At 45.0% G+C, this 144179-nt stretch overlaps 1 pseudogene; it reads left to right on the top strand.

Annotated features, from left to right (window-relative positions):
• The first annotated feature begins 47941 nt into the window (after positions 1-47941).
• On the top strand, positions 47942-97551 carry LOC147683249 (uncharacterized; annotated as a pseudogene).
• The last annotated feature ends 46628 nt before the right edge of the window (positions 97552-144179 follow it).

The following is a 144179-nucleotide window of genomic DNA, read 5'->3' as shown; positions in this document are numbered from 1 at the left end:
TTTGAGTTTCTGAAGAAAGAATGCCTGGAAGACATTACAGTCGAGAGATGCGACTGTAGATTTCTTCTCAGCCTTTTGGCTTAATTCCTACAGAATTTCAAAAGTCTCTTTCTGTATGATAACTGCCTCAGCAATCCTTCCCTCATAATACTTCCCTTTCCTAGTTAATATTGCTGATTAATAGGAGGTAAGAAGGGCTTTGTAGGCTTTCAATTCTGCTGGAGCATAGCATTTGCGCCACCGCCACTCAGCTTGGTGGAGATTTTTTTTTTCCCCTCAATGGTTCATTAAACCTTGGGGTCCCCTTTCCATTGTCTCTAGCTTGTTCCATCCGTTCTGGTGCTGCTACATCCTTGGCTTTACATAAATTAGCCAGCAAAGCTTCACTCTCATGGTCAATGTTCACTCTCTTAGTCCTTGGGGCGGGAGTGAATGCAGAGTAGCTATTAGACAATCTGCCTCGATATTTCTCCAGTTTCTCACCTTTCTCCACACAGATGGAGACTGCAGCAGCTGACTGTCACTTGTGACCCAAAATCTAAGTAGCGAATGATCGGACCAGGCACAGGAACTAATATTTGTTATGTCCGCCCAAGGCTGTGATGTCCAAATGAGGTCAAGGGTATGGCCCTTTTCATGGGTGGGGCTATTGACCAGTTGTTGAAGGTCCATTGAGAGCATAGCTGTCTCAAATTGGCCAGCCAATGACTCTCTCTGCACTTTATCCCAGTGATAAATGAAATCACTGACTACTAAGAGACATTTATATCTAGAACATCGATCAATAATGAGCTCCTAGAAGAGGTAATTAAAACTGGAGGTGGTCCGCGCGGGGCCGACAAACTACCACGAGTAAGATGCAGAATGATTTGAAGGAGATTTTAACCCCTAAAATGTCTGCATTATCACAGCTTTCTGCCATAACCTTAGTAACCATTAGACTTTTTGTTTAAAAGATGGCCACCCCCGACTCTAGTGTCCCCAGGTCTATTTTGCCAAAGGGCATCAAAGTCCACTGGAAGTGCTGCAATGATGTCTGTGGCTGCCAGATGCCCTAACCAGGTTTCCGTGAGAGCCAGGATGTCTATATCACCATCTTGCAGTAATGACATGACCTCAAGGTGGTGCTTCTGTAGGGTGCGTGTGTTAAGGACCGCTACCTTCAAACCTAGTGGTACATGAAGGGGGGCATTTTCCTGGGCAAATCTGTGTGGAGACCTAGGTATGACCTCGGTCCTGTTACTCCTCAACAGATCCTCTACCTGCAGCTTGGCCATGACGTTGGCATCTAGGATGGGGCCACTTGTGGCGAGGGTCCGTAAATTTGTTGCCGAGTAAATCAGCAGGGGAGCAGGAGTTTTGGCCTCTGGTCCCGGATGGGCGCGGACGGGCGCAGACGGGCTTGCCTTTGGCGTGCCCGCTGCGCCTCTGCACCATCAGCTGGTTTTCAAGCTGCGGTCGCTGAGCCAGTAAACAACTAGAGTGTGTCTCCAAAAATGGCGTTGTAAGGTGTCCCGGTGGAAGTGAGTATTCCGGGGAAGCCGTAGCCATCTACCAACACTCCCTCCACTAAATCTGCACTCTACAGCTGCGGTGGACCGGGGAGAGGAGATCCGCATTCAGCAGGTAAAACTGGTTTAGCCCAAAATGCCCACAAACAGTTAAAAACACAATTTAAAAGTTGTGACACAGACTAAAATGCCCGTTTAGTGGTTAGGTTAAATGCAAATTTTCAACACACAATACGCAGAGCACAAGGACTGTAACCGTGTCTAGTTCCAGGCACTACTTGCGCTTCTCTATGCTGCGCGTCAGAGCCATCAGCTGGTTTTCAAGCTAAAGTTGCCAAGCCAGTAAACAACTAGAGCATGTCTCAAAAAATGGTGGCTTTAGATGTCCCGGTGGAAGTGAGTATTCCAGGGAAGCTGTTGTCGTCTACCAACACTCCCTCCACTCAATCAGCACTCTACAGCTTCGGTGGACCGGCACCCAGTGGTTCGAAATTAAAGCCTGAAATGGATGCAAATTTCAGAACATTGGTCGACATGCAGCAAGACAGGCTTTAATTTCGAACCACTGGGTGTTGAAATGAGACATTGGCTAGAGTTCGACGTAATAACTGTGAGTGTGACTGACCCTGCACTACAGGTCCCAAGATGCAATGTGCCACGCCCACCTTGGGGCAGGACCTTTAAAGTGAATGGGTGGGAACACGAACTCTAGTCAGCACAAACGCCATTGAGAAAGAGAACAGGAGTTCTTGAAACGCGTCTGGACATTGTGCCTCAGATCCTTTATGAAGTATTTGCATTGCAGACCAAAGCCCAAAGGAGTGGATTTGACTTTTGCATACAGTGCTGCCACTTTGCCTGAATAAACCAGTACCTTGAATTTTGATGCCTGGTCGGCGTGCTTCTTTCCATCTGGTAAAGAAGGAGTGTGTGTATGTTTTTGGAGGTGTTCGCCCCCAGCGCCTTGACCGCCCTTACCTGTGTCCTGCTCTGCGAACAAAACATGTGGCAAAATATATATATATATATATATATATATATATATATATATATATATATATATATATATATATATATATATATATATATATATATATATATATATATATATATATATATATACATATATATATATATTAATTGTGGAATTTTTTTAACGTTTTTTTGTTCATACCATTTTCAGTGCGTCTGGCAACGATCAATCCCATGTCTGCTATAGGTGCACACCAGCATTCATTATTTAAGGATTATTCCTTCCAATGTTGTTTGTCAACTGCACCTCCCTGAGTACCACATCCATGTGAGTGATGCCACATGACACACATAAAGCAAACAGTTATATCTTCAAGTTGTTGCTGATTTTGCTCTCTCTTATTCTTCCTGAGTGTACAGTCAGTCACTATGAAATTTTATCTTGGTGTAAGTTTCCTTTTTACGAATAGATACACTGTATTGTTAATTATGCATAATAAGAGTAACCAGTAACCACACTAAATGATATTGTGTTTGATTATAATACTAATTAAACAGCAACAATGCCTTGTTTCACTGATGTCCTTCTTGTAACTTTTCTTTTAGGTGCACAAGAGACATCATCACCCACAGTAGTGCCAGAGAGAAGGCCTGTGCATGACGTGACGTGTGACCCACATATCACAGACATCTCTTCAACTGGTGAAGCTAAGTGTCACTGTTAACTGCCAGCTTCAAGATTGCCCCAAGAAAAGGTGCAGGTGCTACTAAATAAGTGGCCAGTGAGAAGAAAAAGGAGCTTACCACCACTACTGGTATGTTGATCCAAATCTTTTTTGGGGAAAAATACTGTGCCTGCTGCACTGGCTCTGGAGAACAAGCTGGGAGCAGCACCCCCACATCAGTGGACTCATACCAATATCGGAGCAAGCCCATGTCTGTCACAGAGGCAGCCAGTCTAATCATGGCAACTTTGATGAGGAGTGATGTTGAAATTGACTTATCTCTATCGCAAAGTAGTACCAATTGTTGCAGGAAATTCAGAGAAGTGGACAACAACAGCCGCAACCACCAATAGCAGTTCCTCCGGAAAGAGGTGCAGTTCAAGAAATAGAGATTCATGCTGAGAAGAAGCTGCTCTTTCAGAAATTCCATTGTCCTCCACATCTCCAGAATGAAAAAGGAGAGATAATGGTGTGTCATCTACTTCTTCAAGCCCCCTTCTGATAATCTAGACATTAATTGGATCAGACCTCAGTCTGAGAGTGAGGCACACCATGAGATGAAGCTAGGAAAAAAGAAAGATTCCAGAAAACCTTAGAGGTCTGGATACAGATGTAGAAATTGCTGATGATGATAAGCATGTCATCATGGATGTTAGTCTAGCCCCAGTGGAGACCAACTTCACGCCATCCAAACTTGCTTGGAAGGATATGGCACCACAGTTACCACCACCGCCTGGTGCCATAATTTCAAAGTCGATCTACATCCAGGACCACCTCAGTAGAAGTAGGTACTGCAGAGAGTAAAAAGTCAAAACACCCACCTACTGCCAGTCCATCCGATATTAGCAGTGGTACCAGCATCAGAAATTTGAGCTCCACAGTTTGGGACTTATTTTCAGTTAGCCAGGATGTGAACATTGCCATATATTCCCTTTGCAGATCAGTCAATTGGAGGGATCTGTATAAATATTGATTTACTGTATTACTTTGTGCCATAGTAGTGTCAGATTCATTGACTATACTGCCAATCTTAGGCACACTGGTCAGATTCTCTCTAAGTGGTTCTCCTGGATTGTTTAAGGGGACACTTATTTGTGTATATATATATATATCTTTGTGGGTTATGTTAAGTGTTTATTTGTGTATTGATTTCATATATATGTGAATAATTGTATTGAGTGGTTTTTTTCCACTGCTGATGAACACTATTGCCATTTCAAAAAAACAAGATATATTTATGAGGAACAATAGTCTTTCAAGAGAGAGTAATTAAAAGTTCTCAACTCCAGTCAAGTTTGCTACATTAATTCCTTTGATACCATTTTTATGCATATCAGTCTGAGAGTGAGACAAGCCATGAGATGAGGCTAGGAAAAAAGGATTATTCCAGAAAACCTTAGAGGTATGGATACTGATGAAGAAGTTGCTGATGATGATAAGCATGTCATCATGGATGTTAGCCCAGCCCCAGTGGAGACCAACTTCACCCCATCCCAACTTGCTTGGAAGGATATGGCTCCACAGTTACCACCACCGCCATATGCCATAATCGCAAAGTCCTGGCAGTGATCTACATCTATGACCACCTCAGTAGAAGTAGGTACTGAAGAAGAAAAATGTCAAAACACCCACCTACTGCCAGTCCATCCGATATTGGCAGTGGCACCAGAATCAGAAATTTGAGCTCCACAGTTTGGGACTTATTTTCAATTAGCCAGGATGTGAACATTGCCATATGTTCCCTTTGCGAATCAAACTTAAGTTGGGGTAAGCTTGGCACAAACTATCGTACCAGGGGACAACCCATTTGAGAAAGCACCAAACGATCCTTGGTGGCCAAAAAACTGCAAGTGTTGTTGGGGAAGGGGTAAAAGCCAGCAGATCAGGGAATCTAAATCTGATCACTGTGGAAGGTGAAGAAGAGGAAGACATTTTTGTTATGCAAAGCAGCTCTCTCCCTAGCAGTGCAGTAGTATTGCCCACATCAGCAACATCGCAATGGCACAAGACTCAGGTTGAGACACCAAGGCAAGAGAGGACAGTGACTGCCCTGCTAAAAAGCACATTGAGTCTACCAGCGCCTGCTCTCAAGAAGTCACCTGCATTAGTGGCATCAGAAAAGAAAAAAATTCAGGTTAGTATTCCTGCCATGGTTACGCCGGAGTGGCAGTATGACCGCAACCACCCAACGGCACCTTTGTACAATGTGAAGCTAGCTAAAATGTTAGCGCTGGACCTCATCCTTTTTTCTTCTGTGGAAGGAGTGGGTTTTCTTGAATTTGTGGTAGCCACCTGCCCGAAATGGAAGGTTTCCAACAGATCCTATTTTGCCAGCGCTACCTCACAATGTGCTGAAATTGCTTGGACAAGCATTGCAGCAGAGTGCTGTTCACAGTATCCACCTGACAACAGACATGTGGGCCAGTTGACAAGCGACTGATTACATGTGCATCAGTGTGCACTGGAATCCTTTCATGGGGTTTTGAGAAAAGATATTTGTAGGTGTTACACTGGTGAGATTTTTAATGCTGCTCGGAAGCATGCAAGAATAGTAATATTCACTATGGAGAAATCCCATACATCTGCAAACATTTTAGATGACTTTAACAACAAGGCCTTTGAATGGCTGCAACCAAGAGGGCTTACGATTGGATTTTTTTCCACAGACAATGGAGGTAATATTGTTAAGGCCATGGCCAATGGTGGCTATTTCAAGGACCTGCATTAGCCTCATTGCATATAACTTTCTCAAAAAAGAAAGAAAGTAAGCAACTTGCTGTCCACCTGCAGAGGAATCTGCACTCATTTAAGCCATTCATTTAAAGCTCTGAAACAGCTGAGGGTCATTCAGCATGATAATAGAATGCCAGTTAAAGCACTCATACAGGAGGTGCTAACAGGTTGGAACTCAACTTATTACATTCTTGAACGCCTGTTTGAGCAGTACAGACGTACAAATGAATAGGTCATTCAAAGAGGAGATGCAATTATGAAAGGCTTGATTATTGAGATGGACCAATGGGGCCTAGTCAAATGCCTGACAGAGATGCTGCTTCCTTTTGAGCTGTTCACACACGAAGTCAGCAAGGAGGACAGTACCATGGGCCAAGCTATCCCATTGTTTCACAGGCTGCAGAAACTGCTAAAGGAGCTGTCTGCAATGTACACAGGTGTGGAGGAAAAAAAGATATGTCTGACTTGGTGGAGAGTTTGATCCCTCACTTGTCTGCTAATAAGGTGCAAAGAGACATTGTGTCATCCAACATTACATTTATGCAACAATTCCTGATCCACAGTACAAACCATTACTGTCCACTTTCATTCCTTTTTCGGATGCAGATGTTGGAAAATACAACACATGGATAGATGAGCAAGGCAGTGAGGTAGGAAAAGAACAACAAGGAATTAGAGGCCCACTCCTCCATGGATCAAGTCCTGCATGGCAGCCTTTGAGTCCAGAGCCTGAGGGCACATCTAAATGCCTAGTTCAGCCAAAAACAAAAACAAGAACACCATCAACACAAGAACAAGATCATTAGCCCCAAAATCTACAACGAGGTGGTTTTTACTGGCAGGGTTTAAGTCCAGTGCAGAGGTGCAGGTAAAAGAGTTCTAGTAAGGTGGAGCTCTAGCATAGACCATTGAGCAGATGGCCCAGGCCTATCAGGATGATGCAACAGAGGTCTGTCTTGATCAAACCATGTTGTTGCATTGGAATGGGAGGAGGTGAAATGGCCAATGCTCAGCAGGATGGTAATAAACTATCTGCAGTCTTTCCCCCCAAACCGTGGAGAGATTAACCATGATCAAAATTAATCAGCACTTTATACCACCAGATTATTCCATACCTGAAATACAATCGGAGGAAGATGAGAGAGACTCAGGTCATGGAATTAGTGTGTTAGCTGGCCTGCTTCTAGTTTAACCACCAGAGTTTGAGGATGGGCTCAACTTCCCTACTACTCGGCGTGGGCTATAAACCATAGCACTTTATCTCCTAGTCTCTAGTCTGAACAGCTTTCTTTCTTTGACGCCCTCCAAAAAAAATATAGCTAGGGGAACATTATTATTAGGGCTCCCGGTTTTATGGTATTTATTTTTTTGCCATTTCCGTCTGTATTTATCCATATTTATTTTGGGAGCATTTTATCTGTATTTATCCACATTTATTTTTGGAGCAATAAAAAGGCAGCGCTGCAGTTAGTATTTTTCCACATTTAAATGGACAAGGTACACCGTTTCCCTTTAATTTCTCTTTAATATGGGTGATGTGTGAAAAGCTACAGACATTTCTTTTAGATTTAAAACAGACCTCACCTATGAAAAATGGGCAGGTGTCACAGTGATTATTTACAGTAAAATAAATAAGATGCTGCTGTTGTGCACTCAGGTGGATTGTTCTTGCAGCCACATGTTGTTGCAGATTTAAATAGCATGAACTTGGCACGGTGGTATTTTAGTGCTTTACCTTTCCGCACACATTTCATATTAGGGCACATTCATTTTTGCCAGTCACGGGGAGATTACGTGACAGCAGCGACGGCTCGTGGAGGGAGTTACGGTGGGGCAGAAGGGCGGGGAGGGGGAGGGGCAGGGCGGAGGTTGCTAAAAACCGGCATATGGATAATTGCAGGTAAGTAAACAATTTAATTAATAAAACGAATTTCGTAGCTCGCACTGCATTGCATTTTGCGATGCAAGGCGCACTACGAAATTCGTTTTATTAATTAAATTGTTTACTTACCTGCAATTATCCATATGCCGGTTTTTAGCAACCTCCGCCCTGCCCCTCCCCCTCCCCGCCCTCCTGCCCCACCGTAACTCCCTCCACGAGCCGTCGCTGCGTGACAGTACACAGTACACTGCACTGCAAGAACAACCCGGCCACAAACACATAAAGATTCCAGCCCCAACCACAATTGGCTCAGGGGCACGGCAGCAGGTCAAAAATTACCCTTATTAGAAGGAATCTCTAGCAAATCACAAGCCCTGCAGTCAGCGGCGCAACTAGAGCCAAATTTAGTGGAGGGTGGGGAGGCTGAGAAAATATTTCGGGGGGGAGCTGACTGTACCAGCAATAGTTACATTGGAGATACAGAGGCTCTAGAGGTGGTGACAAAACAACAAAGCCTCATTAACAAGTTAGAAGACTTTTAAAGACCTGTGAAGTACACGGGTGCGGCTGTGCCTGGGAAGCTGACTCAGCTCAGGCAACAACACACGAGGGGGGGCCTGTCTGCAGCTGAGGGACGTGGCAAGTCACCTCGGCTTGAGCAAGGCAGCACGCACAATTTACTAGTATTTAACTGCATCTACATATAAATACAGACAAAGGAAAAAATGTTTTCCGTCTGTATTTATGTGTAAATATCCGTTTAAACAGAAAACCGGGAGCCCTAATTATTATTAACTATTTTTTGGTGTCTGTTTGACTAATTCCTCTCCACCTCTTAGACACATTTTATTGCCGTATTAGAGTTGCAACTGTGTGCAGTGAAGAGGTCCCGACTCCGGTCCTTTGACTAGCAATCCTTTGCTAGTTTATTACCTTAACCTGATGGCCCCACATGTAACACTATTTCATTTACTCATTATAGAGTCAGACCCGACCAGTCACTTAGATAACGCAAACTCAAATCTAGTCTACACAGAAAATGGCTCAATGTTTTTCTTGTTGTGCAACAACAAAATTGTACTACAGGTCGATCTATTGCATTTGAGTCAGGACTGAGGACACAGTTGGTACAGAGTTGGACACCTTGCTCGTAGTCAGACTCGGGAGGATTGGAGATGATGAAATGAGTAGGCGTGACTACTTTGAGAGCTGCCACTAGAAGAAGGAAGTTTTTAACTTCATTGAAAACCTACCCATTTGGTGATGGCTTTTAAGTGCTTTAAGTTAGCCAACAGACCTACACAACTCTGCCTAGTGGTGGTGAGTAGTAACAGTAGTGCGTTGATTTTACTTTATTGGGAAAATGCTATGTTGCTGGGTGTGTGTGTGTGTGTGTGTTCAGTGCTGTCTGGCTCAAATTCAAAGCTAAGTGGTGGTTGGGTGGAGGACCTCTTGCTGAAGGTAATTGGAAACAGACATTTGGTCAACAGTGATAATATTCACATTATGAACTTGCTGATGTTGCTGTTACTGTGTTAGGTTACATATTATTCTTATGATTCATGCTGATGAATTGATGATCACAACTGTTGCAAGTTTGATCAGACTCATATTGATAGTTCAGTGCAGCCACTTTTTGTGTGATACACCAGGCACTAAATGAATGAGTGCCAAAAGGACTACTCTTCTTCTCTTCTCTCTTGTCTTGTGCTGCCTCCTAGTCTTCTCGTTGCACTCCATATTCATTTTAACTTCTTTCTCCTTGATTCTTCACCATCATATTTTTTTCAATCTACAGGCCCTCTTACTCTGCGCCATACTGGAAAAACAACATAACATATGCATGCTTGCCTTACCGAACCACATCCGCCAGGTAACCAAGATTGACGGACAGTCCAAGAGGAATGGAGATGCAACTCCGAATTTGGCAATGCAGTTTCTTTTGTTTCTTTTAGTAATCATTAGAACTGTGTGTTCGAAATTAATTATGCGGGGTCAATGACATCGGAATATCGCCGTGGACGGATTGGTGGGAACAATGTTACCTAAAGTGGGCAATTAGTCACACTTTCTTATTTCAGATAACCAATGTTCTTTTTGGTACAACGACGAATGCAGCAAAATGGCCGGTTGACCTCGCATAATTAATTTAGGCGTCATCAGAATAAATTGACAAACACCATTGTGTGTATCTATAACAGCACCTTCTCTGCAAATGCGTTGCAGTTTGACCTTTATGAAAAGATCTATTGTCACATGCAGCACTATTTTGTAAGAGTGGGCGTAGTAGGCATAGTAGGGCTACACAAAGCTACGTGAAGTGGGCATGATGCTACGCCCGCTCATGCGCTTCGCGTAGCACCACTATGCGCTTCCCGCCTCCCTCCCGCCCTCCTTTACATACATAAATTTAAGTTATAGGTGCAGTAAAAGTAAATAAAAGCACTTACCTGGTCCGTGGCGTCCCGGGGCTCCTTCTTCTATTTTGTGCGACTTCTCCCATCAAAATGCGCATGCGTGGCCGCCCGCGCATGCGCATTTCTCATGAGAAATGCGCATGTGTGGGCGTCCGTGCATGCGCATTTTGCAAAAACGAAATTGTCCTCAAAGAAAATCCCCAAAATGCCCCAACTCCCACATTCCCACCTTCTCCCCAATAAGTCAACCCACCAAAAAAGAAATAAAAAAGGGGCAGAAGTGTAGGCCTAACAGCTGTCTAGGATCTTCTTAACGTGCCACTCCAATGTGTCCACATTCCTCCACCTGGCTTCCAGGTGCGTCGGCCTCAGCATAAGGCAGCGCTGAAAGGCTCAAAAATAGGGGGGACCAGCTGTGGTGGAATGGTGGTGGGCGCTGCCTTTGGACCGTGGCAACAGTGTACCGGAGACACTGGAGCCTGGCATGGATAAAAAAGTAGACTCTATCACCATAAACAGAGTGAGAAATAAGATGGCCAGGTCCATGCACAATCGCATGGTGCAGTTAGCTAAACATATCACCCCGAAAATACAAATTGTGTTGCCGTACAGAGGAAACTCTAGCAGTCACTCATGGGCACCGCCATCTTGTTTGTCACTTTGTTTATGGTGTTGGGGCCTACTTTTTCATCCTTTATGAATCTTATGCTCTAAAACTTTTTTTCTCATTGGTTTTATTTATAATTATACCCTTTGTATGATAATGAATCTTACAAGGAACTCCGCCCGCTAGTGGAACTCCGCATAGCGTGACAGAGTTTTTTGTGGCTTTGCAAAGTTCTGTGTAGTGCTGCTACACAAACTCCGCCCACCCTTACTTTAGATCCTCTTTCCAGTGAAAAGAAAAATTTGCACTGCAAAGTAGATCCTAAATTAATGTTTTTTTCATGTTTGCGTCACTTTTGTCAAGCAAAACCGAAGGAAAATGTGTAAATGTTTGTAAATCTACCCCTTAGTACAATACTGACCCAGCTAACATAAAAAATTGTAGAGGAAAACCGGCTTCTTGCGAATTTGTCAAATATATAATTTATGCTAGCATGCATCTGATTGGTAATTCCTTAACCGCTTGGTAATTTTACCTTTTTATAAGACTTCTTTCAATATATACAAAGCTGAAACATAATGTAATGCTTCTGTTACCAAGTTGAGTTTATCAATATTTGCAGAGGTTGCTTTTAACCTATGTCTTCCAAAAGCATTAGCCAAGGACTTTCCAAAATGTATGCATCTGAAGAAGTACTTCGATGCATGACTACCCAACCCTTTCCTTCCTCTGGGTTTAGTTTCTTTTGCAATGTGTACATGGAGTGCTTTCTTTTCGCCTGAATCCTCTCCTTCTGAAAACAAATATGACCTTGATGCTTTGAGAGCTGAAATGTTCAGACTGGAGAAATATTGAAATCCAGCACATGCATCACTGCAACGGAAAGGATTTACTTTTCATTTTCGAGGTGTTAAATCGCTTCAGTTTAAGATTAAGACGCTGTTTCATTGCATGGAAGTTCAAAGACTGAATGAAACGTAAATATCATGCAGAGACCATGCACCATCAGCCTTTCTTTTGAGGTCTGTTGGCAGGAGATCAAAGCCAGACAGAAGAAAAGCCTGATGTAACGCTTGCCTCTAAGAGACTTCTATTGGGTGCGTGGGAATCTGCAAGTCTGTTTGTACTAGGAATTACTTTGACAAAAGCTATTGTATTCCAAGTTCCAAAACTTTAATCAAAACATTGATGCAAAAGAGCGCATTATGGAATCATTATAAGTAAATGTTTTCGGAATTAGCATATTGGAGAAGATGAATACTTTAACCATGATTATTAAAATATTGTATTTGAAGTTTAAGCAAAGGTTCTGGTTGACAAAAACGAGATATGTTTAGTTTCCTTTTATCGTCAGGCATAAGAGTCGAATATTTACTAAATTCCTTTTGGAAAAAAAGACAGTAAAAATAATAAAACCAGTATTTCTCGAGAAATGCATATTTTTGCTCTTCAATAGGAAGAGGTATGGAAAGTGGTTTTATAGCGCCTGTGCTGTCTGAAAACAGTTTCATAACACTATTAGTATTCAACATCACTACATGTTGTCAAGCGAGATTGCTTTAATGTAGAAGTATGACTTTAAATTGAGAGTAGAGTGGCCATAGGTACGAAGGGCTAGTTGATAGCTTCGTAAGAAGGTGTTGTAAACGCTGTGGGGGTTGATTTTATTTATTTATTTCAATTTAGCGCTTTTTTAACCGTTGGGTCTGTGTTGTGTCTCACAGTGTATTTGCCACTCTGTAAGTGCTCACCATGTTTTTGTCTGCCAACAATTATATAAGTAATTGATGTCTAAAACCCAGCATGCCATTTTGTGGTCTTTTCTGGGCTTTTGTGTTACCATACAGATGATGAAGCTGGCTTCCCACAGGCGTACCGAAGATTTTGGGAGACTGTTGCACGTGTAGGCGGATTTTCTAGTATCAACTTGCAAAGAAACGTGGCAGGCGTTTGGTTGTGGTTGCTGTAGTGTGGATAATGGTTGTAGAATGCATTCAGCTGGCGCGCACAGTGGAGAAGGCTAACATTTGTTTACATCCCTGATGCAGGCCATGGGGAAAACAATCTAATAAAGAATGATGCGCAGCACAACAGCCCAAGTTGCTGCGCTGCATTGCGTGAAAGTGAGAGAGCAGGAGAGTTCCATAATTACTAAGATAAACCACTATTGCTCTTTCACTATGTGCTGGCACATTTTATGCTACTTTGTGCCCTGAACACACTCTTGCACTATAAGGGTGAGTTCATGATATCTAGCATCTATTTGGTACTCCAAGGATACCCTTCCAGTACAAAATGGTATGCTTAGAGATAGTTTAAACTTTCGCAAGTTTTTAAATGTGCTATAGAGTAAAGCAAAGCAGCAAAGTTGGAAATGATCATAAAAAGAAAACTTTGTTCAAACTTTGCATCTGCCTCTAGCAGGCAAAACTTTTTGTTGCTAAGCCCTAGTTAACATTTTTAATACATAAGGCTTTGCATCACAAAGCATGAGTTGTTGCATGGAAACACCCATGTACGCCATTTGGGATGCCCCCTTGATGCAAAGTAGCACAAAAGATTACTTTGTCTTACTATAAGGCTACTTTTCATCGCAAATCAACATTGCAATGGATAATGAATAGTTTGTCAAGCCTTGGTGCCAGTTTGCATCACTTATGGTGACTTTGCACTGGTGCAAAGTCCTGATAAATTTGACCTCTATTGTTTCAAATACTTAAACACTTTCAGTGGCCCCATGCTAGGGATTGGATTGCGTTGCTGTCTAACTTATTTGTCAGGACTGGTTTGCGTTCTCAGTTTGGCCCTGCTTACAGGGATTTGATTGGATGAGTTGTAAATTCCCACAACTGACACATGAAGTCAAATTTGCAGGCTCCTAGTCCTTAGTTTTCGATTGCTCACTGTTAATCCAGGAGTACATCCTGTCTGCAAGTGACTTACTCAAAATCTTCTTGTACTCTAAAGCTGTGAGCAGATTTAATAATTTCCATGCACTGAAGCACAACAACCAAATCTGCTGCTCTCCGTTGCGCAAGGGGCCAAATATAGCATGGAGCCACATCCACTAAGATGACCTATTGCTGCTGTAATAGGCAGCCATGAGTGACTCACACACACACACCATGATGCTGATATAAGTGTGTGCAGTCTAGCCTAAGATTTGAAGTGGAAGCATATGGAGACACACTAAGAAGCATCCCATGCTTTACATTTTCTGGAGAGAGCAAAACACTTCAGCTTGTTAACATTTGCTTTATAGACACAAAGCATGGCTATCTCAGTAGTTCATGCATGGCATAAAAAATGTGCCTCTTTTTGCACGGTCACCACCCATTTTTTCTGAATATTATTGCTGGTGTTACACTGTGCACACTGGTGCGCTGCCGTTCAATACCCAGTGCACGCAACCTGACCCTTAAAGCATGTAAAATGAGCTAAACCCTGACTAGCATTCTGAAAAGACATAGTATACGCTGTGTATTTACAGCCATGGCATGGTAAGGTAAGTATCACCCTTGAACTGCAGCACTTATTGTGCCATCCACTAGTGTGATAAGGAATCAAAGCTTCAGGTCTAAAATTGTAGCCTGATTCCTGCAGATTAAATCAGCAGTCCAACCTGTCAAAATAACCCTTTGAAGGGGGAAACTATTTGAATATTGCTAAGTCGGGCATAAATAGGACCTGCAGCCTACGAGGAAGGGTGCCTGGTATTTAAAAGTGGGACAACTTGCTGTTGCCATATCCCTACCATGACAAACCCTCAAGTGATATTTTCAATGAGGAAGACTTTGGCTGTCCAATGAGGAAATATTGAGTGCAGAATATTATTATGACTCTGGGTTTGGAACAAGTTAGAAAAATGGTTCAACCACTATTTGTATATTTATTAAAATCCAATTCAATGGTGATTTTAGATTTTTAGTAAATACTTAGAAATAATTTTACTTTTATAAAGTTACCTTTTCCCTGCCACAAACTCCTAAAGATTAATTTGTATTAGCCTGCCAGCACTGCCCTTTGTCCATGCTTGGCCATAATCACCTATGTAAACTGTTTGCAAAGTGGAAACAATTGATTAGGCTGGGTGACAGGAAGCTATGAGGGTTCAGGATTAGGTGCCAGATAAGTAGAAGGGGGAGCTGTTCCCTGAACCAGGTTTGGGTAGCTGGGGATGAGGGGACTACTCGTTTACCTAAACACAACCCTTGCTTGTCACAGAGTAATTTCTGGGACAAAAGGCCTGTGTCATCTTGGATTTTTCTTGGAATAGTGCACTCTGGGAGAGTCTTCCTTAGGGCACACAGAAAGACCTGTAAAAGGGGGAAGAGTTACCTCTGGACCAGCATTAACTCCACCCACTAGCTGGTCAAATCTACATAGTTGGCACCTCACACATAGCTCAACCGAACTCTTTCTGGACCTGTGGAAGAAGAATGGGAAGTAGGGCTGCACATTCTTTTTGAATCTTGTGAGAAGACCTGGAGGGTTGGACCTGCTTCCACTTGCATCCAGACAAGGAAGTAAACTCCAATAGTCAGTAGACTGACCCTCTGAGTGGCTGCAGGAACATCAAAAGCTGCACAAGACATTTTTCCTGGTGTCACTAGTGGCCAGTTGCAACTGAAAGACGACTAGATTATGCTGGTGTTCTCTGATGGAGTGATCCCAGACCCCTAAGGGTTGTTTCTGAGGTCCTGCGAGCCTTAGAAATGCCCAGAAGGATTTATTATGAACCCCTGAAAATTGGGGATTTCCAGAGCTCCAAAAAACAGAGTCAACCATCCAACTAATATGCCCAAGGGGCCATCTCGCTGGGCTAGAAAAGTAGGTTTGCCCTACTTGGGGCTTTTTGATGTCTGAAAATCCAGTTTAGCAAACCCTCCCAGGAAACCTAGCGAACTATGGTGCATTCTTCCTGGATTCAGCCTGCTGCATTGCCCTGCTGGAGGAATCTGGGCTCCAAAAAGAGACTAAGGGGCCTATATATGAGATGGCTTGTATCACATTTGCACCATGCAATGTGGTACATGCGCACTGCAAACCTTAAGTAAGACTGGCAAAGCCACACAAGTCTGGGTGACTCCATAAATTTGGAGTAAAGCAACACAAAAAACTGTATTGCCTTATTCTGCCCAGGGAAGGTGTTCCATGGGCATCGCATGGGTCTTCCCATGCAACTCCCATGGTTTTGGTGCATTCCCAGATTTACCAGAACTGGTAGACCTGGGAATGTATGAAAAAGAGACACATTCCCAGGAGAGGCGTAACAAGGAGAAATATCTTTATTTCTCCTTGTTACTTCTGCTTTCTAGGTGTGCTACATAGAAAGAAAGAAAGAGGATTGCCTTTCAGGATTGTTTTGTATACGAAGGTGTCCCCTCTTGCACAAAATAAATCCTGCATGCAACGGCTGCCTGCATTGACGGTAGGCTACCAAAAGGGTGCCAGCTCAGGGGAAAAGGCAGGAGTGACTATTGACTTAAATGCAGTACATTACTGCACTTTCCCTTTCACTCTATGCAGCACAACATAGTGACATGCTGCACTGCACTGCATGACTTTTTCGTAACGAGGCCCTTAAGTCTGAAAGTAGGAATCTTGACCTGGAGAGGGCACCAAAAGAATATGACAGACAAGAGACCTTCCCGGTGTGAAATTTGACTTTTTCCTCCAAAATTAAAAGCCTCAGTGGAACCTATAATGCCTATCTGACTTCAAAGGAACCTCACTAAATACAGCCTGCAGTTTTGCCCTGTTGACTTTCATTTCAGAGCCTAAGTCAGAAGGTAAACTCTTTGACCAGGACTAACAGGATTGATGTAACCAACCCAAACTCTATTTTGGACAATCTGAACTTTAACCTAGGTCAACTGCTAACAGGGATTACTGATGTTGCATGTTATTTTTCTTTGTATGTTGTGCCTTACATCCTAAAAAATTCATTTATTTTGTTGCCCCTATTGATATTTTATTGTTTTGTTGATATTTTGTTTATTCCATTGTTCCTTTATTTTTTATAAATTGACTGAAAATTAAATATTGTATTTTGTTTTGAACTGTTTTTACAGCATTGGTATTTCTAAATGCTTCCCACATTTTCTCTAAAATAAGCCTATCTGCTATGCTCCATAGCTACTAGGGCTTGAGCTCAGTTTTAAATTATTGAAACCTCTGCCTGGACCGAGTAGGTTATTACCTTTATTACTTGTGATGGGCTAGCATCTATCCCAATTAATACTTCACTTTCTTACAGGAACCAATTCCTCAGATCGGCCCAAGTAACACTTCATTGATGAGAAGCAATGCAAACAAGCACAAATCATTAGGTCTGCAAAAGTGAATAGGTATATTTAGTCACACCCTCTCAGTGATATGGGCTACTGAAAATAAAAGCACAGCCAACATTTTGGCTTTGTTATTTCCACTTTCAACAGAGGAAATCCAGGGCATTTTTTCTATTCATATTTTTGGGGGTCTCCTATTGAATTTGAATGGGCCCTGGTGGACCCTGTGGAATCTGTAGTAATGTTCAATGTACTGCAGCTTCATTATAGGAAGTACATATCTTTGATTCTGTGGTCTTCTAGTAAAAGTCTAAAGTACTGCTCCCAAACTAGTAAAGGATTTCTCTCTGACTACAGAGACTGCTAGTACTAACCTAATGCACAGCATCCTCTTAGGGAAAGGATGTTTGTGCCACCCAGGGCTTCTAGTAAGTATCACAGGTGTTACATCTTTCTTCAGAAAATATGTATTTCTACCTCCAAGGAGTTTTAAGTATGACTTACTCAGCTTCTACTAGGCATGAAATGGTGTGTTTCTGACTCAAGTAACCACAAGTAATAAACTAAGATGCTGCATTCTACTATGTCAACGGATATGTGTTTGACTTAAAGGAAACCTCTAATAGCAACCTGAGTTAATACACTGCTAGAAAATATTTTTTCTGACTCCAGGAAACTCAACTGATCAATTAAGTACTGCAGTATGCTCTGTTACATGAATAATGCTGCAGTTACTTACCAGTAATCTTCGTTACTCCGAGTCCTGGTCTTCCTGGATGAATTCCTTATGCATGATATACTTCTCTTTTCAAGCAGAACCAATTCCATAGCTGAAACCCAAAATGTTCCCCCAACATAGCCCCCGTTACCCAGGAGACACCAAAAAAGGGAGGAACTAATAAAGCACTTCCTGTAACATACCACGCCAAAAGAACAGTAAAACAGGAAATAGTAAACTGCCTTGCCCGTGCAGGAGCGTGGGACTGAGGACTGCATCCAAGAAGACCAGGACTCAGAGTAATGAAGATTAGAGGTAAGTAACCGGGGCATTACCTCCTTGCCCGTCTCCCTGGATGCAGTCCTTAAGCATGAGACAATACCCAAGTAAACCGGTGACTATTTCTAGATACGAAGGACGAAAAAAAACAATAAAGCACCATAGATGCTGATGCAAAAAAGGAACTTTATTGCAACATACAAAATCAACTGCCAATCAAGACACAACATTAGCAGAAGTACCCTCCGCAGCACACAGGACCCCCAAAGGAGGAAACAAAATGCACACCCAATTGTAAATGATAGTGGGACAGAAAAGTCTGCTGGGAACTCCAAGTTACAGCAGCACACATTACGCAAAGAGGCACTTCGAACGACCGCCCAAGAGGTAGCCACACTCCTGATTGAATGACCCTGCATAGGGGAGAAGAAGACCCAGACACCTGGTACACTCTCATGATGGCTGACTTAGTTCAGCAGAAAATGGAAGCAGTAGACGGCCGAGAAACCTTATTGGGAAGACCAAAGGTAACAAAAAGAGAATCAGCCTTCAGAAAGGAAGAAGAATGTTTCAAATGAATGGACAATTGTCCAACAAAGATCCAGGGTATACAAATGAACTTCTTCAGCTGAAGAAGGGTCAGAAAAATAAAACAGAAGGACAATGTGGAGAAGTGTGGCTCAATGATTAGAGTGGCAGACCCTGATGCAGAGGTCTAGCCCGGGACCAGGGTTCAATTCCCCGCCTCGGCGGGTCTTGGGCTCAAAATTCCAGGGACCTGATAATTCTCGCCTCGGTGCCTATTCCAATCATGGAGTCCCACTCTGCAACTCTGGGCAATAGCTTGCTTAATCTCCACAACGGCCCCTACAATACTAAGGATGCCTGACCTCCTCCTTGGGGGTGCCCAGGAGTGGACGCCTCACAGGGAAAGCCAGGATGGGTTCCACAGTGGTATTCGTACAAGCGCCTTGAGACCCTTGCGGGTGAGTAGTGCGCTATACAAGTATCAATTTACATTTAATGTCTTCTGAACAATGAAACAAAGAAGGAACCTAAGGAAGAAACGCTAGGCCAGGCCGAAGAACAACCTTATGCAGAAAGAAATAGAGAAACCAACATCAATTTACCAATTTCTCCCAGAACAGACCGCAACCAAAAACACCACCTTCTCCATCAATAAATTGAAGGAAACCAAATCCAGAGACTGTAACGGAGAACCAGTCAGCACCTGGAGCACAAGAGGCTACAGGGAGTTTGGGAAACTGCCCTCTGCAGAAAGAAGCAGAGAGTTCAAAGGCACAATATCAGAGAGATGTTCCCACCCTTAAGTCCAGAACAGCAAACCACTTGGCTCTAACGGTAAAAACAGCCAAACCCAAGGCAAAACCATCCTGCACAAAATCTAAAAATTGGTAAGGAGGACAAGAGGAGGAAATCAACCCCTTAGAACCACACCACCTAGCAAAGTGCCCCCAATGGTGATCGTACAACCTGAGAGTAGAGGGCTTGCGGGACAACTGTATGGAAGTGGCCAGATCCAACAGATTTCACCGTTCAGTAGCTAGACCCCCTGATTGAGACGATGCAGGAAGGAAGGCTCCAGAAGGGGATGACTCAGAGGAGAAAGAGAAAGAGGAAAAACCTAGGAAACACCCAGGGAGACCCACAGACAGCTGAAAAATAAGAGGGAACCAAGGACTCCTCAACCACACCGGAGCCACCAGAAGTACCCGAGCACGGTTGGAGATCACCTTCTGCAATACCTTGGGAATCAAGGTTATTGCTGGAAAACATTAAAGGAGACCCCCTGGCCAGGGAATCGAAAAGACATCCTTGGCCCAGGCCTTCCGAGAGGAAATGAAGGAGCAGAAGAGGGGAAGAAGAGCATTGCTCGCTGTAGCAAACAGGTCCAGTCAGTGGGACCCGAACTTCAGACACATCTCCTGAGAGACCCTGGGGAAGAGACACAGAGAGCTAGCCAGCGGGAACCACCAACTGAGCTGGTCCGCAGGCCCATTCTCCCTACTTGGAAGATAGACCGCAGTCAGAAAGAAAGATTCTGCTCTGCCTGTAGCCCCACCTCTGGGGCTCAGAAGAAGAGGGAGGGAATTATCACCCCAGATGACAAACATAAGACCTAGTGGCCTGCTTGTCCGTCTAGACACACACCCCGCCCTCTGAAGGAAGGGAGGAAATGAAACAGAACTACACAAACCGCAGTCAGCTTTTTCCATTTGGAAAAATGGAGACTCCCTATTTGCTTCACAACCCCTGGGCAGTAAGACTTCCCAGCAATGACACTTGTTGAGGTTGTCCAGGTTCAACCATCACTGCAAGTCCACCTGGTGAGTAAAAGGAACTCAGGCCTTAAAACCTTTAGACGCCGGATCCCAGTGATGTGGAACGGTGCACCAGCGTGTAGAGATGCAACAGGCTCCGGGGAACCAGAGCCAGAGTGAACGCCATCTCTCCCTGACTTCTTAGCCACAATCTCACTGGAGCAGACGGGATAGAAATGAGGGATGACAGGTGCAAAATCAGCCTGTCCCTACGTGCAGGAGCCAGAAATACCTCTCCCAAGTCCATCCGGAAGAGGGCCCCTATAAAGTGTAGAGACAGGGCCAGCTGAAGGTGGGACCTTTAGGTGCTGAGCAGAAATCCATGCTTGTACAATAGGACACACACTCCCTCTACATCTTGGTAAGCCTTAGGAAGAAAAGAAGAGACAATTAATCAATCATCAATGTAAGTAAACACCTGAATACGACAAGAGTACAAAATACCCACCAGGGAAGCCAGCAGTTTGGTGAAAACAAAAACCCTGGGCGGAGTGCGCTGAGTTGCACTACGCGGAGCTACTCGAAGTGCAACAAAAACTCTGTTGCACTACGCGGAGCTCCGCAAGCAGCGGAGTTCCATAGAAAAATGCTGTTCACAGTGATTGCACAGTGCGGATACTGGTCCCCACTGTGCAATCATTGCGAACTGCACCTTGCACAGCGCATGCGGTCCCTTCTTTCACTTTTTTGATGCTTGAGTAGATTTTGACTCAAGCGGCAGCTTTCTCAACACGAACAAGCAGTTTCTCATTGTGAGCGGTCGCGAGCATAGGCTAACACTTGTAAGGAGAAACCTGACCACCCCGCGTTGAGAAATCTCGCTGAGATGTTTATTTTCCATAGTCGCGCTCCATAGCTTGATGTTGATGATTGCAAATGAGGAAAAATCTCGACGTGAGGTTGATTTGCCTCGCTTGCACTCGCCAACTTGACATTGGTGAACGCGAGCAAGAAAAAACCTCCGCTCTATTGCAGAGTTTTTCGTAACACCGCGAGTTCACTGCCCAGGCCTAGAAAACACTGGGAGCTGATGCCTAAACGAAGTGGAGAGAGTGAAACTGGTAAAGGTGGCCCTCCACCAAAAACCATAGGAATCATTGATGAAGAGGACAGAGTGGACGCCATCTCTCCCTGACTCTACAGTTTTGATTGGTAAGTATTTTCATCTCTTCACACTTGCCTTCACATTACCCAGTAGTTCTGTCTCCCTCCGAATTCCTTTCTGTAGGAAACTTTTCTGGATAACTGCAATGAGACCATGGTTGGGTAAAGCAGAAGAGTTACCTGTGGACCTAGAAAGTTTTTCAGATCTCAAAGTCCTTCAGCAGTGCAATGCTAGATACTGTAGCAGAACAGAACATTGCAAGTTTCGAGACCTTCTTCTTGGAGACCTGTGTTAGCCTCAAACCTCAAACATTTCTTCTCCAGGTGTAAAAACTAGGGACAAGTGATCATAAAGATCGCATTTGTTTCAGGTAGGTTTGGCACCTTGCTGAGGTCCTTTGAAGTTGAAACATTTTTAAGTCCCAACTTTATCAAAATGTTCTAAAATGTCTTCCTGGATACTCACATTTTCAAAAGTACTCAATATCCTTACATCTTCAATATCTCTTCTTAACATACCAGGCAATTGATATCAGTGGGGAAGCTTCTCAGTCAGTCTCTTTAGGCAACCAAATTGTTCATTTCTAAATGGACCAGCTTCTTTTATCTAAGACAATGCAACTGACTCTGTCACATTAATTTCCCTTCCTCCGAATACTGGGAGACGTTAGGTCTCAAATTGGCCCTTCTAGATGTTGCAGAATCGCCAGATTCTTGTGGAGTTAGTTTGTTGCTTTCTCAGCTATAAGTACTGCTTTTAGGAGCAGACATACAAGGAATATCTGGAGTCTATTACCCCAAAACACTCTTTAACAGGATTAAGTATCCTACTCTGTGAATTCTCCTTTTTAATTGATTGGAGCTCTTCTTTCTAGTGGTGATCAATTACTGTTTGGGAACCTTTCATAAATATATCAAAGTAAAGTTCCCATGCATGGCCTTCAAATGCTACCTTGAGCAATTAGCAGTGGTTACACAAATTACAAACATTCCTTCCATCAATTTTGGGTGCCCTAAGTGTGAAAGGTTTTCCCAGACATGGGTCCCGTGAGCTGTTTACATGTAATGTAAGAAAAGGGAAGTGGAATGGATGTATTATATTGTTGTGTGTATACATAAAGACAATATTGCTCACCTGCTGATTTCTGGATTGCTCACCTGCTGATTTCTTTTTCATTGAAGGCGTTTCGGACTGCGAGCATCAAGGACTCGCTCTTCCTGACGGCTGTTCGGTTTTTAAGCCTTCACTAGTTGTGGAACCCGCTTCGCCTGCACTTTCCGGCATAGCGCTTTGGAAACTCTAGCGCTTGGGCTTCTGAGGTGTTGGGGAAAGCAGGGCTGCGAGCGAGGGGAGGCGCAGGACTTCCAGTCCCAGGAGCGCCTTACCCTCGGCCTCTTCACCAGCTGACCCGCTCTCCCTGCTGGCTCCTCCCACACCTCAGCGCAGCTAAAGCCTGCTCGTCAGCTGCCTTGGTTGATTGCTCACCTGCTGATTTCTTTTTCATTGAAGGCGTTTCGGACTGCGAGCATCAAGGACTCGCTCTTCCTGACGGCTGTTCGGTTTTTAAGCCTTCACTAGTTGTGGAACCCGCTTCGCCTGCACTTTCCGGCATAGCGCTTTGGAAACTCTAGCGCTTGGGCTTCTGAGGTGTTGGGGAAAGCAGGGCTGCGAGCGAGGGGAGGCGCAGGACTTCCAGTCCCAGGAGCGCCTTACCCTCGGCCTCTTCACCAGCTGACCCGCTCTCCCTGCTGGCTCCTCCCACACCTCAGCGCAGCTAAAGCCTGCTCGTCAGCTGCCTTGGTTGATTGCTCACCTGCTGATTTCTTTTTCATTGAAGGCGTTTCGGACTGCGAGCATCAAGGACTCGCTCTTCCTGACGGCTGTTCGGTTTTTAAGCCTTCACTAGTTGTGGAACCCGCTTCGCCTGCACTTTCCGGCATAGCGCTTTGGAAACTCTAGCGCTTGGGCTTCTGAGGTGTTGGGGAAAGCAGGGCTGCGAGCGAGGGGAGGCGCAGGACTTCCAGTCCCAGGAGCGCCTTACCCTCGGCCTCTTCACCAGCTGACCCGCTCTCCCTGCTGGCTCCTCCCACACCTCAGCGCAGCTATATTTTCTTACTTGGTACCGCAAAGCGGGAGCGCGCCGGGAGAAGCCCGGGACAAGGGCGGGCCCTCTGTGGCCCTCAGTGGGCTGAAGTAGGCTGGGCTGGGCCCACTCCCTAATTTTCTTTTAAACAGAGATATTATTTTTGATTAATCCCATTGAATGCGTGTTAAAGTAGGCAACTGCTGTTTATCGAGGGACTTTATTCTTGCCTATGATTGTTTGCTTGTGTGATTAGATAGTATCTATTTTTTTTCGTATTTATTACTTGTGTATTGGCATCTTATATTTCCCACTTTATTATAGTTCGATCCTTGTTATAGTATGACTGCCAAAAAGTTGAGATCTGGAAGAGTGTTGGGGGGAAGATCTACAGCTAAGACTAGATCAAACCCCCTTCGAAATAAGAATATTTCAACGATTCAGTTGAAAGGTCAAACCCAGATTTTCCAGCTCTGGGAGAAAGCGTTAGATGGTGTTTCCCAGGAAAATATTGTCTCTGATAAAAGCTCCTCCCTGGTCTCAACCCCTATCACATCTTTGGCTTGCCAAAAGAAGGTGGTGAAACTGGGAACTCCTGGTCTAAGCCCATGTATTTCTGGGGATATTTCATCTACGACTTCTGTACTCCTGGAGAATGAGAAATGCTTAATTTCCAGTCAAGTTAATCCCAGTAACTCTAAGACTTTATTAACTTCTGTAAATGTTTTGCACAACGGGTCCTCGTCCTTCACTAAGCTGAGGGAGGATATAAATGAAGAATCACAGCCCCTGATTATTGACCCTGTGCTGTGCAAACGTTATTTGGGTGACGTCCCTAGGGCATTATCAGAAGTTGTAAAGTCTCCTATGGGCGCAACTCCTTCTGGCCTCCATCTTTTTAGTAGTACCCCTTCTCTCAACTCGCAAGATCTTTCATTTAAAACAAACATGTCTTCAAGTCCATTGCTCAATATAACCGGGATTGAGGTCATCAATGATCCTAGCCTGAAATGTTCAGAGAAACCTATATCTGAATATTTACTTTCTTTGGAACAGTTGCTATCCTCAATTCTTACGCTACTTAATAAATTCGTGGGTAGCTCGGATTGCGTACTGGACTCTGTTACCCAAATTTTAAAGGTTTTATTAACAAAGACCTGTGAAAGGAGTTGTGGCTCTGATTCTCCCACTTTAATACCTCCCATTAATGTTCGGGCTAATACATCTTGCCTGGTGATTGAGAATACGCCGGTGGCTCCTGTAGTGAAGGACGTGTGTCCTAATTTGAAATCCTCCGCTTATAATTGTATAAGTGATTCCATCCCAGGTATTGTTGCTGAGGAAAATAATTTGGTAATTCCTAATGTTATTGCCGAAGTGGCAGTATACCCTATTTTTGATCTCGAATCTAAGGGGTTGGAATTGGAGGAAAAAGCGGAAAAACAGGTAAAACCCAAGGGGGGGAAAAAGAGGAAGGCTCTCCGCAGATTCCAAAAAAGGAGGCAGAGACAAATTCTCTTTGAGAATCCCAAAGTTTCCTTTAAGTCCCCCTCTGTGGAGGTTGAAGATAACAAGGACAAGGATAAGGTATTTCTGAAGCTTGATCCAATTAGGCCATCCTCTGATTCTTTGGGGCGCTCCCTTGATTCTGATGAAACTATTATGAACTGCTCTAAATTAAATCTAACTGATCAGGGTATAGGAAAAGAAAAATCTTTGCCCCACCGTTTAGTTGAAGAAGAAAGACGTTCCACCTTGGTGGCTACCACTTCTTTAAATCCTTCTGCACCTTCTTTCCAGACCCGGATAGAGGGGGCAATTGTGGGCCAAAACACCGTTCATAAATCCACGGAACTCTGTACTGATTCTTTGTTTTTGGACTTTGTCCCATTATTTGATAATGATTTAAGTCTGAACAGATCTTTTCTGTTGAAATGTTGTAAGGTTATTGAGGGACTGAATCTAATCAAATCTAGCGACATTGACCTAGTAACAGTATTGGGATCAGGGTCCACGTCATTTACTAGGGTAAGATTCTACTCAAATTTGATAGTAAATCTAATATTAAATAAAGCTGAACTTTTTCAGAGCCAGGGGATTGATGTGGTGCCATTTACCGCCATTAGTGGAGATAATCACATGGCGAATGGTCTTCTTAGGGGATTGAGTTCGGTTGGTCTCTCTCAACCTTTTGATGACTTAAAAATTCGAGTGTCAAAAACTAAAAGGATAGTAACGCATCCCATTCTCTCCCCTATAACAATAAACAGAGGTTTATCTGAAAATGATCAGCAATGGAACTGGTTACCTGGTGCCCTGGTGACTAAGGTGACGGACAACCCTAGACTGTTCTCTCACCTTTAGCAATAGTTTTTCTGTCATCTCCTGGAATGCAGCTGGCATCAATAATAATCCTGAAAAATTGTCATATCTTTTTTCCTTGAATGCTAATATAATCTGCATTCAGGAAACTTGGTGTACTGATAAATTGAATATAGTGAAGGATTATTATGTATTGGAGGTGGCGGCAACCCCCTCTAGCAGAGGTCATGCAAAAGGGGGAATTGCCTGTCTTTTATCAAATACAATAAAGTGGAGTTTCTCTCATTATACAGATCCCAGCAACCTTTTTCAGGCTGTGACCCTCTCCAACTTAAACAAAATTGGGGAGAGTCACTCTTTAGTTATAATAAATGCCTATATTCCGCCTGGTGATCCTTTTAACACCTTGATGAAGCAAATTTTTACTTTTATTAGACAAATTAAAAAAACAACCCCTCTCTCTAATTTTTTGTTAGTTGGCGACTTAAATTGTAAAGTGTCCAATTATAGTCTAGAATTATTTAGGAATAAAGAAAAAGAGGAGGTTTTATTGATACCCCAAGCCATTTTTCCGGATAAAATAAAAACAAACATACGGGGCAAATTGCTGCTGGAAGAATTATATAGTACGGAGGGACTCATAGTTAATGGTAGGCTTCCTTCTGATGTCCCTGCAAACTATACCCATAGCTCCTTCAACAGCAAATCAATTTTAGACTATATAATTGTTGACCAACCTATTTTCCCCTTGTTAAGGGATTTGGTGGTCATGGACACTAGCCTTAGTGACCATAATGTTATGGTACTAACGCTCTCTTTAGTGCCTCCGAATTCTGATACCTGGGTGTTGGATAGGGAGGTGGTCTCCTTTCAAAAAACAGGAAGATGTTTTTGGGATTATAAAGCCATGAAGGATCTAGAACCCCTTCTTGAAAAAACTGTGTCCAATTTAAATAATTGGCAGGGGGTGGAACAGTGCTCTTTTGATGTTTTTATAAAGGAGGTCATCTCTGCTGTTAAAAAATCGAACCTAACTAGGAAAAAAAACATCCTCCCAAAAGCGGTTGTTTCCCTTAATAAGGAAATAAATAAATTGGTGAGGGAACAATATATATGTGGTGCGGTAGAAAGATCACAGAAAATATCCCTTCTTAAAAGGAGGCGGAGCAGGTTAAAGAAAAAAATGAAAAGAGAAAAAGAGGACATGTTATGGATTGGATTGCGAGAAGCCGCTGTCCATGGGAACGCTAGACAATTCTGGACCCTTATTGGGGAAGGATGTGGTTCTAGAGTGCGCCCATCTCCAATTCCTATCTCCGAACAAACCTGGGTTAATTACATCTTAAGTCTGTATGCAAAAAATGATCGGCTTGTGCAACCTAGGGGAATTGAGGAAAATACTACCCCCATAACTGAATACCCCTCAGTACTATCCATAGAATTAGCTATAAGAGACATGCGTTCATCAGGTGCCATGGGTCCTGATGAACTCCCGATATCAGTCTTAAAACAAAATCCAGTATCCTGGAGCAAAATCCTATTTCCTCTTTTTAGGATTTGTTACCTTAAAAAATATATTCCAGCATCCTGGAAGGGGAGTATTCTGGTTCCGCTATTTAAAAAGGGTGATAGGAATTTGCCTATCAATTATCGCCAAATAGCTCTTCTAGACGCTATCGGGAAAGTGTTTTGTAAATGTCTATTATCACTAATTAATGATTGGGTGGCGCTAAAACAAATCCTTCCCCTAGAACAAGTAGGCTTTCGTAAGGGCCACGGAACGCTGGACAATCTTTCCGCTCTTCAGACAATTACTGATAAATACATAGGGGTACGTGGCGGAAGAGTCTATGTGGCCTTTATAGATTTCTCCACAGCATTTGACAAGGTTGACCGTCCACTGCTGTGGAGAAAGCTCGCGGCTATGAGAATGCCGACATATCTATTAGATATGATTCGGCTGTTGCATACAGACACCTGGTGCCAGGTGTTGCAAGGAGGAGACAGGGGGCTCTCTAAGATTATCCCTTCTTGCAATGGTCTTAAGCAAGGTTGTTTACTTGCCCCGTTACTCTTTTCGTTATATATTGCTGATTTACCCGCCTCTCTCTCCTCTTGCGATGGTATAGCTCCAATTCTGGGCGGAAAACACATCTCATGTATGTTATATGCGGATGATATCATAATAATGGATCTTATGCCCAAAGGTCTTGCCAAACGCCTCCTTGCTCTACATGAGTATGCAGTTGTTCATTTCCTAAAAATTAATGCAAGTAAGAGTAAAATTATGTGCATCACAGGCCGGAAAAAACATAAATTCAGGAATTTTTCCTGGTCCGTGGGAGATGACAAACTGGAGGTTGTAAAGAATTATGTTTTTCTTGGAAAAGTAATTTGTGATAATTTAAGTGCCAAATCCCACACCGACAACAGTGTCCGAAAGGCATTAGCTCAAGGAAGAAGTCTAAATTCACTGTACTCGGCACTGGGAAAAAGGCATTTTTCTCATTTACTTGAGGTCTTCAGGGCAAAGGTCCCATCCACCCTTCTATATGGTTTAGAATTAATTGATATAAAGCACTGGGATTTCTTAAATAAGGTGGAGGGGAAATTGCTAAGAAGTATTTCTTCAGTCAGTTCCGCCTGCTCCGTGGCAGCCTGCAGACTTGAGTTCGGTCTGCGCAGCAGCTGGGTGCAAGGCTTGGCAGCTGTGGTGCGCTGGGTCGCAAGCATAGCCAGAGGAGAAGAGGGGACTATGAGGTTCCTCTTAAGGACTGAATTATTGGGAGGTTTAGGGGAACACTCCTTGATTGTTAGCAACTTTAGAAAGGCTGTATCCCTCTTGCAATTGGAAGAGAGTACTCTCTTTTCTTTATCTGCATCCCAGTTAAAGTCTGTCCTGAAGGAAGCCACTTGGGACCTTAGTTTTAGACTAGACTTTACTGCTACTTTTGATAAGAAGGGTGTCAATCTTCTTACTGATTCATTTGCAAGAAAATCCGCCCAACCTTACACCACTTGGAACTTACCTCATGGTATTAGGAGATTTTGGTTTTTATTGAGACAAGATTTGTTACCCCTAAATAATCTTTTGTCTAAATGGCACGGAGTATCTGCAATTTGCAACTTTTGTCATCTCTCTACCCAAGACCGAATACATGTACTTTTGATATGCCCAGCGTTGCGTTCTCATCGCAGTAAGTGGATAAGACAAGTATGTTTGCAAATGGGTATTCTAAATGTGAATTCTTTTATGTATGCTTTATATAATCCCCCCAATGAGAGATTTTGTTTTCATATTTTTAACTTCTTTAAATGTTTTTTAGAAATTTTTTGAAGACCGGCATGCTTAATAATGTGTCACTCTGTGTTCCAGTAATTGTCATTGCTATGATTTGCCTACTTTCACTGAGAATGGTATTTTGTATTGTACTTTTTCTTTATGTGGACCTCTAACGAGTTCCAAAGCATAATAAAGATTGAAATTGAAAAAATAAAGACAATAGGGGCTGAAGCAAACAAATAATTCTTTAATGTAATGAACGTTAATGTGGATGAAGGACTCATGATGAAGTATAGCAACAACCCCTGAGAGCAATTCTATCACCAATGTGTCTTCTGTTTAATGCTGGTATCCTGGATTGTGAGTGGATGAGGAGGAAAGTCATTAGTGCAATAGATGCACAGTGCTTTTTTGTAACATCACCAACCCACCACCCTCACCTTTTGGCTTGCTTTCGTACCCATTCTGTCTTTCACCTGCCAGAGCACCAATGGCTTAGGTCTGAGGTACGGATCTGGTGTAGGCCTGATGAATTTGCACTAGCCTACCAAAACACATCTAAATGTTGAAGTAACTCTATACATGTGCAGCTCTGTGCTCCAGTCTACTTGCGAGTACAGAGAAACCTGAAGCTGGAGATGCAAAATCAGAAGGTGGTTATTAGATAGTCAATAAAGATGTACACTACTCCTCAAAACAGCTCAACTTCACCCCTCTCCCACCACAAATAGCAAATAAACATCAATAATTTCAAATCTGCTAAATTTGTACTCACAATTTTACATGTTGACCTAATGCAGGAAATTAATCTGTTCACAAAGACATTTTGGAGTATGTAAAGTAGTACTCTTGTTTTACTCTGTTTACATACTGTTTCATGCCTTTGTTAATTAACCCCAGGTCATTTTTAACGGGACTTTTCATTGAAAATCCATACAGCATTAGTAAAATTGAAAGGACTTGACCCTCTTTGATCTTTTACTAATAGGGAGTTGGACATTTCGGGGACCATTCACAAAGGCATCATAAAAATAAGAAGTAGAATATCTACAGTAATATGTTATGATCTACTGTTGCCTTTCCCCTTGCCTATGTATCTCTTCTCTACTGCTCAGCCAGAATGAGTGTTGGTGTGCTTGGAGATGTCTGGAATGTCGGATGATTGATGATGTAGTCGAATGATGGGTGCCTGGTAAGGTTGTCTGTGTCAGTTGGAGTGTGCAGGCTGAGCAGGACAGAGGCTGCTCCTGGTGGGGCATCACTCGGATTTTACGTCTACCAGTAACTTATCTGAAGATGTTATCTTATGAATACATTTACAACATACCTAAACATGACCTGCCACAGAAGATCTTTCATTTACAACACTGGTGACGATATTTTAAAGAACCTGTGTGTTGCTGATGGATTACCCTGGATTACCCTAGAACTAATTAATTGATTAACCACAGGAACTCATGAACTAGATTCCCAAGAAAAAGGATTACAAGAATTAGCCTTTGGTAAGCCCCACCAGTGTCCTTTGTCAACAGGACAGCCAGCAGACCAGCATTTGACTTTTGTTTGACTTTCCTGACCAATGAACAGTAATACTGGTTTTCCCTGCTTTGGATGTTACCTGCCTTTCTGTTCGTTGACCTTCTACTGCTGTTCCTTGTAACTTGACTGTGCATATTGCTGCCATTTAACTACTGTGGTTTAACCGCAGCTTGTGCCTGCATTCCCTATGGACAAAGTGAGTACTTCCTACACTCTGGGCAGCATGCCATGTTGAGGCAAACCTTTCAACAACCTCTGATGCTGCATATTACTCTGCCTGTGTTTATCCTGTGTGAGGAAATGGGCGCTCACTCGAGAAGCATCACAAGTGTTACAGCGGAACCAAGAGCGTTGTCTATGACAGTTGGAGTACTTTGAGCGGACTTGCTAATAGGACTAGGAGCCTGGGAGACCCTTCGGAAGAGCCGTTTGCCAGCCTATTCAGATTGTGGCTTTCCGCCTCTCTTATTGCCGACCCTGGAGGAGTTGAGTAGATTCTATGGCTGTACAGTGTCAATAAGGTAACTTTGCTTTTTTTTATTTTGCGCATTGTGCACACAGAGTCTCATTGCGGTGAAGCAGGTTGACTTTGGATCTCCGCGCGAGTTGCATTTTTCAAAATATCCTCACGCCTTCTATTGTGCGTGCCCTTACCTCCGTCATGGATTCTTCGTGGTATCTCATCTGACGCTTCGTCATCTCCGCATTCTCCGAGCTGCTTACCAACACTATACTGCACAAACTTGCCGTGAGCCACTCGGCACGGCGTGAGTCAGCGTGCCGCCATCTTGGAATTGGCAGAGCATGCTGTTCATGCCACCTGTTTGCCAACCACGTTTTTCATGGGAGTTCTCAATAATCCCTACCGGCTCCAACACTTTCTCGCACTCTTCCGGGATTACCATTTGGATGACAGAAGATGCCTATGTGGCACGAGTAAGGGCATTGTTTGACAAGCACCAGAAGCATAAATATGTAATTGATCCCCACAGTGACTGCTTCATGCTTGATGACGAGTTTGGCCTGCACTTGCTTGCTGCAGTTCATTGTGATCCTGTTTTTCTTGTAGCCTTTAGTTATCAACCACTGACTTGTGGTTATTTGTTGACATGATTGTGCTCTAGTTTTCCTGTAGACTTTGATTTATCAATCACTGAATTGTGGTTATTAGTTGGCATAATTGTGTTGGGTTCCCACATTGTTGGATTGTGTGGGTGAAAGGTTTTTCCCTGTTTGGGCTACGTTAGGAGAATACTCTTTCTCATGAAGCTTCTCTGTCTGTACCTACCTTATATGAGTTTGTCACCTGTGTGGGTGAAAGGTTTTCCCTTTTGGACTGTGTTAGGAGAAGACGCCTTCTTACGAAGCTTCTCTTAAAGCGTTTCCCTGATGAGATTGTGTTGGAGAAGACACCTTTTTACAAAGCTTCTGTGGTTTTACTTTTGAAATGTTGGACTTGGATATTCTATTATTGTCTAAGCCTGATGCTTTTCCTAGAACTCTCTTATTCTGATTCTAGGTGTGTGAATTTGTTCGCTATATGAATTGTCATGCATTTCATTCGTTTAATGTGTTCTTGATTCATTTGCTTAATGTATTTTCATTCATCTTTTACAATCTAATGTAATCTCTATTTTGATTGCCTTATGTACTTTTAATTATTCTATTTGTGTTTTGGTTTCCTTAGGAAGGGGTATGTGTTATGATCTACTGTTGCCTTTCCCCTTGCCTATGTATCTCTTCTCTTCTGCTCAGAAATGATGAGTGTTAGTGTGCTTGGAGATGTCTGGAATGTTGGATGATTGATGATGTTGAGGAATGATGGGTGCCTGGTGAGGTTGTGAGTGTCAGTTGGAGTGTGCAGGCTGAGCAGGACAGAGGCTGCTCCAGGTGGGGCATCACCTGGATTTTACATCTACCAATAACTTATCTGAAGATGTTATCTTATGAATAAATCTACACCATACCTATACATGACCTGGCCACAGAAGATCTTTCATTTACAACATAATACTTTCTGTACTCATAACTGCCTTTTTTGAATTGGAACCAATGATTATTGCAAATCAAATGCGACATGCTAAATGTGCATGGTTAAAATATTAGAATTGCAGATATAAACATATTTGTCTTTACTAAATTCATGCTTCCATCACATGGAAAACTTAAAACAAGGTGATGATGTGGAAAATTTTTCACTGAACAAAAATTTTGAAATGTAAAACATTATCAACATTTTTCATTAACGATTTATCATACATTTGCAGAAATTGCAAATGTCTTCAAAAACATGTTTTGTAAAGTAAACAGTAACAAAATTCTTGAAATGCCTTTCTATATAAACAAATCAAAAAGCCAGTGGATTCTAGTGGTTAGCAATTCATGTAAAAGTAAATTTACACATACAATTATAATGACCTGGCCACAGAAGATCTTTCATTTACAACATAATACTTTCTGTACTCATAACTGCCTTTTTTGAATTGGAACCAATGATTATTGCAAATCAAATGCGACATGCTAAATGTGCATGGTTAAAATATTAGAATTGCAGATATAAACATATTTGTCTTTACTAAATTCATGCTTCCATCACATGGAAAACTTAACACAAGGTGATGATGTGGAAAATTTTTCACTGAACAAAAATTTTGAAATGTAAAACATTATCAACATTTTTCATTAACGATTTATCATACATTTGCAGAAATTGCAAATGTCTTCAAAAACATGTTTTGTAAAGTAAACAGTAACAAAATCCTTGAAATGCCTTTCTATATAAACAAATCAAAAAGCCAGTGGATTCTAGTGGTTAGCAATTCATGTAAAAGTAAATTTACACATACAATTATAATAACACCTTTTACCTACATTTGGCTCAGTAAAATAAATATAGGTCTCCCTCACAGTTTTTGAGAAGGTTGCCCCGCTGTAGTTTGGTGGGATTCCACCCCAGCAAAACTCATGGTTCTCTACGTCACCACTCCAATTGCCTGTACCTGTGGTCGGGAGCAGCTACATGTATGTGGTCCTGAGTGATGCTCCTTTTGGCGAAGTAAGTGGGGCAAGAACTCTTCCTAGCTCCACCCTCACGAGGCATGGGCTATGGGCTTTTTACATAGCTCAATGTTGCTGTGCAGTACATCGTACAGTGATTTGCCACTTATTGGGGATATGTTTAGAAATGTGCCCAAGTGGGGGCAAACATGGTGTGAAGAGTCATGCTTGAGATGTGTGTTGTAATTTGTTGTGGGATCACTCAGGAGCATAATATTAGGCCCGTACACTCCCACGTAATGCTTAACATTACTGGCAAAATAAGTTGGAGCTTGAAATTTTCAAATTTGATGGTCTATCACCTATTTTGATGGTGGTCAGACATTTCTCGCCACCTAAATCCATGTGTGAATAATTTTAATGGATGTCTGCACTTGTAGGCTAGAGTTGATTGCAATGACCACTCAATGCTCTGGCATACACACATGGAGCCTGACTCGGCCCACCAACAGACGGTCCATGGAGCCTGACTCGGCCCACCAACAGACGGTACAGATGTCAACCGTCCTTTGATGCTCTCCATTCATACTGTCCTGATGAAGACCCCAGCATGAGGCAACAATTACCCTTCTAACGTATTTCGGGGGTCGAAACGTAGACTACGCCATCCCAGCACACCATAGGACATAAAGAAATATATTGATTAGACCTATGTTTGATGCAAATTTGGAACCTTGTACATGTTGATTGTAAAGGCGTTTTTGATTTTAAAGTGATGCTTCTAAAAAGTCACACCACCTTTACCCGGTCCCTCACAACCTCCACACTTTCCCTTCCCTTCCTACCGAGAGCACTTTGAAATGTAATGACTTAGCAATTGCATTCAAGTACTTCTGTGTGTTTCACAATATCTGATATAACTCAATTGACTAATGCTCGCAAATAATACCATTGCGTTAATACTGACTATGCATAAATAAATGCATAGAAAAGTTTCCACTTCTTTGATTTATTTGTACTAATGTGAGTTTATTCATGATAAATGACTTTGTGGTGAGTGTCAGATTAATATGATACAGACCATATACAGCACATGAGTCGCATATGAACCCGGACCAACGCTTTTTTGTATTGGCATACACACACGGCGCTGGCAGCAGATAAATATCCTTATGAATAAATCTAATAGAAAACTTTCAGATATACTTATGTGTTGAGCACTACCAGAGGAAGAGTGGTAATCCCACATTCTATGAAATAGTGCACGAGGGGTGTATTTTACGTTCCTCCATTGTATGAATATGTGGGTGTGTTTGGGGGTTGTGTTTCCACAGCAGAGTATGAGTCACAGGCATACTCAGGCCCCGGAGATCATGTTAGGGGAGCCAGCTACCCCAGTCCATTTGCACCTCTACACTTATGGTACTATCCTTCTGTTAGTCCATGATTAGTGGGTGACTACAAAGGACATCCCCCCTTCCTTGATCAAGAAGCCGGTATCCCCTAAAGTCTAGGGTAAGGTTGAACACCAAAACATTTTTTTAAATATATTTATTTACTAAAATAGGTAGTGTTAGTTCAATAGTCCAGTTTGTATGAATGCCTACCAGGGTTTGATGCCCTGCGACTTATCATGTGATATTCTGCAGGGGTTGAAAGTAATAGTGTACTTTCATGTCCACGTCATTAGTACAAGTATCAAGTATATGTATGAGTAGGAAAGTCATCTGTGTGTTTGCGGAATTATCTATAATATCTGTTGTCTACCCCTTCTTAATAGGTTACTGTACTTATGTAGATCTAGAATCAGGTATAATTTACCTGGGATATTGCCAGCCTAATTATAATAATATGAAGTGGGTTGGTGGCTATTAGAAAAACTCATGCTAGATAAGAGATCCATGAGCCCTGTTGAATGACCCAGACCTGTTAGGCTATAAATTGAGGGGAGAAACATGTTGGCAGGTATAGGGTGGGTTTGAGTCAGTGTACTCTGTACACCCACTCGTCTTTGTCTTTAGATATACCCAGTGTCCTCACTAATAAAGGTGAAATACAGAGGAACCCCAACTTATTTTTGGTTAAGTATGAATCCCGCCATGTCCGGTTGTTTTTATGTAAGAACTCCCGCCTTCGGTATATATCTTCAAGGAGGTTGAGTCGGCCCTGGTGGCACTGACCTACCAGGGTGGAAGAGGATGCTGATGATGAAGCATTACTCTATTATGTATGTGAGGTTTCCTCTTCCATAAAGGACGACTTTCCTCATATACTTGACGGCGGTCCTGTAACATCCAAACTTTTGACTTTTGTTTTTTCTGTAGGGTTGAAAATAATCTACCTTACTTCTGTCCTTTCTTTGCTTCTGGTGCTGCCATACTCATTTTTGTGAATATATATCTTATGTTAAGTTATGTTAACAACATTTGTAAGCAGAAAATCTTGCAAAAGAAGGAAAAATGTCCTTTTCTGAGTCCCCTCACTCACCGGGGTTTCTCCACAGTGACATACTTCATCATAGGGGCCATCCCAACCCACTGCAGGTTGAGGCGTGCTACGACATGCAAAATACGTATGAGCACTGTTGTGAGGAACTATGTGTGGTGCAGTGTACCTTAATGGTTCCATAGAGACCGCATATGTAGTCTCAAGGGAACCATCCAGGTACACTGACGGGAAGGAGTAATTACGAAAGTTCCAGTTGGAACCCTCTCACGCCCCCTCCTTTGACCATGAGGCAAAGTTCTGATTTCTTGAAAATACAACATGACTAATAGGTGTTGTAAGTATTGTTTTAACTATACTTATTTCAAATAATCGTTCATAATGAATGTCATCTATCTTCTACATGAACTCTAGGCTTGCTTCAACCAGTAATGGTTCCTATTATTTGAGGAGCCCAATAAATATTGGTTTACTCAAGTATTTATTACACCCTAATCTTTACTAAAAATTCACATGTCGCTCACGTTGTATATTCTGCAGTATTAAATTGCTGCTTGGCATTATAACATAAGGCTCACCTGTATTGGTAAGCCAATCTAAAATATCGGGTAGTGCAGAAACGGGCACAAATATCTTGTTCACCTCCATCCTAAAATATAAGAAAGTTTTAAACTCTCGAGTACTCCTCATTCAGTTAACATAATGATAAAAATAATTTACCAAGTCAAACTCACCGTGTTAAGTACAGTACAATGAGTAAATAATGCTCCTAGTCTATTTGTTAAGATCCAATAATTCTGAAAAGACATTATATATAAGTTTGAGTACTTATACAGATCGCACTTCGTATAAATAAACTCCAATTGTCCTAAAAAAGAATTAGGTAAATATTCCAGTACTATTTTCACAAAATGCACGTGGTGTACACGAAAACAACATTACCAGTCAGTTGTCTCTACCTTCGTTTCGGCAGATGCACAACCTGTCAAGTACAAGGACTTCAATAATTCCTTTATACTTTCATCTGCAATTTCTAAAAAGATATACCCCTTATGGTATATTGAGGTCTCATCAAGAGACTCGCTTTATAGTAAGTTCCGAGACAAATCCACAATAATAAAAGTATTCAAAGTTCATTCTTACCAATATTATGTTGTAATCCGATGTGGGTGACTTAAAATATATGAGCCCAAGTCCTTTCAATGTTTCAATTATAGTTGTCTTAAAATTAATTTTGTAATAGCAGGAGGTCATTCTCACCTACTCCGACATTTCGTCTCTCCTTGTATCAAATCCCGCGTTCTGCACAGGCGCCATGTCTACATTGTTATTTAAGTTCTTATAGAATGAGCGCCATCTTGGAAGGTTAGCGTTCTTCTTACAAACATTATTACTTAAAATAATAGGAGTTATTATTGTAATTATCACTCTAAGCTTGGATATAATCACGATCTCATATATGTGAGCCTTATTGTAAATAAATATCTTGATATCACGTATAATGATACAGCATCCGCTAGCATCAGTATGGACTCAGGTCCCGCACGATGTATCATATTTGTAAATTATTATTGTAAATCTCTTTCAAAATTTAATCTAATTGTAATCTCATATATAAGAGCATCAGTGCCAATATGAGTCAGATATCGCACAAGTAAGAACAGCAAACGATCGTGTTAATATGGACTTAAGTCTTGTTGGAAGATGTTAATTAACACAATATTCGATACCAAGTAAATTCATTTCCACAATTTCGCGATCAAAAAATAAAAATAAAAACTTTTCCAAACTAAATAGTCCTATAATCTCCAGATAGTCGGTAAGCATGGACCCAAAAAAATATCTTCATGAGAAATTATGGATAGTCTCGAACCCACGTCCCCGGGCTCCCGAGACCATAACGTGTAACTTGAGCTACACTCACTCAATGCATTGTCACAACCCTTCCATGTATTTGACTAATAGGCAATGCTTTGAATCCATGATGAAGAAAGTGTTAATATCAGTGTAGGAGAAAGATCAAGTGGTGAAAGTTCGAGGTATAGGAAAAATACACAGTTCGTTTTCTAGAAAATCATCTTGATCATTATAATGCTTTCTAGTTAAATATACATTTGTCTTCTAGACTGAAGAGTTTGGGGCATTAAATATAATCTATTGCCACAAAATAAATGTCAAATATGTCTAGTTGGTAATTCTTCAACAATATTTAACAATATAGCCAGTACACATATTTTATATGGTAAGATACACATTACATATTCCCACAAGTATAATCATACAAAAGATAAAGACATCAGCAAACGTATTACCAAACAATGTATTTACACATATCTCTTGTTTATGTTCTTAGCTACATCCAATATTTTATTGTCCCAGAAAATATTTTAATTCTGAATCCAGGTTTAATCCCATTTCCACGGCCCTCAATTTCATTATCCATAAAGCTTCTTTACGTCTCAATTGTAATATCCTGTTTCCACCTCTCCTTTCCGATTTAACATGATCTATGCCATGGAAGCTGAATTTGTGGGCGTGTTGCTCATTGCAGTTTTATATCAAATGTGCCGCAATTGGGTACCTGGTGTCTCCATTCTTAAGCACTCGGAAATGATCTACCATCCGATCTTTTAATCTACAGATGGTGCTCCCTACATAAATTCGAGTACATGTGCATACAATTACGTATACAACGAAAGTCGTGTCACAGTTAATAAATGTGTCTATCTTATAATGACTTGAGTTGCTGTAGCTGTATTCATCCATTTTCCTCACAGCCCATCTGCAGGAGCTACATTTGCCGCAGCAGTAAAAGCCTCTCAATTTGTTGCTAAGCCAATTGATATTCTTAACTCCTTTCTGATAGCTGGGACTTACAATATTGGATAAAGTAACCCCTTTCCTAAAAGTAACACTGGGTTTGTCATTCAAGTATTGTGAAATATCCCCATCACTTCTCAAAAGGTGCCAGTATTTATGAAGTAATCCATATAATTTATGATTGCCTTCACCATAGTTAGTAACCAACCTAACAATTTCTTGCTTATCTTTTGTTCAAGGAGATCTGGTTTTAGTTTTAAAGGTTTCCTCCCTCTTCAGTCTAATTTCTCTTGTCTTAGCCTCACAAATGACCCTTTCATGGTACCCATTTACTCTAAATCTCCTTGTCATATCCTCAAGGTTATTCTCAAAGTCCCTTTGTTCAGAGCAATTTCTTCGTGCTCTTAACATTTCCCCAGTAGGGGATAGCATTGATCTGACTTTTAGGGTGACAACTACTAGCGTGTAGTAATGCATTACAGCTGGTATCCTTACGAAACATTCTGCTACACAATCTGCCCCCCTCCACAAATAATTCAACATCCAAAAAGAAAAGATGTTTAAAGTTGTATTCTGTGGTAAATTTTATATTCACAGCATTTGTATTGAGATATTCAAAGAATGCTTTTATCTCATCCACTGTCCCTCTCCATATGAGGAGACAGTCATCTATAAAGCGTCCCCAGTAATAGATGTGATCGATCCCTTTACTGCCTTTAGGGCCTCAGATCTACTCCGCCTCGAACCACCCCATAAAGAGGTTAGCAAAAGACGGAGCGAATCTGGAACCCATCGCAGTACCAAGCTTTTGTCTGTACAATTTATCATCAAATAGGAAGATGTTATTTTCTAATACCATTCTCGTCATATCCAATATCATTTTAGTGTGCCTGTAAAGCTCTGCCGGTCTTTTGTTCAAAAAACACTCCAACGCAGTTAATCCCAAATTATGGTCAATATTAGTATATAATGATACTACATCCAATGTAGCAAGTATCATTCCTGGTTCCCATGTTATGTCATTCATCAAGTTCAAAATGTGTTTAGTATCCTCTATGTGAGAGGGCAGATTCTGTACATGCGGTCTCAGATAGATATCAATGAACTGTGAAATTTTCTCAGTCGGGCCCCCAATGCCCGAAATAATCGGTCTCCCTGGCGGTTTTTGTTTATTCTTATGTATCTTTGGTAAACAGTATAAACATGGAGAACAGGGAAACTCAACCTGAAGGTAAAGAAATTCATCACGATCTAATAAGGAGTTCTCATACCATTCCTTAAGTTTACAATTAATCTTGTTCATAACTGACTGTAGGGGATTAGTTGTCACTCTATCATAGTATCTGTCATCATTAAGTTGATATAGTACTTCCTGATTATAGTCACATTTATTCATTACAACATTGTTTCCACCCTTGTCTGCCATTTTAATAACCACGTCTGGGTTATTGGTCAAATTTCTATATTGTATTGTTTAACTTATGCTTATTAGATAGCAGTTGTGAATCACTTTTTCACTGCACTCTGGAGTGGTACACACAGGGCTGGTCCCTGTGTCCTCCTGAAGAAGAACATTGGGGAAGCTCGAAACATATTGACCTCTACTAGGGACCCCTGACTCATTGAATCCAGGCATCCTAGAGCCCACCCCATTTTTTAACATATCAACTGGGAGCAAGAATAAAGTTATTTCGCCCATTAGTTAGATATTTTTAACTCACCCCACTCCACATACACCACTGCACCACACATAGTTCCTCACAACAGTGCTCCTAAGTATTTCGCAAGTCGTAGCATGCCTCAACCTGTAGAGGGTTGGTATGGCCCCTATGATGAAGCATGTCACTGTGGGGAAACCTCGGTGAGTGAGGGGAATCAAGAACGGACATTTTTCCTTTTTTTGCAAGATTTTCTGCGTCACACTGAGCAAAAATCAATTTCTACTGCTAGGTTCTCTATGCAAGATTTCAGATTTTGTATGTCTATAACTAGAACAGGATGGTGGACCCAGCATATCCCTCTACCTCCCCCCCTTTTTTTGATCTAACAAAATTTGTAACACATTCATATATCCTGAGGTGTCTTGGTGCTTACAAAACTCGAATATGACTGGAGAGAAAATCTTGATTATTAAACAGCCACATTTTGAGCTCCTTCCTAAAGGATATCAGGGAGGGCAGAGCAGATATGAGAAGGAAGACTGTTCCAGAGCTTGGTCACCCCCGTAATTAAACTTCTGCATCCCAAATTCCTTTTACGGTGTTTGGGGACAACAATTTTTTGTCCTTCAGAGGAGCACAGGAGTCTGTTGGGGTGGTACCAATTAAAGACATGCCTTAGAAATTCTGAACGAGTATTATGCAAGGCCTTGTAGGTGATGCAGAAGAACTTAAATTTGATACAGTGTCTAACAGGAAGCCAATGTAATTTATAGATTTCATTAGAGACAGAAAAAAATTGGGAATCCCTAATAGTAGTCCTGTTGCTGCATTCTGTGCCATCTGTAATCTATTTAGATGTTGTTCCTGCATGGTCACATAGAATCCATTGCAATAGTCTAACTTTGAGAGAACTAAGGCTGTGATAACAGTCTTTTTAGCATTGAATTCACTGGGCACTGTGTACACTAGAGGGAGCTAGAGAGCAGAATCGACAGAACGCCAGAAAGCCATTGCCTCAAGGCGAGTGCGGTGCTGCTGCTGCTGCCGCCGCAGCTGCCACAGAGGAAAGCAGTATAACCATCATAGCGAGAAAGGAAAAGGAAAGCAGGCTGCCGGCTGGTCGTCAGCTTTCCACCCGTCTCCATCTGTCGATTTAAACACCACGAGGCAACAAACCAGCACAATCAGCACAGCATTACAGGCATTACCGGCATCTCGGCACCTCGGAGGCGTCTTTAGCCTCACAGAACTTTTGACTCCATCAAGTGAGTAAGATAAAGCCTCCTTGAGTGCGAATATCCACCGAATATCCACCACTGATGGAAAGCGGACGCGGACGCTGCTGCCTGCCGCCTGCCACCGGGGGTTGGGAGCACACTGGCGGAACACCAAGCTCCCTCTCCGCAACCCGCAATTTGGGACCTACCTGCCGTTTGCTGGCTTGGCAGAGGGCCCTGCTGTCCTGCTGTCCGTGTCGACAGGGGCAGTTGGAACCGTTTTTCTCAGTGGCGGTGGTGAAGTCGCCTGGTCAAGAGCGTGAGGCACAGCAGCCACAAGACAGCACAGCAGCCACAGGCGGGTGTGAGCGCTGATTTAGCGCTATAACAACAACACCGCTGTGGCTTTGCCCCCCCACAAGCTCCACCGCTGACAGATCGAGAAAGCCCAGGGAAGCCAGGACCCAGGAGCCAGGAAACAGGAGCACCGCGAGTATTGCACCTAGCCCCCTCCTCCAGTCCTACCAGTTTGTTGAAGCAGCTTTATTGAAGTAGTTTAACCTGTTTTTGCAGCAGCATAAGCCGACTGGCAACACGCGAGATGAGCAGCAGCTGCAGGCGAGTGTGAGCGCTGAGGTAAGCGCTGCGATAACAACACCGCTGTGGCCTCACGTCGTCGCACTCAGCCCCCCACCAGCTCCTCCTCCGCTGATGGACCGAGAAATCCCATGCGAATCAGGAGCCAGGACCCAGGAGACAGGTGTACTTGAGAGCCGGTGAGTTAGCGGCAAGGCGTGGAGCTTGGTATTGGCCGGGACTGGGGGGGAGCACACGCAGAAAAGGCTGGAGTCTCAATCCAATACCCTGGGCAGCCTTGGGTCAGAGGCAGCGGTCCTGCGCGCTATTAATGCAGGATTGATCAGGAGCTTCATTGCAGCAGGAACAGTAGCAGCGCGCGGCAAGGGCAGGGGCAGGGGCAGGGATAACCTCACCTGTCTACCTTACCTGCTACATTAAGAACACGCTGTGCCCGGCTGCCCCATCACCGAAGTGGTTGAAATGGGAAAGACAACTAAACAGGGCAAATAATGAGGACCAGAAACTCGACCTTGATACAACAACAGGAAAAGCCTTGCCCCCATAGAACAGCGAGGAGACGAAAGGCGAAGATTTTCTATCCCCCTGGAGCAGGGGGTTCGTACCCAGGGCTAGGGCCGGGGCACTGGGAAGGGGAATTTTTAGGATCATCAGGAGTCACTGGAGCAACGCCGATGTCCCCGGGACCACCCACCGCGCTTCCAGCACTGACATCGTTCCCAGCCCCGACCCCTGCAGCTCCATCGGGGAAGATCCATAGCCCGCCTAAGTCAACTCCCCATATGTCTTGGCCCGGCGCTAAAGAATCTACTAATGGGACCGCAGGAAACAGAAACATAAGAAGCTTTCTGTGTCCCCAAGTAACTAGCTTAGCCGAACCATCCAGGCCTTCCAATCACTCACTAACTAATAAAGCTCCGGAGGATGGGCAGATCCCTAGCCCTATAGCCACCCGGGACCCAGATATACCTCTTTCGCCAATAATAACCACACTCAAGGGTGGAAGACCCCCTAAACCAGTCATTAGACAGGGCTGCACCAAGGCCCGCTCAGATTAGAACTATAGCCCCGATCCACCAACAACTGGAAGACCCTCAGCTGAGCATGACTTCAACTGGAGCATTTACGCTTGACGCACCAAACTGCACACTTTCTGACAATGAAAGAAGAGCCCCGGTAAATGGCGCTCACACGCCCGACGCGCCCAATAGTACTCAGGTAGCAATTGAAGGAGGAACCCCATAATTATTGGTCGCCCTTCAAAACCAGTCACTGAATCTATCGAGATGGAGCACCCCGGAACGAGATAATACGGCCCAGCAAGCAACGTCAGGGAGTGGCCGCACGGATAGGGCAGAGAAGCCCCCGCCGATCACAAATAATCTTACATTGATCAGTGAGGCTCTCATCTCAATGACAGGCGCAGCAATAATGCACGCAGACAAGCTTGATGCCCAGATTAATATATTACAAACTGTTGCAAACCTGATCACTGGGATTGACTCCAAACTGGATCATTTGAATTCCCTGATCCGTAGAGCACAGGACAGTACACATTACAAACAAGAGTCATGCAGCTGTAGTCCAATCTTGCACAGCTTAGAAAAAATTCCAGACATTATGAACACACTAATAGAGGACCTTAAGAAAGAAGTAAGCAAGAACCAGATCTCAACCGCACAGGATCCCACCCATGTTTCCTCAAATACACAAGGTCCATCAAACTTGCTAAGTAGAAGTACAGAAATGTATAAAGGAGAAAAGATCGCCTGTGGGGCGCTTCCAGTAACAAATAATGTGAGCAGAACCAACGCTACCCAAAACCAGGCTAAAAATCAAGACTCTCAGCATATTATTAAACCAACTAGTCCGGAACTCCAAAATCTATCTAGGAAAAATAAGAAAAAATTAAAGAAACTCAATAAGGAGAACAAAAATAAATCTTACGCTTTCAAATCTATCCGGCAATGGCTACGGCCTGATAATCAGATGTCTGGTACTATCGAGAGTCAGCATACGTCCCAACTGGGAGTAAATACCAAAATGGAAGAAATAACTGAGCCAAGTCAATGTAGTAACAGATCGGCCGATGCTGATTTCCCACGCAGCTCCTCAGCCATCTCCTGCATTGTAAACACAAAATCAGGCAAACAACTCGCAAGGACAAAGTAAGGTTGAAGCGAACCAAGCCTTTTTAAATGATTATGATTTGTGCTCAATAAACTCTCAGCCCCCGCTCAATCAACGACCTTGACGCGCCGGGTGATCCAGGCGCCAACTGTCGCAACCAAACCTAAGTATGCCGAAAATAGGCCATATAACACCAGCCCGCCCAGTTTACCGCCCACGGCGGCCTTCCAGCAGACAATATGGACAACAAAGCAGGCAAATGCCCTTCAACCTGTCACGGCGCAGCCACTATTAACTGGCGGCCAGGCAAAAATGTGGAAGGACGCAGACCCTGCCAATCAATCAAACTATACACAATCTCAGGACAGGAAAATAATGCTGTATCCCGACTATGTTTCGCAGGGGAAGTGGGAAATCCTCAATCGTAGTAACCTCCTAACACTCTGCGCAAACATCCGAGGGCTGGATGGGACAAAAATTACAGATATTGAGTCCATTTCTTTCCTGCCGCCAGATTCGGAGGAGAAAAACGAAACCACAGAGTTAACTTTTATCAATCGGACATGGCCGAGGCATTGAAAAATCACCATACACTACTGGAACGCTGGAGTATAAAAATAAAGTCCAAGCCCGTGCAAAAATACCCTATGTTCTTAAAAAATCACCCTCCGCAACCTCAGTCGGAAAACCTGGAACAGTTAGCTGGAGGGCATCCATCCCTGAATACCTCCTCTACTCACGTGTCAAAAGTGGGGTGCATCCTTCAGGGGTCCAAAGGCAGCATAAACACAGGTCTAATTAATGGAACCCCAATCAAGATAACAACTTACTTGAGTCAAGGTATACGTTTATGCGTAACAAAGGGGCGCGCGAGCAAAGACTGGTCTTGGTTGCCGTTAGCATTAAACCCCAGCTCCTAACAGGTATTGCCCTGAAGACACAGATCAATTTTATCACCATGTGATTAACGAGCAACCAAAGTTCTTAAACAAAAACTTGACCTCGAATAGCTTAAAAATCATGACCTGGAATGTGGCAGGACTTAAAAAGCTGTTCCAAAACGAATCCGCGGTGAAATTTATGGATGCGGCTGACTTAATCTGCATACAAGAAACCTGGCTGACTCATCCCCTTTCATTAAGAGGATATGCAGAATATGGTAAGCCAGCAAAAAAGATTAATATCTTTGGAAGACCATCAGGGGGGACATGCGTCTATATAAAGCATTCGCTGAAACTGGAATTTACGGAAATAAACAATCTTCCAGACACCCTTCAGGCAGGCATTCTGAAAGGCCGCCACTCGATAAACGGAACTTTTCAATTCTACTAATTAATATCTATCATAATCCGCACGGACCCATAGCCAACTCATCCATGCTAACAAACCATTTAGAGTCTTTATTGCTCCAATTTCCGTCACAAGAATGCATTATCCTTGGAGACTTTAATATCCACAACATAGGGGCGCTAACCAGACAAAGTCATCAGTCCGGGGCCACCATTGCACTGAACGACCTATTAAAATCTTACAAACTGGCGACAGTGCACTCAGTTCATCTAAAGAATAGCCCGGGATCCATCGTTGGTCCTACGTATAACAACCAAACGACGATTGACTATATCATCTTAAGCGACAAATTGCAAGCCCTAAAGTCAAATTTCTCAGTCCACCCGCGCAGCGACAGCGACCATGCCACCCTAACCATCACGCTAAACTTAACAGTGAACACTCGCCACAGGCTAGAATGCTTGGGATCAACTGATGGCCAAGAATTGATAAAGCTGCCCAGAATAATCAAATGGGGGCAGACTGCAACCACCACATTCAATAACTGGGTAAACTCATGGATAGGTTGGCCACCGAGCGAACAGAAGAAGGGCGCAATTGCAACATGGAACGGTATCACCGGGACCCTGGCGGCGACACTTCGTGGGGATTCAGATAGAACAACTCAATGGCACCCTCCAACTGCATACGGGTATAATGAAACAATTAAAACAAGTGCTAAACAACTGAACAAGAAACGAAAAGCATTCCGTAAACTTGGCACAAGTCTAAATAAAAAACAATTACAAGAAGCCACAAAAAGCCACTCTAAGAAGGTGTGGGCAGCAAAACGAGATCACTGCGAAGCACAATGGCTGAACATTTTTGACCTGCTGATCCCCGGGAAATCACAAGAGTTTTGGAGTTACCTAAGCAACTCAGAATAGGTATAAACCACAGAGAAAATTCCTTTGAGGCATCCATCTGGGTTGCCCATGTAAAAGCACTTTATCCGAAGATGGACCGGACAATCAGCAAAATGATGCACCAATAGCAGGCGACGAGCTAGACTCCATTACCAAAAAAATGGCTCCGCCGAGAAAACTGCTAGTGGCTAAAATCCTAAAAAACATCAGACAAAACGACGCTCCGGGCCCTAATGGGCTCCCAGGTCACCTATTTAAAGCGAACGTTGAATTTTGGTCCGAAAACCTGACCTACCTGTACGCCGAATGCTGGCTTCTGGGAGACGTGCCAGATTCATGGAGAGGCTCACTCTTACATCCAATCCACAAGAAAGGCCCCAAAACAGATCCATCAAACTACCGTATGATCGCCCTCCTGGACATCGAGGCAAAAGCCTACGCTAGTGCCATTCTGAGGGATCTTGCAGATTGAACGAGCGAAGAAAGCCTTCTCCCGTTCTGCCAAACCGGATTTAGACCTGGATCCGCCACAGTAGATAACATTACTGCACTTTCCTTTCTGGCTTACCAAGCGCGGTCGCGCAAAAGTCTCCCCCTATTCGCTTGCTTTATTGACTATTCGGCAGCGTTCGACAAGTTAGATCGCACTATTTTGTGGAGAAAACCAGCTCAATGGAACATCAACCCATCCCTGCTAAGAGCGATCCAGTCTTTGTACCCAAAAACGTGGGTGAGAATCAAACTCTCGAGGGACTCTGCATCCGCAAAGATTGACACAGACCGAGGACTAAAACAAGGGTGCGTTTTGGCCCCTCTGTTGTTCAACCTATATACAGCGGATACGGCTAGAGCCTTGACTGGGGCAGCCTTAGCAACTCCAAAGATCGGAGGTACCAAAATCCAATTCATGCAATATGCAGACAACTTGGTACTCCTGGACCATACTAAAATTGGGCTACAAAAGGCGCTGACGGCACTCGCAGTATACAACAACAAAAATAGGCTGGTAGCAAACGCCTCCAAGTCAAAAGTAATCATCTTCGGTCATTATCCAAAGAATAAATCTGTAAAATGGAGGCTTGCCATCTCTCCCTGGAAGCAACACAACGATACACCTACTTGGGCATTTGCTGTCAAGAGTTGGGGCTTTCAAGTGCCCACTTAAAGAAAATCCAAGGCAAAGGTAAAACCATCACCTATGCCCTCTGCAAATTACAAGCCTCTCTGTATAGCCCATCTACAACGGCCATCCAAAGAGTACTCAAGGCTAAGTTAATGCCGGCCCTCAATTACGCTCAACAAGTGTTCCCGGGTAAATTCAACAAAGCCTTAGAAAAAATCCAGTGCCGAGCTTATAAGAGACTGTTCCACTTACCAAGGTGCAACAGAAACACCCTTGTCCGCTTGGAGTTCACGCTCAACCAGCAAAATCTGGAAGAGATGGCCTGCCTAAGTAAATACTACTTCCTTACAACAGCGGCACCCGAGAACAGTCTTAAGGCAGTTTTGAAATACATCTTCATGGAACCTGGGAATCCTTGGTCGGCCACCCTCAATGTGGCAAAGGGCCTTCTCAATCTAGCCATTGAGTCCTGGAACCCCAAACACGTCAATTACACCGCCATTAAAAGCGCAATTAGAAAAAAAAAGTACGCGTGCGCTCGCAGGAATTGGATCTGGAGTCACTGGCAAAAAGAGATTTTCATGAGTCCCTATGTTTGCCGCATATCGTGTACAATCCCAAACACCATCTCAAACAGGCCGTTGGTCGCGCAGCTCTTCACAAGATTTTAGCCTACAGACTACACCCCTTGCCCCTAAGAGAACTATATGCCTTCAAACAGGCTGGATTAGGGGCCCAGGAATGCAGGCTCTGCAGGTACAAACGAGAGTCATTGGCCCACCTTCTATTCTGCTGCCCGGCACTGCGCACAGCTCGTTGCCCTTATCTTAGGCCCATCCTAAGAGAAGTGGGGTCACGCACCGTAAAGGAGGCAATTCATCAATTATATACATTAACTACGGTAAAACAGATGGCCTCTTTTGGAAAGTACACTCAACAGACACGGTCCAAGTTGATGGCCATTCAGGGCTCATACGAATAGAGACTTTGCAGATGCACGTCGGACTGTCTTATCATGATCTTTCTCACCGCATCCAGCAGCGCCCAGGGACCTTCACACAGACTTGCTTGCTGATACTCCCCCGATTTTAACTTTTGTAATTTTGTATCTTGGTTTTAATGTAATGGTTTTGAGTAACCAAACAATAAAGTATTCATTCATTCATTCATTCATTTATTCATTTTTAGCATTGGCTTGGAGAAAAGGAAGAATTTTCTTGATCATTCTAAGCATGAAAAAACAAAGAGGAGACAGTGGCAGTAATTTGATTTCCAAAATTCAGCTAGTTGTCAGTTTGAAAACCTAGGTTCTTGACCCTAATCACTATGGTAGGTGGCCTAATTCCTCTGGAGAGGATTCCAAACTGCACCACCTCAGCTTTTTCTGAATTCAGCATCAAACAGTGCTTGATCATCCATGAACTGATAGCACGTATACAGTCATGGAAGCAGATGCAAATGTTCACCTCATTGTTAAAAGCTGGCACAACCATGTGTGTGTCGTTAACATAGGAGGTAAGAGAGAAGCCAAAGATTTTGATCAGAGTGCCAACTCTGTCACATTTACATTAAATAATGTTGGGCTAAGCGAGGATCCCTGTGGGACCCCGCAAGGCAGAGAAAAGGGGGAAGATTCAAATTGTTCAAGGGCAACGGATTGCACTCTGTCTGATAGGAACAAGGTTAGTAACGCCCAGGCTTTATCCTTGATTCCGAGATCTCCTAGCTACTTGATCAGCAGCTTATGGTCCACCGTATCAAATGCTGCCAATATGACAAGGAGAATAAGGGCTGCAGTACCACCAGAGTGAAACATAGCCCTTATTTCTCCTGTGGCTTTAATCAAGGCAGTCTCTGTGCTATGCTCAGGTTGGAACCCAAATTATGTAGGGTCCAACCAGCAATTGGTTTTAATAAACTGGGCAAGTTGTGTGATCATTACTTTCTCAACAATTTTTGCAGGGAGTGAACAACAGGATATAGGGCGATATTTATTAGGATCAGCCGTATTTAGAATGGGTGTCTTTATAAGAGGGAGAAGAACGTTTTTTTTATAAGAGAGGGAAAAACTCCTGTTAGAAACATTGAGTTAAAAATAGCAGTGAGATTTGTTCCTATTAGATCGGAAGAAGCTTTAACACAGAGGGAGGACATGGATCTAAAGGAGATCCAGACTAACCTGTTAAAATCATTTTGTCTACCTGATATGCAGTGACTAGGAGGAATTCCTTGAAGGAAGTATTGACAGAAGTGGCTTGAGAGGCTATATCAACAATGCCGGAGTTGTTTGAGGCCTCAAACTTGGAATATATTTGGTGTACTTTATCCCTGAAGAAGGGAGCTAGTGTGCCATAGAGGGTTTGACTGCAATTAGCTACTTTGCTGCTTGATATAGTGGTTAATTTAGTTACTACTTGAAAAAGCTCTATAATGGACTTTTTTGCTAGCTCTATTTCTTTAGAAAAGCAGTTACTTTTTTCTTTTGTCAGTGGGTAATTGTACTTTGACAGCACCGGTTTATAAGAGCGCTTCTTAAGTTATCATACTGAGAATGCCAGTGTCTTTCCTGTCTCCTACAGTAACGTTTTTCTGTCTCCAACTCATTTGGCATTAGCTTTCCTCTGTTGGACCCTCTTCTGGCTCCTCTTTTTTTAAACGTATGTTCTACAGCCCGCCTGCCTCAGGGCGGTCAGCCAATGTATATCAGAAGGTCTGTTTAGGGCAGTCCCTCAAACATAGTTTTCTTGTTCAGTACTGCCAGGAAAAGTCTTGCAATCCGAATAGGAAACAATAGAACTGAAACCCACGTGTTGGCTGTTATCTCCCATAATATTGGGGGCATTTATTTCTAAAAGAAAATGTTTGTTCTGAAACCCCAAAACAACATTATGCTTGCTTGACAAACTGTTCTGCCACACCTGAGGATGATCACAAGGCAATGGGACCCCGAGCAGGCGAGTGGGGATGTCCCCACTCGCCTGCTCGGGGGCTCACCAGCCTTGCCATCTCCATGCCGGCTGGTGAGCCATCTTCACAGATGTAAATGACCCTGGAAGTGAGTAAAAAGAAGTACATATATGACAGCTGTGCTCATCTTATGTCTTAGTGAATCTGTAACCTGGTATCAATTTACAAGTTCCAGGAACAAAGACTTTCAGATAATACAAAAGTAATCTAATTATTGGGTCCTAATATTAAGACATAACCAACAAAACCTGTGTCAAAAAGAAACTAATGCCTCCTTTAAAGGTGGACTGTAATTGGACAAAAAAGTGGATGATTGAATTAAGTCTGCCTTCCCCACCTCATGTATGATTAAGGGAAGGCAATTTTCTGTTGGTAGACACTGCCATTAAAAATACCTTTTCAGTGGAGATGACTGCCTAAAATGGCTCTGAAGAATCTCCCAAACAAGTAGAAGTCCTGTGACTTAATTTCCACTGAGGGCCTATCTGTTTGAGACTGCTATGTAAACTATAGCATTCTCAGACTGAAACAATTTTAAAAATATCCTCTCAGCCTGGGCGACAACGCCCCTGCACATGGGGGCATTTGAAATAAGGGTTCTGAGAATGGTCCCCTACTTTGCCTTTTCTCAGGAATACCATAAGTGAAGATGGATCCACATGTCATAGCCCACCACCGTGTGAATCAGTTTGAACCAAGTATCTGGGATCTGTTGTATCAGAAATAAAGTCTGCTAAAATGATGTGGTAGTCTGACTGCTGTAATCAAGAAAGCATGTATATGTGATAGCCTGGCAATTCTTATTTGAAGCCCTAAATCCATTCATCAATGTAATGCTTAGTGCACAGTATCACCCACTGACCAAAATACTAATGCATTGAATAAGCCTAAACAATGTGCATTCATGTAAAAATCATGAAGCAGGATTGAGAATTTTTAAAATATCATATATTGAGCAACGACAAACAGAGATACAAAAAAGTAATGTAGAACCTAAAGTTTTTTTTCTGTAACTTCAAAAAGGAAGATAGAAACACGACACTAAGATCTTTCTAGATCAAGGAAGATATATAGCATAATAAAAAGGTTGCTACATTACTTCTAATCTGATTAAGCACCAAAATTACTCAGATGATAACAGCGCTCTTTAATGAAGCACAGAATGAGAAAGATAAGGTGATTACGTTTTTAGTAGGCTTGAATCAATTGCTTTGATTTGCATTCTTACATGAAAAACTGTAAATGATCACTGGCAACTATTTTGATTCTGATTGTATTTTTTAGAAATGTAAATGTTTATGTCTCTTTTAATATAGTTGACTAGTGACTAGCAGCCTTGAAAACACATCTTCAGAGTTCTGTGATTTCTCACAATACATTGTGTTTCGATATATGGAAGAACATAATTTTTTTTAGGTGAAATTAGATCTTATTCAGAATTCTCTCCGCTTTCCTATTCTCTAATTTAACTAGTACATTGAAGAAATGATTTCCAACCAAAACATTGGAGGGACTACTGAACGTTTTTGAGTGAGGTTCCACACAATAAGATAACAACTAATATTTTCTCAAGATCAGTTTGTTAAATGTTGAATATTGTCAGAAAGTTGCAGCATGAGTAACCATGGGTGGGGTTCTGATTTCACCTGTCCTTGCTTGTAATGTAAACCCATTGAATTACTTGATAGTACATACAATAGAGTATTGTGATTTTAAAGCTATGTGTAGGTCACACATAACTTGCTACCAGAGACATGCATTTTTATGATAAAAGTTGATGCATTTGACTTTTATTAAACAACAATGATTAACTCTAATGGCCTCTTTGTCCCATAAAATAAAAATCTGATCTTCTCCACAATGTTATTCAAGCGCCTAGAACCTTCGGTGATCCTTTTCACTGTATACATTGTTAAAATGAATAACTGAATAAATAAAGCTAATAATATAGATAAGACCTAAGCACATAATTATTATGTTATGTATGATACATACAGAATGTGAAAATCATTGTTAGAATAACAATCAAAATGTTGAAGAGCAGAATATTAGGCTCAAATACAGCATTTGATACACTAATAGAAATTTCATAAAGCAAAAAAGCATGCTTTCAGTGCTAGGAAACCTCTGGCGAGGCAGCTGCACTCTCTACAAATGACGATTGATTGATTGATGCTATAATGATCAAATAATTAAGCTTTACACACATTCTCATTTTTACTGACAATCATCTTTCTTTGAGATAAGTATATTGCTTACTCCCAAAAAGTGAACATGAGCATCATTCACAAGGCATATATTAGTGCATGTCCTGGTCAGCCAACCGTTAATAAAAAAAAGTACAAACTCAGCAGATATCAAAATACATCTAATCACGTTGATGTGTGTGAAGAATTCTCCGCAAAACCATTGACAGATTGCTTTGTGAATGCTCACAACCTCATAAAATATAATACCATAATGTGACCAAGGCACTTCGTCAATCAGGTCCTCTAAAAATGCTTCATGCTCATACTGCACTAGTTATGAATTAACTTTTTTGTGCAAAATGTTTTGTTATGCATGAAAAGAAACCATCTGCAGCAACATATATTTGCCTGTGGTGATCTCATATGCCTCCAAATGCTCCCATTGCATTTTTGTTTTTGGATGACTTGGTTTCTTGGAATATGTGTACACTGAGTTCTCTCACTTGGCAGCCGTTCCACCTCCTTGGGACAGAGGTTCTCTATGTAGGATCTGTGGTTTATATATATATGTTCACTAACAAACAACAGAAGTTACAGGGATGTTATACTTAGGTTCAGATGTTACACACACAAAACCATAGAAATACAGCAGAAATAGTTATCTCAAGTAACTATGAACTACGGTAACTATAACTTGCGCTCTCCTGATGCCTTGCCTTTGGTGTTTTAGTAAATTTCTAAGGATTTTCAATGCTATTTCTTAACTATACCGTCACTGTAACCTTTGTTGTTTTCAGTGAATTTCAGGAGTTTTTTAGAGTAAAGTAATATTTAATTACCATACATTAATCCAACCACCAACTTACATGGCCCTTGGTAGTGCAGGGTGGAGGAGAGGCCCTGCAGCCAATGCCCCATGCACCCAACCCTGTGCTGCACATGGCCGTTGGATCTGTGCGGCAGGGGGTTGCACACAAGGCCTGCCATGAGACTAGGAACTGTGGTCAATCTGCCCCAAGGCAGTAACCCTTTTGGCCCCACTGGATCCATTCCCTGCAGCCTGGTGCATTTTGTGGTGGAGGGGGCGTGTGTCGTCCTCCTTTACTCAATTGTGATGTGGGTACCCCATCCACCATAGCCTGGTATATTATTTTAAGGGGAAGTGCATGGCCCCCCTATGTGGGCCATTTTTTAAAGATGGTAAATCATCCCTGTGACTCACCACTATATTTACAGCAGAAGGAGGCAAACAGTCATCCTCCCTGGGTCGGTTTTGGGCCCAGGAACCCCATCTCTTGGGGCCCGACCATATTCCAAAGGGGAGAGGGGCATGTGCCCCCCTCCCTGGGTTATTTTTTGCCTCAGGGACCCCATCCCCCAGGGCCTGGCTGCTACCATAGTGACCTGACCTGACCTGGTCAGAGCCGGTCGCTCCTCCCATCACGTGGCCCACCCGAGGGTCCCGGTATCTGCCGCCACTGCCGCTGCCAGTTCGTCCTCTGTGCCTCTGATAAGTATTGTGCCGTAATTGTTGTTTAGCATCGTCCTCTGTGCCCCTGATATTATTGTGCCGTATCTGTTTTGCCTGTCCTCTGTGCCCCTGATATTATCATGCCGTATCTGTTTTTCCTGTCTGCTGTGCCCCTGCTCGCTCCTGTGCCTCCACCGCCGACCCACCCCGCTCCCTGCCGCTGCTCCCCCGCGGCCCCACCCCCGCTCCCTCCAGCATCACCTCTCCCCTCCCCACTCGCCACCCTGCTCCCGCCTCCCAGCTGCTCCTCCCTCCCACTGAACTCAAAAGGTGGTGTCCGCGAGGCAGGTAGCTGTGACCTGACCTGACCTGGTCAGAGCCGGTCGCTCCTCCCGCCGCATGGCCCTTCCCCGAGGGTCCCGGTTTCCGCCACCACTGCTGCTGCCAGTTTGTCCTCTGTGCCCCTGATAAGTATTGTGCCGTAATTGTTGTTTAGCATCGTCCTCTGTGCCCCTGATATTATTGTGCCGTACCTGTTTTGCCTGTCCTCTGTGCCCCTGATATTATCGTGCCGTATCTGTTTTGCCTGTCCTCTGTGCCCCTGACATTATTGTGCCGTATCTGTTATGCCTGTCCTCTGCGCCCCTGATTTTATTGTGCCGTATCTGTCCTCTGCTGTGCCCCTGCTCGCTCCTGTGCCTCCACCGCCGCCCCACCCCGCTCCCTGCCGCTGCTCCCCCGCGGCCCCACCCCCGCTCCCTCCAGCATCACCGCTCCCCTCCCCACTCGCCACCCCGCTCCCGCCTCCCAGCTGCTCCTCCCTCGCTCTGCCCCCTCCACTCCCCACTTATGGCAGAGTCCGCGCATGCACGCAGCATTCACGTGCAGCGGGCGCTCCAATGGTGCGCCGAAGGCGCGCCAAAGGCAAGCCCGTCTACGCCTGTCCGCGCCTGGACCGCGCCCAGCGCCATACCCCCTGGCCCTCGCAGATGCCATCCCACCCACGGACGTACGCCGCCGCCACCCTCAGCGCACTCAACACCGGACGCCTCCCCGGCTGCCACCAAGCCACCCCAGGACGCACCCACGGACCCTTCACCTGCCACTCCTGCAAGATCGCCTGCGTCCGGACCTGCAACCCACCCGCACCTGCCAAGCCAAGCACCAACAGCAACCACCTGAAGTGCATCCTGCTCAACACCCGCTCTGTCCACAGACACGCCATGGAACTATGGAACCTGCTCGACACCACATCTCCGGACGTCACCTTCCTCACGAAGACCTGGATGAATACCTCCTCAGCACCCGACATCGCCATAGCCATCCCGGACGGATACAAGATCACCCGGAGAGACCGCGTCAACCAGACTGGAGGAGGCATCGCCATCGTCCACAAGAACACCATCCGCATCACGACCAACTTCGAAGACACCCACACAGCCGCTGAACATCTCAACTTCCAGATACACACCGACCCCAAGACAACACTCAGAGGAATCCTATTTCTACAGACCCTCAGGACCCCGCACACAATTCAGCGAAGACATCGCAGACTTCATCAGCCCACAAACACTCCCCTCCGCTGACTACATCCTCCTAGGGGACCTCAACTTCCACCTGGAGAACAACAACGACAACAACACCACCACCCTTCTGGACAACCTCGCCAACCTCGGACTCAAGCAACTGGTAAACACCCCCACCCACTACGCCGGACACACACTTGACCCAATCTTCTCCTCCAGCAAGCACATCTCCTTCAGCCATTCCACCGGACTCCACTGGACAGACCACAGCTGCGTCCACTTCAGCTTCAGAAAGACCACTACTCACCACATCCCGCAACAGGCTCCCCGCAGGAACTGGAACAAGATCACCACCGACCAGCTCACCACATCACTGAATCAGAACCCTCCCGCCAGATCAACTTCCCCCACCCAAGCAGCCCTCAACCTCGCACAGTGGATCACCAACTGCGCCGACGACCTCGCACCCCTGAAAACCCATCCCAGCAGGCCCGGAAGCAAGAAAGCCCCCGTGGTTCAACGAGGAACTCAAGAACTCCAAGAAGAACTGCCGCACCCTTGAGAATGCCTGGCGAAAGAACCCGACCACAGACAACATGGCCGCCCTCAAGCACGCCACCCGCAAACACCACCAGCTGATCCACACCACCAAGAAGACAGCATTCAAGGAACGACTAGACAACAACGCACACAACCCCAGCGCCGGAAACAACATCACTCCCTCACAAGATCTCTGCGACTCACTCGCCACGTTCTTCCACAGCAAGATCGCAGACATACACAACAACTTCGGCGAACAGACCGGCACCCCACCACAGAACCGACACCCCCCACCACCACCCTCCTCGACTGGACCCCGGCCAGCACTGAAGACACCATCCGCACGATGAACACCATCCACTCCGGATCACCAACCGACCCATGCATCCACCACGTCTTCAAGAATGCCGCCTCCGTCATTGCGCCTCGACTCCGGGACATCATCAACTGCTCCTTCAACACCGCCACCTTCCCGGAGAGCTGGAAACACGCCGAACTCAGCGCCCTCCTGAAGAAACCATCAGCAGACCCCACCGACCTCAAGAACTACCGCCCCATCTCGCTCCTTCCGTTTCCTGCCAAAGTCATCGAGAAGACCGTCAGCAGACAGCTGGCCGCCTTCCTCGAGATGAACGGATCCCTCGACCACTCACAGTCTGGCTTCCGAGCCAATCACAGCACCGAGACCGCCCTCATCGCAGCCACCGACAACATCCGAACCCTGCTCGACAACGGGGAAACAGCGGCCCTCATCCTCCTGGACCTCTCCGCAGCGTTCGATACTGTCTTCCACCGCACCCTAGTACAACGCCTCAGCAACGTCGGAATCCAAGAGAAGGCACTGCAGTGGATCATTTCGTTCCTCACCGGAAGGACCCAGCGAGTCCTCCTCCCCCCATACAGATAAGAGGCCACCAAAGTCATCTGCGGTGTACCACAAGGATCATCACTCAGCCCCACCCTCTTCAACGTGTACATGAGCCCGCTCGCAGCCATCGCACGCCAACACAACCTCAACATCATCTCCTACGCCGACGACACCCAGCTGATCCTCTCCCTCACCAACGACCCCGCCACCACCAGAACCAGCCTGCACGAAGGGATGAAAGAAGTAGCAGAGTGGATGAAGAACAGCAGCTTGCAACTGAACTCAGACAAGACGGAAGTCCTCATCTTTGGACCATCACCATCTGCCTGGGACAACTCCTGGTGGCCCCCGGCTCTAGGCAGTGCAGCCAAACCAACGGACCACGCACCCATCCTAGGCTTCATCCTGGACTCCTCCCTGTCGATGACCAGACAAGTGAACGCCGTCTTGCCTTCATGTTTCAACATCCTACGCATGCTCAGAAAGACCTTCCGTTGGATCCCCACCGAAACCAGGAAGACGGTCACCCAGGCACTTGTCACCAGCCGATTGCTACGGAATCACCCTCTACACCGGAACCACAGCCAAACTGCAGAAAAGACTCTAACGCATCCAGAACGCCTCCGCACAACTCATCCTGGACATCCCCCGCCACAGCCACATCTCCCGACACCTGAAAGACCTGCACTGGCTCCCCGTCAGCAAAAGAATCACGTTCCGCCTCCTCACCCACGCACACAAAGCCCTCCACGACCTAGGCCCCGGGTACCTCAACAACCGCCTGGCCTTCTACACTCCCACCCGCCAACTTCGATTGACAAGCCACGCCCTCGCCGCCGTTCCATGCATCCGAAGAGCCACCATGGTAGGAAGATCCTTCTCCTACCTGGCAGCCAAGACCTGGAATTCCCTCCCAATCCACCTCCGTCTTACCCAAGACCACCTCTCCTTCAGGAAGCCAGGAGAGGTGGTCGAGCAGTAGCGGACCCCCCCCCCCCCAAAGCGCCTTGAGGCCCCCCGGGTGAGTAAGGCGCTATACAAATTTCTTGATTGATTGATTGATTGATATTAAAGAGGGCACGCAGTAAATCTACCTGTGCTGATTTTAACCCCTTTCCCTAGGGTCTGGCCAACAAAGGGTAGGTGCCCTGGTGCCTACCTAAGCACCCACTGTATTATGTTTGGAGGGCACTGGGGAGCTCCTGCAGCCCCAGCCAGCTCCCCATTTCCAGCAGGAGCAGGCTTTGCTTCCGCCTGCAGGGAGCAGCTACAAGTGCATCTGTTTCCCTGCCAGCTTCACTGTGAGCAGGGAAACAGATGACAATTTCGCTACCTGCCAGAAGAAGCATTTTTCATGTGTTTGCTCCCACTTAGGGGGGAGCTTTGAAAATGCTTCTGCCAAGCAAGAGAAAACACAGGATTCCCTGTCCACGCCAGTGTGGGCAGGGAAACCGCTATGTCTGTGGGCTTCCCGGGACACAGCCTGAGCCAGCCCTGGGCTCTATTACTGGCTCAGGGAGGGCAGCTACTAGCTATGCAGTCACCAGTAGGTAGTTATAGTTAGGACCTAGTTTCCATAGGAAAATGATTTTTGTTTTGCTAATAACTTTAGCGATGTTTGATAAATCCTCATTACATTTTCAAATGTAGTTTGGCACTCACTTTAGCTACTGTCTAGATAGTGTTTGGGTGATTCATAAAGTGAAAGCCAAGAAAAAAATTTGGGTGTCAAAATGTTTTTTCCCTATGCATTTCCCCATAGGGATTTTAGACACAACTGCAGCCTGAACCGCTGAACAGATTAACACCAAATTTGGCAAAAAAATAGATCATGCACTAGAAAGAGTGTTTTTTATAATTTTGTGTAAATCTGTTCAGTAGTTTTGGCATTATTAAAGAAAAAAGATGTATGTATATCTAGAGACTCGTACTCAAGGTTGATCTGCAAATCCACCTACCAACAGCAATGCCATTAATGGCTGACCACAACCTCAGAGAAAAGTTGTAGCCACCATTTTGGGAATCAATCCTGGGGGAATAAAGTATAAATAAGATATAAGGGGTTAGTATAGCAGTATCTTAACCCCTTGGGACTCATGGAGGGGTCCGTGAGGAACCCCTAATGGTTAAGCGATTGTCAATTTTGATGGATTTCTTGTGTGTAATGATCCACAGATCCACCGGGGGGCTCAGCGCAGCCACCGTATGAATCTGCAGCAGATCCGCAGTTCCATACTCCAAGTAAATAAACACATACGCCCACTCACTGGCCCATTCACACACTCTCTCACACACCCACATAACCACACACACTCAGTCACACATACATACACCCACTCACACACCCATCCAATCACTCACATACCCATACAGTCACTGTTACATCCACTCACAGTCCCTGAGAACCACTCACACACATACTCACAGACCTATACAGGCACTCACAGACCCAATCTACACAGTCACACGCAAAACCCTATATGCCTTTTGCACATCTACCCACAGACCTGCACAACCACTTACACACCCATACAGCAAAACTACTTACCTACCCACTCACATACCTATACAGCCACTCACACAACTCTCAGAGACCCACAGAGCCACCAACATGCCCACATAAGTATACATCCACCTATACAGCCACACAACCACCCACATGCTCACTCACACATAAATACAACGGCTCACACACCCACTCAGAGACAAAGAAAAAACGCATGGCTCAGTCGTCTCCAGAGCAGGCCACACGTCTATGGCTGCCACGTCCTAATCAGCATGTCAGACTCGGCAATGCAGCTCCTCCAGGAGCCCGCAGCAGCATAGGCCTGTTTGGAGTATTCTTAGATGGGCTCAGAGCCTCCTGGATTTTGGCGGATTATTTGTGCGGCCTGCAGAGCTCACTCAGAGGGCAGCCATCTTGCCGCCAGTAAGACCATGCCCCAACAAATCAACTTTAATGTGTATTCAATAATTATTCTATTTAAACATACTATTTTAAATGATAAATAATAATATGTACCCAATGATAAAAAGAAATTCCAAGCCTCACTAACTTTATTTCTATTCAATATGTATTTATTGTAAGTCTGAAGGAATAATATCGCTGAGAGACTGGAGTCATAAGTGAGTGCTGTTTATTATTGGTCATCCACTCTCAGAAACACTGAATAGCCAACATTCTAACTTGAGCTCCTGGGCATACTAACTGGTGAGGGGAAGGAGGAAGATACCAAGGGAGAAAAAAAGGAAAGGTAATTACAACAGTATTCAATTTTTAAAAGAAATTAGGGGGCATATTTATGAGGGCTTTGCACATGCTTGCACAACGCAATGTGGCATGTGCAAACATCTCAGACATGTTTGTAGCCGCACAAAGCTACTTTGCATGACTTTGAATGGCTTCACAAATATGGAGAAAAGCAAAGCAGCGCTAATCACTGCACTGCCGTACTGTGCCCAAGGGAGTCATTTCATGAGCATTGCGGTGGGTATTCCCATGAAATTCCCACTGTTTTTGACACATTCTCAGATTTACAAGACCGAGTGTTCCTAGTTAGATAGGGTTGAAACCTTTCCTTTTATGGAGACCCCTTTTTAGACTCTACTTTCAGAGAGTCTTTTCTTTAATCATTCTAAACCCCATTCCTTGCTCCTCGTTGCTGAAAGCTATTACTGACGATGATTTTAAGCTCCTTTGGCTTGACTCTTCTTGATCAATGCTACTGCAATGATCATTCCTCTATCGTGGATATGTTTTAAAGGTTTCTACTGCAACTGTAAGGGTATCTCGGCTTAGATTCCATCTATGATCCAAAAATCTTGCTCTTTTCTATAAGGAATTCTTCATGGGTTCTCTATTTGGGTAGGTAAAGCTGCTTTAGCTAGTTTACTGACAATTCTCCTTCATGGAACACTCAGATTCATTTATGCTGTCAGTAATCAATCCTTTTCTCAATATTTCTGTAGATTTGGACTAATTTAAATAAAGATGATAACACTATACTAATTCCTAAATGATAAATAAAGGTATTGAAACTTTTTCAAGTTATCATCATCATCATATAGAAAATTTGAAAATTGGACATATATATATATATATATATATATATAAAAGACCCGTTTTTGTCCTAGCTCCATTCGCAACACAGTGGCAAAGGCTCATCTGACCTGTCAAGTGCCACTGAATTTTGAGGCTCAAAGCTGTAAGTTGGGATGTCTACATTAAAACCTGATTTTTGCCAATCCTTGGGCACTAACAATAGTGTTAAGTGAGAAAAAAGACGAAGGGCTTAATTAGAAGTCTGGCAGTCCATGGACCACTAGACTCATGGGGGCTACGCTGTGGTGGTCTCCCAACCACCCTATTACAATTAGTGAGGTCAGACAGCCATCGCTCCGCCTCAGCCAACAAGGAACTGCCGTTCCCTGGCACTCATGTGACGATATACATACAGTAATATGCTTTGTGGAACTGTCGCGGTCCCACCAACCATATCACAAGTTTGCTCTCTGCCAAAGAAACCATGGCAGAGAGGAAGCCTCACGCCATGTGGATGCACACAGGGGGTCACAAAATGTGCTCTGCTGCATGCATGCACCCCAGTTCCTGCATGGCATGGACTTTACGGTTAATGTCGTACAGGAACTGTTTGCCACGTTTACATTGCGGTGCCCATTTTCTGAGTTACCGCTGTGGGAATGACAAAAAAATGCCCACCAGTCACGAGAAATACTCATAATCTCGCGGGCAGCCTCATCACGGGTTTGGCAGTGCAGCGACGGGGAAGACTCCGCACCGCACCGCCATTTTAGCATAATGCTTTGTCTTACACTTGTCTTCCTTAAGGGACGGTCTCAAGAAGTCCACCTCTCTGGCTTTTCTGCCCCTCTTCGCCCGGTTTCTTGTGGGGTTCCCCAAGGTTCTTCCCTTTCCCCTCTTCTCTTTAATCTTTATATCCACCCTCTTATCTCGTCTCTTCTCGATATGGGGGTCTCTGTGTACAATTACGCAGATGACCTCCAGCTCGTCTTTGATCTTTCTTCTTCTTCTGATTCCCTTCCTAAGTTTTGCTCTACCTTGATATTCATATCTGAGCGGATGAGTTTCAATCATTTGAAACTCAATCCGGACAAGACGGAGCTGGTTTTGACGGGCGGCTCCTCCAATCCCTGGTCCTCCACTTTTTGGCCCCTCACCTTTGGTCCTCCCCCTGTACCTGTCGCTTCTGTCCGCACCTTGGGCATTAGGGTCAGTCAGGATCTTTCTATGCATGCACAAATCAGTTCTGTCGTTTCTTCTTGCTTTCTGTTTCTTCGTCTTATTCGAAAAATTTCCCGTTTATTTTCTTTTGATGCCCTTAAAATTATTATTATGGCCCTTATCACTTCCCGCCTTGATTATGGAAATGGCCTGTACGTGGGCATTCCAGCCTATGAAACACGTCGCCTACAGGCAATCCAGAATCAGGCTGCCGGTCTCATTCTTCATCTTCCTAAAACCTTTCACATCACTCCGGCACTTAAGTCCCTTCACTGGCTCCCTGTCCTCCAGAGATCCCTCTTCAAATTGGGCTGCTTAGTTTTCCGGCTCAGGCCCGTTCTGCCCCTTTGTTTATCAGTTCCCTTATTTCTTCTCACGCCCCTACCCGCACTCTTCGCTCCTCCACTCTCTCTCTTCTTCATGTCCCCCGCTTTCTCAAGTCCAGAACAGGCGGTACCAGATTTTCTGTTTTGGCCCCCCGTTTCTGGAATTGCCCCTTCCCCTGTCTATACGCTCTATCCCCATCTATTCCCATTTCCGTAAAGCCTTAAAAACCTTCTTGTTCTCTCAGGCGTTCTCCTGTTAAATCCCATGGGCCTCCTCTGTGACTTGTAGTCTAAGTCCCCAGCGCCAGGAAGCCGCTTGGCCACAGTGCGCTTTATTAAATATTTTTTTTCTTTTCATTACAGAAATACAACACACTTGAAAAGCTCCAACCTTCCCATTAAAAATTATTTTTGCATTTTTTCATATGTGAATTAGACAAATCATACTGTGTGTATTAGCGCATTATTTTGAGATTCAAATTGTGCAAATTGCGTAGGCCAGGGTCCCCAGCTTCCAGTTGTGATTCAGTGGGAGGCCTCAGAATCAAAAGTTAAGAACTGCTGATTTAGTAGTTAAGCTAAATGAGGTATCTGACATATCTAAGGTTTACATAATACCACTGATTAAGTTATTTTTTCAACTGTTAGGAAAGCTTCAATGAGCTTCAACTGGCAGAATTTAGTGTATTAAAGCATGGTTCCAATATGTATGTGTGTGTGGGGGGGAAGTTGACATGAGCTAAAGCTTTCTAAAGGCAAGACCGAAAAAACAAGATGCGCAGCTTTAGACCTTTTGTTTCACACAATTTAATTTGTTGCTTCTTTATTAATCAGCATGGACTTTGTAAAGTATTTAGGTTACTCATTTTTTCAGAGGTTTGCTTATTGTGACCCACAGATTCTGGGGTTCATATAGCTAGGGTTCATATAGCTGTGCTGTGACAATTAGGGTTGTTTACAAGTCTCATATCCTCCCACAGCGCCCATTGTTGACCAGGGCCAAAGCTGGCCTAGCCTTGCTGAGCATACTGACCTTCATTTTGTTCCGTGCCCCGATCTCATTCACAGAGGTTAACTGATGCTTAAGATCAGTGGGGGATACACAACATGTGAGAAGTTGTAAGGTAAATCCCTTACATGATGTACAGGATCAGGGCGATGTGGTGAAATAGTGTGCTTCCATGTGGCTGAATTGGTGTTCTATTATCTGGTGCTTTTTTTGACATTTGAAGCAACTTTCCTCTTGTGAGTACATAGGACCTATTTACTCGGGGTGGGCGGAATTTGCGTAGTCATGCTATGCAAAGCTCCGCGAAACGGTAACAAATCTCATCTCGAGCACGCAGAGTTCGCGAACAGTCGGAATTGCTTGTTCTGCCCGTTCGCAATGCTTTTTTCCTGTTCGCGAATGCTGTTTGCGTGCTAGGGGGAAATAACTTGCAAACAGGTATTTTGAAAGTGCAAACAAGCAAAAATTCAGCGAAGCCGCGGATCATGGAAATTTCGGCAATTCCCCGTTCTCCGCAGAACGCGAAATTACCCGAATTCTGCAAATTCCATGAGCAGAATGGAATTTACCACCCAAGCCTACTGATTACAATGCTGGAAGAACTTTCATCTGACCGGCACCTTGGCCGTAGCAGGGCCGCCGACTAGCTGTTGGAGGTCCCACTATTCCTAGTAGGATGTTGCCTCCTTCAAGGCGGTCGCAATCTGTATATTTTGTATTACGGCCTGTGCTCCGTGCTGCAGCACACACCACAGTCCAAAAAATTAACTTTTGAAACATCCCTGCACCATAGGTACCCCCCAGAACCAGGAGTGGACGACCAGTGGGAAGGGGGTCGCTTCCCCAAAATCACTTTCAGCTTGCCTTTTCATGGTGGGTGAACCGCCATGGAATGGCAGACGGAAAGGGACATTGTGATCCCTAGGTTGGTGTCTGAGAAGGTACCACCACTATTGTAGGGATTGCAGTCCCTTTGGCGGTCCAACTGGCTACTTGAGTCCGTTGGATGCATGGCGGACTGTCTCGCCACCAGCCCACCATCCGCCCACCATCTTAATGCTGCGTGTGGACCCATTGTGGTCATTGGTCGGATAGCACTTTTCCGTTTGGTGTTTTAGGTCCAGTACTCGCACAAGTTATGAGCTGTTCCCGTAATGGGGAAAGGTGTCAGGCAAAGACATTGCCCTGATGGTTGTATTTTTACCTGTAAGAAATGCGACTAAGGAAGGGGCAAGGGAATAATGCTTTTAATCCCATTTATAACCCTTATTACAGTTTGTTTTTCCCTTCTGCTCATCCTCCTAGGATCAATCTCATCCTTTTCCATGGCCAGTCTGTCTATAGTTGACCGTTGGATTAGTGCTTGCACGTTGCAAAAAACAGATGTGTGGGTGAATTGGCAGGTATTTATGGCCTCTTTGACAGGGGATGTGGCTTGTTGAATAGACCGTATGGTTGTCTGTTTCCCAAACATGACCCAAACGCTTGCTGTAAAGACTGTGAGGAGGAAGAGTCGGGCTCAGTATGATGACGATCACCAGCAAGTAAAAAAAGCATGAGTATTGTGCATTCTTCACTCTTCTTGGACATTCCAATTTTGCATTTCAGTGGAGACATTGTTCCTGCGGATCAGAGGGCCGTCACACTTCAAGGGCACCCCATTCAGTCTAACGCTTATAGATATTTGTTCGAGATAGGGGACACAGGGGCACCTCATCACATTATGTAGGCACCACCTTTTTGCAATATTCCACAAGTTCCACACCTTCATTGTCCTTTTCAGTGTGCTCAACCACTTATTGCCAATGTGCGTGTCGCACATTAATTGTCACAAATATACTTAAGCACACAATTGTGCCATGTTGCTGTGCTGCAGGGTGGAATGTAGAACCGAGTGTCAAGCAGACTCTTCATTGCGTACATTTAGTGAGCTTGCCCTCTGTGATGTTCGAAGAGCTTTTCTCTGTCATCTGTTTCACAAATTCACAAAATGATCACCAGTTGTTAGACTTATTGCAAGCAATCCTCCCATCACCTTTTGTGTGTTTGATGTACAGCCCCGAGTGCAATGATATGCCCAGACGTGGCTCCTGTGCTCACTGTGCCACTGGAATCAAGCTACACCTGACTGATAAGCCCCAATCAGAGCCTAAGTCATCTTGGTTGCTTGCGTCCCAGTTAAGGGAGGACCAGGCCTGGCAGAACGAGCTGGTCTGGTGCTATTGGATGAGGGTCAAGACTGATTTGCATATGACGGGTCCAAAATGAGCTGGCATGGTTGACAAAAGAACAATGGTTTGGAATATTACCCCAAGCGATTGTCAGTGGTAAGACTTATTGCAAGAATAATCCCCATCACCTTCTGTGCATTTAATCTAACTCTCAAAACCTTTCCCTTTTACCTTGATGCTTTCACTTCTATGCCATGAGAAATGGAAAATGTATCTAAAAAATTGACTAGCTGGAAACAAACACTTTGAGCTTTTTTTCCAAAAAGATGGCGCCTTTCAACAATGACTTATTAAATTAAGACTTGTCTGCATCAGTATATGTGATATTAAGGAAGAGAGATGAGGAAAAAATGGGCAATTTAGTAATCTGTGTTATTGTTCGTTGTTGACCCAAAATAAAACAATTGCAAACCAGTGAGGTTATCCCCACCCTCCCCCCGAGTACAGTGGAATATAAATTCTAAAACTAAATGGCAAAAAAACAATAACTTTATTTAAACATATTTTTCATCCTTAAACAAGAAACTGGTCCACATGCCAATGTCCATATGGGCAAATCTTCACAGATGTTCACCTAATGCCTCATATAAAAATCGCTGCTTCATAATCAGTGAGAACAAGAAAAGTCCTATGGTTGATTTAATGGGTTTAGGCAGCTGAGAAAATTAATTCTGTGTCAACGTACTAATATACGGAGTTGCCATCTAACATTAGACATTTTTTTTCCCCAAACGCTTGCGATGGATAATTATGTCGCACTGGTTTGCTACAGAACACACATTTTATTTTCCAGTTTTGCACATAAATAAGTGTATTTAATAATGTATAAGACGCAATCCATTAACATCTTATTTCCAGTGAACCGCCAATAGTGTACTTAAAAAGGGCATCTTGAGAAAAAAGCATATTCTTTGCATTCACATCTAGTGTGGAAATGAAACCGTTTATCCTTGAATCCCAAGGACAACATGTTAGGACAATGGCGTTGATTAATGGTAAAAACAGAACACTACCGCCCCTTTCTCAGGAGATTTTCGCTGAAAGCCTCAAGAGAAAAGACCTTTCAAACGAGAAAATAGCCTCGAATGGTTCACCCACAGCATAAACAAAGAAATCTACAAGATCTATAGAATATTTGAATTCATATTTTTTGTATAGCAGTTAATTTTTTAACATACAATGACAATCCTACCAGATATCATAAACGCGGCAAAGATGAATGTATGTGCCAGAACATAAGCTTCCGCAGGAAAAAGCAATTTATTAAAATAACTATATCAAATAGCTGATCTGTCGTGACCGGAAGCTTTTTCATTGTGGAGGGAGACAATATTGCTCGATACTGCTTGAGATCATCAGTGAACTGGTGCACAATGTTGTAAAGGTGTACACCCCCTATATCGCTTAAATTATATCACATTACAAAAATATGGTTTTCACTACTTACACCTAATTACCACACCACAAGGTAAGTCTAGTTAAATAGATGAATAGTGGTGAATATATTTACTTTCCTTGAGGATATACTGGTAGGCCAGCAGGTCAATGCAATATTGTTGTTATTTTGTTTATTCTGTTATGCAGATTTCCAAAGCGCACTATCCTGGAGCTGAGCAGGTGTGAGCCTAGTTAAATCTAAGATCTAGTGGGACAACTCGAAAAGCCAAGTGGTCAGCTTCGTGTGGAATTCAAGAAATGAGGAGGAAGGTCTTATGTGTAGCTTTGGGTCATTCCATGCTTTAGGAGCGATGTAGGATAAGGCTCAACCACGGCACTGGTTTTCCGTATATGTGGGCTGTGCACAAGTTGGAGTCCGGAGAAGCGGAGGTGTCAGGAAGGTTTGTGGAAGCAGATGGGATTGTTGAGGTATGGTGGGGCAGTGTTATGTAGTGCCTTGAAAGTGTGTGTGAGGAGTTTGAATTGTTCTTCATTGAGTATCGGGAGCCAGTGGAGCTCCTCAAATGTGGTGTGATACGAGTGCTACATTGGAAGTGGAGGAGTGATTAAAGCTCCTAGCTCCTGATGGTCAACTGCCTTCTTTCAAGTTTTTTGCTGATCGGAGCATAGAAGTTTTTCCTGTAGTCCAGCCAGCTTGTTATGAAGGCATGTGTGATTGTTCTTCAAGTCCTGATTGGGAGCCATTTGAAAATCTTCCTCTCCATATTCAAGATAGGTAAGTAGGAAGAAGTGACAGCGTTAACTTGGGTGGTCATGTCAAGTTTGCTGTTGATGATGACCCCAAGGTTCTTTGCATAGGTGGTGGTTATGGGTGTTGGTCCTAGCTCTGCTGGTTAACTGGAGTCCCATGGTGAGGGGCTCTTCACAAAGATTACAATTTAGAATTTGCCCATGTTCAGCTTTAGACAGTTGGGCTTCATCTAGTGGGCGGTTTCAGGCATGCAGGCCATGAACGTGACCCTGGTACTGGGCGTCTTGTGCATGAGAAAGAGAATGAACAGCATATTGTTGGCATAGGAGAGGACATTGCTGTTGTGAGACCAGATAACGCTGCTAGAGGGTAAATGTATGCTTTGAAGAGGGATGAACTTAGGGAGGATCCTTGCAAAACTCTGCAGATGTGGTTGCTAGTTACCCACCGGAGTTCAGACCTCTTTATAAGTACAAGCTATTTTACCATGTGAAAAATAGTTGAGAGGTCAACACTTGTGCAAGGCTGCTGTGTCATTGTCAAACCACACCACTTCACTTTCGAACTCGATTATCAAAATCATACCTGGTCTTTGCAATAAGATAATTTCTGTTTGCCAAATTCATCCGATTGAGCAATATAATGTTAGGTGCATGGTGCCAGGCAAACTGACTGGGTCCTTCCAGTCAGGAAGGAGCAGATCCATTGGAGTGTGTGTCCTTGGATTCCAATGTCATGTAGGCCATGATGAGGATTGGGTAGGATACAGTATCAAATGCGGCATAGAGTTCTAGGAGGATGAAGGCTGCCATGTCTCATCTATCCAAAGTTATGCTGTTGACATACATGGCAATGATGAGGGCAGTTTCTGTGCTGTGGTTGGGTGTGAAACCAGACTGAATTGTATTAAAGAGTTGGTGATCATTGATGTATTCGGTGCAGCATTTGATAGTGATTTTCTCACAAACCTTGATTGGTAATCGCAGCAGACATCAGACTGTAGTTGGCGAGCATGGTAGGGTGTGCAGTGGGGTTTTTCATCAATAGGAGTACCGGTGGGTGTTTCAAAGCATCTGGAAGGTCACAGAATAGGTGGAGGTATTCAAAATGGGTGTGAGCATGGTGATGAATGGTTACAGTCCTCTGGAGTAGGTGTTGTGGGGGGGAAGACATCTGATGGGGCCCTTGAGTGGATTTTATTCACGGTGGCGGTATTTCTTCTTGGGTGATGAAGGGCCATGTGGCTAGCAATGGTTCTTTGGATAAGATCAAGAAGTGTTTGGCAAGGTCTGTCTGGTCCTGTTGCCAGTTAAAGGTGCTGTAAGCAGTGTTGATTTTGTTGCTGAGGAATTGAGAGGGATTGTTGCAGTGGTCCTGTGAGGGGGTGATTGATTTGGAGGTGGTGTCGGGTGCGATGAAATTCTTCACAATGTCAAAGATATCTTTGCTTCTGTTGGTGCTGGCATCTATGCGGTCTGCCAGAGAAGCACATTTGGTAGTCCAGGTCAATTTGGTGGTAGCACTTCAGAGTGGATTTGAGCATGCTTCTATCTGTATTGTCCTGGCTCATTCTCCATTGGCGCTATTGTATTGTTGTGGTTGAAGGGGGGTCAAGGAGTCAGCACAAGAGATGATGTTGCTGTATTCGGTTCAATGGGTGTTGAGAGTGGTTTTCCAGTCCTGTGATGCTCATCAAGTTTTAATGGACTGATCTGACATTTATAAGTGTTCATTGACAGGGAGGGGGATGCTGGACTTGGTGAGGACGTTGTCTGTCTAGAAGACTGGTGTGTGCTAGTCGATTCTGATGTAGTAGTTGGTGAAAATAGGGTTCAGGAGGTGTCTGGCAACGTGGGTAGGTTTCTTTACTCGTTGGGTGAGGCCAGGCCTTCTGGGTCAATATATTCAACCTCAACTTAGAATCAAATCATGCAACTTTATAAATTCACATTTTTCTGAAATATGTTGGTCCAATATGCAAGAATTGCCAAATTCTTCAAAGGAGTTTTTAAAGATTTGCAACAATGGCTAACATCTTGTGAAATCATTTTTAACATTATATTGTTAAATCGGATTAATTTGGCAAATAGAAATAATCTTATTGCAAAGACCAGGTAGGATTTGATAAGACATTTCGAAAGTTAAGTGGTATGATTTGACAATGACTCAACAGTCCACAGCAGCCTTACACAAGTGTTGACCTCTCAACTGTTTTTCACATGGTGAAACAGCTTGTACTTATAAAGATGTATGTACTCCAAAGGGTATCCAGCCTTGTTTCGTTAATTATTGCCTTATATGATGACAAAGGAACTAGTTAGGATGCCTAAATCAAATCTAAGTCAAATATTGTGTGGATAAGGGGTGAAGAACTAAAGTATTTTAGCCAAACAAATATTTATTCTCAGGCATAACTGAGCAGGAAAAATATAGACCTCTAAATTGAGTGGGGAACAACAAAGTCTGATCAGACAATCGCTGAAGACTACATATGTTTTGGCCCTTCTTGAAAAGTATTATACACAGAACTATCAACAATGAAACAGAAACAAAACAAATGTAATGGTTTTCCAGTGATACATTAATGGGGGGAGGTAGGACATAGAGGTAGGGTTTTTGAAAGGCATGCATCATTATATTTTCTACAGGGATTCCAGTGGCTAAAAAGCTGTTTTGGTTGTTTATCTCTTCCATTGCCTGGCATCTTAGCAACTAAGGAGCTTAATTATGGAATGCTTGCGACCCCGGAGCATCACTTTTTTTGACGCTCCGGCAGCGCAAGCCTCGCAATCATACATATGAGGCAACGCAAAGCCACTCTGTATGGCTTTTTGTTACCTGATAGTTACGGAGTAAGACAAAGCAGCACAAGTCAGTCACTGCCTTGCCTTACTCCGCATCAAGGAGGCGTCCCATGGACGTTGCATTGCCTTTTCACAGGCATCATCCATGAATTTTGACACTACCCCAGATTTACTTAATTATGTAAACCTGGGGCAGCGCCAAAACCTTACGCCTCCCCAGAGCAGGCATAACGAGGAAAAATATGTTTATTTCCCCTTGTTTTTCCCTCTTTCCATGTGTGCTGCATTCCGCAGCACATATAGAAGGAGGGAAACGCCTTTTTCGATTGGTTTTGTGCCGGAAGTTCCACTCCCTGCACAAAAACAATCCTGCCTGAAATAGAGGCACCCTTGCACCATGATGCAGGGGTGACTGCATTGGCGCTAGGCAGCACATTGTGCACCGGCGCAGGGGGAAAGGACAGGAATGCACTATATTTCATAAATATGGTGCATTCCTGTCCTTTCACATTGGAATAAGGCAGTGCATCAAGAAGACTTGTGACGCTGCCCTACTCCAATTCCTTATGAATGAGGCCCTAATTTGTTAATAATTAGAGGGCAACCTGCTAATAAAATGCAACTTTGATGATAAAGGGATGATATGCAAAGTTTGCAGAGGGGCAAAATAAGTAACAAGAATAGACTCATGTTTGGTGCTTCATGAACCTGTCTCCGAAGTCTTTCTAGATAAATTGATAATGTTTAAAAGGTCAAGTCAACATATTTGTCCTCATCATTAATGCCCCGTCATTAATGCCAGAGTGGCATCAATCTCAATTGGATGGGGGGGGACATGTTCCAGAACTGGTTTGTGGGGGAGTTTCTCATTGTCCCTAGGACACACCTCAGGGATGTGCCAAGATCTCTGCACAAGGGAGGAAAGTTCTGCCAGATTAGTTTTGGGTAGCAAAAGGTACTGTGGTATAGTTTACAGTAAAGCACACAAGTAATGCTTTAAAAGTAGATAGCAACATCCCTAGGAACCTTTACACCATTAGTTATGGAGTGGCTAGGATATTTCCCCTCCAACAGGCTGGCATTAAGCATATCAACTGTACCCTAAGTACCATCTTCAGAAAGTCTCTGGTCCTGTGAAAGACAGAAAAGAACTGCACCTGCTGTTGAACCTGTGGAGAGAAACCACAAGATTTGGGCCTGCTCACATATGTACCCAGCGCAGAAGAGCAGACTCCAAGGGCTAGGCTGCCAGTCTCCTGTTCAGCTCCAGGAACACAAATGCTATACCAATGGCCAGGTCTCTGGTGAGCCAAGCAGACCATTTCCACCTAGTTTCATCCTGGACACTGCTGGTGGCTTTTGGGAAATGTAGCCCTAACACCCAAGTGGCGCCAAAAAGGTCCTGAACCTTTGGCTGGTATTAGAGGGTTCTCTTTCCCTTCCACAATTCAATGCACTTTTCTGGAATTTCTGCAGAAAGAACCACAGGCTACCACTGGACTACTGCCAAGCCACAGTCCTTGACATTGAACTGCAGGTCGAACTCAACTTGCAGATTTGCCCAGCCGAAAGGATCCTGAATTCCAAAAACATTTTAGAGTCTGAACAAAGAGGACTTAACCAGGACCGATGCCAATGAGCACCTCAACAATGCCAACGCCTTCCTGGACAGCAACTTTTGCCATTCAGGGGTTTCCCGTCTGCGATGTCAAGAGCCTCAAACTTCCAGGTGATTCAGATAATTGTTACTGTGTGCGACAGCGGTCCTACACTTAATGTCGGCACCGTCACTCTTGAGGTCCAGCTGCCACCCGCCCATCTGTTAACCTCATTAATGAGAACTTTCCCCAGAAAAACAATGAAGTAAGGAAGTAAACTTTCTGTCGGAATGAACCTGGTCCCTGTATCTGACCCATGCTTCACTGCTATTCCCTATATCAGATTTTTTTCGTTTTGATGTCTGCTTGTTTGGGATTTTTTTTGCGTTGTTGTGAGACCTGGAATCTATTGTTGTGGCTTCCCCTGACATTTTACTTTTGACCTCCTGTTTTTGACTGTGTACTGAACTTCGTTTTTGCTTGCTTTCGGACTCTGAGCACTTTCTCACTGCCGACCAGTGGTAAAGTGCATGTACTCCGTATCTAAAATGTAATGCCATTTGGTTTCTCCATGATTGGCATATTGGATTTACTGATAAGACCCTAGTACAGTGCACTACAGGTGCCAAATGCCTGTAAACCAAATGCTACTAGTGGGTCTGCAGCACTGATTGAGCCACCAACATGAGTAGCCTTTAAAACATATCTCAGGCCTGCTAATGAAGAGCCTGTGTGCAGTTTTAAACTGCCATTTCGATCTGGCAAGCTCACCAAACACGTCATCCTTAAGGGTGGCCCTAGGATGCCCCAAAGGAAGAATGCAGTATATTTAAAAGGTGAGACATGTACTTTTGTGCTTTACTTGTCCTCGTTGTGAAAAACAACTTAATTAAGCTGGTTCAGTCGGGCGTTTTTTAAAGTAACTTGTGAGGTTAAACTGGGTACTGATTTTGCTTAAGTTTTAATAAAGTTCATCGATTGAAAAGCACACACATCCGATTGAATGGAGAGGTTAGTTTTGAATAAGACTGAAGCAGCAAGACTAGCGTGAAGCCTCCTTCTGGAGTCTTCTTTCTATTTCCACTTATTGAAGGAGATTAAGAGGAAAGAAGTGTTTGCTTGAAAAGGCACACACGGTTGACGCCAAGGCAGAGACGCACCTGATGTGGAAGTTGCAATCAGAGTAATGAAAGTTGTTTGATCGCTGTGACTACCACGGATGAGGTTCGAGCTAGGGCGCATAACGGTAGAGTCTGAGAGTCATTACATGGGCAGTTCACATGTAGGATAAGAATCATACCTCATTATGGGGCATATTATCAAGGGGGTTTATCTCCGCTTTTTTGGAAACAGTCGCTAACATCGCTATCTCCTATTACCAACTTTTGGAGATATTCGCGCTAAGCGCGAATATCTGCAAAAGCTAACACCTGCCCGTGAGCAGTTCTTAGCCATGTTATCCAATGGTAGGGGGATAACATGGCTAAGAGCATTAGCTCGGTAATGCATGAACATCGCTGACTTTTCAGTGATATTCATGCATTTCAGCCGATTTTTATCGCTTAGGAGATATACCTTGATAATAGCAAGGTTCCTAAGCGATAAAAATCGCCGCAGCTCGGCGATAAAAATACCGCCGCTAAATCAACATAGCGATAATTATCGCTAGTTGTTGGTAATATGCCCCTATGTTTCTTGTTTGCATTGACTCCATTGTTTAAGCGGCTGAATACAGCGGGATTGATGACACAGGCGTTTTGCCGATGAGAGGAGTGCTCGAGGCACATTTCAAGTAGGTCTCCATTTGGGGGTTTGGAACAGGACAGGAATTATTCTCCTTGATAATCTTGGTATAGATACTGCGTCTTTATGTTTTTTAGGAGGCATAATATTCCTGGTAGTCATAGCATTGGTGTCACAGGTGAGCGCTGATATGCACAGAGTTTTGTTTGGTAGAGCACAGGTGGGTTGAATGGACCACTATTCTTCACACGCTAATATCATGTAATACCTGCACCACAGTATAATTGCACACTCAGCATGTTGATGGTTGTTCAGTGAGCACGAGAAACAATTATAGCACTTGATCGGTGGGATCGAGAGGTTCTATCCCATTCACCTCAGAACTATGTATTACCTGTGAAAGCTAAAGGTACTTGAGTTGTTACAAGATGCATTTTTATTATTTCCAGTACTACGCTGATGAAGGTATTTTACTGAAATGCATTGGGAGATGTGAATACCAGTAAGATGGAAATATTCTAAGAACTTCATGCACATTATGAAGCACGTGAAATCATGAAAACATGAAAACAAGCGCAAGAAAAAAAACCAAGAACAAATTGTTTGAAAACATCTGTTTTATTTGTTTATTAGTTTATATATACACATGTTATGTTTGTTTTGTCATTTACTTTTTGATAATCATTGATGCACTTTATGGACAAGTTTATGTACTCAGAGGATTAGCATGTACGTTTAATTTGGGACCGGAAGGGCAAGTGTTTAGTGCGCCCCTAACTCAAACAGGTTCTGTTTGTGCGTTCTTCATGTTCGATGGTTGCCAGAAACTATTTGTTTCTTTTTAAGGTTAGTAGGCTTCTGGTGGCACTGCGAGCTAGCTGGTCTAAAGGCTGACATATCCTGCGGGGTGTCCAGAATCGGTCTAGACACCTATCTCTCAGTTTACGTTGTCCAAATGTATTATTAGGAACTACACAACACTGTGACTCCTGTATCTGGCCTGCGCTCCATCACAGTCGGACTGATCGTTTGGATTTGCTCTGGTAAAACGTGACCAGGCAGCACTAGTTGGAGCTGCTATTAACTTCTAAGCACTGAATTTTAACTTAATCTTGCAAAATTCACATCTTGACTTGTGTATGTCGGATTTTTGTCAATTTGGTTTTCTTTTACTCAGATAAATATTCGCTATTTTTCTAAACTAATGTGGAGTACTTTTGTGGGGTTTTCACTGTGCTACTGTGTGTGAGTGCCAAAATATTTTAAACATTGCCTCTTTAGGTTAGCCTAACTGCTCTGTGCCAAGCTACCAGAGGGTGAGCACAGGTAAACCTATTTTGTGTTCGACAGTTACCTTGACTAGGATTGTGGTTCCAGCTTTGACAGGGTGCATACCTCTACATTTTCTCCACATTTCCTAATATATGTGCAATATTCTTTTAGTTTAAATCAGATTGTGGCCTTCCAGCCATAGGCCCAGTACTAGTAATCAGTGCATGAAACAACTGTTTCTGTTTTGTTTGTTGGATGAAAATGCTGTATTAGGCCACAGATGGATATCCATTGAAATACAAAATGTGTTTCTCTGTGTTTTCTCTGTGGTATTTCATTTTTTTATGCACACATTGTAGGTAATGCTTTTGGAGGACGTGAGCTGTAAACTCTTTTAGCCCTGATACTTTTTGTTTTTGACATTTCTGAATTAATGTTGTTTTCTCAGTTTTACCATTCCTCCTTTGTCTGGCCAGTGTGTGAGTGTGTTTGCCATAGACCACCATTTGCCTTTGTTCAACATGCCATGTCGCCAGGGGACATTATTTGTACAGTCAGTGTCGTGGGCCTGCATGTGTTCTTTGTTTTCCAGGCCTTGCCCTCCTGCCTCTTGTTGCTGTGACCATTTGACTGGCAGCCATTTTGTGTTGCCACTACGAGCCAGAGTGCTTTCCCCATAGGCCTTCATGTGTTCTCTTGTGATATGTGGTTGGTGGTCATTTTGTATAGGCAGCCAGTGTGCTTTCCCTATAGCTCTGCATGTTTTCTCTTTAGTCCCATTGCCTTTCTGCTTAGTGTTGTTGTTGATGACAATGTGGCACTGGCTGGCAGCCATTTTTAGCATCCAGCCAGTGTGGCCGTTTGCCATAGACTGCATGGATGGTTGAGCAATGAGACAGAAGTTAATGGCGTTTTTTATTTTTTCAATTTTTTTGTTCATATCTTTTTCCACTACATCTGGCTAAACCACATGTCTTCTATAGGTGCATAACAGCATTTATTTTCTAGGAATTATTCTTTCCATTGCACCTCCCTGAATGCCATATCACATGTAAGTGACGTCACCAGATGCACATAGAGCAAACAGTTTCATCTGTATGTTGTTGTTGTATTTGCTCTCTCTTGTCCTTCCTGAGTGTACACTCAGTCACCACGCAAGTTTATGTGTGTGTGGATTTCCTTATGAATAGATACACTATATTGTTAATTATTTATAATGGTAAGTAACCAGTGATCACACTAAATGATTTTGTGTTTGTTTGTACTACTAAATCAATTGCAACAATGTCACGTGTTTATAAGAGACAACATCCTCCTCAGTACTGCCAGAAAGAAGACCTGTGCACGGTGTGACTCGTGAGTGACCCACACATCACAGACATTTCTTCAACTTGTGAAGCTAAGTGCCACTGCTAACTGCTAACTGACAGCGTCAATATACCCCCAAAGAAAGGTTCTACTAAGAAAGTGGCCAGTTAGAAGTAGAAGGAGCGTACCGTCACCACCACCACCACTGGTATGTCGTTGTTGCCCCAGATCTTTTTTGGAGAAAAACTAAGCCTGCCGCACCAGCCTCTGGGGAGCAAGCTCGGAGCAGCCCCCCCAAATCAGGGGACCCACCCCAATCTAGGCCCAAGGCCCTGTCTGTCACAGAGGCAGCCAATCTTATCACAGGAACGCCGACGAGCAGTGACGTTGAACTTGACTTATCACAAAGTAGTACCCAATTGTTGCAGAAAACTCAGAGAAGTGGATAACTGCCACAACCAGCAATAGTGCTGATGAAGTAGAGCAATCTGCTCTTTCAAAAGATCCATTGTCTTCCAGATCTCCAGCTAGAAAAAGGAGAGTTAGTGGTGCATCTTCTTTTTCCAGCCCCCCTTTTGATGATCTAGACACCACTTGGATCCCACCTAAGTCTGAGAGTGAGACACACAAGACGAGGCTAGGAAAAAGGAACATTCCAGAAAGCCTTAGAGTTATGGAGGCAGATGTAGAAAATGATGATAATGAAGATCATCATGGATGTTAGCCCAGCCCCAGTAATGACCGACATTACCCCATCCCAACTTCCCGGGGAGAATGTGGCAGTGGCACCACAGATCCATCCACCACCTGCTGCCATATCTGCAAAGACCCAGCAGTGACCTACATTCACAACCACCTAAGTAGAAGTATGTACTTCAGCGAGTGAAACATCAAAATGTCTGCCTACCGCCAGTTCATCTGACATTGGCAGTGGAAACAGCATCAGAAGGTTGAGCTCCCCAGTTTGGGAATTCTTTTTGGTTAGCCAGAAGGAAGTGAATATTGCCATATGCTCCTTTTGTGGAGCAAATGTTAGTCAGGATAAACTTGGTTTAATCCATGGTACCGGGGGCCAGACAACCCATTTCAGAAAGCACCATATGATCCATTGGAGGTATACTGTAGCAGCCCAAAAACTGCAGGGGTTGTAGCTGAAAGCCGGCTGAGCAGGTAATCTAAACCCAATCCAATCACATTGGAAGGTGTAGAAGAGTAACCCTGGGCGTAGCGGGCATAATGAGCATCTCAACAGAGTTTTTAAAAAACCCTGTGGAAATAGGCTACGCTCCCTCCACCCTCCCTAAGTCTTTAAAAATGTAGAAGAGAGGCCACTTACCTGTTGTCTGCTGCCTCCCCTGCCTGGCCACTGTCTGTCCTACTCCTCAGTCCTCGCGTCCCCTTCTGTAATAAAAAAAACACCACTACATTGTACATCTGACGTGCATGCGCACGCGCGTCAGACATACAACGTAGTGTTTTTTTAATTACAGAAGGGACACGAGGATCGAGGAGCAGCACAGAGAGCGACCAGGCAGGAAAGGCAGAAGACAACAGGTAAGTGGCTACTTTTGTACATTTTGTAAGACTTTGGGAGGCGGGAGGGAGCGGATAACTCCGCTCTGCCATGGAGGCAGAGTTTTTTTCCTACTCAGCGTTCGCCACGGAGCGTGGAGTAGGCACATCTCCGCAAACTCTGCTGGAGGAGCAGAGCTACCTGCCCAGGATTATAGAAGAGGAAGACATCTTCGTTATGCAAAGCTGCCCTCTCCCCAGTAGTGCAGTAGTATCACCCACATCAGCAACATCACAATGTCACAAGACTCAGGTCGACACTCCAAGACAATAGAGGACAGTGCCTGCCTTGCTGAAAAGCACATTATGCCTACCACAGCCTGCTTTCGAGAAGTCACCTGCATCAGTGGCATCAGGAAAGAAAAAAATGTAGGCTAATCTTCCTGCCATGTGTAGGCCGTAAAGGCAGTATGAACGCAGCCACCCAATGGCACGTTTGTACAACGCAAAGCTGGCTAAAATATTGGCCCTGGACCTCCTCCCCTTTTTCTTTTGTGGAAGGGGTGGATTTTCTTGAATTTGTAGCAGCCATCTGCTAAAAATGGAAGATACCCAGCAGGTCCTATTTGGCCAGAGTTTCTGTTCCAGCACATCATGTAGTGCTAGAATTGTTTGGACAAGCTTTGAAGCAGAGTGCTGTTCACAGTAGCCACTGGACAACTGACATGTGGACCAGTTGTCAAGCCACTGATTACATGTGCATCACTGCACAATGGATCTCTTTTGTGGGGGCTAGAGAAAAAATATCTGCAAGTGTTGCCAATGCTGAGATTTTAATGATGCTCAGAAGCATGCAACAGTAGCCATGTTCACCATGTAGAAATCCCATGCAGCTGCAAACATTCTGGAAGACTTTAACAACAAGGTCTTTGAATGGCTCCAACCAAGAGGGCTTAAGATTGGATGTGTTGCCATGGACAATGGAGGTAATATAGTTAAGGCTGTGGCCGATGGTGGTTGTTTCAGGGGTGTTTATTTGGCGCACTGCATCAACATAATTGTACAGAACTTTCTAAAAAAAGAAGACCAGGTAATCAATTTACTGTCCACCTGGAGAAGAATCTGCACTCATTTCAGCCATTAATTTTAAGCCTGGAAGCAGCTGAGGGCCATTCAGCATGTGATAATAGAATGCCAGTTAAATCACTCATACAGGAGATGCCAGCACATTGGAATTCGACTTATTACATGCTTGAATGCCTGTTTGAACAGTACAGACCTATCAATGTACATGTGTCATGCACAAAGGGGATGCAACTGAGAAAGGCATGATCATTGAGGCGGACCAAAGGGGCTCAGTCAAAATGCCTAACAGAGATGCTGCTTCCTTTTGAGGTGTTCACATGGGAAGTCAGAAAAGAGGACAGTGCCATGGGCCAAGCAATACCATTGTTGCACATGCTACAAGAACAGCTAAAGGAGGTCTCTGCAATGTTCACAGGTATAGCAGAAATAAAAATGTGTATGACTTGGCGGAGAGCTTAATCCTTCACTTGTCTGCTAATACAAATGTGCAAAGAGACATTGTGTTCTCCAAACATTACATCTGTGCCACAATTCTTGATCCACAATCCACTATCATTCCTTTTTCATACGGGGATGTTAGAAAATACTAAGCATGGATAGCTGAGCAAGGCAGTGAGCTAGAAAAAGAACAGCAGGGAATTAGAGGCCCACTCCACTAGGGCAGAAGTCCTGTGGGACATCCTTCATGTTCAGAGCATGAGGGCACGGCTCTTGGCTCACAGCAGCCAAAACCAACAACAAGAACACCGTCAATAACAAGGCTAGGAGCATCTGCCCCAAAATCTGAAACTGAGTGGTTTCTACTGGCAGGGCTTAAATCCAGCGCAGAGCCAAAGGCTAGAGCAATGTGGAGCACTGGCAATGAACATTTAGTGAATGGTCCAAGCCTATCTGGATGATGCAACAGATGTCTACCTTCATCAAAACCCATTGGTGTATTGGTATGGGAAAAGGCGCCACTGGCCAGTGCTCAGCAGTCTGGCAATAAACTATCTGGCTTGCCTGGTAGCCAGTGTTTCCACCAAGCGTGTTTTAAGTGCTGCTTGTGCTGTTGTCACAGTGAGAAGGACCAGTCTCTCAGCCCAAAACGTGGAGAGATTATCCATGATCAAAATAAATCAGCACTTTATATCACCGTATTACTCCATATCTAAAGTACAACTGGAGGAAAATTAGGGAAACTCAGGTCATGGAAGTAGTGTGTTAGATGACCTACTTCTGGGTGAACCACCAGAGTTTGAGGGCAAGCTCTACTTCCCTAACTACTAGGCCTAGGCCAACAACAACCAAAGAACTTTCTCTCTCAATCTCTAGCCTATCGCTGATCAGCTTTCTTTCTTTGACACAAAAAAGTGACATAGCTACTAGGGAACATTATTATTTACTTTATTGTTTGTTTGTGTCTGGTTGACCAATTCATCTCCAACATATTACTTTTAGACACATTTTATTGCTGGATTGGAGTTGCAACTGTGTGCAATGAAGACATCCGAACCCCCCCACACCTATTTCCCTCAAGGGCAGTGGATGGAGAATACAAGCAAATGTGCGCCTGACTCCAACCCTGGGCTGTGACTATCTATCCTTCATACCCTAGAGGGACTGCCTCAATGTGACATTAAAATTTGACTTACCCTGGCCATTCTCTGCTTTGTGAACAAATGGCTCTGCAGTCTGCAATGCACCATGAATCGATCATGGTGAGCACACCAGAAGAAAAAATAAATGGTATGCATTTCACAATGAGCGATTGTTGTTTGTTATGAACTTGTGATGTGTCATCATGTATGTTGAGAAAAGATGATTCATGTGTAACAATGGGAGTTTGTTTATCTGTGACTATCACTCCTAGAATGTGTTTGTGATGATTTAAAATGTTAGTCCTACCAATGGCTGATCAATAATTTCCCCCTGAAGGTTATTTTTTCCATCCCCTTTGAGAGACAGCAAGATTCCTTCATCGGGTCTACTCCACATTCCACACTGCTTTGTTTTATGGTTTTCTGCTTTATACTCCTCAAAGAGTCATACCCAACCAGTCCCTTAGATAAAGCAAACACAAATCTAGTCTAAACAAAAAATGACTCAATATTTCCCTTCTTGCTGTGAAACAATAAAATTGTACTACAGGCCAATCTATTGCTTTTGAGTTGGGACTCAGGACACAGTTGGTACAGAGTTGCATACCATACTCGGAGTTAGACTCAGGAGGATCAGAGATGATGGAATGACTCAGGGCATAGGCATAACTAGTTTGAGAACTGCCACCAGAAGAAGATGGAAGTTTACAAATTCACTGAAACCAACTGATTTGATGATTACTTTTTAGTGGCCTAAAGGTAAACATCAGACCCACACAACTCTGTGTAGTGGTTGTGAGTGGTGAGTGACAGCGGTGCATTGATTTTTAGTTGATTGGGAAAATGCTATGTTGCTGGGTGTGTGTGTGCTCAGTGCTGTCTGGCTCAAATTTGAAGCTAAGTGGTGGTTGGGTGGATGACCTGTTGTTGAAGTTAACCGGAAAGAGAAATTTAGCCATGCTGCCTCAGAGTCGTCTTGGTGCACTCCTTATGCAGTTTAACTTTTCTCCTTGATTCTTCAATATCATTTTTGTTTTTAAATCTACAGGCCCTCTTACCCTGTGCCATACTAGAAAAACAAAATAACATACTCACACTTAACTTATTGAACTGCATCTGCCAGGCACCCAAAATTGATGGACAATTTAAGAGAAATGCAGATGCAACTCCCAATTTGGCAATATACAGTTTGATTTTTTCTCTTTCATCAATAGAACTGTGTGTGTTGTTTATGTTTGTTTACTTGACTCCTACATAAAGTTTAATTTTATTTGCTGTCTTGCCAAGCTCAGTACAACAGAACAGAATGTAACTTGGGTCTTTCTGGTGGCAGACTGACAATTTGATTTGGTTTACATGTCCTCCTCATCATCATTCCTTCATTTCCTCTTCTGCCCATAAAAGATTTATGATGGTCAGCTGCCAAGATGAATGTTGTCCTTGTGTAGTGTTTGTCTTTATCAAACCTTCCCCTCAAATCCCCCTTCCCATCCATTCATCAAACCCCTAACCCTCTTCCCCTGGGCTGTGCTATTTATTGAGCTGTGACTACATTAAATTTACACCGTTAATTGATCACACACTTGGTGTGGCGGATGTGGTTGAAAGCAACGCCAACGCAGTGCCTTGCAAGGATCTTCTTCAGCTCTAAGTATAGCCCACACTGGCAATATTATATATATTTGAATTAGCCACCCATGCACAGTATTTGATATTTAAAAGATTTTCAGAGAAACATAATTGCCAGCATCATCTTTTAGACACTCTATTGCGTCAAAGGTGCACTTCATTTTGTAACTTTTACTAGCTCACCATTCTGATTATTTTAATTTATCATTGCTTATCATATTTTCTCTATTGTCTCTCTTGTTCTTGTATACTAGTAGTTTAGTCTCTGGTGACTGTCTCATTTTTTTTAAAAGCTTGCATATAATAACCGCATTAACTCAGTTTGTATTTCAACTTAATTAGTTCCCCACGTTGAATATTCCTCATCCTACAGTTTGAGTTTGGGTAGAAGGGAGTGGGAACTCGCTTCTGGATATGGTGCTTTCAATACTTGACTAGTGCGCTAGCATGATACTACTGTCTACTACCACCACCAAGGTACCTTGGGAAACCGTGCAGCCATCGCTTTGTCTAATCAGGGAAGCAAAGAACTGTGGGGGATGCATTGTGGAACTGCAATAATCTATATATAATGGAAATTCACACAACCACCTCCTCCGAGTCCTTAGGGGTTAATATAGTTGCAGACTGCAGCAACTAGGAGGAGAGACTAGTAGGACAAGTGAGGGTACCACACAACTAAGTTGTTAAACTATCATCAGATTTTAAAAACTGGCTGCAGGCCTGCGGCAAAGGCAGCAGTGCAAATTAAAATAGTAACCCCCCCCCCCAAAAGAATTAAATCATATGTAAAATATATATTTCCCTAACACATATAAACTAGTAAACCCACAACACCTGATCCACCTCTCTCCCTTTCCCCAACCAATGTCGAAAGTAAGCTTAGTCCAAAGTAAAAGTCCAAAAACGTAACTGTCCATAAAGATGAAATAAATATGAAAACCCAAAAATGCCCAAACTTGTCAGAACCAGCACCCCTCAGGATTTGGATGATGCAATATAGGGTCCACCTCCAGATATCCCCAAACTCGGAGTAAATATATAACAGAGTCTTAGGGTGATCAGGTGAGGGGAAAAAAAGGATAGGGACAGCGGGGATGAGAACCTGGAATAAGAAAGGAACAAGATCAGAAACATATCTACTCTCACAAGATCTCCTTAATTGACGTTGCATACCTTGTATATCAACTGGATCAGCATACTCTATTTGGACTTTCCATCATAACAGAGCACTCCAATAGATATCATCTAATACACAAAAAACCAGAAATGAATGTAAGACACATTCATGTCGTGCGCCGTTATCAACACTTGCCTATCCTCCCACTGCCTTCTGGGAGTTGAAGTCTTGGTAGGTGCGAATCCTCTGGGCGGACTCAGGAGTGTTTCCTGACATAACTCCCCCACATTCCCACCCTCTCCATTACAAGTTCGATCTACCAAACAAAAGATTTTAAAAAAGGGGAAAGAGAGGGCCTAGTGGTGGGCTAGAAGCTTCTTCTCCAATTTATCCAAACGCTCCTCCATCCTGGCCTCCATGCGCGCCAGCCTCTGGAGCATTCGGTGCTCAAAGGCTCAAAAATAGGGGGAGCAGCAGTGGTGGAATGGCAGCGGCCAGCTGATGGAGGCACTGGGGCCACCAGCCACTGGTGTTTGGCCCTGATGACCTCCAGCTTCCTTTGCTTGGTCCTGGCTGCTACATCCTGCTGTCGAGTTGCTGTGATGGATTGGCAGGAGTAGCTATATTAAGAAAGGAAAAAAAGACAAATTGTAACTAATACTCTTAGCAAAACACATGAAATTACATAGTGGCACAGTAGCACAAGCAGTACATAACTTTTGATGGTGTCCTCTGGCCATTCGATTTTTATGTGATTAGAGTTTTAGGCATTAAGCACTATGGAGTATACAAGTATTCTTCTCTCTCTTGCTGAGCTAAATTAATGCTGGAATACCAACTCAGTCTGTGCCCTAGACAGACATACTTGTGTCACAATACTGTGCTACTGTCTGCAGGTGGAGGTGGGGCAGCTATATTAGACAATTATCTTTTACTATGATAGCCATGCTCAGCTAAATGCCTCAATTTCACCCTGACTACAACAAGGCAGATGAATAATTACTGTGAATGATATACATCATGTGAGGTACTACTTACTAATTATTAACAAGACAATTATGCAGACAGACATCCTCCTGTCTGCCCATGGAAAAGCAATGCACTACAGTATAGGAAAAGGATTAAGGTACATGATACTGTATTTGGCATGTTCATCTCAGACTATTCCCTCCACAAAATGCAAAGTCACCTACTCTTTATTCCCACTTTACCCCCTTACCTCACCCTCCATCACCACATTTCACATTATTAGTTCCCAAGCAAATAGATTTGCTTGGCATTAAGGAAAATATTTAGTCACTTAGTCGACTGTGGAAAAGTTAGAGGGAATAGACTGGATAGGTAGACGTTTCACTAATCATCATCATCAAGTACGTACGTTTTTGCTAGTAGTGAGTCACTTTGTTTGGCAATTGTTGAAAGGGAAAAATGTGAACTGATGTAATATGTTAATTTAAGCAAAAATAATATATATCACTTGGCCAAAGGAAAATGGTGCATGCAAAGAATGCTTATTTTCAAATGTTATAGAAGGCTGGGACAAAACAAGGAAGGTAGGAAAGGACTGGAGTTATATATGTACTAGGGAGTGAATGAGTGGGCACAGAAAGTGAAGGGAAACACAACTATTTATTTTTTACATTGCAAAGACATTTAAAAAGGGACCTACACATTAACTGAGGCAGATGCACATTGCACAGCCAACAATGCAGTACTGCCAATGTAACCATGCAGCCTGTAGGTCACCCATTGCTGTCACTGGTGGGTTTGAACACTGGAATAAAGATGTGCTGAGACTGTACACTTCTATGTGTGTGTTTGTTGACATGTTTTGTATACTCACAAATTTGACAAGTCCATGGGTACAAAATGTGTCTCTACTCACATTTAGTGATACACAAGGTTTTTACTTCATTGTTTGCTAGATGTGAATGATACAACAAGAGCAACTAGATGTGTGAAAATGTATTTATTGAATTGCATTTTGTGATTTATTTACAGAACAATTACAGTGCAATGGTGAGCACACAGGGGTATATTTGTGAGTGGTGGTGGATGAAAGCATTTTAGTTGTAGCAACATTGTCTGAAATCCAAAGTCCTACAAACTAATGCTGAACTCAAATGTGGACAGGAATAGTGAACAAAGTCAATGTGTTACACACAAAGGAGACATCAGGGGCGATTCTTCCTATGAGTTATCTAAATGCTGGTCTATGGACTACTACAGCTGTTTAATTTCCCGGAGTTCCTTGAGTACCTGGCCCATCTCCATGTGTCCTATGTTGCTTACATATGTCCCAACGACTTAGGCAATGTTGTCCTGGGCTTCTGTGGGACAAGTGGTCCGACTTCGCAGGCCCACAGTGACCCTCTCAGCACCCCTGCTCCCATGGTCCGGTGGCCTTTCCCCAGGCTTAACCCTCCCACTGGCCCCTCCATCCAGAGTGAGAGTGGTGTCTGTGCTCACCTCCGGAGCTGGGACTGGGTTCAGGTGATTTAGGTCCACATGTTGTTGCAGCAGAGTCAGCTGAGATGTTGTCGCTGAGGTGGGACGTATGGTCGTGGGCACAGTGAGACTCACTGGTTCTGTCCATCCAGACTGTCCAGAAGGGTTAGGTAGGTCCCCCATGTCCATTTGTGCAGGAGCTTAAGCATCACTAGAGTCTTGATTCTGGTGTGGAGCTGGACTCTTGCCATCATCTTGCATCTCAGCAGATGGTATTCATGATCCACCTGTATAGATGTAGATTGTCACAGATATTGACTAGATGTGACAAGGAACGGCGTGTGAACAAACATGTATGGGGTGTTTGTGTGTGTGGTGGTGTGGTGTAGTGATGGTTGCCTTCTCTCTCTCTCTCTCCAATGAAATAGTGTGTGTGGGACTGCACTGTAGTGTATTGGCAAGGATCACGGTCAGGGATGGGGTGTGTTTTATACTTTGAATGAAATGTAGGCGTGTCCACCTGAGCAATGACCATCAGCTGTGTCCTTTTCTTCCCTACTTCAAATGGACACAGTTGTGTTTGGTGATAGCAGTAGTGCGATGGTCGATGGCCGTGGTGTGACCGTCGATTCCAACTGCTCTCATTGTAATCTGCTCAGTGATTCTACAGCAGTGCTTTTGGCGCAGTGATGGCTCGCAGATGGTGTGCTGTGGGGCGGTGAGGCATGGCAGGGGAGGAGCAGGTTGGGGGGATAGTGGAGTCAGACATATGATGGCCAGGACTAAAGTAAGTAAATTAATAAATAAAACTTTTTACCTTGCACTCGCTGCATCGCTGAGTTGGCGATGCAGCGAGAGCAAGGTGAACGTGTTTTCATTTATTTACTTACTGTACCCCTTGCCGTCGAATGTCCGACTCCACTACACCCCCCAACAGCCCCTCCCCGCCCCACTGCCCCGCAGCACTCCCTCTGCAAGTTGCCACTGTTTAGGAGTCAGAATCGCTACCATCAAGCTATCCGAAAGCAGCAGACCATGCTAAAAACTTCCCGACTCGGAGATTTGCACTGCATGCATCTTAATAGGGCAGAGTTCAGTTTGCGGCCTTGGCAGTCGAAATTGCTCGCGGACATGGCAGTCGGATGCCAGTTCCAACCGTCATCGTAATCAGGCCCTATGGTGCATTGCCAGTATGATGGCTTGGTTTCATTGGTCTCCTAGTTGTCTCTTTTACCCTTAGGTACAATGGTTATTCAATGTTCATGAAAGTACCGAAAGACACAATGACATGTCAAATATACATCACTATTCACAGGTTTCAATTATAGATAACCTTAACATCATTTAAGTAAACATTAATGGTGTGAAAAATATAACATATCTCAAATATAAACACTTTGATGGTGCTATTGTAATATTTTTGGAGGTCAAATAAGCTGACAAATGAGAGAAAAATAGAGTAAGAATGGATGGCAGAGAAACACAGACAAAGAAGAAAAAGGTTTGGATGGTAACCTAAAGTGAAAGGTTTCTTGTCTTCTTTTTGGCTCAATCTATACCCAACCATTAGTAAAAGTGGGTTGTTATCATTCATGAACAGAAGAATGTTCAATAGGTGAAAGGTCAGTTTAGACCCTAGGATGTGATGGGAAAATGGTGCTAGAACTGGTCTTGAAGAGATGCAGCAATCCTGCCCACATCCATGCTGGGACAGAGAAGTCATGAAAGACAAATGTGAAGAAATTAGACTCATAAGTATAGGGCTGCATGTTACATACAAAGGAAATACATCACACACATGCCATGTGTTCATTACAGACATGTTATGGATCATTTCCTCAATATGTTGAAAGGCACATACTTTGGATGGAGATAAAATATCAGATTTCCAAAACATTCAACAGCTACTATGAATAGTGATAAACGTTTATTTTAGGAGATATTTCTTGCAATAAATGGCAATTTGGAGACTCAGTAGTTACATATATTCCAGCTAAATTCCCCAGAACTCTCTCTATGAACGTACATATTTCTACTTTTTTTTCTCTTTACAAATGCTAGGGGCTATTATCTCTTTACTTTGATCTTTTATCGTTTCCTATTTAGGAATTTGTATTTATTTTGAATAGCCCCCTTGGACCTACTTTGCTGAAGATGGTTCATGTTGTGTATTACTTGTGCTTCTCTCTTTCACTCTTTTGTTTCTTTTTCTCTTGCTACTCTGTCTTGAAATTTGGTGGAGCATACCTTTAATGTCACTGTTTCAACCCCCTTGGATCTTATCTGTGGTTTATGCTTGTGCTTACTTCAGTCACGCTCCACACAGAGTCTTCATTGGATGTCCTTTGCATAGACTCCTATAGGATTTTTTTTCCAAGGTGTACTCTTCTATTTCTACCTCTTGTTCTTTCAGCCTGTTGTGTGTGGGAATACTTTTTCCTCACAATGCCTCTTTAAATGTGCCCCTCTATCCCCTCAGAAGAGTTTTTAGGGGCCTTGCAGTAGAGGACTCTTATCCTGCCACTTTCAGCATCGGTCTTTGTTGCAATAATTTTTGTTTATTGAAGCATTGTTCAATTGAAGTCACATGATTTGCCAAGACATTTGTGCTCTATTTTAGTGTTAAAAGTGAAATGTTAAATGAATACCACATTGAAAAGAGAAAATGATCACAGAGAGCACCTTGATTTCCAGGAATGGCGAAAGGAACCTTATCCCAGATTTACTAAAAGCTTTGTACTGGTTTGCATTACTTTTGTAATGCAAACCGGGCACACATCAGGATTTGGTTTAATAGTTTCCCCAAGTAATGGTATGTGGTGCTTTTCATTACTTTGCTTCAAGTGGGCTTTCCATGGGTTGTACAAGGGTATTACTATGTAACCATCCATGAGTTTTGATGCACATCCCTATCTACAAACAGTGATAGGCAGGGATTTGCACACCAAAATGTTGTGCCTCATCAAGGCAGGTGCAATGAGAAGAAATGTTTAATTCTATGTCAGGAAGCGGAGGCGAGGATTTTGCTAGTCCTTTCTCCATTTTATTGGACAGCACGTTAAAAGATAAAAGAAAAAAACATAAACCATGAACTACCCTAACCAACATGGCAGCGGTAGTCATGGTGATACAGTAACCAATCAGAGTCCATAACAATAGCATAAAGGAATCCCACGTCGGTAGTCCTTCCTCTTTCTCCATTGCTGCTGCGTCAAGATAAGTCCCATTTTTTCCTCAACTTATTCTTGTGGCGTGGCAGTGTTAATTAATATTGCTGACAGCGTGTTTTTCGCTTTGTTTATCTTTGCGATATTGTCCTGCTTTGTAGGCTGTGTTTCATTGTCTGTCAGACGCGGTAGGCATTTCGCCCGAGTGTCTCTGTGGTGCGCGTGCGCGGTCTGTAGCGTCGTCTCTTCAGACGCTGACCGGCTTTTCTCTTCAGAGCTTCCCTGCGCTTGTGGAGTTCACACGCTGAGGCAAAGTGCTTCATAATTATTATTCTTGCCTCGTTCCCCACACTGACGCCGCTTGTTGTGGCAAGAATATCGAGTGACTGATTTTTTATTTAACAATTAATAAATTCAGTTTTTTTTTTTTTTTCTTGTCAGTCACTTTATTGGCATTTAGTTTGCCTTTTATTCTGGTGTTGTCAGTGGGTACCTGTGTGGGGAACAACCCCTTTTATATAGCCTGGGGCGTATTTCTTTGTATGGGTGCCCAGTCATCTGCACAAATGCAGACTCGTCCAGAACAAGATGGTATGCCTGTAGATTCTGACCAACCTCATCAGCCCTTCTTGCACCCTCCTGTAGAGGTGGACAGACTCTTATCTTCGGCTATCGCCCAGGCTCTGGCACCTCTACAGGATAGTGTCAATAAACTGTCTGCCCATGTTTTTAAAACTGGCTCAGGTGTTTTTGGAGACAGTGGGGCTGAGCCCAGTGTAGTGCTTTCTATACCTTCACGCACGGCCAGGAAGCGTGACGCGGGGCACCTGGAAGGCTTCAGTAGACTTGCTGAATTCTTTCATAAGAGTGCGCGCACGCTAAGAAGCGCACCCTTCCGGGGGGACGACTCACCCGGGAATATTGGTGGTACTTCCACCCAAGACCTTGACCCGGAAGAAGGGTTTCCCCAGGAGGGAGTAGATGACGAGGAGGATTTTGATGATGAAGATGACTATGCATCTTCTGAGGATATGTCTGACATTAGTAGGTCTTGGCGCCCTAAATCTAATGTCTCTGAGTGTGGTGAAGGTGACCCTGTTGCCCCGGATATGTTTGACCCTAACTCTATTTATAGACCCCGCTCCTCAGAGTGGGTCCCTGAAGAATCTACGGCTGATTATGTGGCCGCTAAGCTTAGACAGCCCCTGTCACAAGAAGTCAGACTTCGCTTACATTCTGAGTGTCCTCGCCCTTCTCTTCCCAATAGGGTGGCAGCCACTCCGGAAATAGACCCAAAGTTGTGCACTTTTTTCGCAAAATATGTTAAGGACCCTAAGAAGGGAATTGACAGGTCCTGGAAGGCTTGTCAAGACAAGCTGTTAGATGTTGTCGGTCCTCTGACTAAAATCATTGAGCTTGCCCAACGCTCAAAAGAATCTGGTATGCCTCTACCAGTTGACGACATGGCAGGTTGGGCACAGAGGGCAATTTGTCTCCTTGGCAATGCCAACTGTGCCCTCTCTGCGGAGTGCCGCAGGTCTCTTTTACTGAAAATAGATCCTAAACTGGGTGAATTATCCTCTTCAGAAGCAGGTTCAGTAGCGCAGGGTACCTTGTTTGGTGATCCTTTCGTGAAATAACTTGGCAAATTTGTGGCTACTTTTTCTGCCTTAGACAAAGCCCAAGCTTCAATGAAGAAAATGTTTCCTAAAAAGGTTTTTGGCGGGCCGGCAGAGGCAGGGGTCGCTCTTCCGGCCACCAGTTCCAGCAAGACCCCAATAGAGGTCAGTCCAAAAGGAACAACGGATGGTACGACGGACGTCAAGGTTCCTTCTATCCTTCCCGTGGAGGCAGAGGCCAGGGCAGAGGACGTGGTGGCAATCAGTTCAACGCCAAAGGATTCAACGGTGAGTTTTTCCATCATTTCTCCAGTTCGTCTGGGGGGAAGGATTGCTCTATTTCTTCAGGCCTGGTTACATCTCACGTCAGACCCTTGGGTTCTGGAAACGGTCCAAGGCTTTCACATAGAGTTTTACGGCTCCCCCGTTCAACTCTCACGTCCTCGACCATTGGTTTTTTTTCTCGCAGACCAGGAACTTATAGACGTGGAAGTTCGAGCTATGCTGCAAAAAGGCGCTATCTCCCCTTCTTCTCTTCATCCAAACGGCTTTCTCAGCAACATCTTTCTGGTCGAGAAAAAAGGCAAAGGGTTCAGGCCAGTCATCAATCTTGGTTCGTTCAACGAATGGCTGATCTACAGGCACTTCAAGATGGAGGGCATCCATCTTTTGAGAGACCTCCTTCTGCAGAACGATTGGTTGGTACGTCTGGATCTGAAGGATGCATATCTTTCAGTTCCGATTTATCCTCCTCATTGCCGCTTCCTACAGTTCCTTTGGAGAGATCAGATCTACGAATTTCGTACTCTCCCCTTCGGTCTTTCCTCAGCACCTTGGAGCTTTACCAAACTCCTACGTCCCGTGGTGGAACATCTTCGTACCATGGGATTTCATCTGATAATTTACTTGGATCACATTCTTTTAATGAATCAATCCAAGGATCTTCTCCTCCGTCAACTTCAAGTGACCATAACTACTCTTCAATCTCTGGAGTTCATCATCAACGCCCAGAAGTCAGAGCTAATCCCTCAACAGGAAATGACTTTTCTGGGATTTCTGATAAAGACTACGGATGCGACGTTACATCTCCCTTCTCAAAAGATCACCAAGATCAAGAAGGAGATTCGCAAGGTCCTCCGTCGAGACCGGATTTCTCTCTGTCTCCTGGCCAGGATAATAGGCTTACTGTCCTCGTCGATCCAGGCCATTTTTTCCAGGCCCACTTCACTACAGAGCTCTCCAAAGGCTCAAAGCGTTTCATCTCCGCAGAGGCCTCACTTACTCAGAACTCATTTCTTTGTCCACGGAAGCCACATCGGAACTCCTTTGGTGGTTGAATCACATGGATGCGTGGAACGGGAAGGCGATTTTCGGCTCCCGCCCGGATCTTGTGATCGAGTCGGATGCCAGCCGCAAAGGATGGGGAGCCTGGTGCGGCTCCCTTTCGGTGGGAGGCAGATGGACGGAGGAGGAACTTCATCTCCACATCAATTGCTTGGAACTCCTTGCGGGTTCGTTCGCCATTCGCTCGTTCACAACAAACAAAGTCTCTTGTTGTGTCCTCCTTCGGATGGACAACACGACTGCGGTCAGGTATATCAATCACCTGGGCGGACCTAGCAAAATACTTCTGGAACTATTGCCTTCTTCACCAGATTTCGGTCATGGCAGAGTATCTTCCCGGCGAAATGAACTCTGTGGCGGACTGGCAATCCAGGAATTTTCGGGATGCCAGCGTTGGAAGCTGGATCCTGCTGTCTTTCAGATGATCTCAGATTTTTGGGGCCTTCCGCAGGTGGACTTGTTTGCGTCCAGGTGAAACGCCCAACTTACCCCGTTCTACAGCTGGAAACCGGACCCGGGTGCGGAAGCAATAGATGCCTTCCTACAGGATTGGTCATGGTTTCCAGCGTACGCTTTTCCCCCGTTCCTATTCATTCAAAGGGTAGCAGCTCAGGTCCGCAGACAACAAGCCTCTCTAATCTTGATCACTCCTATATGGAAGGCTCAATGCTGGTTCCCATCCCTTCTGGAATTAACTTGGAACAGACCTATTCGGCTCCCCTTATCTGACCTCATTCTGAAGGATCCATTGGGTCATCCACACCCTCTGGTTCTCCAAGGCCATCTACGTCTCATGGCCTGGAGGATTTCAGGAGACGTTGGTCTAACGACTCACTTTCGAAAGACGCTGAACTCCTCATTCAGCGAGCCTGGGCCCCTAGTACCACCAAACGATACCGATCTGCCTGGAACAGATGGGTTCGTTGGTGTGTGGCAAAACACTTGGATCCCGTGGGCTCACCTGTGACTGAAGTAATTAACTTCCTTGCTATGCTTTTTCAGGACAAACTTGCTTACTGTACCATTAATTCTTTCAGATCAGCAATTTCTGCGGGTCATGCCCTCGTGGATGGTTCTCCTGTGGGAGAGCATCCTTGGGTTTGCAAACTTCTCAAGGGTATTCGCCTGTCGCGTCCTCCGGAACCGCGTTATTCTGGTCTTTGGGATGTGAATGTTGTTTTACGTTTCCTCCTTTCCTGGCAGGATAACGAATACCTTCACGTAAGGAGCTTTCGGCTAAATTGGCTATTCTCCTCTGTCTCATTTCTTGCAAAAGGGCTTCCGATGTTCACGCACTTGATGTTTCTGCCAGAGTTTTTACCCGGGAAGGTGTTACTTTTACCGTCTCTAGACGAACCAAGTGTAATACCAGGTCAGTATCTTATCCAGCCTTTCCCGATTCACCTAAACTTTGTGTTGTTCGTTGCCTCAAAACTTATGAGGATGTAACTTTGGAATTTTGCACCCTGGGCGACAGACATTTACTAATTGCGAAAAAGAAGTCTTTCAAAGCGGTTTCTTCTCCCACCATTGCCAGATGGGTTCGGTGGATTATGTCTGAGGCTGGTATTAACATTTCAACTTTGGCGCTCACTCCACTAGAGGTGCTTTGGCTTCCGAGGCCGTTCAGGTTGGGGGCAGATTGGAAGATATTATGAATGCAGCGGATTGGTCTTCAGATTCAACTTTTAAGAAGTTTTATTTTAAGTCAATCCATGAGGCGACATCTTGGGTGGTGAGCAATGTTCCCTCTAATTTTTTTCCTCTGTGTGCGGCAGTGGAGGGTCTCTGTGCGCTGCAACCATGGCTATGTGCGCCAGGAACCGAACCTCCCGTGTCTGCGGCGCCAAATGCCACTCATTTTTGGTGCCCTTCTGCCCTCTGCCGCACTCGCTTTTGGTGCCCTTCTGCCCTCTGTCCCACTCGTTTTTGGTGCCCTCCTGCCCTCTGAACCACTCGCTTTTGGTGCCCTCCTGTCCTCTGCCCCACTCGCTTTTGGTGCCCTTCTGCCCTCTGCCCCACTCGCTTTTGGTGCCCTTCTGCCCTCTGCCCCACTCGCTTTTGGTGCTCTCCTGCCCTCTGCCCCACTTGCTTTTGGTGCCATTCTGCCCTCTGTCCCACTCGTTTTTGGTACCCTCCTGCCCTCTGCCCCACTTGCATTTGGTGCCCTTCTGCCCTCTGCCCCACTCGCTTTTGGTGCCCTGTTGCCCTCTGCCCCACTCGCTTTTGGTGCCCTCCTGCCCTCTGTCCCACTCGCTTTTGGTGCCCTCCTGCCCTCTGCCCCACTTGCTTTTGGTGCCCTTCTGCCCTCTGCCCCACTCGCTTTTGGTGCTCTCCTGCACTCTGCCCCACTTGCTTTTGGTGCCCTTCTGCCCTCTGTCCCACTCGTTTTTGGTGCCCTCCTGCCCTATGCCCCACTTGCATTTGGTGCCCTTCTGCCCTCTGCCCCACTCACTTTTGGTGCCCTGTTGCCCTCTGCCCCACTCGCTTTTGGTGCCCTCCTGCTCTCTGTCCCACTCGCTTTTGGTGCCCACCTGCCCTCTGCCCCACTCGCTTTTGGTGCCCTTCTGCCCTCTTCCCCACTCTCTTTTGGTGCCCTGTTGCCCTCTGCCCCACTCGCTTTTGGTGCCCTCCTGCCCTCTGTCCCACTCGCTTTTGGTGCCCTCCTGCCCTCTGCCCCACTCGCTTTTGGTGCCCTTCTGCCCTCTGCCCCACTCACTTTTGGTGCTCTCCTGCCCTCTGCCCCACTTGCTTTTGGTGCCCTTCTGCCCTCTGTCCCATCGTTTTTGGTGCCCTCCTGCTCTCTGCCCCACTTGCATTTGGTGCCCTTCTGCCCTCTGCCCCACTCGCTTTTGGTGCCCTGTTGCCCTCTGCCCCACTCGCTTTTGGTGCCCTCCTGCCCTCTGTCCCACTCGCTTTTGGTGCCCTCCTGCCCTCTTCCCCACTCGCTTTTGGTGCCCTTCTGCCCTCTGCCCCACTCGCTTTTGGTGCTCTCCTGCCCTCTGCCCCACTTGCTTTTGGTGCCCTTCTGCCCTCTGTCCCACGGACTGTGGCAGCCTCTGCAGTTCTTCCCTAGCAGTACACCAGCCCCTCCTGTAATCATGCACGGGCCAGTGCTAGCTGAGGTGGGAGTTATTGCAGTGAGGTGCGTCCTGCACAGTTAACGTTACTGAAGTCCACTCTCATATAGTGAGTTGTGCCTCAGCGAGGTATCTTTATTTTCAATGTACTTTACATTTTATTATTAGCGCTAGCGCGCCAACAGTGCTGTCGCTCCTATTACTTCATGTGGTCAGTGCCTGCCATTGTGTGTCAGTGTAGTTGCTCTGTGACAGCCCATAAGTGAAAAAAAATATGTGAAGGAGCCCCTCTGTCCATCTGGGCAGTGTGCGGGCTGAGCATTCTCTTACATTACGTTATGAAAGTTAGACTGTTGCAGAGGGCAGCCTGCCTTGAAATTGTTTAGCAGTCACACTAGCACATTTAAATTCATTCGAACCCCTCTCGTTATGCACATGCTCTTACTGCATCTAATCTCCATGACAGCGTTTTTGTAGAAACGTTTACATTTTATTTTCAACAGGCTGTTTTACAAATACTAACTTTACTGACATTTACAGAAACGTCCTTTTGTTAGTAGTGGTGCGGCACTGACTGTCAATGAATGGTGCATATCTGGGTCTTTGTTGTGGTTAACAGTAGGATCAGCTTAAAAGGGACTCTAGATGCTTTAGTTTCTGGTGCTTTCCAGCGGTTTTTACATCTTCTTCAAGTGTCTTGTTTCTCAAATGGGTGTAATCGCATATATTTATATGTTTTCCTAGTCTTCTTTGCTTGATTTTGCTTGCAAAAAAGTGTCACTCATATTCGCTGGAATGTCACTCATAATTGAACTGAAATTATTAAAATGTCACACTAGGCAATCTCAGACCTTGGCAGCTATGCTATCGCCTCCTGTGAAATTTCGGCATGTTATTGGCTCGTGGTACCAAGACGACGACCTCCACTACAGCTAGACCTCTGGCTCAACCCTTCAGTGGACACGTCAGAATCAGCTCACAGGCCCCTTGTGGTGCAGTCAGTTAACAAGCTTTCCTAACAAAAGCGTAGGCTGTGTAAACACAGCGTGTGTTTGGAAACTGTCTACTCTTTTGTTAGGGAAGCGCGGGGAAGACTCTGGCCTTTTGTTTAAGTATTACTGTTAATCGGAGCCCGTGAAAGGGCTCTGATTAACAGCAATACTTAAACAAAAGGCCAGAGTCTACCCCGCCCTCCCTCATAGCCTCAAGCGCCACAAGCCCTCCCCCCACCTCCTTACCTGCACGCCTCACGACCGGTCCGCCGCATTCGCGCCGCTCGCTTCTTTCAAAGCGGCCGGCGGCGCGGCTTCCTGACTGTGTGAGGGAACGTAGGTGGTGAGTAAGCTTTAAACAATCAACATCCTCGCCTCCGCTTCCTGACATAGAATGAGAAATTTCCTAGTTCACACAAAGGAAAGTTTCAATTCTATTAAGGACGCGGTGGCGAGGATTTTCCCACCCTGGCTTATCCAGCCTTCCCTCCCCAACCTATGCACTCCAAGCTTTTGTTCTTCATTCGAGGGAAGGATTCTTTTTCATATGTATTGATGTGTACGTTTGACTGAATATGTTTTACTGCATATTTCCTGCTTCTCTTGCAGTTGTTTTTGCTCATTTTCCATTGCAATGTGTTTGATTCTTCAGCATTGTTCTGGACGAGATATTATTATTTTTTCTCTTCCCTAGGCTCCGATCAGAAAACGGACTAGAGGGTAGAGGACTTCTTTCCACCGGCAGCAGCGAAAGAGGAAGGACTACCGACGTGGGATTCCTTTCTGCTATTGTTATGGACTCTGATTGGTTACTGTATCACCATGACTACCGCTGCCATGTTGGTTAGGGTAGTTCATGGTTTATGTTTTTTTCTTTTATCTTTTAACGTGCTGTCCAATAAAATGGAGAAAGGACTAGCAAAATCCTCGCCTCCGCGTCCTTAATAGAATTGAAACTTTCCTTTGTGTGAACTAGGAAATTTCTCATTACTCCTTGTTTCCTACTTTGCATGGGTGCTGCATTGTGCAGCATGATCAAAAAGCATAACGATTGTTAATGGATTGACATTTTACTAAAAGAAAATTGCTCCCCTTACAGTACAAAAAGTATTGGTTACAGAATGCACTCACCTATGCACTGTGGCGCAAGCATGTGTGCATTGATGCATGGCAGCCTCAAGGGCACCAGTGCAGGTAGAGAGAAAAATAGTGACATATCTTAGTTAATAGGGGGCTGTTCAGCTCTCTTCCTTTCACGCAGCACAGTATCTTTGGTTGCTGCTCTGTGCCGGAGCGGGGATTCTTGTATCCTAATCATTGAGTATAATCATTAAATAACCCTGCTATTGGTCGTATAGACCTTTGTTCGCTGACAAGGAGAGATAATAAGGAGCAATCATGTATATAAAATACGATGAACAGTGAGGTCTACTTAGGCTTTAAAAGAATCAGTACACGAAAGTTGGTGTGAGTTAAAGGGTTTTATTAACAATTTAATGTAATTGATTTATTTATTTAGTAAATATAACATTTCAGTTATCATCATTACAGATTCAAAAAATCCATTAGTCGGTATTTCAAAACTAGAAAAAATACCACACTTAGGGGCTCATAAGGAAGGCGGACGGAAGTGCCTCCGCAGCCCCGGAGTATGCGGAACATGTCTATTCTGCGTCCGCCCGTCGCGGACACTCCGTCCGCCAGATCAGGATAGGAAAGATGGGCCAAAATCCGTCCGCGACGGAAGATCACGCTCCGCCGCCCAACTACACCCGACCACGCGGCGGACCTTACCAATCCAGAGACTCCGCCGTACGGACTGACGTCTAGGACCATCCTCCAAATCAAGATGGCGGAAAATACACATAAAAGCGCTGCGGAAAAACAACCTGCCTAAACACTGCGGATGCCCCACAGCGAACATACCCACCACGAGCCGCTCGCCGACATGGACCCAGCACTACACGCTTACCCGATACTCTACGCGATCCACCACGTCCTAGTCTTGGCCCATCATCGAGGACGACGCAGGTAGGCTACAAACCATTCGCTGTCTGGAGAGGAGTACCTGCAAGGGCCGTGACGTAGGGAGGGGGGAGTGACATGTATCTGAACCCACTGATTCGTGTGGAGGGGAGCACCTGCAAGGGTCGTGACGTAGGGAGGGGGGAGTGACATGTATCTGCACCCACTGATTCGTGTGGAGGGGAGCACCTGCAAGGGTCATGACGTAGGGAGGGGGGAGTGTCATGTATCTGAACCCACTGACTTGAAGTAAATACAAATACACACCTGCATCACACACGCAGGAATGACTCCGACAAACCACGACACATGATCGACAAGTTTATTTACACATAATCGGGGTAACATCACAGTGTAGGCTTGAGCATGGGCATAGTGGACACCAGAGCAGGTACATCAGAGGCAGCACATGAGAGGGCAGACAGCAGTATCAGAACAGCAACAGGGCATTGTGGACACCAGAGCAGGTACATCAGAGGCAGCACATGAGAGGGCAGACAGCATTATCAGAACAGCAACAGGGCATTGTGGACACCAGAGCAGGTACATCAGAGGCAGCACATGAGAGGGCAGACAGCAGTATAAGAACAGCAACAGGGCATTGTGGACACCAGAGAAGGTACATCAGAGGCAGCACATGAGAGGGCAGACAGCAGTATCAGAACAGCAACAGGGCATTGTGGACACCAGAGCAGGTACATCAGAGGCAGTACATGAGAGGGCAGACAGCAGTATCAGAACAGCAACGGGGCATTGTGGACACCAGAGCAGGGACATCAGAGGCAGTACATGAGAGGGCAGACAGCAGTATCAGAACAACAACAGGGCATTGTGGACACCCAGCAGGTACATCAGAGGCAGCACATGAGAGGGGCTAAGTGCACCAACAGTCCATTGCACTCAAAAGGTCCATCAGAGGCAGCACATGAGAGGGTCTAAGTGCACCAACAGTCCATTGCACTCAAGAGGTCCATCAGAGGCAGCACATGAGAGGGGCTACGTGCATCAACAGTCCATGGCAAGGCACAGGTACATCAGAGGCAGTACATGAGAGAGGCTAAGTGCACCAACAGTCCATTGCACTCAAAAGGTCCATCAGAGGCAGCACATGAGAGGGGCTACGTGCATCAACAGTCCATGGCAAGGCACAGGTACATTAGAGGCAGTACATGACAGGGCAGACAGCAGTATCAGAACAGCAACAGGGCATTGTGGACACCAGAGCAGGTACATCAGAGGCAGTACATGAGAGGGGCTACGCGCATCAACAGTTCATGGCAAGGCACAGGTACATCAGAGGCAGTACCTGAGAGGGCAGACAGCAGTATCAGAACACCAACAGGGCATTGTGGACACCAGAGCAGGTACATCAGAGGCAGCACATGAGAGGGCACAATGCAGTATCAGAACAGCAACAGGGCATTGTGGACACCAGAGCAGGTACATCAGAGGCAGCACATGAGAGGGCACAATGCAGTATCAGAACAGCAACAGGGCATTGTGTACACCAGAGCAGGTACATCAGAGGCAGCACATGAGAGGACACAATGCAGTATCAGAACAGCAACAGGGCATTGTGTACACCAGAGCAGGTACATCAGAGGCAGCACATGAGAGGACACAATGCAGTATCAGAACAGCAACAGGGCATTGTGGACACCAGAGCAGGGACATCAGAGGCAGCACATGAGAGGGGCTACATGCATCAACAGTCCATGGCAAGGCACAGGTACATCAGAGGCAGTAGATGAGAGGGCAGACAGCAGTATCAGAACAGCAACAGGGCATTGTGGACACCTGAGCAGGGACATCAGAGTCAGTACATGAGAGGGCAGACAGCAGTATCAGAACAGCAACAGGGCAGTGTGGACACCAGAGCAGGTACATCAGGGGCAGCACATGAGAGGGCACAATGCAGTATCAGAACAGCAACAGGGCATTTTGGACACCAGAGCAGGTACATCAGAGGCAGCACATGAGAGGGCAGACAGCAGTATCAGAACAGCAACAGGGCATTGTGGACACCAGAGCAGGTACATCAGCGGCAGCACATGAGAGGGGCTAAGTGCACCAACAGTCCATTGCACTCAAAAGGTCCATCAGAGGCAGCACATGAGAGGGGCTAAGTGCACCAACAGGCCATTGCACTCAAAAGGTCATCAGAGGCAGCACATGAGAGGGGCTACGTGCATCAACAGTCCATGGCAAGGCACAGGTACATCAGAGGCAGTAGATGAGAGGACAGACAGCAGTATCAGAACAGCAACAGGGCATTGTGGACACCAGAGCAGGGACATCAGAGGCAGTACATGAGAGGGCAGACAGCAGTATCAGAACAGCAACAGGGCATTGTGGGCACCAGAGCAGGGACATCAGAGGCAGCACATGAGAGGGGCTAAGTGCACCAATAGTCCATTGCACTCAAAAGGTCCATCAGAGGCAGAACGTGAGAGGGGCTACGTGCATCAACAGTCCATGGCAAGGCACAGGTACATCAGAGGCAGTACATGAGAGGGCAGACAGCAGTATCAGAACAGCAACAGGGCATTGTGGACACCAGATCAGGGACATCAGAGGCAGTACATGAGAGGGCAGACAGCAGTATCAGAACAGCAACAGGGCATTGTGGACACCAGAGCAGGTACATCGGAGGCTGCACATGAGAGGGCAGACAGCATCATCAGAACAGCAACAGGGCATTGTGGACACCAAAGCAGGTACATCAGAGGCAGCACATGAGAGGGCACAATGCAGTATCAGAACAGCAACAGGGCATTGTGGACACCAGAGCAGGTACATCAGAGGCAGCACATGAGAGGGCACAATGCAGTATCAGAACAGCAACAGGGCATTGTGGACACCAGAGCAGGTACATCAGAGGCAGCACATGAGAGGGGCTACGTGCATCAACAGTCCATGGCAAGGCACAGGTACATCAGGGGCAGTACATGAGAGGGCAGACAGCAGTATCAGAACAGCAACAGGGCATTGTGGACACCAGATCAGGTACATCAGAGGCAGCACATGAGAGGGCACAATGCAGTATCAGAATAGCAACAGGGCATTGTGGATACCAGAGCAGGTACATCAGAGGCAGCACATGAGAGGGCAGACAGCAGTAACAGAACAGCAACAGGGCATTGTGGACACCAGAGCAGGTACATCAGAGGCAGCACATGAGAGGGGCTAAGTGCACCAACAGTCCATTGCACTCAAAAGGTCCATCAGAGGCAGCACATGAGAGGGGCTAAGTGCACCAACAGTCCATTGCACTCAAAAGGTCCATCAGAGGCAGCACATGAGAGGGGCTACGTGCATCAACAGTCCATGGCAAGGCACAGGTACATCAGAGGCAGTACCTGAGAGGGGCTAAGTGCACCAACAGTTCATTGCACTCAAATGGTCCATCAGAGGCAGCACATGAGAGGGGCTACGCGCATCAACAGTCCATGGCAAGGCACAGGTACATCAGAGGCAGTACATGAGAGGGCGGACAGCAGTATCAGAACAGCAACAGGGCATTGTGGACACCAGAGCAGGGACATCAGAGGCAGTATATGAGAGGGCAGACAGCAGTATCAGAACAGCAACAGGGCATTGTGGACACCAGAGCAGGGACATCAGAGGCAGCACATGAGAGGGGCTAAGTGCACCAACAGTCCATTGCACTCAAAAGGTCCATAAGAGGCAGCACATGAGAGGGGCTATGTGCATCAACAGTCCATGGCAAGGCACAGGTACATCAGAGGCAGTACATGAGAGGGCAGACAGCAGTATCAGAACAGCAACAGGGCATTGTGGACACCAGAGCAGGGTCATCAGAGGCAGTACATGAGAGGGCAGACGGTATGCAACGTTTACAACAAAGTTTTTACAACGCACTACCATTACAACACAGGCATTACCACGCATACCATTACAACGCTTTGCGCTGGGGGGCGCTCTAGGATAGGGAATAAGTTTAATTTTCTATCCAACACCTTCCCTAGTGTCCATGGGGACTGGAGTTGGAATAGAAAATTATACTTACCACTATCCAGCACCTCTAAGCGCTATGCATTGTAACGGTATTCATTGTAAATATCGCGTTGTAAAGGTATGCGTGGTAAAAGTATGTGTTGTAACGTCATACATCCAGGGCAGACAGCAGTATCAGAACAGCAACAGGGCATTGTGGACACCAGAGCAGGTACATCAGAGGCAGCACATGAGAGGGCACAATGCAGTATCAGAACAGCAACAGGGCATTGTGGACACCAGAGCAGGTACATCAGAGGCAGCACATGAGAGGGCACAATGCAGTATCAGAACAGCAACAGGGCATTGTGGACACCAGAGCAGGTACATCAGAGGCAGCACATGAGAGGGCAGACAGCAGTATCAGAACAGCAACAAGGCATTGTGGACACCAGAGCAGGTACATCAGAGGCAGCACATGAGAGGGGCTAAGTGCACCAACAGTCCATTGCACTCAAAAGGTCCATCAGAGGCAGCACAGGAGAGGGGCTACGTGCATCAACAGTCCATGGCAAGGCACAGGTACATCAGAGGCAGTACCTGAGAGGGGCTAAGTGCACCAACAGTCCATCGCACTCAAAAGGTCCATCAGAGGCAGCACATGAGAGGGGCTATGTGCATCAACAGTCCATGGCAAGGCACAGGTACATCATAGGCAGTACATGAGAGGGCAGACAGCAGTATCAGAACAGCAACAGGGCATTGTGGACACCAGAGCAGGGACATCAGAGGCAGTACATGAGAGGGCAGACAGCAGTATCAGAACAGCAACAGTGCATTGTGGACACCAGAGCAGGGACATCAAAGGCAGTACATGAGAGGGCAGACAGCAGTATCAGAACAGCAACAGGGCATTGTGGACACCAGAGCAGGGACATCTGAGGCACCACAAGTACGAATCACAATGAACCCGTCCCAAGGACCACAGCAGTGGAAGACTGTTTACAATGGACAATGTACACACCATGTCCAATGACATGTGAGTGAAGTCAACAGCACCTCACATCACACTATCAGGTGGATTGCGTGAAGTACCTGCATCGGACAGACTTCCAGCACCAGAAACTGGAGTGTGAGACACAGCCACGGCTCGAGTGACTGACACATGCGCCACAGACCCAGATACACTGCCAGCACCACAAACAGGAGTGTGACACACAGCCACAGATGAAGTGACTGACACGTGAGCCACAGACCCAGACACACTGACAGCACCTGATACAGGAGTGTGAGACACAGCCACAGCCCGAGTGACTGACACATGTGCCACAGACCCAGATACACTGCCAGCACCAATTTTTTACCTATGACAATTTTATTAATAAACTGCATGATTAATTAAAATCTTTACAGTGTAAAAATGAAAGAAATAAGAAAAGAAAAGAATAAAAAGCTTTATGAACGTCCCGACTCCCCCACTCTCAAGTCCCATCCAAACATAAAAGTGAGAGTCACTTTAAGTTAAAATACTAACATATTAGTCCTGATTGGATGTCCAAAACTGGGTTTTTTAAAAAGGAGTGATGCATAGGTTATACAAGTGTTTCCCAGCTGATAAAGGGGGGCACATTTGGGTAGAGTCAATCCATGTACCAAGGGCTGTTGACGAAAGATGGATTCTTCGTGGATCTTTAAACCAGACCAAGTTCAATAACTGGGACAGAAGGCTTCCAGTTACTTTGCAGAAAATACCGTTAAGTGGGAGTCGAGTGCCATTTTTACCTGGTGTATACATTTCCCAACTCTGGCTAGCAAACAGGTCGTGGAGACTGAGAGGCACCAGTCCGAGGCCTCTCTACAAGTTCTATGGGCCGTGTTCCTTAAAATCGGAAGCAGCAAGCGATGGCGGTCATTGGCCAGCTTTGTGCAGCAGCACAGCAAGTGTAGCCAGGATTCCCTACGGTAATTGCATAGGCGACAGGCCAAGGTGCCATCCGTACGGGCCCATTTGGGGTTGAAGTCCATGATCCTGAGGGCCAAAAGTCGAAAGTACAAAATTTTCTTTCTTGCGTAAGTGGATACCGGATCTTGCAGGTAAGGTTGGGGTTTACCTGGAATATATGATTTGTCCAGGGCCTGAGTTAGTGGATTTTGCCGAAGAGATGCAAGGTCAAGTTCAAAGGAGATAATCCGGACTTGGCGCTTAACAGCTTGGGCCCAGGCTGAGAAAGGAATTTCGTGCAGGGGCAAACTCCTTTTTTCGATTTTCAATGCTGCAATGGCTTGTCCTACCTTTAAGTACCAGGGGGAGCCCACCTCATCAAAGATTGATCTTAGAGAGTGCTTTAGCGAATGTACTGGTGCTTTCAATACTCTAATATAGAGTTTTAAAAGGTCCCCCAGTAATACCAGCTCCGGTCGCTTAAGGCCTATTTCTAGCCTTAATCTAGTGTTCCTTGCGTATCTAGGGGCCTGTAGCACCAACTTATAGGCTTTCGCCTGGGCCGCGTTGACCACTTTGTCAAATGCACCAGGGTAGGCTATGTGCCCATATGCAATGGCAGGGATCAGTTTTGCCCGGAGCACTGTCAACATTGGTTCTGCTGAGGGACTGTCCAAGCAGTGGCTTAAGCGTCTTAGCGACAGAATGGTTTTGTCAATTTTAGGTTTACGCTCCTTCAGATGTCTGGCTGCAGAGGCACTCTCAGAGACCCAGGTGCCCAGATAGTTGTAGGATGGGGCGGTGACGATACGGTGCTCCCCCAGAGACCATGAAGCTTCTTTTTTGAAGGGGTATTTGCCAAAAATGACAATTTTGGTCTTGCCCACGTTGATCCGTAAGTCATTTGACTTATTGTATGATGCCAAACTGCTTAGGGCTCTTTGGAGCCCCACCCTAGTGTGGTCCATGATCACCGTGTCGTCTGCATACTGGAGTGTTCCCAAGACGAGCCTCCCCAGTTTTGGAGGTGCTAAGTTGGCATCTTTCAGAGCTGTCCCATGTCCGCAGTATACAAGTTGAAAAGCATGGGGGCCAAGACGCACCCCTGCTTGAGGCCCGAGTTGGTTTCAATTCTTGCAGTTGTTATTGTAGGGCTTAGCTTCACCTTGACCCAGGTGCCCTCATAGAGCGCTTTTATAGCTTTTAGTAGAGCCTGTGGTAACCCCCACGAGTCGAGTTTTGCCCAGAGCCGGCCCCTGTTCACTCGATCAAAGGCTGTGGAGTAGTCTATGAAACAGCAGAACAGGGGCGGTTTGTTCCTCATATTGGCCTTCTTCGCAAGGTAGGAAAGGGCTAAGATGTTGTCAAGAGTGGAGCTGTGAGCCCTAAAGCCGGTCTGTGTGGGCGGGAGAATACCGTTCTTGTCCACCCAGTCCTCCAGATCCCTGAGAAGAAGGCGGGCATATATCTTTGCTTCTACGTCGAGGAGAGCTATAAGCCTATAATTGGCCGGGTTCGTGTGGTCCCCCTTTTTGTAGATGGGGAATAGAATAGAACCTTTCCAAGAGGATGGCAACGTTGCCGTGGCAAAAGAATGGTTAAATAAAGGGGTAAGTCTGGATGCAAAAAAGGCTGAGGCAGTTTTCAGAACCTGGGCCGGAATCCTATTTGGGCCTGGAGCGCCATCAGTTCTAATGGCCTTGATGCACTTTAGTACCTCCATTTCTGTGAACGATCTGGTGCAGGTCCGATTTACGCCTTCTGACGTAACTCTTTCGGGTTCGATAATTTCCGCCGCCACCTTGGACCACGCACGACTTCCTGTAGTGGCATGATTTGACTCGCAGGTATACAGCCCCTTGGCATGCTGTTCCCACACTTTCCCTGCAACACTAATTTCCTTTTGCTCTCCTCTAGGGGTCAGACTGTTGATGAAACGCCAAAGCTTGCTATTGTCATTTCCTTTAATTAAGGAGAACACAGTCAACCAATTCTGTTCAGTCTGCCGTTTTTTGTGGGCCCAGACTTTCTTTTTATAGTCAGTTCGCAGAGCAGCAATGGAGTATCTCCCTGTCAGATGAGTGCCTTTCTTTTGTGCCCTAATTGCCTTATTTAGATCTCGCTTACACTGTGACAGGCACCACGATGTTACACAGCGAGAATTAGAGTGGAATTGGCGACTTCTTGGGTGACGGTTATTGCCCAGACGTTCCAATAAATCGGAGGTCAGAGTTTCCCAGAGGTGAATGGGGTTCTTAGTTTGAACTGGGTTAGGTTCTTCCTCTCTTCTAGCTACATAGTCTATCAGGCTATGTCTGAGATTGATTGACCATTTTATTCTTTTAAGCACTTTGTGATGTTCCTCCCCCGTGGTAGTTCCAATAACTACTTGTAATTCTGCTTGTACCCGCGCCAGATTGAATGTGGCGCGGAGGGGCCTATGATCGCTTTCCTCTCTGTCGTCCACTGTGAAGTTGCAAAGATTGTGGACAAGCCCTTCATTGATAAAGATGTAGTCTATAGTAGAGACATTTCTAAAGGTCGGAATGGGGGTCCATTCAGGTTGGGTCTTTTTTTGTATTCTATGGGTGGAGTGCAGCTTAAAATTTGCGAGAAATTCAGTCAGTAGGGCTGACTTCTTGCTTGATGGAGCCTCCGAAATTAAACCCAAGCCTCTGTGATTAAAGTCGCCCGCGATTATTACGTCTTGGTCCTTCCAATTTATTAAAAGATCTTCCAAAATTGAAATGAGTGATTCCATGGCCTGGGAGGATTGATACTTGTTTGGATTGAAATAACAATTAATTAGTAGAAGGGGGCGAGATTTTTGACCCGGTGACAACTGCCAGCACCACAAACAGGAGTGTGAGACACAGCCACAGCCCGAGTGACAGGCACATGGGCCACAGACCCAGATACACTGCCAGCACCACAAACAGGAGTGTGAGACACAGCCACAGCCCGAGTGACAGACACATGGCCCACAGACCCAGATACACTGCCAGCACCACAAACAGGAGTGTGAGACACAGCCACAGCCCGAGTGACTGACACATGGGCCATAGACCCAGACACACTGCCAGCACCAGAAACAGGAGAGGGCACAACTGATACAGTGCTACTACATGATGCATGACAGCAAACAACAGACACAGTGCCACTATCTGACACATGCGAGTCAACTGCAGCTGCGCCACTGGGACCACTGAAATGATGAGCCACAGGGCTGTATGGGCCAGGAGGAAGGGTGTCTCTGGGAGCGGGGGATAGTTGCACTTGACCGACATCGGGGTGGGCATGTGTCAATGCTGTGTGTCTACGTTTCTTTGGGATATTTGACTGCACCCTGGACAGGACAGGACTGGCAAGTGGGTCGGACTGAAAAGAAATATCACCCACCATGGGTGGTGCATCTGCTGCCGGGGGAATGCTCTCTGGGGACGTGCAGGAGCCTGCTTGTAGTTTGCTGTGTGGCTGCCTTCTGGCCTCTGCAACATGTGTAATGGGGGATGCTACTACAGGGTCCACCTTCCTCCGCTCCTGACGGGCCCTGATGGGAGTGGAGGTAAGGGGTGACTCCACCGCGGAGACATCTGTATTCCGTTCCCTCAACAACAACAGCCTCAGTGCATCGAGGGGTGATGTATGCCTGTCCTTGATAGCGCCACTGTCCATGGGAGATGCCTTGTCCCTTGGATGTTCCATTTCCATAGGAGGAATGTTGTCTGTGGACCTTCCCTGTGTAGGAAGGTGGATATCTGACTATGGTTACCCCCAAACTTTTTGCCTGGTGTTTAGCTGGTTTTTGACTTAGTTGGCCTGGGATCCTGCTATTCAGGGCCCCAGGCTGATTGCTCTCTCCTTAAAATGGACTCCATGTACCCTAGGTGCATAACACAATTGGAATTGGTTCACCTTATAGGCCCCTGTAACAGTGTACCATAGGTACCCAGGGCATAGGTGTAGCCAAGGCCTACCAGGGGCTGCAGCATGTATTGTGCCACCCCTGGCCTGGCCTCCATATTTGACACAACTGGCTGATCACTCAGCTGGGGTAAGTTGGTGTAATCACCTCTTGCTTAGATATAGTATCCCTATATCTAACCCTAAACTGGACACATATGTTCCTATCAGCCACTCCTATGGAAGGCCTCATCAATCCTGGAGGCCGAGTGCTTGGAAATATGTGAGATGGTGCTCTAGCGTGAGCTGAGCCTGTCTGCAGCTGTCGGGAACCACTCCCTAAGCTGTTCTGGGATATTGCCATACCATATACTCTTAAGTGCATTATAATCCTCGCGGTTATATGCTATCTTTGGTTTGGCTTTATCAAAACATGTCGAGTAAGGTGTCATACGAATTGGAATACTATCCCCTCGCCAATTCTGGCGACAGGGATAGCATTCCACCCTTCTAGAGGGACACGACATGTGTGTAGCCTTAACCCCGGGTAAAGTTAAACAGAGCCTCAGCATCACAAAATGGATGCTGCCACCACAGACACGAGTCTGGCCTCCTGCTGCTGACCGAAACTCGGCAGATGGTGGCCTGGACAAAGGGTTTCCTGCCTTGGGAGGTGCGAGCACCACCCCAGACAGGGTTTTGTGTATTGGGTAGGACAGGGCTGAATAGAATCAGACATGCCCGGGGCACACAAGGTGTCCCCGTGCATAGGCCAGTCCAAACCGGTCCTGGGACTTTCCAGACCCAGGCTTGGCGCGGAACTGGACAAAGGAAAGGGGGTGTAACCGCCCCCCTTCCTGGTTCCTCCCAGAGGAGGGACCTAGTAGGTGATCCACCCCTCAGATTGGGAATAAGAGTGGGAGCAGTGCCATTGCACAGCAGATCATCCTGAATCAACTTTACACGAAGAAGAAGACTGGACTTCGACATTCTGCTGCACAGAAGACTGAAGAGAATCTCCCTTGTGGCCTAGGAGTGGCCACCCTGTGAACACAGGTACCAACCAGCAACTCGACGTCTGCTTTGCCGCCGCCTCCCGCCGGAGCCCGAGCCCAGAGCCCGACAAGAACCAGACTCCCAGACCTCTCAGGGCCCGATCCACAGTCCCTGCAAAGAAGGGACCCGTGGAGGCACCGAGTGACGTGGGACCGGACCTCTTGGAAGACACTCGAAAAGCTGACTGCGCAGCTTCTGAGGCATCCTCGAAGTTGTGCTTTGGGGACTGAGAACCCCCACCACCGAGCAGCCCTTGCATCGAAGATCAGCCCTCCAGCATCTCCACGATCTGCGTGGGGCCCTTTTGCATTGTGCCACTCGACGCGCCATCCCGGCCACTAGCCACGTGGTCAGCGGCCATCTTGGCGACGAAACCGACGATTTACACAGCAGGTCTGGTTGCTCCAGACCTACCCAAGCTCCTGTAAAAAGGAGCACCCGCTCTGACCTTGCTGGTCCGAGTGTTAAGCATCTTTCAACTTCTGCCTGGCTTGCCTTTGCCAAGGCCTGTTTGCTCTGATCAAGTTGCCGACACCGCCAACAGCGAGAAGCCTGTGTGGGACAGCTCGTGACCGACTCCTGGACGTCCTCGACCCCGGGTATCCACGTGGCTGCAGAAAGAAGCTACCCGACAATGCCTGTTTGCACCCGACATCGCCTGGTTCCAATCTGGTTCCACGGTAGTCACTGGCTAGTGACTTTGAACACTGTCCCCTCTGCTTTCAGGTCTTCACATCTTCAGATCCACCCTTGGATCCACCGGAACTCTTCACATCGAGCCGCCTGCAGCATCTTCAGCTCCAAGCACCATCGACCAGCGTGACGAAACCCGACACTACTTCGACCCTGTGCACCCGCTTCCTGTGGGTGAGGTAACTCAGCTCCGCCGGTGCTCCTGCACTGGTACACATCTCAAGGGCCTGTGTCTTAAGTTTTAGCTCCGTAGGTCACTCGGAAGGTTCCTAACTTTCTAACTTTGTACTTTTTACGCACCATAGACTTTACATTGGAAAGTGCGTGCACTTTGAACACTGCACCCGAGTCCCGTGGGCCTCTCCCGACTTAGTCACTGCTAGTCTCGAATAGCTCCAGCGATTCCCGAGGCCCTAGGCCTGTTCACTTTCCCATTGGTATCTCTTATACCACTTTCTTAGTATATGGTTTAGGTGGCCCCTAGGGCTCATCCATATTGTGCAACTTTTGTGTATTTTAAACTGTCTTGTGATTTAACGCTTGTGCTTCTGTGCTCATAAAGAGTCCAGGGGATTTTATAGTTAATAAATTAATATATATTTTCAATATATATCTGTGTGGTGTCCCTTTCATTTGGTATTCAAGGGGGTTGTGTATGGTATAACAGCTGGCTTCACATGCCTTTCAGAGTTTAGCCTAAGACTGCTTTGTCCACGTTACCACTAGGATAACTGGTCTACAAGGTTGAATTACAACCATCATCATAAGGGTTGCTTGGCATAGTACAAAGTGATCACTAAGAATTAGTGAGCATTATATACCAGGCCAACTTCTCACATTGGTGAGCAGCGGATTGGGATCTGAGCTTGCTGTTGTTTTACCATTACAATCTTTGAGATTATCATTTGAAAGATCATACAGGTACCTGCTAGGTACATATAAAACAAGACTAGTATACTTAAGTTCTACTGAACTTAGTTGTTGTAGAGCAAAGGGAGTACCACACCCTAACTACAACTACTTGATAGGTTTAGTAGGTAAACACCAGTGTAGGTAGATTGCAACACATCCACCCACACTAGAGCAATGTCTGGAGCAGAGGGTTCCACTGGGAATGTCTCTGTTGAGAGTGACCCTCCAAGGGCACCATCCAAATTTGCTATTTTTTCCTTTAAGGAATTAAGACAGCTTTGTGTCTTAAGGGGTCTGAAGACAGGGCCTTCCCCTACTACAGACCACCTAAGAGAGCTCTTAGACCAGTCTGAGACTCTAAAGCCCTCTAAAGCAAACCCCACAGGGAATGCTGAAGGAGGCCATCCTTCAGAGGATGACACTGTAGACACCCCTGCCCCTATCATCCTGGTAGATGAGGAAGCCTCCACCACTGGAGCTCCTCAGGTAGATGAAGAGGAAGAGGAGGAGGTGGAAAGCAGTGAGTCAGATGATGACAGAAATAGTCAGGTGCTGGTCAGTAGACTGAACCAGGCTAACTTAAGCTTACTTAGGAATGAATCAGGTAACAACCCATTCAGACCCCCAGGTGGACTTAACCAGAAGCCTAGGAGGAGAAGGACTCACTCAGGTGACTCTGACAACTCCCATGCTTCTAGAGGTTCTCATGGTCACTCCAGAAAGGAGATGACTAGCCCTCAGAGAAGGGAACATGAGGCCAAGATGAGAGAGGCTGAGCTTAGGATCCAGAGGCAAGAGTTAGAGGTTGCCCTGGCCAAGGAGAAACTTGCTAGAGCAAGACAGCCTAGAGAGAGTGGACTAGGATCCACTGGTGGCAGCACTATCCAGAAGGATAAAGACAGGTCTTTTGACACAAGAAACCTGAGTAAGATTGTGCCCCCCTACAAAGCTGGGGATGACATCCACAAATGGATGACTGCACTTGAGAGGGCCTGCATGGTACAGCAGATCCCTCAGGAGCAGTGGGCAGCAATCTTGTGGCTCTCCTTTGAAGGTAGAGGCAGAGACAGACTCCTCACAGTTAGTGATGGGGATTCTACAAACTATATGGTCCTGAAGAGTGCTCTGATTGATGGGTTAGGCTTAACCACTGAACAGTACAGGTTAATGTTCAGAGATACCCAGAAGACACAGACTCAGGACTGGTCTGAATTTGTTGAATGTGCCACTAAGGCTCTGGAGGGCTGGTTGCTGGGAAGTAAGGTTACTGACTATACAGGATTGTATAATTTAATTATGAGAGAGCAAATCTTAAGTAATTGCAAAATCAGCTTCTACATCAGCACCTGGTTGACTCTGATCTGACCTTCCCACAAGAATTGGGTAGGAGGGCAGACAAATGGGTCAGAACCAGGATCAGGCCTAAGAATCAAGGTGGTGACCAAAAGAAAGAGACTACCAAGCCTCAAGAGAAGGGTGGGGATAAAAGTAAGGAAAGTACTTCCCCAGGGCCCCAAAACTCCAAGAATGGGGGTGGGTCCCAAGACACTTCTACAACCCAGAAAAAACCTTATTGTCATACCTGTAAACAGGTGGGGCATTACAAAACAGATAACTGTTGTCCCAAGAATGGCAATAAGGAGAATATACCTCTAGGTAAGGCTCCAACACCTCCTGTCACTGTTAGCAGTGGTCCCCCAGGTGGTGGGAGCACCCCCAAGAATTTGGGTGGGTTTACTTTTGGAGGACAGGTGGACTCTGGCCTATCCAGGTCCCCTAACTCAGATACTCATGTCTATGAGACTGGCATGGGGTTTGCCAATTTCACTGCTTGCCCAAACACTTTGAGCAAGTATAGACAGGAGCCCCTCATCAATGGCTTGAAAGTTGAGGCCTTCAGAGACACAGGGGCTAGCATCACCATGGTGGCTGAATGTCTAATCCCCTCAAGGCAACTTTTACCTGATGCCAAATATCAGGTGACAAACATTGATGGCATAGAAACCAATCATCCCATGGCAGTAGTCAATCTTAGCTGGGGAGGTGTCACTGGCCCAAAGAGAGTGGCAGTGTCAGCAAACTTGCCTGTAGATTGCTTACTGGGTAATGATTTGGAAATCTCAGCCTGGGCTGAGGTTGAACAACAAACCCATTCTAGAATGGTAAATCTCCATGGAAAGGTTAGTGGGGCTGTGATGGCTACAGCCCCAATCCAAGATGTCCTTCCTGAAAAGGTGGGTAGGGCGGAGCAAACCTCAGCCCCATCTTTAGATAACTTCCCTCCTGAAAAGAGTAGCAGGGCTGTACTGGTAACAGCCCATACCCAAACTGAGTCTCCTCCTGAAAAGGTTGGAGGGGCTGTGATGGCCACAGCCCAAACTCAAACAGATACATGGGTAGTGAAGCCTGAAATGATGGATCACTCCACCCAAACTGAGAGCATGGAGGAGGAAGAGAAATCTCCCCCTCACCAGACGTTAGGAAAGGATCAGCCTCCTCAGGGAACTGATCTTACCCCTGATGAAGGAACTGTCCCAGAGGTTGTTAGGCCTGGCCTGACAGAGCCTCTGATGGCAGTGGACCCTTCTCAGGTGGGACCCAGTCTGGAGCAGGTAACCTGCCCCTCTCTAACTTGCCTTACTCAGCCCAGGGCTGCAGAGGACAAGAAGGACAGTGAGACCCAAAGGGCCCCCTGTCAAATAAAGCACCCCCATCAACAGATTAGGGGCACCGAAACTAGTATCCCTAGTGAGGTGCAAACTTTAAAAACTCCTGAGGGATCCCCCTTAAAAGTAGTTAGGGACCTCCCCCAGATGGATATTGTTGGGCACAGCCAAACCTGGGACCCTAAGGGCCCAAACCTGAACTGTACCTCCAGTAAGCCAAACAGAGGGACTCAGCCTCCAGCTTTAGGTAGCCAGAGGTTGACCCTGAGAGCACAGTGCAACTCAGTCAGAGAAAGAAAGGCACACATGGTGGAGAGTGATTGGAGGAAGCTGAGCCCTACAGAGGAAACTCACTTCAGTACTCCATCCCAACACCAGCCTTTGACTTTGCAAAGACACACCCCAGGTAGAGATTCCCTATGGTGGAGACCCTCAGATACCCTTAGGGTGAGGGATTGCTTAGTGGACCATGAGACAGGGGGTTACCAAGCCAGAGCTGGTACTTCCTTATATGGCCACTTAGGCAATATAGGCTTACCTGGTCAAGGATAGCCTTATCTCCTTTCGTTGGGGGGGGGGGGTTATGTAGGAAGGTGGATATCTGACTATGGTTACCCCCAAACTTTTTGCCTGGTGTTTAGCTGGTTTTTGACTTAGTTGGCCTGGGATCCTGCTATTCAGGGCCCCAGGCTGATTGCTCTCTCCTTAAAATGGACTCCATGTACCCTAGGTGCATAACACAATTGGAATTGGTTCACCTTATAGGCCCCTGTAACAGTGTACCATAGGTACCCAGGGCATAGGTGTAGCCAAGGCCTACCAGGGGCTGCAGCATGTATTGTGCCACCCCTGGCCTGGCCTCCATATTTGACACAACTGGCTGATCACTCAGCTGGAGTAAGTTGGTGTAATCACCTCTTGCTTAGATATAGTATCCCTATATCTAACCCTAAACTGGACACATATGTTCCTATCAGCCACTCCTATGGAAGGCCTCATCAATCCTGGAGGCAGAGTGCTTGGAAATATGTGAGATGGTGCTCTAGCGTGAGCTGAGCCTGTCTGCAGCTGTCGGGAACCACTCCCTAAGCTGTTCTGGGATATTGCCATACCATATACTCTTAAGTGCATTATAATCCTCGCGGTTATATGCTATCTTTGGTTTGGCTTTATCAAAACATGTCGAGTAAGGTGTCATACGAATTGGAATACTATCCCCTCGCCAATTCTGGCGACGGGGATAGCATTCCACCCTTCTAGAGGGACACGACATGTGTGTAGCCTTAACCCCGGTTAAAGTTAAACAGAGCCTCAGCATCACAAAATGGATGCTGCCACCACAGACACGAGTCTGGCCTCCTGCTGCTGACCGAAACTCGGCAGATGGTGGCCTGGACAAAGGGTTTCCTGCCTTGGGAGGTGCGAGCACCACCCCAGACAGGGTTTTGTGTATTGGGTAGGACAGGGCTGAATAGAATCAGACATGCCCGGGGCACACAAGGTGTCCCCGTGCATAGGCCAGTCCAAACCGGTCCTGGTACTTTCCAGACCCAGGCTTGGCGTGGAACTGGACAAAGGAAAGGGGGTGTAACCGCCCCCCTTCCTGGTTCCTCCCAGAGGAGGGACCTAGTAGGTGATCCACCCCTCAGATTGGGAATAAGAGTGGGAGCAGTGCCATTGCACAGCAGATCATCCTGAATCAACTTTACACGAAGAAGAAGACTGGACTTCGACATTCTGCTGCACAGAAGACTGAAGAGAATCTCCCTTGTGGCCTAGGAGTGGCGACCCTGTGAACACAGGTACCAACCAGCAACTCGACGTCTGCTTTGCCGCCGCCTCCCGCCGGAGCCCGAGCCCAGAGCCCGACAAGAACCAGACTCCCAGACCTCTCAGGGCCCGATCCACAGTCCCTGCAAAGAAGGGACCCGTGGAGGCACCGAGTGACGTGGGACCGGACCTCTTGGAAGACACTCGAAAAGCTGACTGCGCAGCTTCTGAGGCATCCTCGAAGTTGTGCTTTGGGGACTGAGAACCCCCACCACCGAGCAGCCCTTGCACCGAAGATCAGCCCTCCAGCATCTCCACGATCTGCGCGGGGCCCTTTTGCATTGTGCCACTCGACGCGCCATCCCGGCCACTAGCCACGTGGTCAGCGGCCATCTTGGCGACGAAACTGACGATTTGCACAGCAGGTCTGGTTGCTCCAGACCTACCCAAGCTCCTGTAAAAAGGAGCACCCGCTCTGACCTTGCTTGTCCGAGTGTTAAGCATCTTTCAACTTCTGCCTGGCTTGCCTTTGCCAAGGCCTGTTTGCTCCGATCAAGTTGCCGACACCGCCAACAGAGAGAAGCCTGTGTGGGACAGCTCGTGACCGACTCCTGGACGTCCTTGTCCCCGGGTATCCACGTGGCTGCAGAAAGAAGCTACCTGACAATGCCTGTTTGCACCCGACATCGCCTGGTTCCAATCTGGTTCCACGGTAGTCACTGGCTAGTGACTTTGAACACTGTCCCCTCTGCTTTCAGGTCTTCACATCTTCAGATCCACCCTTGGATCCACCGGAACTCTTCACATCGAGCCGCCTGCAGCATCTTCAGCTCCAAGCACCATCGACCAGCGTGACGAAACCCGACACTACTTCGACCCTGTGCACCCGCTTCCTGTGGGTGAGGTAACTCAGCTCCGCCGGTGCTCCTGCACTGGTACACATCTCAAGGGCCTGTGTCTTAAGTTTCAGCTCCGTAGGTCACTCGGAAGGTTCCTAACTTTCTAACTTTGTACTTTTTACGCACCATAGACTTTACATTGGAAAGTGCGTGCACTTTGAACACTGCACCCGAGTCCCGTGGGCCTCTCCCGACTTAGTCACTGCTAGTCTCGAATAGCTCCAGCGATTCCCGAGGCCCTAGGCCTGTTCACTTTCCCATTGGTATCTCTTATACCACTTTTTTAGTATATGGTTTAGGTGGCCCCTAGGGCTCATCCATATTGTGCAACTTTTGTGTATTTTAAACTGTCTTGTGATTTAACGCTTGTGCTTCTGTGCTCATAAAGAGTCCAGGGGATTTTATAGTTAATAAATCAATATATATTTTCAATATATATCTGTGTGGTGTCCCTTTCATTTGGTATTCAAGGGGGTTGTGTATGGTATAACAGCTGGCTTCACATGCCTTTCAGAGTTTAGCCTAAGACTGCTTTGTCCACGTTACCACTAGGATAACTGGTCTACAAGGTTGAATTACAACCATCATCATAAGGGTTGCTTGGCATAGTACAAAGTGATCACTAAGAATTAGTGAGCATTATATACCAGTCAAAAAGGCCGGCAAGGGATTTTGTTTTTTAAGATCTTTACAGCACCTTTAGGACTTGTTGTGTAATCACAGTACCTAAGCAAGAATTCAATCCGTGGCTGTTAAATTACAATAAACATAGGATGTTACCACACTAACATCACGATAAAGCATAAATGCTCAATAAAACAAGGAACCAGGGTTTATTGTCTGAAAGTTATTATTAAACTTAAAGGCAAAGTATCTGTACAAAAACAATGAATGATCACAAAAAAAATAGGGTGCATACATGGATATACAATAAGGATATTCAAGGCTTTGGTTGCTTTTCCTTGGACATATCCAAATTAAAGTCCAGACTGCTGCGTCACAGTGGTTGGTTGATCTTATGACCCGAAGTCAGAAGAAAATCGAGAGATGACTTAGGGACAATATTAGGCAGAATTGGACTGAACAGGTCGACGTTTCGGTCTTATTATGGTTATTTTTAAGACCATCATCAGGACTACAAAGTGATGTATAAAATTGATGACCCTCTGTAAAAAAACAACAATGAATTACAATATGTACAGTTGAATTCGGTACCTGGTTCAAGACATACAGTGATTATGACAAGATTAGAAATATTTACATTTTAATGTTTACACTAAACAAATTAGTACTATATTGCTGTCGTTTGACATTTCATTAAAACTAGAATTAGTCGGTGTGGCGACTAAAGAAATTAATGGCAAAAAGAAACAGTTAACTTTTTTAAAAATCCTAGGTAAACAGAGGCGGTTATACCTAAGGGGCTGCATCTACGCCACGTATTACTTGCTGGGCAACAGATTGCGACTTGCACTTACTTTTAGCAATATGGACGGTGTCAGTTATAAAAATCTTGATGGCACCGGTGCTTGTGAATAATTGCACTGGGGTTGGGCACAGAGTTGAATCCAAGGTGCCAAGGTTAAACTACAAGGAACAAGGTATCGCTTTAATTTCTCATTGGTGTGGAGACAATTATTTTATTTATGTTTATAAGGTTCGAACATTTACCTTGCCACAATTTAGGCGCAGTAGAAGATGGAATCTGACAGATAGTCCAATTTAGAATAAAGATCAGCTGTCACAGAATACGAGCTAAATGAAAAAAGAATTGGGGCACATCAATGAAAAACGTGGGGGTACTGCGGTGATTCATTTCAAACATTAAATTTATATTCATTTAGAACAGAACTTAGAATTGCAGCGTATATTAAGGGCATGCAATGCACATCATGTATCAGTCTGGACTGATACTTCCGATATTAATTCATAACTGGTGTACAAACATTTAGCCCAAGTGTGGTGCCCATGGTATGGAACCTTGTGGCTTTACCGGTTTATAAACAACCTTAGTCTATTGTTTGGGTGGCAAGTTAGGGTACAGTATACCACAGTTTGGCATGCGTTAAAGCCAACTCGAATAAAAAGACTGTTTAAGGAAAACACAGTGTTTGCAGTTAAGAGTAACCTTGGTTTGTTGTTTACATAAAAGGTGAGTTATTCTACTGTTAGGCTAATGTTTGAGAGCGATACATGTCCCACGGATTTGGAACGAAACTCGTAGTCCGTAAATAGAGACGCTGCTATCATATTTCAGCGTTCTAAGCAGACGCGCATGCGCAAGATTGCGGTTGCCGGTACACTTACTTGGAATGAATCACCAGTCGAACATCAATGGAGTACGGTCAGGGCGATGTAACAATGTTGCAGTTACACGCTCTTTAAATACCGTTCCTGAATTAATTAGCCTTCGCGTAGTCTCGCGATAGTTTGTAAACGTGTGCTCGGCTTAGTGTTTACAGTATATCGCGGCGGCCATCTTAGCATGTTATCAGCGCTATTTAAAGTACTAAAAATGGAATGATTGAGGGACTTGAAACAATGTTCAAGGCAAAAAAAATTCGGGAATCTTTTTTTAGGGTAATAAATCCGAAAGCTAGAATGACAAGCGGTTTTGCTGAAAATATTAGTAAAATTATACCCACATTACAGATGTGTTTACACAAGCAGTTCTGGAGATACATACAATGTTATCTACAATTAACATTATTACCACATGCAAAGCCGTGAGGCCGAGTTTGACAGTGAATTGTTTTACAGTTAATTCCAAACATCACTTGCTTGTAAAATAAAGCAGTTTTATAATACATTAAGACCAGTAGCAATTGAGACTGTCACTTTATATGTGCTCACATTCTAGTCAGTTATAATATTTGGAGTCAAGGTATATTAACGAACCAGGGGTGGTCATAGTCTCGCCAGTGTTAATATTTGAACTCAAGATTTATTAACATTCAAGTGAAGTGCATACATTATTGCTATGGTACTAGCATGTGTACAAAGATGTATACATATATAGTTGGAACAGATGTTAAGAAGGCAGATTAGGTTAAACAAGCCAAAGTGTGCCATTCGGTGCATGAATTCAGTCCGTTTTTGACACTATTGGCCATTTCGATCCAACGGTTTTCGTGAATGATGAGACTTTTGTCGCAGTTTTTTTGTCTTATTGTGGGTTTGATCACATCGATCACCCACCATGTCATGTCTTTCTCTGAATGTTTTGCCAAGGAGTAGTGTTCCACAAGTGGAGCATTATCCACTTTACAGCGAATTCGAGATTGATGTTGCAGAATTCGCTGCTTAATCATCTGAGTTGTTTTCCCTATGTATACCTGACCACATGGGCATTGTATACAGTAGATGACATTGCTAGTTCGGCAGTTGGAGAAGTGTCTGATGGTGAATTCACGACCATTAATGACAAAGGTTTTAATGTTTTTAGTTGTTGTGCAGGCCCTGCATTTGTTACATCTATAGTGGCCAAGGAGTGGGGATAGCTGCTTCATGTTGTCAACAGTGTTAGTATCCTGTTTATCATAGGCATGAACTAAGTGGTCTCTGAGGTTTCGCCCACGTTTAAACGAGAACATTGGTTTTTCTCTAAGTTCAGGTAATTCGTGCAGAAGAGGCCAGTTTTTAGTAACAATCTTTTTGAGTTGCTGACTGTGTGTTCCAAAAGTGGTAACACACACTAATGGAGTCTGATTACTTTTGATCTTAGTTTGCATCAGAGCGTCACGATCATTATACCATGCACGCTTCATGGAGTTTTTCAGTAATTTATTTGGATAACCTCTTTCCAATAGTTTGATCCTCAAGATTTTAGCCTCGTAGAAGTAGTCACACCGTTTGTAACAGTTTCTGCGGAGTCGCAGAAACTGCCCAAAGGGTAGCCCATCTCGAAGGGATTTAGGATGGTGACTATTATACCTGAGTAAGGTGTTACGGGTGGTAGGTTTGGTATACAGAGATGTATATATGGTGTTATCCTCGCTGACTTTGATTGTTAAATCCAGAAAGTTCATTTCATGGGAATGGTAGTCAAGGGTGAATTGTAAGTTTGGGTTTCTCTGATTGACCCATCCATGAAATTCTTTCAGGAGATCCTGTGGACCTTTCCATATTAGGAAGACGTCGTCTATATATCTTAGCCAACAGGATATGTTGGCCAAGAATGGATTGAGATTGTTGTAAATAAACTCGTTTTCAAAGTGGTTGACATAGATATTTGCTATGTTTGGGGCGTACACAGCCCCCATTGCCACGCCTTTCAATTGCTGGTAAAACCTTTTTTCAAAAAGGAAGAAATTTTGACACATTGAGATCCTAATACATTCCACTATGAATTCGCTAGGAACAGAATGAGGTCTCTCACGACTGTTGAGAAGATTGGTAATAAGTTCCAGCACATCTTTTTGTGGAATATTAGTGTATAGACTGTTTATGTCCATGGTCACCAGATATTCGCATTCAGGATCATATATATGATTTTCCAATTTAGTGATGACAGCGGTAGTGTCTCTGATATATGTATCAGACTCGGTGACAAAAGGTCTGATAAAAAAGTCTGCGTACTGCGCTAGCGGTTTAAGAATGGAATTACAGCCGGCCACAATGGGTCTGCCCGGTGGTCTGGTGGCGTTCTTATGGATTTTAGGGAAGATATAAATGGCTGGCACAGTTGGTGACTCATTGATAAGAAAACTCGCTTCTTTCTGGCTCAGCCATCCTCCTTTGAATCCATGCTCACTGAGTTGTTTGATTTCCTTTTCTAACTGGGGGGTCGGGTCAGATTTGAGTAGTCTGTAGTTTTCGATAACAGAAAGTTGGTCTAACATCTCATGCCTGTAGGCTTCGCGATCCCATAATACCAGACCTCCCCCTTTATCAGCAGGTTTAATTACTGTATCCTGGAGAGATTCAAGTTTTTTAAGGGCTAGGTGTTCATTTTTGTTAAGGTTGTTTCTGCAGAAGATTTTTTGGGTAAATAGTGACTCAGTTTCAATTAGCACCGCATTCTCAAAAGTTAGAATGTTTTTAGAGACCATATTGTTAGGGGGAAAAAAGGTTGAGGGCGGCTTAAGGCCGGTGATATTCTTTTCTGGCACGTTCTCTTTGGAGGCAAAGTAGTTCTTTAATCGAATCGTTCTAAAAAATTTGTACAGTTCACATTTAGTTACAAATTGATTGTTCCTACAGGTAGGGACAAAAGATAGGCCCGATGAAAGGACAGATATTTCAGCCTCAGACAAAGTGTGCTTAGACAAATTAAATATTGGAATAGTGGTTGAGGTGCCTACCATTGGTAGAACTGATTCCGCGTTTGTCTCTGGCCCGGAGTGTATTGGTTTCTGTACCATCCTCGTTTTGCACCCCTGGGTTTCGGAGGTTGGCCCCTCCCTCTCCTGTTGTCCTGGCCTAAAAAAGGACGCGAGGTTGATGGCTGTTGGTCAAATGAGGGTCTATAATGACCTGCTGGTATTTGGTCACCGTCGGATTCTGAGCCTGTTTCAGAAAAAGTTGTTCTTTTCTGTTGTTGTTGGTTGGGATTAGGGCCTCTAGGGTTGTTTTGGGCCTGGTAAAAATCTTTTTGTAAATAAGGATATGTTATCTCTTTGTTGTATTTGCGGATGTCTTTTTGGAGCTTATCCGTTTTTTTCAGAGAGTTGAATTCTTCAAATTCTTTTATTGTTTGTGCTACTTTATCTAAAAGAGCTTTCGCATTGGTGACATTGGAGTCGCTATTAATTTTGTTTTCAAGTGTTTCAATTTCTTTTAGAAGGATTTTAATCTGTTTAGCCGCAGTTTCAATGCTAAGCACCATCCAGGTGCGTGAGCACTTGTTGGCTGCGTGACTAAACCCAGTTTTGAATTCACCGTCTTCGGTAAAGATGATAGGAATGTTGCGAATCTGTAGGCCGGTGGGAATTATATTGGCACTGAGGCAGTCTGTCAGGAACTTGGCATGGAGTTCAGTCCTTACTAATTTCTTTTTAAGGCGTTCAAGTTGGTTGAGATCAGATTCTAATGGTGAATTAACTGGTGTGCTTCTGTTACCTAATAAAGATGGTCCAGAGGCAACTTTCTGAATATAATCATCAGTGTAAGACAAGGTCTCTGCTTCAGACATAGAAGCACGACTGATGACAAGAGAAAAAGATTGTTTTGATTAGAGAACTGTTCACTGACAGTTTTACCACTTTAGGAAAATGGCTCACAGCAGAGGTTTTCTGCGCAAATACAATGTGTCAAAGGGTGAGCAACCCAATAAACCCTTGCGGGCTTGGGCAAGGTATGTAGACAAAAAGGCCGGCAAGGGATTTTGTTTTTTAAGATCTTTACAGCACCTTTAGGACTTGTTGTGTAATCACAGTACCTAAGCAAGAATTCAATCCGTGGCTGTTAAATTACAATAAACATAGGATGTTACCACACTAACATCACGATAAAGCATAAATGCTCAATAAAACAAGGAACCAGGGTTTATTGTCTGAAAGTTATTATTAAACTTAAAGGCAAAGTATCTGTACAAAAACAATGAATGATCACAAAAAAAATAGGGTGCATACATGGATATACAATAAGGATATTCAAGGCTTTGGTTGCTTTTCCTTGGACATATCCAAATTAAAGTCCAGACTGCTGCGTCACAGTGGTTGGTTGATCTTATGACCCGAAGTCAGAAGAAAATCGAGAGATGACTTAGGGACAATATTAGGCAGAATTGGACTGAACAGGTCGACGTTTCGGTCTTATTATGGTTATTTTTAAGACCATCATCAGGACTACAAAGTGATGTATAAAATTGATGACCCTCTGTAAAAAAACAACAATGAATTACAATATGTACAGTTGAATTCGGTACCTGGTTCAAGACATACAGTGATTATGACAAGATTAGAAATATTTACATTTTAATGTTTACACTAAACAAATTAGTACTATATTGCTGTCGTTTGACATTTCATTAAAACTAGAATTAGTCGGTGTGGCGACTAAAGAAATTAATGGCAAAAAGAAACAGTTAACTTTTTAAAAAATCCTAGGTAAACAGAGGCGGTTATACCTAAGGGGCTGCATCTACGCCACGTATTACTTGCTGGGCAACAGATTGCGACTTGCACTTACTTTTAGCAATATGGACGGTGTCAGTTATAAAAATCTTGATGGCACCGGTGCTTGTGAATAATTGCACTGGGGTTGGGCACAGAGTTGAATCCAAGGTGCCAAGGTTAAACTACAAGGAACAAGGTATCGCTTTAATTTCTCATTGGTGTGGAGACAATTATTTTATTTATGTTTATAAGGTTCGAACATTTACCTTGCCACAATTTAGGCGCAGTAGAAGATGGAATCTGACAGATAGTCCAATTTAGAATAAAGATCAGCTGTCACAGAATACGAGCTAAATGAAAAAAGAATTGGGGCACATCAATGAAAAACGTGGGGGTACTGCGGTGATTCATTTCAAACATTAAATTTATATTCATTTAGAACAGAACTTAGAATTGCAGCGTATATTAAGGGCATGCAATGCACATCATGTATCAGTCTGGACTGATACTTCCGATATTAATTCATAACTGGTGTACAAACATTTAGCCCAAGTGTGGTGCCCATGGTATGGAACCTTGTGGCTTTACCGGTTTATAAACAACCTTAGTCTATTGTTTGGGTGGCAAGTTAGGGTACAGTATACCACAGTTTGGCATGCGTTAAAGCCACCTCGAATAAAAAGACTGTTTAAGGAAAACACAGTGTTTGCAGTTAAGAGTAACCTTGGTTTGTTGTTTACATAAAAGGTGAGTTATTCTACTGTTAGGCTAATGTTTGAGAGCGATACATGTCCCACGGATTTGGAACGAAACTCGTAGTCCGTAAATAGAGACGCTGCTATCATATTTCAGCGTTCTAAGCAGACGCGCATGCGCAAGATTGCGGTTGCCGGTACACTTACTTGGAATGAATCACCAGTCGAACATCAATGGAGTACGGTCAGGGCGATGTAACAATGTTGCAGTTACACGCTCTTTAAATACCGTTCATGAATTAATTAGCCTTCGCGTAGTCTCGCGATAGTTTGTAAACGTGTGCTCGGCTTAGTGTTTACAGTATATCGCGGCGGCCATCTTAGCATGTTATCAGCGCTATTTAAAGTACTAAAAATGGAATGATTGAGGGACTTGAAACAATGTTCAAGGCAAAAAAATTTCGGGAATCTTTTTTTAGGGTAATAAATCCGAAAGCTAGAATGACAAGCGGTTTTGCTGAAAATATTAGTAAAATTATACCCACATTACAGATGTGTTTACACAAGCAGTTCTGGAGATACATACAATGTTATCTACAATTAACATTATTACCACATGCAAAGCCGTGAGGCCGAGTTTGACAGTGAATTGTTTTACAGTTAATTCCAAACATCACTTGCTTGTAAAATAAAGCAGTTTTATAATACATTAAGACCAGTAGCAATTGAGACTGTCACTTTATATGTGCTCACATTCTAGTCAGTTATAATATTTGGAGTCAAGGTATATTAACGAACCAGGGGTGGTCATAGTCTCGCCAGTGTTAATATTTGAACTCAAGATTTATTAACATTCAAGTGAAGTGCATACATTATTGCTATGGTACTAGCATGTGTACAAAGATGTATACATATATAGTTGGAACAGATGTTAAGAAGGCAGATTAGGTTAAACAAGCCAAAGTGTGCCATTCGGTGCATGAATTCAGTCCGTTTTTGACACTATTGGCCATTTCGATCCAACGGTTTTCGTGAATGATGAGACTTTTGTCGCAGTTTTTTTGTCTTATTGTGGGTTTGATCACATCGATCACCCACCATGTCATGTCTTTCTCTGAATGTTTTGCCAGGGAGTAGTGTTCCACAAGTGGAGCATTATCCACTTTACAGCGAATTCGAGATTGATGTTGCAGAATTCGCTGCTTAATCATCTGAGTTGTTTTCCCTATGTATACCTGACCACATGGGCATTGTATACAGTAGATGACATTGCTAGTTCGGCAGTTGGAGAAGTGTCTGATGGTGAATTCACGACCATTAATGACAAAGGTTTTAATGTTTTTAGTTGTTGTGCAGGCCCTGCATTTGTTACATCTATAGTGGCCAAGGAGTGGGGATAGCTGCTTCATGTTGTCAACAGTGTTAGTATCCTGTTTATCATAGGCATGAACTAAGTGGTCTCTGAGGTTTCGCCCACGTTTAAACGAGAACATTGGTTTTTCTCTAAGTTCAGGTAATTCGTGCAGAAGAGGCCAGTTTTTAGTAACAATCTTTTTGAGTTGCTGACTGTGTGTTCCAAAAGTGGTAACACACACTAATGGAGTCTGATTACTTTTGATCTTAGTTTGCATCAGAGCGTCACGATCATTATACCATGCACGCTTCATGGAGTTTTTCAGTAATTTATTTGGATAACCTCTTTCCAATAGTTTGATCCTCAAGATTTTAGCCTCGTAGAAGTAGTCACACCGTTTGTAACAGTTTCTGCGGAGTCGCAGAAACTGCCCAAAGGGTAGCCCATCTCGAAGGGATTTAGGATGGTGACTATTATACCTGAGTAAGGTGTTACGGGTGGTAGGTTTGGTATACAGAGATGTATATATGGTGTTATCCTCGCTGACTTTGATTGTTAAATCCAGAAAGTTCATTTCATGGGAATGGTAGTCAAGGGTGAATTGTAAGTTTGGGTTTCTCTGATTGACCCATCCATGAAACACTAAGCCGAGCACACGTTTACAAACTATCGCGAGACTACGCGAAGGCTAATTAATTCAGGAACGGTATTTAAAGAGCGTGTAACTGCAACATTGTTACATCGCCCTGACCGTACTCCATTGATGTTCGACTGGTGATTCATTCCAAGTAAGTGTACCGGCAACCGCAATCTTGCGCATGCGCGTCTGCTTAGAACGCTGAAATATGATAGCAGCGTCTCTATTTACGGACTACGAGTTTCGTTCCAAATCCGTGGGACATGTATCGCTCTCAAACATTAGCCTAACAGTAGAATAACTCACCTTTTATGTAAACAACAAACCAAGGTTACTCTTAACTGCAAACACTGTGTTTTCCTTAAACAGTCTTTTTATTCGAGTTGGCTTTAACGCATGCCAAACTGTGGTATACTGTACCCTAACTTGCCACCCAAACAATAGACTAAGGTTGTTTATAAACCGGTAAAGCCACAAGGTTCCATACCATGGGCACCACACTTGGGCTAAATGTTTGTACACCAGTTATGAATTAATATCGGAAGTATCAGTCCAGACTGATACATGATGTGCATTGCATGCCCTTAATATACGCTGCAATTCTAAGTTCTGTTCTAAATGAATATAAATTTAATGTTTGAAATGAATCACCGCAGTACCCCCACGTTTTTCATTGATGTGCCCCAATTCTTTTTTCATTTAGCTCGTATTCTGTGACAGCTGATCTTTATTCTAAATTGGACTATCTGTCAGATTCCATCTTCTACTGCGCCTAAATTGTGGCAAGGTAAATGTTCGAACCTTATAAACATAAATAAAATAATTGTCTCCACACCAATGAGAAATTAAAGCGATACCTTGTTCCTTGTAGTTTAACCTTGGCACCTTGGATTCAACTCTGTGCCCAACCCCAGTGCAATTATTCACAAGCACCGGTGCCATCAAGATTTTTATAACTGACACCGTCCATATTGCTAAAAGTAAGTGCAAGTCGCAATCTGTTGCCCAGCAAGTAATACGTGGCGTAGATGCAGCCCCTTAGGTATAACCGCCTCTGTTTACCTAGGATTTTTAAAAAAGTTAACTGTTTCTTTTTGCCATTAATTTCTTTAGTCGCCACACCGACTAATTCTAGTTTTAATGAAATGTCAAACGACAGCAATATAGTACTAATTTGTTTAGTGTAAACATTAAAATGTAAATATTTCTAATCTTGTCATAATCACTGTATGTCTTGAACCAGGTACCGAATTCAACTGTACATATTGTAATTCATTGTTGTTTTTTTACAGAGGGTCATCAATTTTATACATCACTTTGTAGTCCTGATGATGGTCTTAAAAATAACCATAATAAGACCGAAACGTCGACCTGTTCAGTCCAATTCTGCCTAATATTGTCCCTAAGTCATCTCTCGATTTTCTTCTGACTTCGGGTCATAAGATCAACCAACCACTGTGACGCAGCAGTCTGGACTTTAATTTGGATATGTCCAAGGAAAAGCAACCAAAGCCTTGAATATCCTTATTGTATATCCATGTATGCACCCTATTTTTTTTGTGATCATTCATTGTTTTTGTACAGATACTTTGCCTTTAAGTTTAATATTAACTTTCAGACAATAAACCCTGGTTCCTTGTTTTATTGAGCATTTATGCTTTATCGTGATGTTAGTGTGGTAACATCCTATGTTTATTGTAATTTAACAGCCACGGATTGAATTCTTGCTTAGGTACTGTGATTACACAACAAGTCCTAAAGGTGCTGTAAAGATCTTAAAAAACAAAATCCCTTGCCGGCCTTTTTGTCTACATACCTTGCCCAAGCCCGCAAGGGTTTATTGGGTTGCTCACCCTTTGACACATTGTATTTGCGCAGAAAACCTCTGCTGTGAGCCATTTTCCTAAAGTGGTAAAACTGTCAGTGAACAGTTCTCTAATCAAAACAATCTTTTTCTCTTGTCATCAGTCGTGCTTCTATGTCTGAAGCAGAGACCTTGTCTTACACTGATGATTATATTCAGAAAGTTGCCTCTGGACCATCTTTATTAGGTAACAGAAGCACACCAGTTAATTCACCATTAGAATCTGATCTCAACCAACTTGAACGCCTTAAAAAGAAATTAGTAAGGACTGAACTCCATGCCAAGTTCCTGACAGACTGCCTCAGTGCCAATATAATTCCCACCGGCCTACAGATTCGCAACATTCCTATCATCTTTACCGAAGACGGTGAATTCAAAACTGGGTTTAGTCACGCAGCCAACAAGTGCTCACGCACCTGGATGGTGCTTAGCATTGAAACTGCGGCTAAACAGATTAAAATCCTTCTAAAAGAAATTGAAACACTTGAAAACAAAATTAATAGCGACTCCAATGTCACCAATGCGAAAGCTCTTTTAGATAAAGTAGCACAAACAATAAAAGAATTTGAAGAATTCAACTCTCTGAAAAAAACGGATAAGCTCCAAAAAGACATCCGCAAATACAACAAAGAGATAACATATCCTTATTTACAAAAAGATTTTTACCACGCCCAAAACAACCCTAGAGGCCCTAATCCCAACCAACAACAACAGAAAAGAACAACTTTTTCTGAAACAGGCTCAGAATCCGACGGTGACCAAATACCAGCAGGTCATTATAGACCCTCATTTGACCAACAGCCATCAACCTCGCGTCCTTTTTTAGGCCAGGACAACAGGAGAGGGAGGGGCCAACCTCCGAAACCCAGGGGTGCAAAACGAGGATGGTACAGAAACCAATACACTCCGGGCCAGAGACAAACGCGGAATCAGTTCTACCAATGGTAGGCACCTCAACCACTATTCCAATATTTAATTTGTCTAAGCACACTTTGTCTGAGGCTGAAATATCTGTCCTTTCATCGGGCCTATCTTTTGTCCCTACCTGTAGGAACAATCAATTTGTAACTAAATGTGAACTGTACAAATTTTTTAGAACGATTCGATTAAAGAACTACTTTGCCTCCAAAGAGAACGTGCCAGAAAAGAATATCACCGGCCTTAAGCCGCCCTCAACCTTTTTTCCCCCTAACAATATGGTCTCTAAAAACATTCTAACTTTTGAGAATGCGGTGCTAATTGAAACTGAGTCACTATTTACCCAAAAAATCTTCTGCAGAAACAACCTTAACAAAAATGAACACCTAGCCCTTAAAAAACTTGAATCTCTCCAGGATACAGTAATTAAACCTGCTGATAAAGGGGGAGGTCTGGTATTATGGGATCGCGAAGCCTACAGGCATGAGATGTTAGACCAACTTTCTGTTATCGAAAACTACAGACTACTCAAATCTGACCCGACCCCCCAGTTAGAAAAGGAAATCAAACAACTCAGTGAGCATGGATTCAAAGGAGGATGGCTGAGCCAGAAAGAAGCGAGTTTTCTTATCAATGAGTCACCAACTGTGCCAGCCATTTATATCCTCCCTAAAATCCATAAGAACGCCACCAGACCACCGGGCAGACCCATTGTGGCCGGCTGTAATTCCATTCTTAAACCGCTAGCGCAGTACGCAGACTTTTTTATCAGACCTTTTGTCACCGAGTCTGATACATATATCAGAGACACTACCGCTGTCATCACTAAATTGGAAAATCATATATATGATCCTGAATGCGAATATCTGGTGACCATGGACATAAACAGTCTATACACTAATATTCCACAAAAAGATGTGCTGGAACTTATTACCAATCTTCTCAACAGTCGTGAGAGACCTCATTCTGTTCCTAGCGAATTCATAGTGGAATGTATTAGGATCTCAATGTGTCAAAATTTCTTCCTTTTTGAAAAAAGGTTTTACCAGCAATTGAAAGGCGTGGCAATGGGGGCTGTGTACGCCCCAAACATAGCAAATATCTATGTCAACCACTTTGAAAACGAGTTTATTTACAACAATCTCAATCCATTCTTGGCCAACATATCCTGTTGGCTAAGATATATAGACGACGTCTTCCTAATATGGAAAGGTCCACAGGATCTCCTGAAAGAATTTCATGGATGGGTCAATCAGAGAAACCCAAACTTACAATTCACCCTTGACTACCATTCCCATGAAATGAACTTTCTGGATTTAACAATCAAAGTCAGCGAGGATAACACCATATATACATCTCTGTATACCAAACCTACCACCCGTAACACCTTACTCAGGTATAATAGTCACCATCCTAAATCCCTTCGAGATGGGCTACCCTTTGGGCAGTTTCTGCGACTCCGCAGAAACTGTTACAAACGGTGTGACTACTTCTACGAGGCTAAAATCTTGAGGATCAAACTATTGGAAAGAGGTTATCCAAATAAATTACTGAAAAACTCCATGAAGCGTGCATGGTATAATGATCGTGACGCTCTGATGCAAACTAAGATCAAAAGTAATCAGACTCCATTAGTGTGTGTTACCACTTTTGGAACACACAGTCAGCAACTCAAAAAGATTGTTACTAAAAACTGGCCTCTTCTGCACGAATTACCTGAACTTAGAGAAAAACCAATGTTCTCGTTTAAACGTGGGCGAAACCTCAGAGACCACTTAGTTCATGCCTATGATAAACAGGATACTAACACTGTTGACAACATGAAGCAGCTATCCCCACTCCTTAGCCACTATAGATGTAACAAATGCAGGGCCTGCACAACAACTAAAAACATTAAAACCTTTGTCATTAATGGTCGTGAATTCACCATCAGACACTTCTCCAACTGCCGAACTAGCAATGTCATCTACTGTATACAATGCCCATGTGGTCAGGTATACATAGGGAAAACAACTCAGATGATTAAGCAGCGAATTCTGCAACATCAATCTCGAATTCGCTGTAAAGTGGATAATGCTCCACTTGTGGAACACTACTCCCTGGCAAAACATTCAGAGAAAGACATGACATGGTGGGTGATCGATGTGATCAAACCCACAATAAGACAAAAAAACTGCGACAAAAGTCTCATCATTCACGAAAACCGTTGGATCGAAATGGCCAATAGTGTCAAAAACGGACTGAATTCATGCACCGAATGGCACACTTTGGCTTGTTTAACCTAATCTGCCTTCTTAACATCTGTTCCAACTATATATGTATACATCTTTGTACACATGCTAGTACCATAGCAATAATGTATGCACTTCACTTGAATGTTAATAAATCTTGAGTTCAAATATTAACACTGGCGAGACTATGACCACCCCTGGTTCGTTAATATACCTTGACTCCAAATATTATAACTGACTAGAATGTGAGCACATATAAAGTGACAGTCTCAATTGCTACTGGTCTTAATGTATTATAAAACTGCTTTATTTTACAAGCAAGTGATGTTTGGAATTAACTGTAAAACAATTCACTGTCAAACTCGGCCTCACGGCTTTGCATGTGGTAATAATGTTAATTGTAGATAACATTGTATGTATCTCCAGAACTGCTTGTGTAAACACATCTGTAATGTGGGTATAATTTTACTAATATTTTCAGCAAAACCGCTTGTCATTCTAGCTTTCGGATTTATTACCCTAAAAAAAGATTCCCGAAATTTTTTTGCCTTGAACATTGTTTCAAGTCCCTCAATCATTCCATTTTTAGTACTTTAAATAGCGCTGATAACATGCTAAGATGGCCGCCGCGATATACTGTAAACACTAAGCCGAGCACACGCTTACAAACTATCGCGAGACTACGCGAAGGCTAATTAATTCAGGAACGGTATTTAAAGAGCGTGTAACTGCAACATTGTTACATCGCCCTGACCGTACTCCATTGATGTTCGACTGGTGATTCATTCCAAGTAAGTGTACCGGCAACCGCAATCTTGCGCATGCGCGTCTGCTTAGAACGCTGAAATATGATAGCAGCGTCTCTATTTACGGACTACGAGTTTCGTTCCAAATCCGTGGGACATGTATCGCTCTCAAACATTAGCCTAACAGTAGAATAACTCACCTTTTATGTAAACAACAAACCAAGGTTACTCTTAACTGCAAACACTGTGTTTTCCTTAAACAGTCTTTTTATTCGAGTTGGCTTTAACGCATGCCAAACTGTGGTATACTGTACCCTAACTTGCCACCCAAACAATAGACTAAGGTTGTTTATAAACCGGTAAAGCCACAAGGTTCCATACCATGGGCACCACACTTGGGCTAAATGTTTGTACACCAGTTATGAATTAATATCGGAAGTATCAGTCCAGACTGATACATGATGTGCATTGCATGCCCTTAATATACGCTGCAATTCTAAGTTCTGTTCTAAATGAATATAAATTTAATGTTTGAAATGAATCACCGCAGTACCCCCACGTTTTTCATTGATGTGCCCCAATTCTTTTTTCATTTAGCTCGTATTCTGTGACAGCTGATCTTTATTCTAAATTGGACTATCTGTCAGATTCCATCTTCTACTGCGCCTAAATTGTGGCAAGGTAAATGTTCGAACCTTATAAACACAAATAAAATAATTGTCTCCACACCAATGAGAAATTAAAGCGATACCTTGTTCCTTGTAGTTTAACCTTGGCACCTTGGATTCAACTCTGTGCCCAACCCCAGTGCAATTATTCACAAGCACCGGTGCCATCAAGATTTTTATAACTGACACCGTCCATATTGCTAAAAGTAAGTGCAAGTCGCAATCTGTTGCCCAGCAAGTAATACGTGGCGTAGATGCAGCCCCTTAGGTATAACCGCCTCTGTTTACCTAGGATTTTTAAAAAAGTTAACTGTTTCTTTTTGCCATTAATTTCTTTAGTCGCCACACCGACTAATTCTAGTTTTAATGAAATGTCAAACGACAGCAATATAGTACTAATTTGTTTAGTGTAAACATTAAAATGTAAATATTTCTAATCTTGTCATAATCACTGTATGTCTTGAACCAGGTACCGAATTCAACTGTACATATTGTAATTCATTGTTGTTTTTTTACAGAGGGTCATCAATTTTATACATCACTTTGTAGTCCTGATGATGGTCTTAAAAATAACCATAATAAGACCGAAACGTCGACCTGTTCAGTCCAATTCTGCCTAATATTGTCCCTAAGTCATCTCTCGATTTTCTTCTGACTTCGGGTCATAAGATCAACCAACCACTGTGACGCAGCAGTCTGGACTTTAATTTGGATATGTCCAAGGAAAAGCAACCAAAGCCTTGAATATCCTTATTGTATATCCATGTATGCACCCTATTTTTTTTGTGATCATTCATTGTTTTTGTACAGATACTTTGCCTTTAAGTTTAATAATAACTTTCAGACAATAAACCCTGGTTCCTTGTTTTATTGAGCATTTATGCTTTATCGTGATGTTAGTGTGGTAACATCCTATGTTTATTGTAATTTAACAGCCACGGATTGAATTCTTGCTTAGGTACTGTGATTACACAACAAGTCCTAAAGGTGCTGTAAAGATCTTAAAAAACAAAATCCCTTGCCGGCCTTTTTGTCTACATACCTTGCCCAAGCCCGCAAGGGTTTATTGGGTTGCTCACCCTTTGACACATTATATACCAGGCCAACTTCTCACATTGGTGAGCAGCGGATTGGGATCTGAGCTTGCTGTTGTTTTACCATTACAATATTTGAGATTATCATTTGAAAGATCATACAGGTACCTGCTAGGTACATATAAAACAAGACTAGTATACTTAAGTTCTACTGAACTTAGTTGTTGTAGAGCAAAGGGAGTAGCACACCCTAACTACAACTACTAGATAGGTTTAGTAGGTAAACACCAGTGTAGGTAGATTGCAACACATCCACCCACACTAGAGCAATGTCTGGAGCAGAGGGTTCCACTGGGAATGTCTCTGTTGAGAGTGACCCTCCAAGGGCACCATCCAAATTTGCTATTTTTTCCTTTAAGGAATTAAGACAGCTTTGTGTCTTAAGGGGTCTGAAGACAGGGCCTTCCCCTACTACAGACCACCTAAGAGAGCTCTTAGACCAGTCTGAGACTCTAAAGCCCTCTAAAGCAAACCCCACAGGGAATGCTGAAGGAGGCCATCCTTCAGAGGATGACACTGTAGACACCCCTGCCCCTATCATCCTGGTAGATGAGGAAGCCTCCACCACTGGAGCTCCTCAGGTAGATGAAGAGGAAGAGGAAGAGGAGGAGGTGGAAAGCAGTGAGTCAGATGATGACAGAAATAGTTAGGTGCTGGTCAGTAGACTGAACCAGGCTAACTTAAGCTTACTTGGGAATGAATCAGGTAACAACCCATTCAGACCCCCAGGTGGACTTAACCAGAAGCCTAGGAGGAGAAGGACTCACTCAGGTGACTCTGACAACTCCCATGCTTCTAGAGGTTCTCATGGTCACTCCAGAAAGGAGATGACTAGCCCTCAGAGAAGGGAACATGAGGCCAAGATGAGAGAGGCTGAGCTTAGGATCCAGAGGCAAGAGTTAGAGGTTGCCCTGGCCAAGGAGAAACTTGCTAGAGCAAGACAGCCTAGAGAGAGTGGACTAGGATCCACTGGTGGCAGCACTATCCAGAAGGATAAAGACAGGTCTTTTGACACAAGAAACCTGAGTAAGATTGTGCCCCCCTACAAAGCTGGGGATGACATCCACAAATGGATGACTGCACTTGAGAGGGCCTGCATGGTACAGCAGATCCCTCAGGAGCAGTGGGCAGCAATCTTGTGGCTCTCCTTTGAAGGTAGAGGCAGAGACAGACTCCTCACAGTTAGTGATGGGGATTCTACAAACTATATGGTCCTCAAGAGTGCTCTGATTGATGGGTTAGGCTTAACCACTGAACAGTACAGGTTAATGTTCAGAGATACCCAGAAGACACAGACTCAGGACTGGTCTGAATTTGTTGAATGTGCCACTAAGGCTCTGGAGGGCTGGTTGCTGGGAAGTAAGGTTACTGACTATACAGGATTGTATAATTTAATTATGAGAGAGCAAATCTTAAGTAATTGTCAAAATCAGCTTCTACATCAGCACCTGGTTGACTCTGATCTGACCTCCCCACAAGAATTGGGTAGGAGGGCAGACAAATGGGTCAGAACCAGGATCAGGCCTAAGAATCAAGGTGGTGACCAAAAGAAAGAGACTACCAAGCCTCAAGAGAAGGGTGGGGATAAAAGTAAGGAAAGTACTTCCCCAGGGCCCCAAAACTCCAAGAATGGGGGTGGGTCCCAAGACACTTCTACAACCCAGAAAAAGCCTTATTGTCATACCTGTAAACAGGTGGGGCATTACAAAACAGATAACTGTTGTCCCAAGAATGGCAATAAGGAGAATATACCTCCAGGTAAGGCTCCAACACCTCCTGTCACTGTTAGCAGTGGTCCCCTAGGTGGTGGGAGCACCCCCAATAATTTGGGTGGGTTTACTTTTGGAGGACAGGTGGACTCTGGCCTATCCAGGTCCCCTAACTCAGATACTCTTGTCTATGAGACTGGCATGGTGTTTGCCAATTTCACTGCTTGCCCAAACACTTTGAGCAAGTATAGACAGGAGCCCCTCATCAATGGCTTGAAAGTTGAGGCCTTCAGAGACACAGGGGCTAGCATCACCATGGTGGCTGAATGTCTAATCCCCTCAAGGCAACTTTTACCTGATGCCAAATATCAGGTGACAAACATTGATGGCATAGAAACCAATCATCCCATGGCAGTAGTCAATCTTAGCTGGGGAGGTGTCACTGGCCCAAAGAGAGTGGCAGTGTCAGCAAACTTGCCTGTAGATTGCTTATTGGGTAATGATTTGGAAATCTCAGCCTGGGCTTAGGTTGAACAACAAACCCATTCTAGAATGGTAAATCTCCATGGAAAGGTTAGTGGGGCTGTGATGGCTACAGCCCCAATCCAAGATGTCCTTCCTGAAAAGGTGGGTAGGGCGGAGCAAACCTCAGCCCCATCTTTAGATAACTTCCCTCCTGAAAAGAGTAGCAGGGCTGTACTGGTAACAGCCCATACCCAAACTGAGTCTCCTCCTGAAAAGGTTGGAGGGGCTGTGATGGCCACAGCCCAAACTCAAACAGATACATGGGTAGTGAAGCCTGAAATGATGGATCACTCCACCCAAACTGAGAGCATGGAGGAGGAAGAGAAATCTCCCCCTCACCAGACGTTAGGAAAGGATCAGCCTCCTCAGGGAACTGATCTTACCCCTGATGAAGGAACTGTCCCAGAGGTTGTTAGGCCTGGCCTGACAGAGCCTCTGATGGCAGTGGACCCTTCTCAGGTGGGACCCAGTCTGGAGCAGGTAACCTGCCCCTCTCTAACTTGCCTTACTCAGCCCAGGGCTGCAGAGGACAAGAAGGACAGTGAGACCCAAAGGGCCCCCTGTCAAATAAAGCACCCCCGTCAACAGATTAGGGGCACCGAAACTAGTAGCCCTAGTGAGGTGCAAACTTTAAAAACTCCTGAGGGATCCCCCTTAAAAGTAGTTAGGGACCTCCCCCAGATGGATATTGTTGGGCACAGCCAAACCTGGGACCCTAAGGGCCCAAACCTGAACTGTACCTCCAGTAAGCCAAACAGAGGGACTCAGCCTCCAGCTTTAGGTAGCCAGAGGTTGACCCTGAGAGCACAGTGCAACTCAGTCAGAGAAAGAAAGGCACACATGGTGGAGAGTGATTGGAGGAAGCTGAGCCCTACAGAGGAAACTCACTTCAGTACTCCATCCCAACACCAGCCTTTGACTTTGCAAAGACACACCACAGGTAGAGATTCCCTATGGTGGAGACCCTCAGATACCCTTAGGGTGAGGGATTGCTTAGTGGACCATGAGACAGGGGATTACCAAGCCAGAGCTGGTACTTCCTTATATGGCCACTTAGGCAATATAGGCTTACCTGGTCAAGGATAGCCTTATCTCCTTTCGTTTGGGGGGGGGGGGGTTATGTAGGAAGGTGGATATCTGACTATGGTTACCCCCAAACTTTTTGCCTGGTGTTTAGCTGGTTTTTGACTTAGTTGGCCTGGGATCCTGCTATTCAGGGCCCCAGGCTGATTGCTCTCTCCTTAAAATGGACTCCATGTACCCTAGGTGCATAACACAATTGGAATTGGTTCACCTTATAGGCCCCTGTAACAGTGTACCATAGGTACCCAGGGCATAGGTGTAGCCAAGGCCTACCAGGGGCTGCAGAATGTATTGTGCCACCCCTGGCCTGGCCTCCATATTTGACACAACTGGCTGATCACTCAGCTGGGGTAAGTTGGTGTAATCACCTCTTGCTTAGATATAGTATCCCTATATCTAACCCTAAACTGGACACATATGTTCCTATCAGCCACTCCTATGGAAGGCCTCATCAATCCTGGAGGCAGAGTGCTTGGAAATATGTGAGATGGTGCTCTAGCGTGAGCTGAGCCTGTCTGCAGCTGTCGGGAACCACTCCCTAAGCTGTTCTGGGATATTGCCATACCATATACTCTTAAGTGCATTATAATCCTCGCGGTTATATGCTATCTTTGGTTTGGCTTTATCAAAACATGTCGAGTAAGGTGTCATACGAATTGGAATACTATCCCCTCGCCAATTCTGGCGACGGGGATAGCATTCCACCCTTCTAGAGGGACACGACATGTGTGTAGCCTTAACCCCGGTTAAAGTTAAACAGAGCCTCAGCATCACAAAATGGATGCTGCCACCACAGACACGAGTCTGGCCTCCTGCTGCTGACCGAAACTCGGCAGATGGTGGCCTGGACAAAGGGTTTCCTGCCTTGGGAGGTGCGAGCACCACCCCAGACAGGATTTTGTGTATTGGGTAGGATAGGGCTGAATAGAATCAGACATGCCCGGGGCACACAAGGTGTCCCCGTGCATAGGCCAGTCCAAACCGGTCCTGGGACTTTCCAGACCCAGGCTTGGCGTGGAACTGGACAAAGGAAAGGGGATGTAACCGCCCCCCTTCCTGGTTCCTCCCAGAGGAGGGACCTAGTAGGTGATCCACCCCTCAGATTGGGAATAAGAGTGAGAGCAGTGCCATTGCACAGCAGATCATCCTGAATCAACTTTACACGAAGAAGAAGACTGGACTTCGACATGCTGCTGCACAGAAGACTGAAGAGAATCTCCCTTGTGGCCTAGGAGTGGCCACCCTGTGAACACAGGTACCAACCAGCAACTCGACGTCTGCTTTGCCGCCGCCTCCCGCCGGAGCCCGAGCCCAGAGCCCGACAAGAACCAGACTCTCAGACCTCTCAGGGCCCGATCCACAGTCCCTGCAAAGTAGGGACCTGTGGAGGCACCGAGTGACATGGGACCGGACCTCTTGAAAGACACTCAAAAAGCTGACTGCGCAGCTTCTGAGGCATCTTCGAAGTTGTGCTTTGGGGACTGAGAACCCCCACCACCGAGCAGCCCTTGCTCCGAAGATCAGCCCTCCAGCATCTCCACGATCTGCGTGGGGCCCTTTTGCATTGTGCCACTCGACGCGCCATCCCGGCCACTAGCCACGTGGTCAGCGGCCATCTTGGCGATGAAACCGACAATTTACACAGCAGGTCTGGTTGCTCCAGACCTACCCAAGCTCCTGTAAAAAGGAGCACCCGCTCTGACCTTGCTGGTCCGAGTGTTAAGCATCTTTCAACTTCTGCCTGGCTTGCCTTTGCCAAGGCCTGTTTGCTCCGATCAAGTTGCCGACACTGCCAACAGCGAGAAGCCTGCGTAGGACAGCTCGTGACCGACTCCTGGACGTCCTCGACCCCGGGTATCCACGTGGCTGCAGAAAGAAGCTACCCAACAACGCCTGTTTGCACCCGACATCGCCTGGTTCCAATCTGGTTCCACGGTAGTCACTGGCTAGTGACTTTGAACACTGTCCCCTCTGCTTTCAGGTCTTCACATCTTCAGATCCACCCTTGGATCCACCGGAACTCTTCACATCGAGCCGCCTGCAGCATCTTCAGCTCCAAGCACCATCGACCAGCGTGACGAAACCCGACACTACTTCGACCCTGTGCACCCGCTTCCTGTGGGTGAGGTAACTCAGCTCCGCCGGTGCTCCTGCACTGGTACACATCTCAAGGGCCTGTGTCTTAAGTTTCAGCTCCATAGGTCACTCGGAAGGTTCCTAACTTTCTAACTTTGTACTTTTTACGCACCATAGACTTTACATTGGAAAGTGCGTGCACTTTGAACACTGCACCCGAGTCCCGTGGGCCTCTCCCGACTTAGTCACTGCTAGTCTCGAATAGCTCCAGCGATTCCCGAGGCCCTAGGCCTGTTCACTTTCCCATTGGTATCTCTTATACCACTTTCTTAGTATATGGTTTAGGTGGCCCCTAGGGCTCATCCATATTGTGCAACTTTTGTGTATTTTAAACTGTCTTGTGATTTAACGCTTGTGCTTCTGTGCTCATAAAGAGTCCAGGGGATTTTATAGTTAATAAATCAATATTTATTTTCAATATATATCTGTGTGGTGTCCCTTTCATTTGGTATTCAAGGGGGTTGTGTATGGTATAACAGCTGGCTTCACATGCCTTTCAGAGTTTAGCCTAAGACTGCTTTGTCCACGTTACCACTAGGATAACTGGTCTACAAGGTTGAATTACAACCATCATCATAAGGGTTGCTTGGCATAGTACAAAGTGATCACTAAGAATTAGTGAGCATTATATACCAGGCCAACTTCTCACACCCTGTTCCCTGGATGGTGCCCTGTTCCTGGCAGCAGACTTGTCGTCTGTGGTGTACCTATCCCCAGAACACACCTTCTCCCTGTGTGTGTCCCTGCCCTTGGGAGTGTCTGTGCTCTTCTTAGGTGCCTTTGTCTTTTGACTGTCCTTGTCCCTGCCCTTGGTAGTGGCTCCTTCCTTCCTAGTGTCCCTGCCCTTGGGAGTGGCTCCTTCCTTCCTAGTGTCCCTGCCCTTGGGAGTGGCTCCTTCCTTCCTAGTCTCCCTGTCCTTGGGAGTGCCTCCTTCCTTCCTAGTCTCCCTGTCCTTGAGAGTGCCTCCTTCCTTCCTAGTGTCCCTGCCCTTGGGACTGGCTCCTTCCTTCCTAGTGTCCCTGTCCCTGGGAGTGTCCCTGCTCTCATGAGGTGCCTTCGTCTTCTGACTGTCCTTGTCCAAGGTAGTGTCCATGGAACTGGGAGTAACCCTTGCCTTGGGAGTACCTTTTGTGTGGGATGCCTGTGTAGCATGTGAAGGCATTTCACCCAACCCCTCTTGTGGATCCCGTGTGTGTACTCCAGTGTATCTGACGTTGTCTTTGTGAACAGATTTTGCTGACCTAGGGGATGGTGTCTGAGCCCTCCGTGCCTTCACGTGCTGGCTGACGCTGCTTCTAGTGCAGTAACCTGTATTTGAGTCCTGGTCAGAATATTCACTCCCCCCTGAGACATCCAGTGTTGTAGATGGGGGAACAGAATTAGCACCCAGTCCATGCGACTGTACAATGGCAGACGACACACTGGTAGCCAATGACTGAACTGTCCTGTGTAGACCAGCAAGATCGCCATGCATCCCTTCCATGAATGCCACCACCTGCCCCAACTTCCTATTGTGGTCTTGGAAAGCATTTATCATATTGGTCTGCCCCACACACAGCTGTCGCAGCAGATCAACAGCCTCAGCACAAAGTGCATTTTGGCTCACCGAGGCTGAGGCAGCGGTGCCGACACCAAACGCCACTCTGCTCCCCCTACTCCTGCGTGCACGAACAGTAAATGGTGCAGTTGGCGGCAGGGTGGGCCCTGTGTGCTGTGTCCCGACCGAAGGTGTTGATTGCCCACTCCCAGTCTGTGACAACCGTGCTGACTCACCAACACTGTCAGAAGATGAGGACGATGTTGTCTCCACATGCAAGTCCTCAGGGACGGTCCTGTCCCCCTCTCCGGCGCTGGCCTCTTCTGTGTCAGTCTGCGTGTGCGCGACGTCTGATCCGGATGCATTGCCTCCAATCATCTCCTCCGTCTGTGGCTGAGTGCCCTCTTCCAATGCTGAAATGCACATAAAATTGATGTAAGCCATGGGCACACTCACGTACAGTACTGCAACGGAATCCCTAATGCCATTGATGACAAAGTACATCGATCCCCCAACCTGCACACGGGCCACCGCTACCAGTCATCCTGACATGAAATAAGTGGTGTTGGCCGTGCAACATGTACAGCATGCGGACAGGGCATGAGCACGTACATCTGCACACCAGTCTTGCCATGGGGTGACGGACCACTACAGCATGTGCACCAACACTCAACTGCTTAGCGAGTGGCGTGTCAACATGCCGGACCTGGACGTGACATTTGACTCCGCCAATGTCACCAACATGCAATTGCAACGAGACATACGCTACACGGAAGTCACTAATGTGTCTGGTCAACAATACATGCATTGCACTCACAAGCAACATACACTGACAGTATGCTTACCGCTACTTTGCTGTTGATCCACACACAGCCTCTCGGTTAGGTCAGGATGCGTCACACCAATGATACGGTGCATGAGAGGTGTCATTGAGCGTCGGGCCAGACGTGGTGTTCTTGGAATCATCCCTAGTGTCACTTCCGCTACATTCTTGCTCAGCCTGGAAATGTCGTCCCAGCATTTGTGGCAGTGTGTATGTCGTCTATTGGACACCCCCATTGCCCGTACATCACGTGCAATGCTCCTCCACACGTCCTTGCGAAGGTGCAGCTTGACCTACCATGATGGGAGACAAAAGGGTGTAAGTCAGTGGACAGTTGGCAAGTCACACAGATAGGGGCAACACGTATCTCTCAGCAGCCATGCACATTTCGACTAATGTGTTGAGCCCACATCACACCGCCAAGATTTCAGAGGCCAGGTGTAATGGACCACCTCATGCACACCAACATGTCCCCCACTGCACTTACCACCTGTCCGGGTGCGCCGTACAGCCGTCCGAAGTTGCGGAGCACACCGTCCACGAGGACATCCAGCTCTGCGGTGGTGAAGGGACGAGACCGGATCTCTTTGACTCTCGACATGGCAAGTTCACGGAGTATGGCACTAGAGCGGCAGTCGGTGGTCAGCTCCGCAGCAGCAGGTGGAGGTGATGGTCACAGGCAGCAGTCGGTGGTCAGCTCCGCAGCAGCAGTTGGAGGTGATGGTCACAGGCAGCAGTCGATGGTCAGCTCCGCAGCAGCAGGTGGAGTTGATGGTCACAGGCAGCAGTCGGTGGTCATCGTAGAATGTGTGCTTTTGCACATCACACATATATAGGGCCCTGAGGCCATGTCAGTGGCATACAGCGCAAGCCATTGGTCAGCCCTGGATGCGTGTTTGGAAATGGGCCAATGAGTGGCCCTGGTGTTGCGGTTCACAGCATACGCTACATTCGATTGGGCATACGCGGGCCTTGTTCACACTTCCCATTGGCTGCACGTGCACAGACCGTGACGGTCACACACCGGCACCCGCATGCGGAAGCTTCCGGGACGGATGCTTCTCTTGCTACAATGTTCAATCACTGGCGCCAACATGGCGGGGCACGTATTCGGCGGGGGAGGCGCAGGCCAACACATCCTTTAGCTGATGTCAATGGACATGGCAGGTCATGACCCCCCTTACAGTCACATTGCATCATCCACCGTACACCGGCCGGCCCAGCCCGGCCCAGGACCGCCGTGCCGGCCATGTCAACCACAGCCGTGCCATGCCCCGTCCACTACCGCCGTGCCGGCCATGTCAACCACCGCCGTGCCAGGCCTCGTCCACCACCGCCATGCCAGGCCCCGTCCACCACCGCCATGCCAGGCCACGTCCACCACCGCCGTGCCAGGCCTCATCCACCACCGCCGTGCCAGGCCCCGTCCACTACCGCTGTGCCAGGCCCCGTCCACTACCGCCGTGCCAGGCCCTGTCCACTACTGCCGTGCCAGGCCCCGTCCACCACCGCCGTGCCCGGCCCCGTCCACTACCGCCGTGCCAGCCATGTCAACCACCGCCGTACCAGGCCCCGTCCACCACCGCCATGCCAGGCCCCGTCCACCACCGCCGTGCCAGGCCCCATCCACCACTGGACGGGGCCTGGCACGGCGGTAGTGGACGGGGCCTGGCACGGCGGTGGTGGACGGGGCCTGGCACGGTGGTGGTGGACGGGCCTGGCACTTCGGTGGTGGACGGGGCCTGGCACAGCGGTGGTGGACAGGGCGTGGCACGGCGGTGGTGGACTGGGCCTGGCATGGCGTTGGTGGACGGGGCCTGGCACGGCGGTGGTGGACGGGGCCTGGCATGGTGTTGGTGGACGGGGCCTGGCACGGCGATGGTTGACATGGCCGGCACGGCGGTAGTGGACGGGGCATGGCACGGCGGTGGTTGACATGGCCGGCACGGCGGTCCTGGGCCGGGCTGGGCCGGCCGGTGTACGGTGGATGATGCAATGTGACTGTAAGGGGGGTCATGATCTGCCATGTCCATTGACATCAGCTAAAGGATGTGTTGGCCTGCACCTCCCCCGCCGAATACGTGCCCCGCCATGTTGGCGCCAGTGATTGAACATTGTTGCAAGTGAAGCATCCGTCCCGGAGCCTAGCACATGCGGTTGCCGGTGTGTGACCGTGACGGACCGTGCACATGCAGCCAATGGGAAGAGGGAACACGGGCCGCGTATGCCCTGTCGTAAACAGCGGAAGCAGTGCACCGCCATGGCGGCGCCAATGATTTTATCTTTTCTGACAATGCACCTTGTTCTATTGTCTGCAGCTGCGTGATGACGGTTGTGTGCGTGATTGCGTGACTTCACACGTCATGCTCTATCCCATGTGTGTCCATACCATGCCCATCGGTGTGGCAAAAATGTGCATCACATGTGCATGTCGACATCGGGTA

Source organism: Lissotriton vulgaris, chromosome 11 (genome assembly GCF_964263255.1).
Source record: "Lissotriton vulgaris chromosome 11, aLisVul1.2, whole genome shotgun sequence".
In the NCBI taxonomy this organism is placed as follows: Eukaryota; Metazoa; Chordata; class Amphibia; order Caudata; family Salamandridae; genus Lissotriton; species Lissotriton vulgaris.
Note: the sequence above shows the minus strand (reverse complement) of the source record. Positions and strands in the feature narration are given on the sequence as shown.